Below are 144,179 nucleotides of genomic sequence, written 5' to 3'. Positions count from 1 at the left end.
AACAGGTCCATGCCAGTGTTTATGCAGCTCATGAGCCTCCCTCACTCCTACAACATTTCACCTCATCAACATATCCTTCTATTCCTTTCACCCTCATGTGCTTATCCAACTTCCCATTAATTGTATCAATGATAGTTACCCCAATTACTCCCTGTGCTAGCAAGTTCCACATACTACTACTCAGGGTAAAGACATTTCTACTGAATTCTTTCTGAGAGTTACTAACGACTATCTTATATTTATGGATCATGGTTCTGGACTACCCCACAACTGGAAACACCTTCTCTATGTCCATCAAATCCTTTCATAATTTTAAAGATTACTATCGTCACCCCTCAGGCTTCTTTTTTCAAGAGAATAGATCCCCAACCTGAGAGCTTTTCCCTATCTTTCCTGATAGGTATAACCTCTCAGTTCTGGTATTATGCTCGTAAATCATTTTTGTGCCTTTGCCAGTGCCTCTATATGCTTTTTATTATATGGAAACCAGAACTGTACACAGTAACTTCAGGTGTGGTCAAACCAAGGTTCAATACAAGTTCAGCCTAACTTTTCTACTTTTCAGTTCTATCCCTCTAGAAATTAACATGAGGTGTTTGTTTGCTTTTAGATGGCCTAATTAACCTGCATCACTGCTTTTAGTGATTTGTGTATTTGTACCCCAGATCTGTTGGTTGACAGACAGGAAACATCGGGGAAGTGGGTGTTGCTTAGATTGGGGAAGGGTTGGAAGAGGCAACTCCAGAAATCAGTGCTGGGCCCATTTTTGTTTCCAGTATACATTGATGATTTGTCCTTGGGGTATGAGGAACACAACTTCAAAATTTACTGATGACACAAAAGCAGGAGATTTGACAAACCGTAAAAACAGTAATGAGAACAGAAAGTGCCGGTAATACTCAGCAGGTCTGGCAGCATCTGTGTAGAGAGAAACAGAGTTAACGTTTCAGGTCTGTGACCCTTCATCAGAAGGACAGGAAAAGACATCAGGAAGACAGAAAGCAGGATGGTGGAATGGGCAAGCAGGGTGCAGATACAGATTAGTGTGGCAAAGGAAAAATTAGATAAATATTTAAAGCAGAGTAAAAATATATGCTATGGGGAGAGAAAGACGTGAGAGGGAGCAGCATTGAGATTAGTGTTGGATTGTCGGCACAGACACGATGGGCCAAATGGCCTCTTTCTGTGCCTTAAACTTCCTGTGATTCTAAAGAGCCAGTACAGACATGATGGGCTGAATGGCCTCTTTCTGCACTACTTATTCGACGCTCTGTTCCACCACAGATCCTCATGATCCACCTTAGGGGACAGAGGTTGCAAAATGTTTATAAAAATGTTACCATATTTTGAGTTTTTATTATTATTCATTGAAAATGTTCTGACTTTTTCAATATTGCGACATTGATACCTACTGACTTTTTTTAAAGACGCAGTGAGGAGGACCTATCGCACACGCAAAGGAGTTTAAACATCTGGATTCCAGGTGCAGGTACGCTCAATTTGAACAGTGAGGGACACTGGTTTGCAGAAAATAGCCAATGAATAAATAAAAGCAGAAAATTCTGGACAATGCACTCCAGGCTAGCCAACATCTGAGGGTGAAAGATGGGTAAATGTTTTGGATGCGTTGTTTACTGATCTACAGTGTAATTCCAGAATGTTCTCTTTCTGTTTTAGATATCCAGATTTGTGGGATGTGGGTTGGGGACAAAGCTAAAACTTCTTTTATATAATTATGGTGAGGGCTGTTCATGCTGTGAAATGGTGCATGTTGTGCTACTCCAGATAACCAGGCGGTGAAGAATAGAACTGAAGCTTAATCTTTGCACACTTTATAAGCTTTTATTTACAGGGATATATATTACAGACATTCATCTCCTAACCCAACAACCACAGTTTCATTCCTCGAGATAGGAGCCCAAGTGAATCTCCAGTTAATGCCCACCACCTGTATACAATTAAACACTCAGTTACTATACAAATAACACATGTTCCAGTTTGAAGCAGCTAGTGTCAAGAACATGGGTTCGATGCAGAGTAAAGCTCTATCTTGCTGCACTGATAATATGATTCAGCCCGAACCCACCCTCATCAGTATGCTACTTATAAAACCTATAGTCTAACAGATCCATTGTTTTGCATTTCTTTTGAGAAGCTTAATGTGCCAACAGGAACAAGCAAAGAATTACACAAAGAAAATTAATAAAGGAAAATTGATGACAGGAGGGTTTAGAGTTCAAGTTGACCCTTCTTGTCTTCACAAGGATTGTGCACTGGTCACTTCTATCAATCCTACCCTGGACACACATGTCTGCAGAGGGTAGTTTGGTGAGGATGAGGTTGAGAAGGGTACTGCCTTTGGGTCGGTTCTCTCACTGCCTGATTGCAGTCACTGTCTGGCAGCCATGTCCTTTATGACTCAGCCAGGTGATTCAGTCACAGTGATGCTGACTAACACTTGATGGTGGACTTTGAAATCTGCCACAGACACAGAAGAGGGCTAAAGGGCTAAGTAATTTAATTTTTCAAAAGGTTTCCTTGTGGACCAGGCGGAACAAGAGTCTCCCTTATGGCTCCAAAAGGAAACCTAGGGCTCTAGGTACCCCTTAATAGTGATGGTTCCCCCACCCACTCCACCCCAAACACCCAACAATAACAACTTTAGTTGACCATCAGGGACTGTTCCCACTGGTTCCCAGCTATTGCAATCGCCCGACTCCCACCTGAAATGCTGATATCATGGAAGCCAGGTTGGAGTGGGAAATGACCATGCTATATTTAAATGAGATCTAGGAATTAAAAAGGCCCAGGTTCGGATCAGAGTGCTAGAGCGAACACTAGACTCCAAGTTCGCTCCTAGTTACCATCAGGACCAAAGTCTCATTTTAAAAAATTTTTAATTAATTCATGGGATGTGGGTGTCGCTGGCTAGGACAGCATATATTGCCCATCCCTAATTGACCTTGAGAAGGTGGTGATGAGCCGCCTTCTTGAACTGCTGCAGTCCATGTGGTGTAGGTACACCCACAGTTTCGGAAGGGAGTTCCAGGATTTTGACCCAGTGGCAGTGAAGGAATGGCAATATAGTTCAAAGTCAGGATGGTGTGTGGCTTGGAGGGGAATTTGCAGGTGGTGATATTCCCAAGCATCCACTGCCCTTGTCTTTCTAGGTGGTAGAGGTCACGGGTTTGGAAGGTGCTGTCAAAGGAGCCCTGGTGAGTTGCTGCAGTGCATCTTGTAGATGGTACACACTGCTGCCACTGTGTGCCAGTGGTGGAGGGAGTGAATGTTTAAGGTGGTGGATGGGGTGCCAATCAAGCGGGCTGCTTTGTTCTGGATGGTGTTTAGCTTCTTGAGTGTTGTTGGAGCTGCACCCATCCAAGCAAGTGGAGAGTATTCCATCACACTCCTGACTTGTATAAAATAAAAGCAAAATACTGCAGATGCTGGAAATCTGAAATAAAAACAAGAAATGCTGGAAATACTCAGCAGGTCTGGCAGCATCTGTGGAGAGAGAAGTTGAGTTAACGTTTCAGGTCAGTGACCCTTCTTCAGAACTGACAAATATTAGAAATGTAAAAGATTTTAAGCAAGTAAAGCGGGGGGGTTGGGGCAAGAGATAATAAAAGAGAAGGTGTTGATAGGACAAGGTCACAGAGAATAGACAGTCACTGAGGAAGGAGATGTGGCTGTGAAAACGAGTTTTGGTAGACATTTTATCAAACACCAGGAGGGAAATAGAAAGCAATGAAGGTGAACAAGGTAAAAGAGACAAACGAAAATCCCGTCGGAGAGAAGAGCTGAACCTCTTCAAGGTAGGCATTCCTGGAAGAGAAGTGGCAGTGAATTAAACACTAAAATAAAAGCCAAATACTGCAGATGCTGGAAATCTGAAATATAACCAAGAAATGCTGGAAATACTCAGCAGGTCAGGCAACATCTGTGGAGAAAGAAGCAGAGTTAACGTTTCAGATCAGTGACCCTTCTTCAGAACTGGCACAGGTTAGAAATGTAACAGGTTTTGAGCAAGTAAAGCAGGGAGTGGGGGGCGAGGGGAGCGGGGCAAGACATAACAAAAGAGGTGTTGATAGGACAGAGAATAGACAGTCACTGTGCCTTGCAAATGGTAGACAGGCTTTGAGGAGTCAGGGAGTGAGTTACTCACCACAGAATTCCCAGCCTCTGAACTGCTCCAGTAGCTGCAGTGTGGCTGGTCCAATTCGGTTTTTCCATCATGTACAGCGGCAGAAGCACTGCATTAAAGTAGGGAAGACTGAGGGTAACTCTAGCAGCGTGGGTCATCAGCAAAACTGTATATCTATCACCTCAATTTTAAGCTGACATCTTTCAATCCATGGGATCAACCTTGTTCAATGCAGTGATCAAAAAGTCGTGACAGGAGCAGCACCAGGTGTAGCATAGAATGAGGTAGGAACAGTACATGGGTCCAGTTGCATACGAAACACCAAAAGCGGCAGGCTACAGACAAAGCTAAGTGGTCCCACAACCAACAAAAAAGCTTGGTAGGCCTGCCGCATCCAGTCAAGAATGGTGAGATGAGGACAATCAGACAGAAATAGGAGGAGGGAGGAGCTACATGAATAGTACCGAACTTAACCTTCCCAGTTTATGAGCGCAAGGATGAAGAATTGGTAAGGGTCTTCAGGTAAAAGTGGACGATCTTTCTCGGCCTCCTCCTGAGATCCCCACCATCATCGATGCCAGTGTCCAGCTAATTCAGTTTACTCCATATGATAAGTGTCTGCGTGCGCTGGACACGTATGTACTGCCTGACTGACGGAGTGTTTTCAGTTTTTCTTTTTTTGTTTCAGATTTCCAGCACCTGCGGGGGGGGGTTTTCTTTTTTGCTATCTGCATATATCTTAATAAATTGCAGTTCTCCATTTACTTCCCACCATTTGTGTTCTGTCACTCTAGAAATGTCTGAAAAATAAAAATGGTATATTTTAATACTTTTGTTCTAGACTATATCACAAGATGTGATTTCAATAACAACTCAAAGCCATTTTGTGACTGGATCCAGATTTGTGAAGGTGACAATGGAAACTGGATCAGAAACAAGCGTGCTACACCAACACTGGGAACTGGCCCTGAAGAAGATTATCCCAATGGAGGTGAGATTCCTCAATACTGAGATCTGAATTAGGCCCAAAACTCTGAAATGCCATCCCTAAGCCTCTCTGCCTGTCTACCCCTCTCCTTAAAACATACCTCTTCGACCAAACATTTGGTCACCATGGTCCACTATCTCCCTCTGTGGGTTGGTGTCATATTTTGTTTGATAATGCTCCTATGATGCATCTTGGAATGTTTTACGACGTTAAAAGTGCTATATAAATGCCAGTTGTTGTTTCTGAGTTATTAAAATGACAATGCAATGGCTGAAATATTATTGGCGATAAAGCATTCGATTTTATATTAATGAATCCAAAAGATTTTTCTGCACAATGTTATCAGCCAAACCATGTAGAGCACCGGGCAAGAAATAAAATAAAACTAAATCCCGTGGGAAAAGGCTCAGCTCCACTTAACACATGAATAACACACCATTAAGCACTCAGGGTCGAGTTTCTGCTTTGGACACAATTAGCAATCTGGGTGATAATTGTGCTCAAAATTGCACCTGTTTTGAGGAGTGATTTTTTTTCTCGAGTTTCCATTCACACTCATTTGCATATCCAACAAATGCAAAATCTGCCATGAACCAGCACAATCGGGCAGTGTTTTAAAACTTAATTTTAAAAAAAATGCTTTAAAACATATTCCTTGATCATATTTAAGAGTGATAACTTGATGAAGTTTGATTAATGCAGCTGAAAATGGATGAATCGCAGAAAAGGGTCATCTTTAAATCACATTCTCAATCTGCCACCTGTGAGGGAACTGATTTTAAATCACTCTAAATTACTTAAAAAAATATACTGAACCATTTGCTTGTCATCAGTTTCTTATTAAATTAAAAAAAAATTCAAAAGACTTTAAAAGGTACCTATTAGTGTCCTTGTGCCCAAAAGCACCAGTTTAATATTTAAAGCCTCCTTGAAGTCTCTCAAATGAGCACAATTAGTGGGAACTCCCACTGGTGATTAATTGATTCTGGGAGCGTGGCCAGTTTTGTGGGGCAGGGCTGCCTTCTAATGTAATGTAATTTAAACTTGAGGAAAATGATTGCAGAAATGTGATTTCTGCTGGATGTAATTTGCGCTTAAAATTCAGCCATCCCTTGTGCCGGTTGTGCCGATTTTGGTTGAATTGCACCAAAGAAGCCAACACAACTGAGTGGAAACTCTGGGCCAACGTAGGTATATATACTTACACAATCAGACCATGTGTGAGCAGTCGCAGATATATAGAGACACAGACACAAACACCGCACAGCCCACAAACCTACAAGGACACTTTTTTGAGGCAGAGAGTTCAAGATTTCCACTACCCTTTGTGTGCAGAAGTGCTTCCTGACATCACCCCTGAACGGCCTGGCTCTAATTTTAACGTTATGGCCCCTTGTTCTGGACTCTCCCCACTAGAGGAAATAGGTTTTTTCCCCCGATCTATCCTATCAACTCCTTTAATCATCTTAAAACACAATTAGATCACCCCTTAATCTTCTATACGCCAGGGAATACAAGTCTACACTATAGGGGCAGTTCAGAACATAGTTCAAGCATGTTATCACAGGGAAGGAGGCAATGACAGAAGGAGAACAATACTATTCTCATGCACCTGTTATGAATTAATTTCAAGACTCATTGATTAGGGTCCCGCCCACTTTTGTTCGCTAGCCAGCCTCCCATCTTGCACTCTCCATAAACATGTGCTCCTCGAAAACTCTACTGCCCTGTATCCTAACTTGCACCACGTACTGTACACCCATCACCCCCCATGCTCGCCGGCCTACATTGGCTCTCAATTTTAAAATTCACATCCTTGTTTTCAAATTCCTCCATGGCCTCATCCCCCTCCCTATCTGTGTAACCTCCTCCAGCCCTACAACCCTCTGAGATCTCTGTGTTCCTCCAATTCTGGCCTCTTGTGTTGTGTAGGTTGAGAGAGCTATGTTGGGCCAGGACAATGAGAAAACTCCCTACTTTTCTAAGAGTGCCATGGGATCTTTAATATCCACTTGAATAGGAAGATGGGATCTTGGTTTGACATGCTTGTGTGTGAGTTATAGCTCAAGGGGTAGCACTCTGACTTCCGAATCAGAACGTTGTGGGTTTAAGTCCCATTCTAGTGACTTAAGCATAGAAATCTAGGCTGACCACCTGCCCACCACCACCCACCCATCCCCCCACTTCCAGTGCAGCACTGAGCAAGTGCCGCACTGTCAGAGGTGCCGTTTTTTAGATGACATGTAAAACTGAGGCCCCGACTGTTCCCTCAGGTGGATGTAAAAGCGCCTGTGATACTTTTCAAAGAAGAGCAGGGCAGTTAGCTTTGGTATTCTGGTCAATATCTAAACCTCAATCAACATTACTAAAACAGATTATCTAATGATTATCACATTGCTGTCCGTGGGAGCTTGCTGTGCGCAAATTGCTTGCTGTGTTTCCCACTTTACAACAGTGAACACGCTTGAAAAGTACTTCATTGGCTGTAAAGCACTTTGAGATGTCCTGAGGTTGTGGAAGGCATCAGAGAAATGCAGGTCTTTCCTTTTCTGATCTGAAAGATGGCACCTCCAACAGTGGAGTGCTCCCTCAGTACTGCATAGAGCTGTGAGTCTAGATGATTTGCTCAAGTGAGGTTTGAACCCACAACCTTCAGATCAGTGGCAAGAGTGTAGTAATGTGTCAGTTTAGATTATATACTCAAGGCAAGGAGTGGAGCTTCAACCCATGGCTTTTGGATTCAAAAGTAAACTGAATGGTAGAATTTTGATGCCTCAGAGTGATATTTTTTAAAGTTTTATTGAACTGTTTTTTTTTTGCTGTACTTAAATACCTAGGTGGATTCTTCATTTACCAGGAAGCCAGCAATTTTGTTCCATATGAGTTCATTCGATTGGAAAGTGAGGAAATCACCGTGACTGGGGCAATATGCATTGACTTCTGGTACCACATGCTGGGGTCTGAGGTCCTAAATGAACTCAACGTGTTGGTTGAAGATTATGCAACCGAAACAAAAGTATGGCATAAAAGAGGCAATCAGGGCTCCTCTTGGTTGTACGCATCAAGAACAGTTTATTTTCCAACAAAATCCAACATAAAGGTGATTTAAATATGCAAACTTTATCATAATATATGTTTCACGAGGTGTTGCAACATGTCTAATTTATTTATTTTCTCAACAATAATATGAAATCTCCTTTGTTTCTCACCATGTAAATCTCACTGGGACACAAAAAAGAGCCCATGGTCAGTTCACCAGCTCCCAGGATCGCTGGTTATGTTCCTTCTGAGCTGGCAACAAGATGTCCAACAACAGTTGAGGATAACTCTCCCCTGCTCACCACTCCCTTTCTCTTCACCCAACTGTTGAGTTAATCAGAACAACAAAAAATTGAGAAATTGGAGAATTGCAAATGTTACACCCTGGTTTAAAAAAAGGATGTATAGATGATCCCAGCAACCACAGGCCAGTTAGTTTAGCTTCGGTGGTGGGGAACCTTCCAGAAACAATAATTCGGGACAAAATTAATAGTCACATGGACAAATGTAGGTTAATTAAGGAAAGCCAGCATAGATGTGTTAAGGGAAAATTGTGTTTAACTAACTTACTGGAGATTTTGAAGGGGTAACCAAGAGGGCTGATGAGGGTAATGCTCTTGATGTGGTGTACATGGACTTCCAAAAGGTGTTTGATACAATGCCACACAACAGACTTGTGAGAAAAGTTATAGCTCCTGGAATTAAAGGGACAGTAACAACATGGATACAAAATTGGCTGAGTGACAGGCAACAGAGGGTAGTGGTTAATGGATGTTTTTTGGGCTGGAGGAAGGTTTGTAGTGGAGTTCCTCAGGGGTCAGTGTTGGGACCCTTGCTCTATATTAATGACTTAGACCTTGGCAAACAGGGCACAATTTCAAAATTTGCAGATGATACAAGACTTGGAATAATTGTGAATAATTGAGGACAGTATAGAACTTCAAAAGGACATAGACAAGTGGCAGATAAACTTCAATGCTGAGAAATGTGAAGTGATTAATTTGGTAGGAAGAACATGGAGAAACAATATAACATAAATGCTACAACTCTAAAGGGGGTGCAGGAACAGAGGAACCTGGGTGCATAAGTCTTTGAAGGTGGCAGGACAGGTTGAAAGAACGGTTTATAAAGCATACAGTACCGTAGGCTTCATTAACGGGGACAAAGAGTACAAGATCAAAGAGGTTGTGTTGAACTTGTATGTGACACTAGTTCGGCCTCAGCTGGAGTATTGCATCCAGTTCTGGGGCGCTGCAATTAAGGAAAGGTGTGAAGGCATTGGAGAGAGTACAGAAAGGAGTCACGAGAATGGTTCCAGAGATGAGGAACTTCATTTACGAAGATAGATTGGAAAAGTTGGGACTGTTTTCCTTGGAGAAGAGAAGGCTGAGAGGAGATTTGATAGAGTTTTTCAAAATCATGAGAGTAGATGGGAAGAAACTGTTCCCAGTTGTGAAAGGATCAAGAATGATCAGATTAAGGCAATTGGCAAAAGAAGCAATGGCGACATGAGGAAAATCTTTTTCATGCGGAGAGTGCTTAAGTTCTGGAATGCGCTGCCAGAGAATTAGATAGTTACCTGAAACAGAGAATGTACAGGTTTTTGTTATTTGTTCCTGGGATGTGGGCGTCGCTGGCCAGGCCAGCATTTATTGCCCATCACTAATTGCCCTTGAGAAGGTGATGGTGAGCTGCCTTCTTGAACCGTTGCAGTCCATGTGTAGGTACACCCACAGTGCTGTTAGGAAGGGAGTTCCAGGATTTTGACCCAGCGACAGCCAAGGAAAGGCAATATAGTTCCAAGTCAGGATGGTGTGTGACTTGGAGGGGAACTTGCAGGTGGTGGTGTTCCCATGCATTTGCTGCCCTTGTCCTTCTAGTTGGTAGAGGTCGCGGGTTTGGAAAGTGCTGTCTAAGGAGCCTTGGTGCATTGCTGCAGTGCATCTTGTAGATGGTACACACTTCTGCCACTGTGTGTCGGTGGTGGAGGGAGTGAATGTTTGTGGATGGGGTGCCATTCAAGCGGGCTGCTCTGTCCTGGTTGCTAGCGAGCTTCTTGAGTGTTGTTGGAGCTGCACCCATCCAGGTAAGTAGAGAGTGTTCAATCACAGTCCTGATTTGTGCCTTGTAGATGGTGGACAGGCATTGGGGAGACAGGAGGTGAGTTACTTGCTGCAGAATTCCTAGCCTCTGACCTGCTCTTGTAGCCATGGTATTTATATGGATACTCCAGTTCAGTTTCTGGTCAATGGTTACCTCCAGGATGCTGATAGTGGGCGATTCAGCAATCATAATGCCATTGAATGTCATGGGGCGATGGTTAAATTCTCTCTTGTTGGAGATAGTCATTGCCTGGTACTTGTGTGGCACAAATGTTACTTGCCACTTATCAGCCCAAGCCTGGATATTGTCCAGGTCTTGCTGCATTTCTACATGGACTGCTTCAGTATCTGAGGGATCGCGAATGGTGTTGAACATTGTGCAATCATCAGCGAAGGGAGAAGGTAGGGGTATGGCACTCAGTGAATTGCTCACTTGGAGAGCTGGTGCAGCCAGGATGGGCCAAATGGTCTCCTTCTGTGCTATAACAATTCTGTGATTCTGTGAATTGATTCTGTAGCTCTATATTCTCCCTCCATGGTTACACAATTTCATCAGTGAGTTGCTCAGCTATTCTGTCCAGGAAGGTTCTGAGTTTGATTCCTGGTCAGTGCTGAGATAACTACAGCTCACCACAGTACCTCTGATTTCGAAGGTTCCCTGACCAGATTCCCATCCAATGACCCCTGTTGGAAGTTCTCGTGTGGATTCTGGAGAGGGGACTGGATCTGCCCTCAGCTGTGATTCCCCACCAAGTTAAATAGCATTCTGACATTAACTGTCAAGGCTCAGAAATGAATAATATCCAGATGAGAAGGTGTTGGAGTGGGGGATCAGGATGAGTGGATCTGTATTCCCAGACAGGACTTACTAACTTCAGATGGGGAACTGAAAAAAATTAGAAAAGTTGAAGAGGAACAGGTGGATCTTGTATCTCCTCATGCAGTGATGCAGCACATTAGCACTGAGCCAACACACCACAATGTGACATCCTTTTAACTTGGGTCAATTATGCTACGTAGTCACATGTTGAACAGATTCCTAGTGTTTGTTAATATTATAGGTCATTTTCGAGGCAATTCGTGGACAGACTGAATATGGCGACACAGCAATTGATAACGTAGCAATCAGACGAGGAGCCTGTGATAGTGGTAAGTTTTAAATAAAGACTTTTACCCTCTAATTTTGGTTAACTTTTAGTCTCCCTGGAGCATTATTCTCCAGCTGCAGTGAAACCAGACAACTTGCTCCCATTTCTTTTTTATAAAACTACTCTGTATAACTGCTGGGATAACTCGTGCTTTCATCGTTCACCTCTCTCCACACTTATAACCGTGTTTCCCCCTCAAATTATTACACTCCTAGTGGTAGTTCTTTACGTTTGAGACGTGACACTGAGCTTGCCTCTATTCGCATTCTGACATCCTTTCGTGCACTTGTGCCAGGTACATGGACATTAGATGGTGATCAGCATTGGGAATTCTACCTCATTTTCCCCCTCACTAGCCAAGGGGCATGAGGCCATTTGTAGTAGTCCTACTGCCCTGCTAACTCAGACTGTTAGCTAACTCAGACCAGGGCTGGGAATTTACCCTTGGCGGACAGGACTCAGTGGTGAACCTGCATCTGCCTGGCCTGGCGATCTGACCTGTATTCTGCAGGTCCCCGGCCTTTAATTGTTCTGAGGCGGGACTTCCACCCACTTGAGGCAGGAAGTCCCGCCTAATAGAGCTGCTGGCCAATCAGCGGGCCGGCACCTCTCTGTCCCAGCAGCGCCACCGGGAGCAGTGGCCACGGCTGGGACTGCAGCCCAACTTCAAGAGGAAGAAGTCGGGGGGCCTGGAACGCAGGTAAGTTTTTGTTGCCTCACCGGGGGTGAACTTTCGGGTCCCGGCGAGGCAGGGGTGGTTGACTCGGGGGATGGGAGGCGTGTTGGGTGCTGGGGGTGGTTGGGGCAGTGGGGGTGGTGCTCCGTCAGGCACAGGGTGCCCGATCATGAGGGCCCCCCCGAGCCGTCAGAGAGCTGCCTGTTCTCTCGGGCCTGGGCCGACTAACCATCCACGGCTAAAATCCCCATGGAGGCGGGCGGAGGCCCTTAAGTGGCCGTTAAGTGGCCACTTAAGGGCCTTGATTGGCCTGGGATGGGCAGGCCATTTTTAGCCACCGCTGCCCTGTGGAAAGTGGCGGTGGAGGTTGGCAGCGGGTCAGGAAGGGCCCCCTGAGCCTCCCGCTCCATTTTACGCCCCTCCCTCGCCACCTTCCCGGTCTTTTGGGGGGGGGGGGGGTAAAATTCCAGCCCAGGAATTGAACCTGAGATGTTCCAAATATATATCCCAAGGGCAATTAGAGATGGACAATAAATGCTGACTTTGCCAGCGCCAGCCACACCTCGAGAATGAATAAATTAAAAAAAATGAAAACATGGTTTGGTAATAAACCTGTGTGTCTCTTTATGCACAAAGTGAAGTGGACTTTCTAGTAACTTGTGAAGGGGAGCCAAAGAAAATCAGAAAAATTTAAGGGGGCAAAACTGATTTTGCATTTCTTCAGGCTGTGATGCAATGCATTAGTACTGAGTCATCATACCACAACGTGAGTGTGGTATAGAAAGACTGTATAAATACAGATCTCTACTCCTTGATGGCACTGCTGAAACTGAACTCCCTGTTGGAGGACTGGTGTGTGTATTCACCTCATTTCCCTTTCGATCCTCTTGTATTACTCTCTGCCCATTCCTCCATCTCCTCTTTCCTCAGCCGCTCCACATTGCTTCATCCCTATCCCTATTCTTTCCGCATTCATCTCTTCCCATTCTTCAGCCTCTTCCAATTATCCTCTGCACCATGCTACTTACTCTGTGCCCAATCCTCACATTCTTCCCTTTCATCTCTCCCAATTTATGCCCTGCTCTTCCCACATCCCTTTCCCTCACTTTCTTTCCAAATTCCTCCCTTCCTATTTCCTCCCTCTCTTTCCTCATTCCCCTCTTCCTATTTCCTCCCTCTCTTTCCTCATTCCCCTCTTCCTATTTCCTCCCTCTCTTTCCTCATTCCCCTCTTCCTATTTCCCTCCCTCTCTTTCCTCGTTCTTCTCATTCGTTTTTTCTCGTCCCCACCCACTTCCTCAATCCCCGCCCCTTTCCCCCTCAATCTGTCCCCGCCTCTTCTCATATCGCCCCGCCTCCCAAAGCCCCTTCCCCTCTCGCCTCGCCCTTTCCCTCTCGCCCCGCCCCCTTCCCCTCAAGCGGTCCCCGCCCCTTCCCTCTCGGCCCGCCCCTTGCCCTCAAGCGGTCCCCTTGGGCCCTTTCCCTCTCGCTCCGCCCTTTCCCTCTCGCCCCGCCCCCTTCCCCTCAAGCGGTCCCCGCCCCTTCCCTCTCGGCCCGCCCCTTGCCCTCAAGCGGTCCCCTTGGGCCCTTTCCCTCTCGCTCCGCCCTTACCCTCTCGCCCCGCCCCCTTCCCCTCAAGCGGTCCCCGCCCCTTCCCTCTCGGCCCGCCCCTTGCCCTCAAGCGGTCCCCTTGGGCCCTTTCCCTCTCGCTCCGCCCTTTCCCTCTCGCCACGCCCCTTTCCCCTCAAGCGGTCCCCGCTCCTTCCCTCTCGCCCCGCCCCTTTCCCTCGCGCCCCTCTCTCCCTCTCGCTCCGCCCCTTTCCCTCATGCGGTCCCTGCCGTTTCCCCTCTCGCCCCGCCCCTTTCCATCTAGCCCCGCCCATTTCCCTCTCGCCACGCCCCTTTGCCTATTGCCCGCCCCTTTCCTCGCGCCCTGCTGGTGGTGCCGTGTGCTGCTGCTGGCGGTTGGGCGGTTGAGGCGCGCGGAGGCGGGTTTCTCACCGTCAGCTCCGAGTGAAGCACAGCCCCGCAGCGGGCACCACCGGGCCCTGCCAATCTCCCTTTGCAAAGCACAATCAGAGTGTTGGAAACTGTCCAGCATACCTGGCCAGCCGTTTGCTTAGTGACTCTCTTCCAGTGACGAAGAATGAAGATGTCTTTTATTCTGAAGTCTGTCAGCACCTGCCCATTGGAAAATCTTTAATCCTCCAAATATTTAACAGACTCAAAGATCATTTTTGATGTGTGAAATGGTTAAACCATGTCTGTCTATTTCCAAACCCTCTTGACCTTTTTGAAATGGAGGGGTCAGGGTAGCAACTGTCAGTCCCCAGGGACTAATGTTTACAGAATGTGCCAGAATTACAGAATCTACCTGGAGACTTTGTGGACAACACCTTTGTTTCACTCCATTGGCAGTATTGGAGTGATGTTACCTACTGCAGGCTCATTTACGGACAACTGCAATGACTGGAAAGGCTGTTCCAGGAGCTAAGAAGGTCACAGTGGTGACAGCACCAATCCACGCTACTTTACAGGACACATCTACCAGAAAAAAAGTAATCTGCAATTCATTCCTGTATGGTGCAAGTGACTAATGCCACAGGAAACAGCTTGCTAGTTGAAAGGAGACATCAACTGCAGGGGGCCACAACATTTTCACCTTCTGTGGTACTTTATCAAACGTGTTCTTAAAATCCATATAGACAACATCCACTGCATTCTCTTCATCAAGCTTCTCTGTAACTTCATTAAAAAACTCATTTAGATTAGTGAAGCATGATCTGCCTTTTACAAATGCATGCTGGCTTTCCTTATTAATCCAAGTGCCTGTTGATTTTTTTCTCTGATAATTGTTTCTAAAACTTTACCTAACACTGATGTTAAACAACTGGCTTGTAGTTGCTGGGACTGTCCTTACAACCTTTCTTGAATACGAACATACATATGAACATGCAGATTAGAAGCAGGAGTAGGCCACTTGGCCCCTCGAGCCTGCTCCACCATTCAACAAGATCATGGCTGATCTGATTGTAACCTCAACTCCACATTCCCAGCTACCCCCAATAAACATCTACCTCTACCTTAAAAATATTCAAAGACTCTGCTTCCAACGCCTTTTGAGGAAGAAAGTTCCAAAGACGCACGACCCTCTGAGAGAAAAAAATTCTTCTCATCTCTGTCTTAAATGGGTGACCCCTTATTTTTAAACAATAGCTCCTAGTTCTAGATTCTCTCACAAGAGGAAGCATCATTTCCACATCCACCCTTCAAGACCTCTCAGAATCTTATACGTTTCAATCAAGTCACTTACTCTTCTAAACTCCAGAAGATACAAACCTAGCCTGTGGAACCTTTCCTCATAAGACGACCTGCCCATTCCAGGTATTAGTCCAGTAAACCTTCTCTGAACTGCTTCCAATGCATTTACATCCTTCCTTAAATAAGGAGACCAATACTGTACACAGTACTCCAGATGTGGTCTCACCAATGCCCTGTATAACTGAAGCATAACCTCCCTACTTTTGTACTCAATTTCCTTTGCAATAAATGATAACATTCTATTAACTTTCCTAATTACTTGCTGTACCTGCATACTAACCTTTTGCGATTCATTCAGGACATCCAGATCCCTCTGCATCTCAGCATCTCACCATTTAGATAATATGCTTTTTTAAAATTCTTCCTGCCAAAATGGACAATTTCACATTTTCCCACGTTATACTCCATTTGCCAGATCTTTGCCCACTCACTTAACCGATCTATATTCCTTTGTAGCCTCCTAATCTCCTCTTCACAACTTACTTTCCTATCGATCTTTGTGTAATCAGCAAATTTAGCAACCATACCTTTGATCCCTTCATCCAAGTCATTTACATAAATTGTAAAAAGTTAAGGCCCCAGCGATCCCTGTGGCATACCACTTGTTACATCTCGCCAACCAGAAAATGACCCATTTATGCCAACTCTCAGTTTCCTGTTCGCCAGCCAATCTTCTATCCATGCAAAAAATAACCCCCTACACCATGAACTTTTATTTTCCACAATAACCTCTGATGTGGCACCTTATCAAGTGCTTAATTAGGAGCTGGGTAATTAAAATGTTTTCAATGGTGGTAGTGTAACAGTAAGTGTTATAATAAGAGTATAAGCACAGAGCAGGACTCGAACTATTAATTACAAATGATTGTTTAAACAGGTACTTTTAATTTAATTTAAATTAAACATAACATCAAACATCCAAATATTTAACATCCAAATTGATTAATTAAATAAAATAGAGATGGCTGGGCAGGCGATGTGTTACAGCTGTAGTATGTGGGAGCTGGTGGATGCCGGTGCAAGCCACGATGGCCACTTCTGCAGCAAGTTTTGGCTGCTCGAGGACCTCTGGCTCAGAATGGATGAGCTGGAGTCCGAACTGCGGACACTGCGACACATCAGGGAGTGGAAGAGTTACCTGGACACTGTGTTTCAGGAGACAGTCACACCCCTTAGATTAATTACATCAAATTTGGACCATGGTCAGGGACAGGAGGGTGTGACTGCGAGTGAGGCAGGTATGGGGATCCAGAATTTAGCTTGGAGGAGCCTCAGCCAGTGCCCTTAGCCAATAGGTATGAGGTTCTTGCTCCCGGTGTGGACAAGGGCATAGACTACAAGGAGGATGCGCGAATTGACCACAGCACCGTGGTTCAGAGTGCCATTCAAGTGGGGGGAGAAAAGAGAAATGTAGTAGTAATAGGGTATAGCATAGTTAGGGGAATAGATCCTGTTCTCTGCAGCAAAGACAGAGAGTCCCGAAGGCTGTGTTGCCTACCTGGTGCCAAGGTTAAGGACGTATCTTCTAGGCTGGAGAGGAACTTGGAGTGGGAGGGGAAGGATCCAGTTGTTGTAGTCCACGTAGGTACCAATGACATAGGTAGGACTAGGAAAGAGGTTCTGCTGAGGGACTATGAGCAGCTCGGGGCTAAATGAAAAAGCAGAACCTCAAAGCTAATAATCATCGGATTACTACCCGAGCCACGAGCAAATTGGCGTAGGGTAAATACGATTAGAGAGGTAAGCACGTGGCTCAAAGATTGGCGTGGGAGAAATGGGTTCCGATTCATGGGGCACTGGCACCAGTACTGGGGAAGGAGAGAGCTGTTCTGTTGGGACGGGCTTCATTTGAACCATGCCGGGACCAGTGTTCTGGTGAATCATATAACTAGGGTTGTAGATAGGACTTTAAACTAATTAGTGGGGGGGGGGGGGGAGGGTTCCATTTAAAAAGAAACGAGAGAGCAGAGGTGCAGGGTAGTGAAGAGGCGAACGGTAATCAAAGTGTAATAGGAAGGGGCAGAAAATATAAGCAGAAGAGTGCAGCAGAAATTTGAACCAGAATGAGTAATAATGGTTAAAAAGTCAAAACTTGAGGCTCTTTATCTGAATGCACGCAGTATTTCTAACAAGATAGATGAGTTGACGGCACAAATAGAAATAAATGAATATGACTTGATAGCTATTACAGGGAAGTGGTTGAAGGGTGACCGAGACTGGGAACTCGATATTCAAGGGTATTCAAAGTTCCAGAAAAATAGGCAAAAAGGAAAAGGAGGTGGGGTAGCTTTGTTAATAAAGGAAGGTGTCAGTGCAGTGGTGAGTAGAGATATAGGTGCAATAGATTGTGATGTGGAATCAGTTTGGGTGGAAATAAGGAATAGCAAGGGGAAGAAGTCACGGGTGGGAGTCATCTATAGGCCCCCAAAGAGTTGCCTCACTGTAGGACAAAGTATAAATCGAAAAATAATGGAGTTGTGTAAGAAGGGCGCTATAATTGTCATGGGTGATTTTAATCTGCATATTGACTGGACAAATCAGATTGGCAGAGGCAACATGGAAGACGAATTTGTAGAGTGCATCAGGGATTGTTACAGATCTAGTAATGTGTAATGAGATAGGATTAATAAGAGATATCATAGTTAAGGATCCTCTCGGGGATAGCGATCACAATATGGTAGAATTTCAAATTCAGTTTGAGGGCAAGCAACTCGGGTCTCAAACCAGTGTCCTCAACTTAAGCAAGGACAATTATGGAGGTATGAAGAAAGAGTTGTCTAAAGCGGGCTAGGAAAATAGACTAAGGGGAAGGATGAGCAGTGGCAGACATTTAAGCAGATATTTCATAACGCTCAGCAAAAGTTTATCCCAGTCAAAAAGAAGGACTCGATGAGAAGGATGAATCACCCATGGTTAATAAAAGCAGTCAAGGAGAGTATCCAATCAAAAACTAGGGCATACAAAGCGGTGAAAACTAGTGGTAGGTCAGAGGATTGGGAATTATTTAGGAACCAGCAACGGATGACTAAAAAGCTAATAAAGAGGGAGAAAATTGATTATGAAAGTAAATTGGCAAGAAATATAAAAACAAACAGCAAGAGCTTCTATGGGTATATAAAAAGAGAGTAGCTAAAGTGAGCGTGGGACCCTTGGAGGATGCGACTGGAGAATTGATAATGGGGAACAGGGAAATGGCAGATAATTTGAACCAATATTTTGCATCGGTCTTCACGGTGGAGGACACTATAAACATCCCACAGATATCAGATAAGTAAGGAGCTAATGGGAGGAAAGGTCTTGTAACAATCTCTATCACGAGGGACAAAGTATTTGACAAACTAATGGGACTAAAGGCAGACAAGTCGCCAGGACCTGTTAGCCTGCATCCAAGGGTTTTAAAGGAAGTGGCTGCAGAAATAGTGGAGGCATTGGTCGAAATATTCCAGAACTCACTGGATTCCGGGAGGGTCCCAGCTGATTGGAAAACTGCTAATGTAACGCCCCTGTTCAAGAAGGGAGGGAGACAAAAGGCAGGAAACTATAGGCCAGTCAGCCTAATAAAGTCATTGTGAAAATGCTAGAGTCCATTATTAAGGAAGAAATAGCAGGACTTTTCGAAAAGCTGAACGCAATCAGACAGAGTCAACTTGGTTTTGTGAAAGGGAAATCATGTTTGACAAATTTGCTAGAGTTCTTTGAGGATATAACAAGCAGAGTTGATAAAGGGGACCTGTAGATGTAGTGTAGTTGGATTTCCAGAAGGCATTCGATAAGGTGCCACATAAAAGATTATTGCACAAGATAGGAGCTCCTGGTATTGAGCGTAATGTATTAGCATGGATTGAGGATTGGTTAACTCACTGAAGACAGAGTCGGGATTAATGGGTCTTTTTCAGGTTGGGAAGACGTAACTAGTGGAGTGCCACAAGGATCAGTCCTAGGGCCTCAATTATTTACTATCTATATTAATGACTTGGAGGACGGGGCAGAGTGTAATATATCCAAATTTGCTGACAATACAAAAATAGATGGGAGGGCATGTTGTGATGAGGATATAAGGAATCTGCAAGGGGATTATAGATAGGTTCAGTGAGTGAGCAAAAACTTGGCATATGGAGTTTAATGGAGGAAAGTGTGAGGTCATGCACTTCGGTAGGAAGAATCAAAAGACAGACTATTATTTAAATGGAGAGAGACTTCAAAAAAGTGCAGCACAGAGGGTGTTCTTGTGCATGAAACACAAAAAGTTAGCATGCAGGTGCAAGTAATTAAGAAGGCAAATGGATGTTGGCCTTTATTGCTAGGGGGTTGGAGTTTAAAAATAGGGAAGTCTTGTTACAACTGTACAGGGTGTTGGTGAGGCCGCACCTGGAGTACTGTGTACAGTTTTGCTCCCCGTATTTAAGAAAGGATATACTGCCATTGGAGGCAGTTCAAAAGAGATTCACTCGGCTGATTCCTGGGATGAAGGGGTTGACTTATCAAGAACAGCTAAACAGGTTAGGCCTTTTTTCATTAGAGTTTAGAAGAATGAGGGGTGATCTTATTGAAATGTACAAGTTTCTGAGGGGGCTTGACAGGGCAGATGTTGAGAAGGTGCTTCCACTAGTGGGGGAATCTCGAACTAGGGGACATAGTTACAGAGTAAAGGGACATTCATTTAAAACTGAGATGCGAAGGAATTTCTTCTCTCAGAGGGTAGTGAATGTCTGGAATTCTCGACCCCAGAGAGTTGTGGAAGCTAGATCACTGAAAGTATTTAAAGAGGAGGTTTTTTTTGAAATATTTTTGAAATATCGGGGAGTTGAGGGCTATGAGGAGATAGCACGAAAGAGGAGTTGTGGTCTGCGGCAGATCAACCATAATTTTATTGAATGATGGGGCAGGCTTGAGGGACCGAATGGCCTGCTCCTGCTCCTATTTCTTATGTTCTTTCTGGAAATACAAGTACTGTACATCCACCGGTTCCCCTTTATCCACAGCACGTTACTTCTTCAAAGAACTCCAATAAATTAGTTAAATATGATTTCCCTTTCACAAAACCATGTTGACTCTGCCTGATTACCTTGAATTTTGCTAAGTGCCATGCTATAATGTCTTTAATAATAGCTTCTAACATTTTCTCTATGACAGATGTTAAGCTAACTGGCCTGTAGTTTCCTGCTTTCTGTCTCCCTTTTTGAATAAAGGAGTTACATTGGCTATATTCCAATCTAATGGAACCTTCCCCAAATCGAGGGAATTTTGGAAAATTAAAACCAGCACATCAACTATCTCACTAGCCACTTTTTAAAAGACCCTTGGATGAAGTCCATCAGGACCCGGGGACTTGTCAGCCTCAGCTCCAACAGTTTGCTCGGTACTACTTCCATTTCTTGATTTAAAACTATTTCTGGGATGTTACTTGTATCCTCTATGGTGAAGGCTGATGCAAACTACCTGTTCAATTCATCTGTCATCTCCTTATTTTCCCTTATTAATTCCCCAAACTCACTTTCTATAGGACCAATGCTCACTTTGTTAACTCTTTTTTAATATCTATAGAAACTCTTCCTATCTTTTTACATTTCTAGACAGCTTTCTCTTGTACTCTAATTTTTCTCTCCTTATTAATCTTTTAGCTATTCTTTGCTGCTTTTTATATTCTGTCCAATCTTCTGATCGACCACCCGTCTTTACGCAATGTTATGCTTTTTATCTTTAAGTTTGATACCATCTTTAACTTCTTTAGTTAACCATGGATGGTGGGTCCTCCCCTTGGAATTTTTCTTTCTCATTGGAATGTATCTATTCTGTATATTCTGAAATATCCCCTTAAATGCCTACTGCATCTCTATTGACCTATCCCTTAAACTACTTTGCCAGTTCACTTTTGCTAGCCCTGCTTTCATGCCCTCATGATTGCGCTTATTTAAATTTAACATACTAATCTTAGACCCACTCTTCTCTCCCTCAAACTAAATGTAAAATCCAATTATATTATGATCGTTGCTGTCTGGGAGCACCTTCACTGTGAGGTCATGAATTAATCCTATCTCATTGCACAGCGGCACAGTGGTTAGCACCGCAGCCTCACAGCTCCAGCGACCCGGGTTCAATTCTGGGTACTGCCTGTGTGGAGTTTGCAAGTTCTCCCTGTGTCTGCGTGGGTTTCCTCCGGGTGCTCCGGTTTCCTCCCACATGCCAAAGACTTGCAGGTTGATAGGTTAATTGGCCATTATAAATTGCCCCTAGTATAGGTAGGTGGTAGGGAAATATAGGGACAGGTGGGGATGTGGTAGGAATATGGAATTAGTGTAGGATTAGTATAAATGGGTGATTGATGGTCGGTACAGACTCGGTGGGCTGAAGGGCCTGTTTCAGTGCTGTATCTCTAAATAAAAAAAATAAAAATACCAGGTCTAGTATAGCCTGCTCTCTGTTTGGCTCCAGAACATGCTGTTCTAAGAAACTATCCCAAAAACATTCTATGAACTCCTCATCGAGGCTACCTTTTCCCATTGGATTTTTCCAGTTGATATGTAGATTAAAATCCCTGATTATCACTGTACCTTTCTGACAAGCACCCATTATTTCTTCCTTTATACCCTGTCCTATTGTGTGGTTACTGTTAGGGGGCCTGTACACCACTCCCACATGTGACTTCTTGCCTTTATCATTTCTCATCTCTAGCCAAACCGCTTCTACATCCTGGTTTCTTGAACTTAGGTCATCCTGCTCTATTGTGCTAATACCATCATTAATTAACAGAGCCACCCCTCCATCTTTTCCTAGCTTCCTGTCCTTCCTAAATATCATGTACCCTTCAATATTCAGGTCCCAATCTATGTCATCCAGTGGCCATGTCTCTGTCATGGCTATCAGATCTTATTTAATGCTTATTTAGTTGTGTTTGCACTTTAAGTTCATTTGTTTTGTTTTGAATGCTATGTGCATTCAGATACAGAGCCTTTAGTTTTGTCCTTTTATTATTTTTGTAACCTCTAGCCTTGTCTGCTGATTTACTCTTAGATTTGTACTCACTGACCCTTCCTGTCACGGTCTTTTTATCATTTCCCATATTAATACCTTTCTCACTCACCTTGTCACTACCTTTTGATTTACCACATCTTCCCAAATTTGAACCCTTGCCACCACGATTAGTTTAAAACCCTCTCTACTTCCCTCGTTATACGGCTCGCTAGAATACTGGTCTCAGCACGTTTCAGGTGTTGATCGTACCAACGATAGAGCCCCCACTTTCCTCTGTGCTGGTGCCAATGCCCCATGAACTGGAACCCAATTCGACCAGACCAGTCTTTGAGCCATGCATTCATTTCTCTAATCGTATTTGCCCTATGCCAATTTGCATGTGGTTCACGTAATAATCCAGAGATTATTACCTTTGAGGTTCTGCTTCTTAATTTGGTGCCTAGCTCCTCATACTGACTATGTAGAACCTCTTTCCTTGTCTTGCCTATGTTGTTAGTACCTACATGGGCCACGATTACTGGATCTTCCCCCTCCCATCGTAAGTTCCTCTCCAGCACTGAGCAGATGTGCTGAACTCTGGCACCAAGCAGTCAACACTGCCTTCTGGACTCTCGCTCTTTGCTATAACGAACAGTATCAATCACCCCTCACTATACTTTCCTCTACTACCACTACTTTCCTTTTTGCTCCCCTGACTTTAATGGCTTCCTGTACGATAGTGCCATGGTCTGTCTGCTCATCCATGCTACAGCCCTCGCTCTTTTCCATACAAACTGCAAGAACCTTGGACTTGTTGCTCAATTAGAAGGGCTGAGGCTCCTCCACTCCCACCTTCTCAATCCCCTTACCTGCCTGACTCGCAGTCACACCCTCCTGTCCCTGACCACTGACCAAAACAGATGACCCTATCCTAAGGGGTGTGACTGCCTTCTGGAACAAAGTGCCCAGGTAACATTCCCACTCCTTGATGCATTGCAGTGTCTGCAGCTCGGCCTTCAGCACAATGGCTCTGAGCCGAAGTTCCTCAAGCTGTATACACTTACAGATGAGGTTGCCATGGATTGCCGTGGCATCCAGGATCTCCCACATACTGCAGCTGTGACACATCACCTGTCCTGCCATCTTTATTGTGTTAATTTAATTTAATTTATTTTTCTTAATTAATTTACAGTTCCCCCCCCTTTGAAGCCCCTCACTTACCAAACTCCCATCTTCACAATTTGTGCCCTCCAACAGCACTCAGTGCTGACAAGCGGCACTGAGAGTCCCCTGAATTTGTACTCTCTGAAAACAATGATGTGTCGGCTTTGCTAGAGCTCTGCCAGAGTTCAGAAACCAGTTTAAGCTAGCTCCCTATTAAACTAGTTACAGCTACTCTGAGAGCTTGTAACCCCTGACTAAAACTGTAAGAAACTTAATTTGCTTCTTAAATAGTAATTTCAGTTAATTGCTAAATGTAAACAAAACAAAAGCTAGAATTTAGGGAGGGTAAGCCTTAAAATCCACTCACTTACCACACTCCCTTCTTCACACTCTGTGCTCTTCAGCAGCACTCAGTGCAGAATAAGGATGTCATATTTGCCACTCTCCAATCCTCTGGCATCACCCCCATTTCTAGGAAAGATTGGAAGATTATGGCAAGCCCTTCCACCATCTCCATCCAAACTTTCTTTAGCAACCTGGGATACAAGCCATTCGGACCAGGTAACATACACTGTCGGCGTAGCCTGCCTTTTCAATGAATCTTGCCTCTCAATTTTCACCCCATCCATTTCCTCTACCATTGCCACTTCTACTGATATTTTGTCAGAATCCTCTTCCTTAGTAAGCACCGATACAAAGTACACATTAAGTATTCTAGCCTTGCCCTGCATCTCCAACCATACATTATAAAGGCCTGCTCAGGTCGGGAAAAAGAACTCGATCCGAACCCAACCGAACCACAGCGGACCCGAGCCTGACCAAGCCCGAGTCCCTCCGATTTTGCCCTGAGCCCAACCTGACCTGAGGCTGACCCAGACTCGACCCGACCCGACCTGGGACCAACCCGACCATCCCTTTACTTACCTTCCGACTCGGAACCTCCAGGAAGCTGCCGCGCATGCGTGATAACGTCATAGTGACGTCATTAGCTCACAGCACAGACTTTTGTCCCGGACTCCCAGCTCAGATAAGTATTTTATTTTCAATATTTACCAGCAGACCCGAGCCCGAAAGCCGGATCCGAAAAAGGGGTCAGACCCAACCCCAACCTGACACATGTCGCCGGGTACCGTCGGGTTCGGGTCGTGTAGCAGGCCTTTAATACATCATGCTTTTTGTCCTTAATATGACCCACCCTGCCTCTTACTAACTGCTTACTATTTACATTCCGGTAGAAGATTTTGGGCTCCCTTTTATGTTGACTGCCATTCGATTCACATATTCTCTCTTTGCCAGCCTTATTTTCCTCTTCACCTACCCTCTCAACTTATTGTATTTGGGCTGGTTCGCACTTGAAGAATTCACTTGACATGCATCATACAACCTCTTTTGTTTATGTTTCATCATAATCTCTAGCAATGTAATTTTGGTCCCTTGAGCTTTCCCGATTTTAATCACTACTCTATTGGCGGCCGTGCCTTCAGTTGCCCTGGCCCGAAGCTCTGGAATTCCCTCCGTACACCTCTCCCCCTCTCGAGCTTACTTTCCTCCTTTAAGATACACCGAAAAACCTATCTCTTTGAGCAAGCTTTTGGTCATCAGACCTCATATCTCCTTATGTGGGCAGGGTTGCTTTATAATGCTCCTGTGAAGCACCTTGGGAAGTTTTATTACGATGAAGGTGGAATATTAATATAAGTTGTTGTTGTTTGAGTTGAGTAATTACTTCATTGAATGTCTCTGCCACATTTTCAGCATGAATCTTTGCAAGGAGGAACTGTCAAGCTGATTCCAGTCCAGTTGTTACCTGAGTTACTTCCTTGCGATGGTTTTATGGAGTAGTTTGTTTTTGAACATCTGGTTTCAGTTTCTGGATGATGCCCAGTGTATTGAAGATGCAAACAGATGTTCTTTATTAAATCCACAGGTTGTGCATTAGACTGTAATTTTGACATTGACCTGTGCAATTGGACACAATCCAAGACAGATAATTTTGACTGGAAACGCATCAGTGGATCGACACCATCAGCTCACACAGGGCCGTCTTATGACCACACCACAGCAGGTAGGTGATAAGAGATCCTTATCTTGCCAGTCAGGGTTGATAGAGCAGATGATTTGTTTCTAATCAATTAACCTAATTGTGTCTAGGTGGTCACTACATCTACATTGAAGGCAATGACCGCAGCGAGGGAGACAGAGCCAATCTGATCAGTCCTCCATGCCAAAAGACAGGGGCTCAGTGCTTGCGATTCTGGTACCACATGTATGGAGTAGCTCGAAGCATGGCTTTGAAAGTTTACCAGGTTGAAGGCAAGACAGCGGTACTAATGTGGTCAGAGACAGGAAATAAGGGTAACAGATGGATCGCAGGAGAAGTAGGCCTTTACCTTTCTGGAAATTCTCAGGTAAACTGTGGAGAATATTTTTGTGATTTTATAGTCTGATTTTGTTTTAGAGGATTTCGGGGAAGTCAGTGCTTAAATTGGAAGAAAACTCGAGTTCTCTTTTATAAAAGCAAAATACTGCGGATGCTAGAAATCCGAAATAAAAACAAGAAATGCTGGAACCACTCAACAGGTCTGGCAGCGTCTGTGGAAAGAGAAGCAGAGTTAACGTTTCGAGTCAGTGACCCTTCTTTGGAACTGACAAATATTAAAAATGTCACAGGTTATATGCAAGTGAGGTGGGGGTGGGGCGAGAGATAACAAAGGAGAAGGTGCAGATTGGACAAGGCCACATAGCTGAGTTCTCTTTTCTTTGAAACATAGATAGAAAATAGGAGCAGGAGTAGGCCATTCGACCCTTTGAGCCTGCTCCCCCATTCATTATGATCATGGCTGATCATCCAACTCAGTAGCCTGTTCCCGCATTCGCCCCATATCCTTTGATCCCTTTAGACCCAAGAGCTATATCTAACTCCTTCCTGAAGACATGCAATGTTTTGTCCTCAAATGCTTTCTGTGGCAGCGAATTCCACAGGTTCACCACTCTCTGGTTGAAGTAATTTCTCCTCATCGCAGTCCTGAAAGCTTTACCTCGTATCCCTAGACTATGACCCCTGAATCTGGATTCCCCCACCATCAGGAACATCCTGTCAAGTCCTTTCAGAATTTTATAGGTTTCTTTGAGATCCCCCCTCACTGTTCTGAACTCCAGCGAATATAATCCTAACTGACTCAATCTCTCCTCATACCTCAGTTCCACCATCCCAGGAATCAGTCTGGTAAACCTTCGCTGCACTCCCTCTATAGCAAGAACATCCTTCCTCAGATAAAGAGACCAAAATTGCACACAATATTCCAGATGTGGCCAAACCAAGGCTCTGTATAATTGCAGCAAGACATCCCTGCTCCTGTACTCCAATCCTCTCACTGTGAAGGCCAACATACCATTTACCATTTTTCCCATCTGTTGCACCTGCATGCTTACATCCAGCGACTGGTGTACGAGAACACACAAGCCTTGCTGCATATTCCCCTCTCTGCATTTATAGCCGTTCAGATAATAATCTGCCTTCCTTTTTATGCTACCAAAGTGGATAACCTCACATTTATCCATATTATACTGCATCTGCCACGCATTAGCCCACTCACTCAACTTGTCCAAATCACCCTGCATCCTCCTCACAACTCACCCTCCCACCCAGTTATGTGTCATCTGCAAATTTGGAGATATTACATTTAGTTCTTTCATCTAAATCATTGATGTATATTATGAGTAGCTGGGTCCTAGCACCGATGCCTATGGTACCCCACTAGTCACTGCCTGCCATTCGGAAAAAGACACATTTATCCCTACTCTTTGTTTCCTGACTCCAACCAATTTTCTATCCATCGCAATACACTACCCTCAATCCCATGCGCTTTAATTTTACATGCTAATCTCTTATGTGGGACTTTGTCGAAAGCCTTCGAAAAGTCCAAATAAACCGCATCCACTGGCTCCCCCCCATCAACTTTACTAGTTACATCCTCAAAGAATTCTGATAGATTCGTCAAGCATGATTTCCGTTTCGTAAATCCATGCTGACTCTGCCCGATTCTACCACTGTTCTCCAAGTGTTCTACTATAAAACCTTTGATAATGGACTCTAGAATTTTCCCCATTACCGACGTCAGGCTGACTGGTCTATAATTCCCTGCTTTCTCTTTACCCCCCTTTTTAAATAGTGGGGTTACATTAGCTACCCTTCTTCTGATAAAATCAAACCTGTTGACGATAATTCAGTGGAGACATCGGGTGTTGTTTTATCAAAATATGTGCATTAATGTGTTCATCTCCTTTCCCAGTGTTACTGAAGAGGAGATACTGAAATCTTATTGTTTGACGTGCTTTTGCTATCTTTTGCTTGCTGATACTGTGATGCTTTCTCTTGCAGATCCTCATTGAAGCAGTCCGGGGCAATGATTATCGCAGTGATGTTGCTGTGGATGACATCTCCTTCCATACTGGATGTTGTGGAGGTTCGTAAACATGATTAATTTGTCTGGTGTATATTGTGGCTCATTTGTTTTTGTGACATAAATATAGATGAAACGACCAGTGGTTTTAGTTTTGGTGTTTGCACTGTGTTCTTATTAATTTTGCACAGTTGGAAAGGCTGGAAAGCTGGCGTGATTGCTCTATTTTATGACATGTAGATTCTTCTGAGTTTTTACCATTTTCTTCTCTGCAGAAACGTGTGGCACAACAGCCCCAACGAGCACCCCAACTACAGTCAGAACCGTGACTCCCGACATAACAGGTAAACGAAAGCAGCTTACATGTGAAATGGGACCTCGGTATTGCTCTTCTTAATTGCAGCCATAGAGTCTATGCCGGCCCTCCGTGGAGCAATCTAATCAGTTCCATTATCCTGCTCTGTCCCCGTAGCCCTGCACACTTATTTCCTTTCAGTGCCCATCCAATTTCCTTTTCAAATCATCGATCTCCTCCTTTTCCACCACCCTTGTCGGCAGCGAGTTCCAGGTCATTAGCACTCGCAACGTAAAAATGTTCTTCCTCACATTCACACTGCATCTCTTGCCCACAGCCTTAAATCTGTGTCACCTAGTCCTTGTATCATCAGCTAATCGAAACAGTTTTTCCTTGTCTACCTTACCTAAAGCTGTCCCAAACTTTCTCACTGCTATCGGATCTCCCCTCAACATCCTATGTTCGAAGGACAACAACCCGATTCTCCAACCTAACCTTTTAGCTAAAATTCTTCATCCCTAGAACCATTCTGGTAAATGTCCTCTCCCGCATCTGCGGGAAGTGCACCCAACTCCAGCTCCTCGAGAACCGCGTTAGGGAACTGGAGCTGGAGCTGGATGAACTTCGGATCATTCGGGAGGCGGAGGGGGTTATTGAGAGGAGTTATGGGGAGGTAGTCACACCTCAGGTAAAAGAAGTAGGTAGATGGGTTACCGTCAGGGGAAGGAGAGGGAACCAGCAGGCAGTGCAGGGATCCCCTGTGGCCGTTTCCCTCAACAACAGGTATACCGTTTTGGATACTGTTGCGGGGGACGACTTACCAGGGGTAAGCAATGGGGTACAGGTATCTGGCAAAGAGTCTGTCCCTGTTGCTCAGAAGGGAAGGGGGAAGAGGAGCAGAGCATTAGTCATTGGGGACTCCATAGTTAGGGGAACAGATAAGAGGTTCTGTGGGAACGAGAGAGACTCACGGTTGGTGTGTTGCCTCCCAGGTGCCAGGGTTCGTGATGTCTCGGATCGTGTTTTTGGGATCCTTAGGGGGAGGGGGAGCAGCCCCAAGTCGTGGTCCACATAGGCACCAACGACATAGGTAGGAAGAGAGATGGGGATTTAAGACAGAAATTCAGGGAGCTAGGGTGGAAGCTTAGAGCGAGAACAAACAGAGTTGTTATCTCTGGGTTGTTGCCCATGCCACGTGATAGCGAAGCGAGGAATAGGGAGAGAGAGGAGTTGAACACGTGGCTGCAGGGATGGTGCAGGAGGGAGGGTTTTGGTTTCCTGGATAATTGGGGCTCTTTCTGGTGTAGGTGGGACCTCTACAAACAGGATGGTCTTCACCTGAACCAGAGGGGTACCAATATCCTGGGGGGGAGATTTGCTAGTGCTCTTCGGGGGGGTTTAAACTAATTCAGCAGGGGAATGGGAACCTAAATTGTAGTTCCAGTGTACAGGATGTTGAGAGTAGTGAGGTCAGGGATAAGGTTACAAGGACGCAAGAGGGCACTGGCAAGCAAGAACCTGGTGTAAAGTGTGTCTACTTCAACGCCAGGAGCATCCGGAATAAGGTGGGTGAGCTTGCAGCATGGGTTGGGACCTGGGATCTCGATGTAGTGGCCATTTCGGAGACATGGGTAGAGCAGGGGCAGGAATGGATGTTGCAGGTTCCGGGATTTAGATGTTTCAGTAAGAACAGAGAAGATGGTAAAAGATGGGGGGGTGTGGCATTGTTAATCAAGGAGAGTATTACAGCGACAGAAAGGACGTTTGAGGACTCGTCTACTGAGGTAGTATGGGCCGAGGTTAGAAACAGGAGAGGAGAGGTCACCCTGTTGGGAGTCTTTTATAGACCTCCGAATAGTTCCAGAGATGTGGAGGAAAGGATAGCGAAGATGATTCTCGACAGGGGCGAGAGTAACAGGGTAGTTGTTATGGGGGACTTTAACTTTCCAAATATTGACTGGAAATACTATAGTTCGAGTACTTTAGATGGGTCAGTTTTTGTCCAGTGTGTGCAGGAGGGTTTTCTGACACAGTATGTAGACAGGCCAACCAGGGGCGATGCCACATTGGATTTGGTACTGGGTAATGAACCCGGCCAGGTGTTAGATTTAGATGTAGGTGAGCACTTTGGTGATAGTGATCACAATTCGGTTAGGTTTACCTTAGCGATGGGCAGGGACAGGTATATACCGCAGGGCAAGAATTATAGCTGGGGGAAAGGAAATTATGATGCGATTAGGCAAGATTTAGGATGCGTAGGATGGGGAAGGAAACTGCAGGGGATGGGAACAATCGAAATGTGGAGCTTATTCAAGGAGCAGCTACTGCGTGTCCTTGATAAGTATGTACCTGTGAGGCAGGGAGGAAGTTGTCGAGCGAGGGAGCCGTGGTTTACTAAAGAAGTTGAAGCGCTTGTCAAGAGGAAGAAGAAGGCTTATGTTAGGATGAGACGTGAAGGCTCAGTTAGGGCGCTTGAGAGTTACAAGCTAGCCAGGAAGGATCTAAAGGGAGAGCTAAGAAGAGCAAGGAGAGGACACGTGAAGTCATTGGCGGATAGGATCAAGGAAAACCCTAAGGCTTTCTATAGGTATATCAGGAATAAAAGAATGACTAGAGTTAGATTAGGGCCAATCAAGGATAGTAGTGGGAAGTTGTGTGTGGAATCAGAGGAGATAGGGGAAGCGTTAAATGAATATTTTTCGTCAGTATTTACAGTAGAGAAAGAAAATGTTGTCGAGGAGAAGGCTGAGATTCAGGCTACTAGGCTAGATGGGATTGAGGTTCACAAGGAGGAGGTGTTATCAATTTTGGAAAGTGTGAAAATAGATAAGTCCCCTGGGCCAGATGGGATTTATCCTAGGATTCTCTGGGAAGCTAGGGAGGAGATTGCAGAGCCTTTGTCCTTGATCTTTCTGTCATCATTGTCGACAGGAATAGTGCCGGAAGACTGGAGGATAGCAAATGTTGTCCCCTTGTTCAAGAAGGGGAGTAGAGACAGCCCTGGTAATTATAGACCTGTGAGCCTTACTTCGGTTGTGGGTAAAATGTTGGAAAAGGTTATAAGAGACAGGATTTATAATCATCTAGAAAAGAATAAGTTAATTAGCGATAGTCAGCGCGGTTTTGTGAAGGGTAGGTCGTGCCTCACAAACCTTATTGAGTTTTTCGAGAAGGTGACCAAACAGGTGGATGAGGGTAAAGCAGTGGATGTGGTGTATATGGATTTCAGTAAGGTGTTTGATAAGGTTCCCCACGGTAGGCTATTGCAGAAAATACGGAAGTATGGGGTTGAAGGTGATTTAGTGCTTTGGATCAGAAATTGGCTCGCTGAAAGAAGACGGTGGTGATTGATGGCAAATGTTCATCCTGGAGTTTCGTTACAAGTGGTGTACCGCAAGGATCTGTTTTGGGGCCACTGCTGTTTGTCATTTTTATAAATGACCTGGAAGAGGGTGCAGAAGGGTGGGTTAGTAAATTTGCGGATGACACTCAGGTCGGTGGAGTTGTGGATAGTGCCGAAGGATGTTGTAGGGTACAGAGGGACATAGATAGGCTGCAGAGCTGGGCTGAGAGATGGCAAATGGAGTTTAATGCGGAAAAGTGTGAGGTGATTCACTTTGGAAGGAGTAACAGGAATGCAGAGTACTGGGCTAATGGGAAGATTCTTGGTAGTGTAGATGAACAGAGAGATCTTGGTGTCCAGGTACATAAATCCCTGAAGGTTGCTACTCAGGTTAATAGGGCTGTTAAGAAGGCATATGGTGTGTTAGCTTTTATTAGTAGGGGGATCGAGTTTCGGAGCCACGAGGTCATGCTGCAGCTGTACAAAACTCTGGTGAGACCGCACCTGGAGTATTGTGTGCAGTTCTGGTCACCGCATTATAGGAAGGATGTGGAAACTTTGGAAAAGGTGCAGAGGAGATTTACTCGGATGTTGCCTGGTATGGAGGGAAGGTCTTACGAGGAAAGGCTGAGGGACTTGAGGTTGTTTTTGTTGGAGAGAAGAAGGAGGAGAGGTGACTTAATAGAGACATATAAGATAATCAGAGGGTTAGATAGGGTGGATAGTGAGAGTCTTTTTCCTCGGATGGTGATGGCAAACACGAGGGGACATAGCTTTAAGTTGAGGGGTGATAGATATAGGACAGATGTTAGACGTAGTTTCTTTACTCAGAGAGTAGGAGGGGCGTGGAATGCCCTGCCTGCAACAGTAGTAGACTCACCAACTTTAAGGGCATTTAAGTGGTCATTGGATAGACATATGGATGAAAATGGAATAGTGTAGGTCAGATGGTTTCACAGGTCGGCGCAACAACGAGGGCCGAAGGGCCTGGACTGCACTGTAATATTCCAATTCTAATTCTAATTCACTCTCTCAAGGACCCTCACATCCTTCCTAAAGTATGGTGACCAGAACTGGATGCAGTATTCTAATTGCGGCCTAACCAGAGCTTTATAAAGGTTCAGCATACTTCATGCTTTTGCACTCATACCTCAATTTATGAAGCACAAGATCCCATATGCTTTGCTAACTACTCTCTCAGTTTGTCATGCCACCTTCAAGCATCTGTGCACATGCACCCCCAGGCCCCTCTTTCCCTGCACACACTTTAGAACTGTGCCATTAAGTCTGTATTCCCTCTCCCGATCCCTTCTCCATAAAATGCATGATCTCACACTATTAAATTCCATCTGCCACTTGTCTGCCCATTCTGTGAGCCTATCTATTGCCTGTTGCAGTCGATTTGTATCATTGTCATTGTTTGCCACTCCTCCAAGTTTGGTATCATCTGCAAAGTTTGAAATTTTACCATGTATTCCCATATCCATGTCATTTACATCGATCAAAAAAAAAACATTGGTCCCAGCACTCACACTTGGGGAACAGCACTGCCTATCATGCTCCAGTCTGCAACAAACATTCACCACGACTTGCTGTTTTCTGCCCTGAAGCCAATTTTTTTATCCAAGCTCCCACTGATCCTCCTATTCCATGAGCCTCAACTTTGTTAACCAACATTTTAGGTGTCACTTTGTCAAGTACTACCTTAAAATCCATATCGACAATATTCATTGCATGCTTATGTTTGAAAGTGAGGGAGTTCAATCTGAAGCCAGGATGTTAAATTTAAATAAAGGAAATTATGAAGGTATGAGGGGCAAATTCGCTGAGGTGGAATGCGAAAATACATTAAAAGGCATGACAGTACATAGGCAATGGATAGTCTTTAAAGAAATATTACATAGTTTACAGAAACTATACATTCCTTCAAGGCACAAAAACCCCAAAAGTAAAGGCAGACAACCATGGATAACAAAGGAAGTTGAGGATTGTATAAGATTAAAGGAAAAGGCCTATAAAGTTGCAGAAATAGTAGTAAACCTGAGGATTGGGAGGATTTTAGAGTACAGCAAAGGAGAACGAAGAAACTGATAAAGAGAGGGAGAATAGAATACGAATGTAAGCTAGCAAAAACTGTAAAAACGGATTGTAAAAGCTTCTACAGGAATGTAAAAAGGAAATGTTTGGCTAAGATAAATGTGGGTCCATTACAGACAGAGTCAGGAGAATTTATAATGGGGATTAGAGAAATGGCAGAGAAGTTCAATGATTACTTTGTGTCTGTTTTCACTGAGGAAGATACAAGAAATCTCCCAGAATTAGAGATCCAAGGGATTAGGGGGAATGAGGAATTGAAGGAAATTAGTATTACTAAGAAAGTTGTATTGGAGAAATTAATGGGGCTGAAAGTTGCTAAGTCCCTAGGAGCTGATATTCTACATCCCAGAGTGTTGAAAGAGGTAGCTATGGAGATCGTGGATGCATTGGCGATCATCTTCCAAAATTCTATACATTCTGGAGCAGTTCCTGCAGATTGGAAGGTCGCAAATGTCACCCCACTATTAAGAAGGGACGGAGAGAGAAAACAGGGAATTACAGACCTGTTAGCCTTCCATCAGTCGTTGGTAAAATGGTAGCATCTATTCTAAAGGATGTGATAAATGGACACTTGGATAATAATAATCCGATTGGGTATATTCAACATGGATTTATAAATGGGAAATGATATTTGACGAATCTGTTAGAGTTTTTTTGAGGACGTTACGAACAAAATCGATAAAGGGGAGTAGGTGGATGTGGTATACTTGGATTTTCAGAAGGCTTTTGATAAAGTCCCCCACAGAAAGTTGGTTAGCAAAATTAAAGCACATGGAATTGGAGGTAATATACTGGCATGGATTAAGGATTTGTTAACAGGCAGAAAGCAGAGAGCAGGAACAAATGTGTCATTCTCGTATTGGCAGGCTGTGACTAGTGGGGTACCACAGGGATCAATTCTTGGGCCCCAGTTTTACTCTTACTGACTTTGTGGAAAGGTGAATGTGATAAAAGCATGTTTGAATGTTCTAGTAGATTTTGTTGCTTGACTTGCGTTTGTGAGTATCACTTATTTTTCTGCTAGTGACCTTCTCAGTTATCACAAGTTTAGTACACGTATAAGATGGCATCATAGAAACTGACAGAGCAACAAGAGTTCCAGCCATTCAGGGTGGTGTTGCCTGCAGTAGACGGGGAAATGCTCACGACAGGAGCGTAAATTCCTGGTACGATGGATCCATTTTGAGGGAGTTCTGAGAAGTAATGATCTGACAGAGTTTCAACAATGCCTTGTTTGTAAAATACAGCAGTCACATGTGTAGTCAGCATGTGGAAGAAGATAAGAGCAGTAGAGTATAAAATAATTGAACTTGGTGTTGGATGTACTGCGCTGCCATCAATTGATCTTTGTTTTACAATTTATAGAATCGTCCTGCACTGTGCAAGGTGATCCTCACTACAATACCTTTGATAAACAAGCTCATAACTTCATGGGAACGTGCACGTATACCTTATCAAAACTATGCGACGCCAACAGTACTCTGCCTTATTTCAATGTTGAAGCTGCAAATGAGCACCGATCAGGAAATTCCTATGTATCGTATGTGAAACATGTCAACGTTAATGTTTACAATCATAAAATAACATTAGAGAAGGGACGTGTGGTAAAGGTACGAATTGGATATTTGAAGTATCTTCACCAAGTATATGGAAAGGTCTATTTGCTGAAGAATAAATCGATCAATGTTTCTATGTTTCCAGGTTGATGGAGAAGTAGTGGTGCTGCCTTTGTCAGTCACTTCAGGTGTTCTCATTGGCCTAAGTGGACAGTATGTCGTTGTGAGCACCGATTTTGGATTGAGAGTGAAGTTTGATGGGAGGCATCGAGCAGAGGTAACTCTTCCCAGTATCTTCAAGGGGAAGGTGTGTGGAATGTGTGGAAACTATAATGACGACAGAAGAGATGATTTCCTCAATCCAGATGGAGTGATGGAGCCTGATTCCGTCAGCTTGGGCAACAGCTGGCAAACTCAAAATGATACAAGGTACACTGTATGGAAGTGTTCGGGTTGTTTCTGTTCCTTAATAAACCCGCAAGTTTCTAATTGCTGCAGTTGCGCCGTTTGCTTACAGGCTTTATATAGTTTTAACCATTTCTCATTGGTGATGCTGTTATTTTTCCAGGTGTGTTCCTGACATTGGCCTCAAACCAAATTGCACTGATGACGAAAAGCACATCATAGAAAGTAAATATTACTGTGGAATAATCATGGATTCACACGGTCCCTTCAAAGAGTGCCACTCTGTAGTAGACCCGAAGGTTTATTTTAGTGACTGTGTGTATGACCTGTGTGCGATAGCCCCGCAGACAGGGTCTTTGTGCGGCAGTTTGCAGTCCTACGCTGATGCATGCCAGGCAAAGGGAGTGAGAGTGGAAGCTTGGAGGAATGAGACCTTCTGCCGTAAGTGTTTGAGGCTATATTGCTAGATTATACTTTGTGGGGACATAAAGGCTTGATGTATGTTTGAACTGTTTTGTTTTTCATGAAAGTGTTAGATGGAAGGAATTTAACGTTAAAATAATGAGTGACCTTTTGAATTCTGTTTCCAGCTTTAAAGTGTGGAGTGAATAGTCACTATGAGCAGTGTGGCTCAGCCTGTCCAGCTACTTGTGTCAATCCAGATGCTCCATCCAGCTGCTCCCAGCCTTGCGTCGAAGGCTGTGTGTGTGATAGTGGTTACGTCTTCTACAACGACAGATGTGTGCCAAGAAGTCAGTGTGGCTGCTGGTCTGAAGGCAAACACTACCCAGTGGGATCTGAATTCTGGACGGATGATACCTGTTCAACGAAATGCAGATGTCCTTCAGCAGGCAGTAAACTAGTGTGCTGGAGTTCAACGTGTGCTACGGATTCATACTGTGGAATTGCAAACGGAGTTCCTGGTTGCTACCCACATGCATACGGCATCTGCAGAGTCCATAATGACCCACATTACAATACGTTTGACAAAGCGACCCATCATTTCATGGGGACGTGCACCTATACGATCGCCAAGCTGTGCACAAATTCCTCGTCTCTTCCATACTTCAACATCGAAGCAAAAAATGAAAATCGTGGCAATGCTAAAGTATCTTATGTTCAGAGAGTTCGGGTAGTTGTTCACAGCCATAGTGTCTGGATTGTCAAGAGGGAATCTCATCGTGTGTTGGTAAGTTTGTTATTGCTAGATTGTGTTATCAAAAGTATTGCATTTTATACCAACTTTTTATTCTGAAGCAGTCCTTACATAGAACTTGTATTACATTGGAGATGAATGACTAGGAATATATTGTGCAGTATAAAGAGTGTTAAAGTGATTAATGTGACATTTTTCATTTCAATACAAGTCTAAAGAGAGTGCTGTGAACCTCGTGTAAAATGTCCATCAGTCTGATGCTAAATATTGTGTTTACTCCATGACTGCAGTCAGACGGTAGATGGGTCGCTGTTCAGATTTGTTGGGTGTATTGAGTAAAGGGATGCAGACTGTGTACAAAGAGTCCTGATCAATCTAAATGTTGCTCTTCTGTTCAGGTTGATGAAGTGTGGACAACCTTACCCGTGACCCTAGTTGATGGCGCCGTGAGCGTGAGCAGGAGCGGAAGATATGTGGTCCTGGTGACAGATTTTGGGCTTGTTGTTTCTTATGACACTGATCATTCGGTGGAAGTGAAAGTGCCGAGTACATATTTTAATAAGACTTGTGGTATGTGCGGGAACTACAATGGAATGAGAAAGGATGATTACATGAAATCCGATGGAGAGCAAGCCAAAGATTCTAATGAGCTGGGAAATAGCTGGAAGGTGCCACCGGATGATCCAGGTTGTGACCCGGGCAGCCCTGAGGAATGTCTGCCCGCTGATAAGAACCTGTACCAAAGCGATGATTTCTGTGGTCTGATCACCAGTCAACAAGGTCCATTTGTAAAGTGCCACTCTGTAATAAATCCCATTGGTATCTTCGAAAGCTGTGTTGTTGAACTGTGCTTGTTGGCAGGAAGCCAAGATGCTCTGTGTAATGCCCTCCAAATCTATGCAGATGCGTGTCAAAGTGCAGGAGTGACCATTCCACCGTGGAGAAACTCCACTTTCTGTTGTACGTATTTGCTAGCTCCTGTTGTTTCCGCTTCAATATTTGCTTATTCAAAATTGGTACAGTATTGTGTCAGGGAAAAGTCTCTGTTTACCGTGTTGTGTTAGGTTGTTTGCTTTGTTGCAGAATTGTTATTTCATGTTAGAGTTCTTTTAATTCAATTGGCTTGTGTGTTTGTTTTTATACTTTCCATTCTTGCAATCCAGGTTGATTCAGGAAGTAGGCGTGTTTAGCATTTCCTACACAAGTCTTCTTTCTCGATTGACATTATCTTAGTGTAGACATTTTCTGGTCTGAGAAACTGGAAAGATTTACTTGTACCTTCTTTGCTTTCAGCTGTGAGCTGTCCAGCCAATAGCCACTACAATGCATGTGCCAGTGCTTGTCCGGCCACATGCACAGACCGTTTAGCTCCATGGAATTGCAGCAAGCCCTGTGTGGAGGACTGTGAGTGCAATAATGGGTCTGTCCTCAGTGGAAGCTCGTGTGTGCCTGTTGAGAACTGTGGCTGCGTCCACGGCAAGAAATACTATGAAGTAAGTTGTAAGAGCAGTAATAAGTGTTTTCGGTGCCATTTGGTTCTTCTGCGCGTAACATTGTGCTTACATGAGGAGCATGTAGCAATTTTGAAAGTAACCCTTGCTCTTTGTCTGTCAGAAAGGGGCAATGTTCTGGGAAGACGGATGTCTAAACAGGTGCCGATGTATTGGAAATGACCAAGTAGAGTGCGAAGCAGCATCTTGTGGACCAGAGGAAATTTGCAAAGTGCAGGACGGAAATTTGGGATGTTACCGAGCGGACACTGCGACCTGTCACATTTACGGAGACCCGCACTATACGACATTTGACAGGAAGCTGTATCACTTCCAGGGTACCTGCAATTATACGGTGGCTGAGACTTGTGGAAATACATCCGTTCGGTTTTCTGTGACAAGTAGAAATGAACACAGAGGCAGCCCAACATGGTCTGCCATTAATTCGATTGCTCTGCAACTTGATGACCTTCATATTGCAGTGAGGAAAAATAAGCTTGTTTATGTGAGTAATGTTTCTGATCAGTAGAGTTTTCAGAATTATTGTAATGCTGAAGAGAGGTAGCTACTGTGTTTGTGACTTGTATTACTAATCCAGGTAATCTTTTGCATAGGTTGATGGAGTGAAGGTTGAGCTCCCTGTGAGTCCCCATTCTTTGGTAAACATATCAATGGTGGGATCATTTGTCATGGTCCAGACTGGCTTTGGTCTTCAGCTGAAGTTTAATGGAGATCATGAACTGTTTGTGGTGGTGGATGAGAGATACAAAGGGCAGCTGTGTGGCTTATGTGGTACCTATACTGATGACCAGCTCGATGACTTCTTGAAGCCTGATGGAATTCTAGCCTCGGATTCCAATCAGTTTGGAAACAGCTGGACAGTGACTGACGATGACTGGCCGTGAGTATTTCCTGCAATATATTGTAAGTTCAGGTAAATGCAGTGTTGCTGATAAGCAGAGAATGAGAAGCTATGGCAGTAAGTACAGTTATTGGAGTAATTAGTTGGTGTTAAAATGATTGAAATACATTCAGGCACGGCTGAGATGTCCTGCAAATGTCCAAATCAACACTTGTGAGCAGTTCTGTTGATTCCTGATGGGACACAGTGAATAGCTGAAATGAATTTATCAGTATTGGTATTGGGATATGTTTCAATGAAATATCACCGATGCATAATTGAAGTATGCTCATACCTTTGGATTTATTTTAAGGGGCAATTTTGATAGCACATAGTATTCTTTTCCTTCCCATATTCATTGAAGTTTGAAAAGGATTAAATAGAATGGGAGATATTTTTTATTTAAGAGAGAAGTCACACCTGATTTTACTTACATAGGTGCAATCAAACCGCTCCACTGCCACCGACATGTGAGCCACCAACAAATGAAGAGGCAGAGGGATACTGCAAAATTATTTTGGCCAGCAATGGTCCTTTCAAAGATTGTCACTGGTATATCCCTCCTCAGTTGTACTTTGAGAGCTGTGTGTACGATTATTGTGTCACTGGAGGAGATTCTGTGCTGCTGTGCAATGCTCTGGAGTCATACGCTTCAGCCTGTGAAGCAATTGGTGTTGTTCTGGGAGACTGGAGGGAGCAGAGTGGCTGTGTTGAGAAAAGTAAGTTTGATGTTAAACATCTTTATTTGTTCTTTTCCTCTATTTTATTTTTCAATTTTTCTGATAAAACACAATTTCCTTTAAAAAAATACATGCCTGTTATTTATAATGAGGCTGAGGCTGAGATTAGTTGAAGAAAATTTTCCAAGCAACACTGAGGTAATCACTTTTTAACATGATACATTGTTGAATGTAGTGTTTTTCACAGAGTATTGCTTCAATATTTCAACATTCCTCTTTATCCTGTCAAAATATTATCACATAAGAATATTTTGGGTGATGTGTCTGTATCATCGTCAGGTACAACAACAGCAATGTAATTTTGGCCCCTTGAGCTTTCCCGATTTTAATCACTGCTCTATTGGTGGCCGTGCCTTCAGGTGCCTTCAGTTGCCCAGGCCCGAAGCTCTGGAATTCCCTCCGTACACCTCTCCACCTCTCCAGCTCGCTTTCCTCCTTGAAGATACTCCTTAAAACCTACCTCTTTGAGCAAGTTTTTGGTCATCAGACCGCATATCTCCTTATGTGGGCAGGGTTGCTTTATAATGCTCATGTGAAGCACTTTGGGAAATTTTATTACGATGAAGGTGGAATATTAATATAAGTTGTTGTTGTTTGAGTAGAGTAATGACTTCATTGAATGTCTCTGCCACATTTTCAGCATGAATCTTTGCAAGGAGGAACTGTCAAGCTGATTCCAGTCCAGTTGTTACCTGAGTTACTTCCTTGCGATGGTTTTATGGAGCAGTTTGTTTTTGAACATCTGGTTTCAGTTTCTCGATGATGCCCAGTGTATTGAAGATGCAAACAGATGTTCTTTATTAAATCCACAGGTTGTGCATTAGACTGTAATTTTGACATTGACCTGTGCAATTGGACACAATCCAAGACAGATAATTTTGACTGGAAACGCATCAGTGGATCGACACCATCAGCTCACACAGGGCCGTCTTATGACCACACCACAGCAGGTAGGTGATAAGAGATCCTTATCTTGCCAGTCAGGGTTGATAGAGCAGATGATTTGTTTCTAATCAATGAGCCTAATTGTGTGTCCAGGTGGTCACTACATCTACATTGAAGGCAATGACCGCAGCGACGGAGACAGAGCCGATCTGGTCAGTCCTCCATGTCAAAAGACAGGGGCTCAGTGCTTGCGATTCTGGTACCACATGTATGGAGTAGCTCGAAGCATGGCTTTGAAAGTTTACCAGGTTGAAGGCAAGACAGCGGTACTAATGTGGTCAGAGACAGGAAATAAGGGTAACAGATGGATCGCAGGAGAAGTAGGCCTTTACCTTTCTGGAAATTCTCAGGTAAACTGTGTGGAAAATATTTTTGTGATTTTATAATCTGATTTTGTTTTAGAGGATTTCGGGCAATTCAGGGCTTAAATTGGAAGAAAACTCAAGTTCTCTTTTCTTCTGATAAAATCGAACCTGTGAATTACAATTCAGTGGAGACATCGGGAGTTGTTTCATCAAAACATGCTCATTGATTGATGTGTTCATCTCATTTCCCAGTGTTACTGATGTAGAGATACTGAAATCCTATTGTTTGACTTGCCATTGCAATCTTTAGCCTGCTGATATTGTGATGTTTTCTCTTGCAGATCCTCATTGAAGCAGTCCGGGGAAATGATTATCGCAGTGATGTTGCTGTGGATGACATCTCCTTCCATATTGGATGCTGTGGAGGTTCGTAAACATGATTAATTTGTCTGGCGTATATTGTGGCTCATTTGTTTTTGTGACATAAATATAAATGAAACTACCAGTGGTTTTAGTTTTGGTTTTTGCGCAATCTCTTGTCATAGTGTGTCGTTCTTATTAATTTTGCACAGTTGGCTAGGCTGGAAGTTGGCGTGATTGCTCTATTTTATGACATGTAGATTTTTCTGAGTTTTTACCATTTTTTTCTCTGCAGAAACGTGTGGCACAACAGCCCCAACGAGCACCCCAACTACAGCCAGAACCGTGACTCCCGACACAACAGGTAAACGAAAGCAGCTTACATGTGAAATGGGACCTCGGTATTGCTCTTCTTAATTGTAGCCATAGAGTCATTACGGGACAGATGGAGGCCATTTGACCCCTAGAGTCTATGCCGGCCCTCCGTGGAGCAATCTAATCAGTTCCATTATCCTGCTCTGTCCCCATAGCTCTGCAAGTTTATTTCCTTTCAGTGCCCATCCAATTTCCTTTTGATATCATCAATCTCCTCCTTTTCCACCACCCTCGTAGGCAGCGAGATCCAGGACATGAGCACTCGCTACGTAAAAATGTTGTTCCTCACATTCGCACTGCATCTCTTGCCCACAGCCTTAAATCTGTGTCACCTAGTCCTTGTACCATCAGCTAATGGAAACAGTTTTTCCTTGTCTACCTTACCTAAAGCTGTCCTAAACTTTCTCACTGCAATGAGATCTCCCCTCAACGTCCTATGCACCAAGGACGACAACCCCAGCTTCTGCAACCTAACCTTTTAGCTAAAATCCTTCATCCCTAGAACCATTCTGGTAAATGTCCTCTCCACTCTCTCAAGGACCCTCACATCCTTTCTAAAGTATGGTGACCAGAACTGGATGCAGTAATCTAATTGCGGCCTAATCAGAGCTTTATAAAGGTTCAGCATACTTCATGCTTTTGTACTCATACTCCTATTTATGAAGCACAAGCTCCCATATGCTTTGCTAACTACTCTCTCAGTTTGTCATGCCACCTTCAAGCATCTGTGCACATGCACCCCCAGGCCCCTCTGTCCCTGCACACACTTTAGAACTGTGCCATTAAGTCTGTATTCCCTCTCCCTATCCCTTTTCCACAAAATGCATGATCTCACACTATTAAATTCCATCTGCCACTTGTCTGCCCATTCTGTGAGCCTATCTATTTCCTGTGGCAGTCGATTTGTATCATTGTCATTGTTTGCCACTCCTCCAAGTTTGGTATCATCGGCAAACTTTGAAATTTTACCATGTATTCCAATATCCATGTCATTTACATCTATCAAAAAAAACCATTGGTCCCAGCACTCACCCTTGGGGAACAGCACTGCCTACCATGCTCCAGACTGCAAACAAACATTCGCCACGTCTTGCTGTTTTCTGTCCTGAAGCCAATTTTTTTATCCAAGCTCCCACTGATCCTCCTATTCCATGAGCCTCAACTTTGTTAACCAACATTTTAGGTGTCACTTTGTCAAGTACTTTCTTAAAATCCATAGAGATAATATTCATTGCATGCTTATGTTTGAAAGTGAGGTAGTTCAATCTGAAGCCAGGATGTTAAATTTAAATAAAGGAAATTATGAAGGTATGAGGGGCAAATTCGCTGAGGTGGAATGCGAAAATACATTAAAAGGCATGACAGTACATAGGCAATGGATAGTCTTTAAAGAAATATTACATAGTTTACAGCAACTATACATTCCTTCAAGGCACAAAAACCCCAAAAGTAAAGGCAGACAACCATGGACAACAAAGGAAGTTAAGGATTGTATAAGATTAAAGGAAAAGGCCTATAAAGTTGCAGAAATAGTAGTAAACCTGAGGATTGGGAGGATTTTAGAGTACAGCAAAGGAGAACGAAGAAACTGATAAAGAGAGGGAGAATAGAATACGAATGTAAGCTCGCAAAAGCTATAAAAACGGATTGTAAAAGCTTCGACAGGTACGTAAAAAGGAAACGACAAATGTGGGTCCATTACAGGCAGTGTCAGGAGAATTTATAATGGGGATTAGAGAAATGGCAGAGAAGTTCAATGATTACTTTGTGTCTGTCTTCACTGAGGAAGATACAAGAAATCTCCCAGAATTAGAGATCCAAGGGATTAGGGGGAATGAGGAATTGAAGGAAATTAGTATTACTAAGAAAGTTGTATTGGAGAAATTAATGGGGCTGAAAGTTGCTAAGTCCGTAGGAGCTGATATTCTACATCCCAGAGTGTTGAAAGAGGTAGCTGTGGAGATCATGGATGCATTGGCGATCATCTTCCAAAATTCTATACATTCTGGAGCAGTTCCTGCAGATTGGAAGGTCGCAAATGTCACCCCACTATTAAGAAGGGACGGAGGGAGAAAACAGGGAATTACAGACCTGTTAGCCTTCCATCAGTCGTTGGTAAAATGGTAGCATCTATTCTAAAGGATGTGATAAATGGACACTTGGATAATAATAATCCGATTGGGTATATTCAACATGGATTTATAAATGGGAAATGATATTTGACGAATCTGTTAGAGTTTTTTTGAGGACGTTACGAACAAAATCGATAAAGGGGAGTAGATGGATGTGGTATACTTGGATTTTCAGAAGGCTTTTGATAAAGTCCCCCACAGAAAGTTGGTTAGCAAAATTAAAGCACATGGAATTGGAGGTAATATACTGGCATGGATTAAGGATTTGTTAACAGGCAGAAAGCAGAGAGCAGGAACAAATGTGTCATTCTCGTATTGGCAGGCTGTGACTAGTGGGGTACCGCAGGGATCAATTCTTGGGCCCCAGTTTTACTCTTACTGACTTTGTGGAAAGGTGAATGTGATAAAAGCATGTTTGAATGTTCTAGTAGATTTTGTTGCTTGACTTGCGTTTGTGAGTATCACTTATTTTTCTGCTAGTGACCTTCTCAGTTATCACAAGTTTAGTACACGTATAAGATGGCATCATAGAAACTGACAGAGCAACAAGAGTTCCAGCCATTCAGGGTGGTGTTGCCTGCAGTAGACGGGGAAATGCTCACGACAGGAGCGTAAATTCCTGGTACGATGGATCCATTTTGAGGGAGTTCTGAGAAGTAATGATCTGACAGAGTTTCAACAATGCCTTGTTTGTAAAATACAGCAGTCACATGTGTAGTCAGCATGTGGAAGAAGATAAGAGCAGTAGAGTATAAAATAATTGAACTTGGTGTTGGATGTACTGCGCTGCCATCAATTGATCTTTGTTTTACAATTTATAGAATCGTCCTGCACTGTGCAAGGTGATCCTCACTACAATACCTTTGATAAACAAGCTCATAACTTCATGGGAACGTGCACGTATACCTTATCAAAACTATGCGACGCCAACAGTACTCTGCCTTATTTCAATGTTGAAGCTGCAAATGAGCACCGATCAGGAAATTCCTATGTATCGTATGTGAAACATGTCAACGTTAATGTTTACAATCATAAAATAACATTAGAGAAGGGACGTGTGGTAAAGGTACGAATTGGATATTTGAAGTATCTTCACCAAGTATATGGAAAGGTCTATTTGCTGAAGAATAAATCGATCAATGTTTCTATGTTTCCAGGTTGATGGAGAAGTAGTGGTGCTGCCTTTGTCAGTCACTTCAGGTGTTCTCATTGGCCTAAGTGGACAGTATGTCGTTGTGAGCACCGATTTTGGATTGAGAGTGAAGTTTGATGGGAGGCATCGAGCAGAGGTAACTCTTCCCAGTATCTTCAAGGGGAAGGTGTGTGGAATGTGTGGAAACTATAATGACGACAGAAGAGATGATTTCCTCAATCCAGATGGAGTGATGGAGCCTGATTCCGTCAGCTTGGGCAACAGCTGGCAAACTCAAAATGATACAAGGTACACTGTATGGAAGTGTTCGGGTTGTTTCTGTTCCTTAATAAACCCGCAAGTTTCTAATTGCTGCAGTTGCGCCGTTTGCTTACAGGCTTTATATAGTTTTAACCATTTCTCATTGGTGATGCTGTTATTTTTCCAGGTGTGTTCCTGACATTGGCCTCAAACCAAATTGCACTGATGACGAAAAGCACATCATAGAAAGTAAATATTACTGTGGAATAATCATGGATTCACACGGTCCCTTCAAAGAGTGCCACTCTGTAGTAGACCCGAAGGTTTATTTTAGTGACTGTGTGTATGACCTGTGTGCGATAGCCCCGCAGACAGGGTCTTTGTGCGGCAGTTTGCAGTCCTACGCTGATGCATGCCAGGCAAAGGGAGTGAGAGTGGAAGCTTGGAGGAATGAGACCTTCTGCCGTAAGTGTTTGAGGCTATATTGCTAGATTATACTTTGTGAGGACATAAAGGCTTGATGTATGTTTGAACTGTTTTGTTTTTCATGAAAGTGTTAGATGGAAGGAATTTAACGTTAAAATAATGAGTGACCTTTTGAATTCTGTTTCCAGCTTTAAAGTGTGGAGTGAATAGTCACTATGAGCAGTGTGGCTCAGCCTGTCCAGCTACTTGTGTCAATCCAGATGCTCCATCCAGCTGCTCCCAGCCTTGCGTCGAAGGCTGTGTGTGTGATAGTGGTTACGTCTTCTACAACGACAGATGTGTGCCAAGAAGTCAGTGTGGCTGCTGGTCTGAAGGCAAACACTACCCAGTGGGATCTGAATTCTGGACGGATGATACCTGTTCAACGAAATGCAGATGTCCTTCAGCAGGCAGTAAACTAGTGTGCTGGAGTTCAACGTGTGCTACGGATTCATACTGTGGAGTTGCAAACGGAGTTCCTGGTTGCTACCCACATGCATACGGCATCTGCAGAGTCCATAATGACCCACATTACAATACGTTTGACAAAGCGACCCATCATTTCATGGGGACGTGCACCTATACGATCGCCAAGCTGTGCACAAATTCCTCGTCTCTTCCATACTTCAACATCGAAGCAAAAAATGAAAATCGTGGCAATGCTAAAGTATCTTATGTTCAGAGAGTTCGGGTAGTTGTTCACAGCCATAGTGTCTGGATTGTCAAGAGGGAATCTCATCGTGTGTTGGTAAGTTTGTTATTGCTAGATTGTGTTATCAAAAGTATTGCATTTTATACCGACTTTTTATTCTGAAGCAGTCCTTACATAGAACTTGTATTACATTGGAGATGAATGACTAGGAATATATTGTGCAGTATAAAGAGTGTTAAAGTGATGAATGTGACATTTTTCATTTCAATACAAGTCTAAAGAGAGTGCTGTGAACCTCGTGTAAAATGTCCATCAGTCTGATGCTAAATATTGTGTTTACTCCATGACTGCAGTCAGACGGTAGATGGGTCGCTGTTCAGATTTGTTGGGTGTATTGAGTAAAGGGATGCAGACTGTGTACAAAGAGTCCTGATCAATCTAAATGTTCCTCTTCTGTTCAGGTTGATGAAGTGTGGACAACCTTACCCGTGACCCTAGTTGATGGCGCCGTGAGCGTGAGCAGGAGCGGAAGATATGTGGTCCTGGTGACAGATTTTGGGCTTGTTGTTTCTTATGACACTGATCATTCGGTGGAAGTGAAAGTGCCGAGTACATATTTTAATAAGACTTGTGGTATGTGCGGGAACTACAATGGAATGAGAAAGGATGATTACATGAAATCCGATGGAGAGCAAGCCAAAGATTCTAATGAGCTGGGAAATAGCTGGAAGGTGCCACCGGATGATCCAGGTTGTGACCCGGGCAGCCCTGAGGAATGTCTGCCCGCTGATAAGAACCTGTACCAAAGCGATGATTTCTGTGGTCTGATCACCAGTCAACAAGGTCCATTTGTAAAGTGCCACTCTGTAATAAATCCCATTGGTATCTTCGAAAGCTGTGTTGTTGAACTGTGCTTGTTGGCAGGAAGCCAAGATGCTCTGTGTAATGCCCTCCAAATCTATGCAGATGCGTGTCAAAGTGCAGGAGTGACCATTCCACCGTGGAGAAACTCCACTTTCTGTTGTACGTATTTGCTAGCTCCTGTTGTTTCCGCTTCAATATTTGCTTATTCAAAATTGGTACAGTATTGTGTCAGGGAAAAGTCTCTGTTTACCGTGTTGTGTTAGGTTGTTTGCTTTGTTGCAGAATTGTTATTTCATGTTAGAGTTCTTTTAATTCAATTGGCTTGTGTGTTTGTTTTTATACTTTCCATTCTTGCAATCCAGGTTGATTCAGGAAGTAGGCGTGTTTAGCATTTCCTACACAAGTCTTCTTTCTCGATTGACATTATCTTAGTGTAGACATTTTCTGGTCTGAGAAACTGGAAAGATTTACTTGTACCTTCTTTGCTTTCAGCTGTGAGCTGTCCAGCCAATAGCCACTACAATGCATGTGCCAGTGCTTGTCCGGCCACATGCACAGACCGTTTAACTCCATGGAATTGCAGCAAGCCCTGTGTGGAGGACTGTGAGTGCAATAATGGGTCTGTCCTCAGTGGAAGCTCGTGTGTGCCTGTTGAGAACTGTGGCTGCGTCCACGGCAAGAAATACTATGAGGTAAGTTGTAAGAGCAGTAATAAGTGTTTTCGGTGCCATTTGGTTCTTCTGCGCGTAACATTGTGCTTACATGAGGAGCATGTAGCAATTTTGAAAGTAACCCTTGCTCTTTGTCTGTCAGAAAGGGGCAATGTTCTGGGAAGACGGATGTCTAAACAGGTGCCGATGTATTGGAAATGACCAAGTAGAGTGCGAAGCAGCATCTTGTGGACCAGAGGAAATTTGCAAAGTGCAGGACGGAAATTTGGGATGTTACCGAGCGGACACTGCGACCTGTCACATTTACGGAGACCCGCACTATACGACATTTGACAGGAAGCTGTATCACTTCCAGGGTACCTGCAATTATACGGTGGCTGAGACTTGTGGAAATACATCCGTTCGGTTTTCTGTGACAAGTAGAAATGAACACAGAGGCAGCCCAACATGGTCTGCCATTAATTCGATTGCTCTGCAACTTGATGACCTTCATATTGCAGTGAGGAAAAATAAGCTTGTTTATGTGAGTAACGTTTCTGATCAGTAGAGTTTTCAGAATTATTGTAATGCTGAAGAGAGGTAGCTACTGTGTTTGTGACTTGTATTACTAATCCAGGTAATCTTTTGCATAGGTTGATGGAGTGAAGGTTGAGCTCCCTGTGAGTCCCCATTCTTTGGTAAACATATCAATGGTGGGATCATTTGTCATGGTCCAGACTGGCTTTGGTCTTCAGCTGAAGTTTAATGGAGATCATGAACTGTTTGTGGTGGTGGATGAGAGATACAAAGGGCAGCTGTGTGGCTTATGTGGTACCTATACTGATGACCAGCTCGATGACTTCTTGAAGCCTGATGGAATTCTAGCCTCGGATTCCAATCAGTTTGGAAACAGCTGGACAGTGACTGACGATGACTGGCCGTGAGTATTTCCTGCAATATATTGTAAGTTCAGGTAAATGCAGTGTTGCTGATAAGCAGAGAATGAGAAGCTATGGCAGTAAGTACAGTTATTGGAGTAATTAGTTGGTGTTAAAATGATTGAAATACATTCAGGCACGGCTGAGATGTCCTGCAAATGTCCAAATCAACACTTGTGAGCAGTTTTGTTGATTCCTGATGGGACACAGTGAATAGCTGAGATGAATTTATCAGTATTGGTATTGGGATATGTTTCAATGAAATATCACCGATGCATAATTGAAGTATGCTCATACCTTTGGATTTATTTTAAGGGGCAATTTTGATAGCACATAGTATTCTTTTCCTTCCCATATTCATTGAAGTTTGAAAAGGATTAAATAGAATGGGAGATATTTTTTATTTAAGAGAGAAGTCACACCTGATTTTACTTACATAGGTGCAATCAAACCGCTCCACTGCCACCGACATGTGAGCCACCAACAAATGAAGAGGCAGAGGGCTACTGCAAAATTATTTTGGCCAGCAATGGTCCTTTCAAAGATTGTCACTGGTATATCCCTCCTCAGTTGTACTTTGAGAGCTGTGTGTACGATTATTGTGTCACTGGAGGAGATTCTGTGCTGCTGTGCAATGCTCTGGAGTCATACGCTTCAGCCTGTGAAGCAATTGGTGTTGTTCTGGGAGACTGGAGGGAGCAGAGTGGCTGTGTTGAGAAAAGTAAGTTTGATGTTAAACATCTTTACTTGTTCTTTTCCTCTATTTTATTTTTCAATTTTTCTGATAAAACACAATTTCCTTTAAAAAATGCATGCCTGTTATTTATAATGAGGCTGAGGCTGAGATTAGTTGAAGAAAATTTTCCAAGCAACACTGAGGTAATCACTTTTTAACATGATACATTGTTGAATGTAGTGTTTTTCACAGAGTATTGCTTCAATATTTCAACATTTCTCTTTATCCTGTCAAAATATTATCACATAAGAATATTTTGGGTGATGTGTCTGTATCATCGTCAGGTACAACAACAGCAAAATAATTTTGGCCCCTTGAGCTTTCCCGATTTTAATCACTGCTCGATTGGTGGCCGTGCCTTCAGGTGCCCAGGCCCGAAGCTCTGGAATTCCCTCCGTACACCTCTCCACCTCTCCAGCTCTCTTTCCTCCTTGAAGATACTCCTTAAAACCTACCTCTTTGAGCAAGTTTTTGGTCATCAGACCGCATATCTCCTTATGTGGGCAGGGTTGCTTTATAATGCTCCTGTGAAGCACTTTGGGAAGTTTTATTACGATGAAGGGGGTATATAAATATAAGTTGTTGTTGTTTGAGTCGAGTAATGACTTCATTGAATGTCTCTGCCACATTTTCAGCATGAATCTTTGCAAGGAGGAACTGTCAAGCTGATTCCAGCCCAGTTGTTACCTGAGTTACTTCCTTGCGATGGTTTTATGGAGTAGTTTGTTTTTGAACATCTGGTTTCAGTTTCTCGATGATGCCCAGTGTATTGAAGATGCAAACAGATGTTCTTTATTAAATCCACAGGTTGTGCATTAGACTGTAATTTTGACATTGACCTGTGCAATTGGACACAATCCAAGACAGATAATTTTGACTGGAAACGCATCAGTGGATCGACACCATCAGCTCACACAGGGCCGTCCTATGACCACACCACAGCAGGTAGGTGATAAGAGATCCTTATCTTGCCAGTCAGGGTTGATAGAGCAGATGATTTGTTTCTAATCAATGAGCCTAATTGTGTGTCCAGGTGGTCACTACATCTACATTGAAGGCAATGATCGCAGCGAGGGAGACAGAGCCGATCTGGTCAGTCCTCCATGTCAAAAGACAGGGGCTCAGTGCTTGCGATTCTGGTACCACATGTATGGAGTAGCTCGAAGCATGGCTTTGAAAGTTTACCAGGTTGAAGGCAAGACAGCGGTACTAATGTGGTCAGAGACAGGAAATAAGGGTAACAGATGGATCGCAGGAGAAGTAGGCCTTTACCTTTCTGGAAATTCTCAGGTAAACAGTGTGGAAAATATTTTTGTGATTTTATAGTCTGATTTTGTTTTAGAGGATTTCGGGCAATTCAGGGCTTAAATTGGAAGAAAACTCAAGTTCTCTTTTCTTCTGATAAAATCGAACCTGTGAATTACAATTCAGTGGAGACATCGGGAGTTGTTTCATCAAAACATGCTCATTGATTGATGTGTTCATCTCATTTCCCAGTGTTACTGATGTAGAGATACTGAAATCCTATTGTTTGACTTGCCATTGCAATCTTTAGCCTGCTGATATTGTGATGTTTTCTCTTGCAGATCCTCATTGAAGCAGTCCGGGGAAATGATTATCGCAGTGATGTTGCTGTGGATGACATCTCCTTCCATATTGGATGCTGTGGAGGTTCGTAAACATGATTAATTTGTCTGGCGTATATTGTGGCTCATTTGTTTTTGTGACATAAATATAAATGAAACTACCAGTGGTTTTAGTTTTGGTTTTTGCGCAATCTCTTGTCATAGTGTGTCGTTCTTATTAATTTTGCACAGTTGGCTAGGCTGGAAGTTGGCGTGATTGCTCTATTTTATGACATGTAGATTTTTCTGAGTTTTTACCATTTTTTTCTCTGCAGAAACGTGTGGCACAACAGCCCCTACGAGCACCCCAACTACAGCCAGAACCGTGACTCCCGACACAACAGGTAAACGAAAGCAGCTTACATGTGAAATGGGACCTCGGTATTGCTCTTCTTAATTGCAGCCATAGAGTCATTACGGGACAGATGGAGGCCATTTGACCCCGAGAGTCTATGCCGGCCCTCCGTGGAGCAATCTAATCAGTTCCATTATCCTGCTCTGTCCCCATAGCTCTGCAAGTTTATTTCCTTTCAGTGCCCATCCAATTTCCTTTTGAAATCATCAATCTCCTCCTTTTCCACCACCCTCGTAGGCAGCGAGTTCCAGGTCATTAGCACTCGCTACGTAAAAATGTTCTTCCTCACATTCGCACTGCATCTCTTGCCCACAGCCTTAAATCTGTGTCACCTAGTCCTTGTACCATCAGCTAATGGAAACAGATTTTCCTTGTCTACCTTACCTAAAGCTGTCCTAAACTTTCTCACTGCAATGAGATCTCCCCTCAACGTCCTATGCACCAAGGACGACAACCCCAGCTTCTGCAACCTAACCTTTTAGCTAAAATCCTTCATCCCTAGAACCATTCTGGTAAATGTCCTCTCCACTCTCTCAAGGACCCTCACATCCTTTCTAAAGTATGGTGACCAGAACTGGATGCAGTAATCTAATTGCGGCCTAATCAGAGCTTTATAAAGGTTCAGCATACTTCATGCTTTTGTAATCATACTCCTATTTATGAAGCACAAGCTCCCATATGCTTTGCTAACTACTCTCTCAGTTTGTCGTGCCACCTTCAAGCATCTGTGCACATGCACCCCCAGTCCCCTCTGTCCCTGCACACACTTTAGAACTGTGCCATTAAGTCTGTATTCCCTCTCCCTATCCCTTTTCCACAAAATGCATGATCTCACACTATTAAATTCCACCTGCCACTTGTCTGCCCATTCTGTGAGCCTATCTATTTCCTGTGGCAGTCGATTTGTATCATTGTCATTGTTTGCCACTCCTCCAAGTTTGGTATCATCGGCAAACTTTGAAATTTTACCATGTATTCCAATATCCATGTCATTTACATCTATCAAAAAAAACCATTGGTCCCAGCACTCACCCTTGGGGAACAGCACTGCCTACCATGCTCCAGACTGCAAACAAACATTCGCCACGTCTTGCTGTTTTCTGTCCTGAAGCCAATTTTTTTATCCAAGCTCCCACTGATCCTCCTATTCCATGAGCCTCAACTTTGTTAACCAACATTTTAGGTGTCACTTTGTCAAGTACTTTCTTAAAATCCATAGAGACAATATTCATTGCATGCTTATGTTTGAAAGTGAGGTAGTTCAATCTGAAGCCAGGATGTTAAATTTAAATAAAGGAAATTATGAAGGTATGAGGGGCAAATTCGCTGAGGTGGAATGCGAAAGTACATTAAAAGGCATGACAGTACATAGGCAATGGATAGTCTTTAAAGAAATATTACATAGTTTACAGCAACTATACATTCCTTCAAGGCACAAAAACCCCAAAAGTAAAGGCAGACAACCATGGACAACAAAGGAAGTTAAGGATTGTATAAGATTAAAGGAAAAGGCCTATAAAGTTGCAGAAATAGTAGTAAACCTGAGGATTGGGAGGATTTTAGAGTACAGCAAAGGAGAACGAAGAAACTGATAAAGAGAGGGAGAATAGAATACGAATGTAAGCTCGCAAAAGCTATAAAAACGGATTGTAAAAGCTTCGACAGGTACGTAAAAAGGAAACGACAAATGTGGGTCCATTACAGGCAGAGTCAGGAGAATTTATAATGGGGATTAGAGAAATGGCAGAGAAGTTCAATGATTACTTTGTGTCTGTCTTCACTGAGGAAGATACAAGAAATCTCCCAGAATTAGAGATCCAAGGGATTAGGGGGAATGAGGAATTGAAGGAAATTAGTATTACTAAGAAAGTTGTATTGGAGAAATTAATGGGGCTGAAAGTTGCTAAGTCCCTAGGAGCTGATATTCTACATCCCAGAGTGTTGAAAGAGGTAGCTGTGGAGATCATGGATGCATTGGCGATCATCTTCCAAAATTCTATACATTCTGGAGCAGTTCCTGCAGATTGGAAGGTCGCAAATGTCACCCCACTATTAAGAAGGGACGGAGAGAGAAAACAGGGAATTACAGACCTGTTAGCCTTCCATCAGTCGTTGGTAAAATGGTAGCATCTATTCTAAAGGATGTGATAAATGGACACTTGGATAATAATAATCCGATTGGGTATAGTCAACATGGATTTATAAATGGGAAATGATATTTGACGAATCTGTTAGAGTTTTTTTGAGGACGTTACGAACAAAATCGATAAAGGGGAGTAGGTGGATGTGGTATACTTGGATTTTCAGAAGGCTTTTGATAAAGTCCCCCACAGAAAGTTGGTTAGCAAAATTAAAGCACATGGAATTGGAGGTAATATACTGGCATGGATTAAGGATTTGTTAACAGGCAGAAAGCAGAGAGCAGGAACAAATGTGTCATTCTCGTATTGGCAGGCTGTGACTAGTGGGGTACCGCAGGGATCAATTCTTGGGCCCCAGTTTTACTCTTACTGACTTTGTGGAAAGGTGAATGTGATAAAAGCATGTTTGAATGTTCTAGTAGATTTTGTTGCTTGACTTGCGTTTGTGAGTATCACTTATTTTTCTGCTAGTGACCTTCTCAGTTATCACAAGTTTAGTACACGTATAAGATGGCATCATAGAAACTGACAGAGCAACAAGAGTTCCAGCCATTCAGGGTGGTGTTGCCTGCAGTAGACGGGGAAATGCTCACGACAGGAGCGTAAATTCCTGGTACGATGGATCCATTTTGAGGGAGTTCTGAGAAGTAATGATCTGACAGAGTTTCAACAATGCCTTGTTTGTAAAATACAGCAGTCACATGTGTAGTCAGCATGTGGAAGAAGATAAGAGCAGTAGAGTATAAAATAATTGAACTTGGTGTTGGATGTACTGCGCTGCCATCAATTGATCTTTGTTTTACAATTTATAGAATCGTCCTGCACTGTGCAAGGTGATCCTCACTACAATACCTTTGATAAACAAGCTCATAACTTCATGGGAACGTGCACGTATACCTTATCAAAACTATGCGACGCCAACAGTACTCTGCCTTATTTCAATGTTGAAGCTGCAAATGAGCACCGATCAGGAAATTCCTATGTATCGTATGTGAAACATGTCAACGTTAATGTTTACAATCATAAAATAACATTAGAGAAGGGACGTGTGGTAAAGGTACGAATTGGATATTTGAAGTATCTTCACCAAGTATATGGAAAGGTCTATTTGCTGAAGAATAAATCGATCAATGTTTCTATGTTTCCAGGTTGATGGAGAAGTAGTGGTGCTGCCTTTGTCAGTCACTTCAGGTGTTCTCATTGGCCTAAGTGGACAGTATGTCGTTGTGAGCACCGATTTTGGATTGAGAGTGAAGTTTGATGGGAGGCATCGAGCAGAGGTAACTCTTCCCAGTATCTTCAAGGGGAAGGTGTGTGGAATGTGTGGAAACTATAATGACGACAGAAGAGATGATTTCCTCAATCCAGATGGAGTGATGGAGCCTGATTCCGTCAGCTTGGGCAACAGCTGGCAAACTCAAAATGATACAAGGTACACTGTATGGAAGTGTTCGGGTTGTTTCTGTTCCTTAATAAACCCGCAAGTTTCTAATTGCTGCAGTTGCGCCGTTTGCTTACAGGCTTTATATAGTTTTAACCATTTCTCATTGGTGATGCTGTTATTTTTCCAGGTGTGTTCCTGACATTGGCCTCAAACCAAATTGCACTGATGACGAAAAGCACATCATAGAAAGTAAATATTACTGTGGAATAATCATGGATTCACACGGTCCCTTCAAAGAGTGCCACTCTGTAGTAGACCCGAAGGTTTATTTTAGTGACTGTGTGTATGACCTGTGTGCGATAGCCCCGCAGACAGGGTCTTTGTGCGGCAGTTTGCAGTCCTACGCTGATGCATGCCAGGCAAAGGGAGTGAGAGTGGAAGCTTGGAGGAATGAGACCTTCTGCCGTAAGTGTTTGAGGCTATATTGCTAGATTATACTTTGTGGGGACATAAAGGCTTGATGTATGTTTGAACTGTTTTGTTTTTCATGAAAGTGTTAGATGGAAGGAATTTAACGTTAAAATAATGAGTGACCTTTTGAATTCTGTTTCCAGCTTTAAAGTGTGGAGTGAATAGTCACTATGAGCAGTGTGGCTCAGCCTGTCCAGCTACTTGTGTCAATCCAGATGCTCCATCCAGCTGCTCCCAGCCTTGCGTCGAAGGCTGTGTGTGTGATAGTGGTTACGTCTTCTACAACGACAGATGTGTGCCAAGAAGTCAGTGTGGCTGCTGGTCTGAAGGCAAACACTACCCAGTGGGATCTGAATTCTGGACGGATGATACCTGTTCAACGAAATGCAGATGTCCTTCAGCAGGCAGTAAACTAGTGTGCTGGAGTTCAACGTGTGCTACGGATTCATACTGTGGAATTGCAAACGGAGTTCCTGGTTGCTACCCACATGCATACGGCATCTGCAGAGTCCATAATGACCCACATTACAATACGTTTGACAAAGCGACCCATCATTTCATGGGGACGTGCACCTATACGATCGCCAAGCTGTGCACAAATTCCTCGTCTCTTCCATACTTCAACATCGAAGCAAAAAATGAAAATCGTGGCAATGCTAAAGTATCTTATGTTCAGAGAGTTCGGGTAGTTGTTCACAGCCATAGTGTCTGGATTGTCAAGAGGGAATCTCATCGTGTGTTGGTAAGTTTGTTATTGCTAGATTGTGTTATCAAAAGTATTGCATTTTATACCAACTTTTTATTCTGAAGCAGTCCTTACATAGAACTTGTATTACATTGGAGATGAATGACTAGGAATATATTGTGCAGTATAAAGAGTGTTAAAGTGATTAATGTGACATTTTTCATTTCAATACAAGTCTAAAGAGAGTGCTGTGAACCTCGTGTAAAATGTCCATCAGTCTGATGCTAAATATTGTGTTTACTCCATGACTGCAGTCAGACGGTAGATGGGTCGCTGTTCAGATTTGTTGGGTGTATTGAGTAAAGGGATGCAGACTGTGTACAAAGAGTCCTGATCAATCTAAATGTTGCTCTTCTGTTCAGGTTGATGAAGTGTGGACAACCTTACCCGTGACCCTAGTTGATGGCGCCGTGAGCGTGAGCAGGAGCGGAAGATATGTGGTCCTGGTGACAGATTTTGGGCTTGTTGTTTCTTATGACACTGATCATTCGGTGGAAGTGAAAGTGCCGAGTACATATTTTAATAAGACTTGTGGTATGTGCGGGAACTACAATGGAATGAGAAAGGATGATTACATGAAATCCGATGGAGAGCAAGCCAAAGATTCTAATGAGCTGGGAAATAGCTGGAAGGTGCCACCGGATGATCCAGGTTGTGACCCGGGCAGCCCTGAGGAATGTCTGCCCGCTGATAAGAACCTGTACCAAAGCGATGATTTCTGTGGTCTGATCACCAGTCAACAAGGTCCATTTGTAAAGTGCCACTCTGTAATAAATCCCATTGGTATCTTCGAAAGCTGTGTTGTTGAACTGTGCTTGTTGGCAGGAAGCCAAGATGCTCTGTGTAATGCCCTCCAAATCTATGCAGATGCGTGTCAAAGTGCAGGAGTGACCATTCCACCGTGGAGAAACTCCACTTTCTGTTGTACGTATTTGCTAGCTCCTGTTGTTTCCGCTTCAATATTTGCTTATTCAAAATTGGTACAGTATTGTGTCAGGGAAAAGTCTCTGTTTACCGTGTTGTGTTAGGTTGTTTGCTTTGTTGCAGAATTGTTATTTCATGTTAGAGTTCTTTTAATTCAATTGGCTTGTGTGTTTGTTTTTATACTTTCCATTCTTGCAATCCAGGTTGATTCAGGAAGTAGGCGTGTTTAGCATTTCCTACACAAGTCTTCTTTCTCGATTGACATTATCTTAGTGTAGACATTTTCTGGTCTGAGAAACTGGAAAGATTTACTTGTACCTTCTTTGCTTTCAGCTGTGAGCTGTCCAGCCAATAGCCACTACAATGCATGTGCCAGTGCTTGTCCGGCCACATGCACAGACCGTTTAACTCCATGGAATTGCAGCAAGCCCTGTGTGGAGGACTGTGAGTGCAATAATGGGTCTGTCCTCAGTGGAAGCTCGTGTGTGCCTGTTGAGAACTGTGGCTGCGTCCACGGCAAGAAATACTATGAGGTAAGTTGTAAGAGCAGTAATAAGTGTTTTCGGTGCCATTTGGTTCTTCTGCGCGTAACATTGTGCTTACATGAGGAGCATGTAGCAATTTTGAAAGTAACCCTTGCTCTTTGTCTGTCAGAAAGGGGCAATGTTCTGGGAAGACGGATGTCTAAACAGGTGCCGATGTATTGGAAATGACCAAGTAGAGTGCGAAGCAGCATCTTGTGGACCAGAGGAAATTTGCAAAGTGCAGGACGGAAATTTGGGATGTTACCGAGCGGACACTGCGACCTGTCACATTTACGGAGACCCGCACTATACGACATTTGACAGGAAGCTGTATCACTTCCAGGGTACCTGCAATTATACGGTGGCTGAGACTTGTGGAAATACATCCGTTCGGTTTTCTGTGACAAGTAGAAATGAACACAGAGGCAGCCCAACATGGTCTGCCATTAATTCGATTGCTCTGCAACTTGATGACCTTCATATTGCAGTGAGGAAAAATAAGCTTGTTTATGTGAGTAACGTTTCTGATCAGTAGAGTTTTCAGAATTATTGTAATGCTGAAGAGAGGTAGCTACTGTGTTTGTGACTTGTATTACTAATCCAGGTAATCTTTTGCATAGGTTGATGGAGTGAAGGTTGAGCTCCCTGTGAGTCCCCATTCTTTGGTAAACATATCAATGGTGGGATCATTTGTCATGGTCCAGACTGGCTTTGGTCTTCAGCTGAAGTTTAATGGAGATCATGAACTGTTTGTGGTGGTGGATGAGAGATACAAAGGGCAGCTGTGTGGCTTATGTGGTACCTATACTGATGACCAGCTCGATGACTTCTTGAAGCCTGATGGAATTCTAGCCTCGGATTCCAATCAGTTTGGAAACAGCTGGACAGTGACTGACGATGACTGGCCGTGAGTATTTCCTGCAATACATTGTAAGTTCAGGTAAATGCAGTGTTGCTGATAAGCAGAGAATGAGAAGCTATGGCAGTAAGTACAGTTATTGGAGTAATTAGTTGGTGTTAAAATGATTGAAATACATTCAGGCACGGCTGAGATGTCCTGCAAATGTCCAAATCAACACTTGTGAGCAGTTTTGTTGATTCCTGATGGGACACAGTGAGTAGCTGAAATGAATTTATCAGTATTGGTATTGGGATATGTTTCAATGAAATATCACCGATGCATAATTGAAGTATGCTCATACCTTTGGATTTATTTTAAGGGGCAATTTTGATAGCACATAGTATTCTTTTCCTTCCCATATTCATTGAAGTTTGAAAAGGATTAAATAGAATGGGAGATATTTTTTATTTAAGAGAGAAGTCACACCTGATTTTACTTACATAGGTGCAATCAAACCGCTCCACTGCCACCGACATGTGAGCCACCAACAAATGAAGAGGCAGAGGGATACTGCAAAATTATTTTGGCCAGCAATGGTCCTTTCAAAGATTGTCACTGGTATATCCCTCCTCAGTTGTACTTTGAGAGCTGTGTGTACGATTATTGTGTCACTGGAGGAGATTCTGTGCTGCTGTGCAATGCTCTGGAGTCATACGCTTCAGCCTGTGAAGCAATTGGTGTTGTTCTGGGAGACTGGAGGGAGCAGAGTGGCTGTGTTGAGAAAAGTAAGTTTGATGTTAAACATCTTTACTTGTTCTTTTCCTCTATTTTATTTTTCAATTTTTCTGATAAAAACACAATTTCCTTTAAAAAAATACATGCCTGTTATTTATAATGAGGCTGAGGCTGAGATTAGTTGAAGAAAATTTTCCAAGCAACACTGAGGTAATCACTTTTTAACATGATACATTGTTGAATGTAGTGTTTTTCACAGAGTATTGCTTCAATATTTCAACATTTCTCTTTATCCTGTCAAAATATTATCACATAAGAATATTTTGGGTGATGTGTCTGTATCATCGTCAGGTACAACAACAGCAATGTAATTTTGGCCCCTTGAGCTTTCCCGATTTTAATCACTGCTCGATTGGTGGCCGTGCCTTCAGTTGCCCAGGCCCGAAGCTCTGGAATTCCCTCCGTACACCTTTCCACCTCTCCAGCTCGCTTTCCTCCTTGAAGATACTCCTTAAAACCTATCTCTTTGAGCAAGTTTTTGGTCATCAGACCGCATATCTCCTTATGTGGGCAGGGTTGCTTTATAATGCTCCTGTGAAGCACTTTGGGAAGTTTTATTACGATGAAGGGGGTATATAAATATAAGTTGTTGTTGTTTGAGTAGAGTAATGACTTCATTGAATGTCTCTGCCACATTTTCAGCATGAATCTTTGCAAGGAGGAACTGTCAAGCTGATTCCAGTCCAGTTGTTACCTGAGTTACTTCCTTGCGATGGTTTTATGGAGTAGTTTGTTTTTGAACATCTGGTTTCAGTTTCTCGATGATGCCCAGTGTATTGAAGATGCAAACAGATGTTCTTTATTAAATCCACAGGTTGTGCATTAGACTGTAATTTTGACATTGACCTGTGCAATTGGACACAATCCAAGACAGATAATTTTGACTGGAAACGCATCAGTGGATCGACACCATCAGCTCACACAGGGCCGTCCTATGACCACACCACAGCAGGTAGGTGATAAGAGATCCTTATCTTGCCAGTCAGGGTTGATAGAGCAGATGATTTGTTTCTAATCAATGAGCCTAATTGTGTGTCCAGGTGGTCACTACATCTACATTGAAGGCAATGACCGCAACGAGGGAGACAGAGCCGATCTGGTCAGTCCTCCATGTCAAAAGACAGGGGCTCAGTGCTTGCGATTCTGGTACCACATGTATGGAGTAGCTCGAAGCATGGCTTTGAAAGTTTACCAGGTTGAAGGCAAGACAGCGGTACTAATGTGGTCAGAGACAGGAAATAAGGGTAACAGATGGATCGCAGGAGAAGTAGGCCTTTACCTTTCTGGAAATTCTCAGGTAAACTGTGCGGAAAATATTTTTGTGATTTTATAATCTGATTTTGTTTTAGAGGATTTCGGGCAATTCAGGGCTTAAGTTGGAAGAAAACTCAAGTTCTCTTTTCTTCTGATAAAATCGAACCTGTGAATTACAATTCAGTGGAGACATCGGGAGTTGTTTCATCAAAACATGCTCATTGATTGATGTGTTCATCTCATTTCCCAGTGTTACTGATGTAGAGATACTGAAATCCTATTGTTTGACTTGCCATTGCAATCTTTAGCCTGCTGATATTGTGATGTTTTCTCTTGCAGATCCTCATTGAAGCAGTCCGGGGAAATGATTATCGCAGTGATGTTGCTGTGGATGACATCTCCTTCCATATTGGATGCTGTGGAGGTTCGTAAACATGACTAATTTGTCTGAAATATTGTGGCTCATTTGTTACGTGACTTTAATGTCGATGTAATTAGCACTTTGTTAAGGTCAGGTGGGAAATGGCGAGGCTGGTTTCCACTGGTCACCTCCCAACTGTTTAAATTATTTTTTCCGCTGCTGTGTTTTGTTGCTCAAGTAAACATAGTGGCAGTTTTGCGTGAGTTTAAAACAGAAGATTAAATATTTATTCAACGTTAGTCACCTGAAATGTTCGCAGCCGCACCCATGCATGCATTCATTCTCTCATACATACTCAAGGAAATATAGATAGAAGGTAAAGGGTAAGAAGCATTAAGATTTCAAGGTGTCGAAATCTGCTTTTTTCAGGAAACACCTGTGGGATTCTGTTGAAAGCTAAGTTTTAAATTTGCAGACCTGTTACTGGTCCTCCTGCCCTTGCTGGGTTGATGAAGTCTCCTGGAATGCTACACCTCATTTTGAAGATGGTGCTGCTATCTCTTCTTTCCATTTTCATTGGCGGGCGAGTTGTTAAAAAGGCAATCTTAACTTCTCTGCTGCAGTTGGTTGCCAACTCGTCTCAGCAGGATTCAAATGCCTTAGCTGAATTTTGTTTCTGTCTCTCCACCTTGTTCTGGAATTAAAGATGGCTTTTCAAGTTCTTTCTGTGGCTGGAGTTCCCTGACTGGTCTTGATGGTTGATGTTCTGATAGTCTGAATTTGAATGGCTTCTTTGTTCTCCAAAATGATTACCTTTGAAAGTAAATTCATTAAGTGTTAGTTTTGCCCATGTGAAGTTAGGTTTCATTTCCTGAAGGGTTGTGCAATAGCTTCCAATGATAGCCCATTTTGATATGATGAGGGCCGTGCACACTGTATTTTGGTACGTGTAGCTGGAGACAGAGCCACAGGATCACAGAGTCATTACAGTGCAGAAGGAGGCCATTAAGCCCATCGTGTCTGCACTGACTCTTCGAAAGAGCAATTCCCTCAGTTCCATTCCCGTGCCTTCTCCCCATAACGCTGCACATTCTTCCTTTTCATATAACTGTCTAATTCCCTTTTGAATGGTTCAATTGAATCTGCCTCCACCATGTTCTCAGGGAGTGCATTCCAGACCTGAACCACACACTGCGTGAAAAAGTTTTTCTTCATGTCACTTTTGCATCTGTTACCAAATACCTTAAATCTGTGCGCTCTCATTCCTGATCCTTTCATGAGTGGGAACAGCTTCTGTATAAAGTATTTAGTCAGAGAAGTTTGCAATTGAAGCATTCAAAAGGGAATTAGACAATTATATGAAAATGAAGAATGTGCAGAGTTATGGGGAGAAGGCAGGGGAATGGAACTGAGGGAATTGCTCTTTCAGAAAGCCAGTGCAGAGTCGATGGGCCGAATGGCCTCCTTCTGTGCTGTAACAATTCTGTGATTCTGTGAGTTTCTCTCTATATACTCCGTCCAGACCCCTCATGATTTTGAATACCTCTATCAAATCACCTCTCAGCCTTCACCTCTCCAAGGAAAACAGTCCTAACATCTCCAATCTATCTTCATAACTGAAATTCCTCATCCCTGGAACCATTCTTGTGAATCATTTCTGTACTCTCTCCAGTGCCCTCATGTCTTTCCTAAAGTGCGCGCCCAGAACTGGATGCAGTGCTCCAGCTGAGGCCGCATTAGTGTCTTATGCAAGTTCAACATAACTTCCTTGCTCTTGTACTCTATGCCCCTATTAATAAAGCCCAGGATACTGTATGCTTTATTAACTGCTCTCGCAACCTGCCCCACCAACTTCAATGACTTATGCACATATACACCTAGGTCTCTCTGCTCCTGCAACCCTTTTAGAATAGTACCCCTTCTTCTATATTGTCTCTCCATACCCTTCCTACCAAAATGAATCACTTCACATTTCTCTGCATTGAGCCTCATCTGCTACCTGTCTGCGCATTCCACCAACTTGTCTATGTCCTTTGAAGTTCTACACTATCCTCCTCACTGTTCACAATGCTTCCAAGTTTCGTATCATCTATAAACTTTGAAATTGTGCCATGTACACCAAGGCCATTAATATATATCAGGAAAAGCAAGGGTCCCAACACTGATCCCTGGGGAACTCCACTACACACCTTCCTCCAGCCTGAGAAACATCCATTAACCACTACTCTTTGCTTCCTGTCACTCAGCCAATTTTGTATCCATTTTGTGACTGTCCCTTTTATTCCATGAGCTACAAGTTTGCTCACAAGTCTGTTGTATGGCACCGTATCAAATGCCTTTTGAAAGTCCATGTACACTACATCAACAGCATTGCCCTCAGCAACCCCCTGTGCTACCGCCTCGAAAAACTCCAGCAAGTTAGTTAAACGTTATTTTCCCTTAAGAAATCAAAGCTGGCTCTCCTTAATTAACTCGCATTTGTCCATGTGACTACTGATTTTGTCCCAAATTATTTTTTCTAGAAGTTTTCCCACCACCGAAGTTAAACTGACTGTCCTGTAGTTGCAGGGCTTATCTTTGCATCCTTTATTGAACAAGGGTGTAACGTTTCCAATTCTCCAGTCCTCTAGCACCACCCCAGAGTCTAAGGAAGACTGAAAAATTATGGCCAGTGCCTCTGCTATTTCCATCCTCACTTCCCTTAGTATCCTTGAATGCATTTCATCTGGTCCTGGGCTTTATCCACTTTAAATACAGACAGCCCATCTAATACTTCCTCTTTATCAATTTTAAACCCCTCTAGTGTCTGGCTTACTTCCTTTTTCAATATTGCTTGGGTTGCATCTTCTTCCTTGGTAAAGACAGATGCAAAGTATTCATTTAATACCTCAGCTATGCCCTCTGCCTCCACGTATAAATCCCCTTTCTGGTCCCTAATCGGTCCCGCTCCTCTTTTTACCACCCTTTTACTATTAATATGCCTATCGAAAACTTTGGGATTTCCCTTCATCCTGGCTGCCAGTCTCTTTTCATGCTCTCTCTGAAGTAGTTTATGACTTTAACCCCTTATTGGGACTAAACCAAATCAGGAGCACGTCCCTATGAATTTCCTTTAATTAAGTTCAATCCAGACAAATTCTCAGATACTTATTTAGGTCCAAAGAATTGTACTAGTTTTCCCTCAAAGAAAGAAAACTAACAGAGAATATTACAATCTTTTGGATAGCCTATTTTTAATAGTTATGGCGAAATCATAAATATCCTAGATATTATTAGGGTCTGGGAAACTCTCTTCAATACGTATCTCTCCACTTAAAGAGACACAGAGAAGGGTTCTTGCAGTTGTATACAGAATACTACATGAGACAATTTATTAACTTTTATATATTTATTAAAGAATTTAACAGGCAATAAACTTCTTAAGTGGATAAGTATATCACAATATCAAATATTACTGAGTGGCGCAGTGGTTAGCACCCCAGCCTCACAGCTCCAGTGACCTGGGTTCGGTTCTGGGTACTGCCTGTGCGGAGTTTGCAAGTTCTCCTGTGACAGTGTCAGTTTCTGCCGGGTGCCCTGGTTTCTTCCCACAGCCAAAGCCTTGCAGGTTGATAGGTAAATTGGACATTATAAATTGCCCCTAGTGTAGGTAGGTGGTATGAGAATGGTGGGGATGTGGTAGGGAATATGGGATTAATGTAGGATTAGTATAAATGGGTGGTGTTGGTTGGCACAGACTCGCTGGGCCGAAGGGCTGTTTCAGTACTGTATATCTCTATGACTCTATGAGATGTAACATATATTCTTATTTCTAACATAGAATCCAAAAGTTTAACCTGGCTAATGTTACAGCAAAGTATCTTAGATTTTTTTTTATTCATTCGTGAGATGTGGGCATCGCTGGCTAGGCCAGCATTTATTGCCCATCCATAATTGCCCTTGAGAAGGTGCTGTTGAGCTGCCTTCTTGAACCACTGCAGTCCATGTGAGGTAGGTATATTCACAATGCTGTTAGGAAGGGCGTTCCAGGATTTTGACCCAGCGACAGTGAAGGAACGGTGATATAGTTCCAAGGCAGGATGGTGTGTGGCTTGGAGGGGAACTTGCAGGTGGTGATGTTCCCATGCATTTGCTGCCCTTGTCCTTCTAGTTGGTAGAGGTTGCGGGTTTGGAAGGTGCTGTCTAAGGAGCCTTGGTGCTTTGCTGCAGTGCATCTTGTAGATGGTACACACTGCTGCCACTGTGTGTCGGTGGTGGAGCAAGTGAATGTTTGTGGATGGAGTGGCAGTCAAGCGGGCTGCTTTGTCCTGGATGGTGTCGAGTTTCTTGAGTGTTGTTGGAGCTGCACCCATCCAGGCAAGTGGAGAGTATTCCATCACACTCCTAACTAGTGCCTTGTAGATGGTGGACAGGCTTTGGGGAGTCAGGTGATGAGTTACTTGCCACAAGATTCCTAGCCTCTGACTTGCTCTTGTAGCCAGGGTATTTATATGGCTACTCCAGTTCAGTTTCTGGTCAATGGTAGCCCCTAGGATGTTGATAGTGGGGGATTCAGCGATGGTAATGCCATTGAATGTCAAGGGGAGATGGTTAGATTCTGTCTTGTTGGAGATGGTCATTGCCTGGCACTTGTGTGGCACGAATGCTACTTGCCACTTATCAGCCCAAGCCTGGATATTGTCTTTCCAGAATGTATCCAGAATATCCATCAAAATTTAAAGTAAACTTTTGCCTTAAATCCCTCGAGTAAGGCATGGGGTGAGAAGAATTGTTTAAGGAACTCAACACTTCTAAGTGTTTGCTTCAGAACCTTTCATGTTTATACTATTTCTAAGGTGACATATGATGTCTTAGCATATAGGTGCTACCTTTCTGTGTGTGTTTTTCTTGCTTTCAAAATTAACTAACTCTCCACTTCATGTTTTACTGGAAATCCCCTGTTTTTGAAGTTATGAGCATTTAACTGGTCAATGTGTTTATAATTGTGTTGACAAGCTCTTGTTCCTGTAAATCCATTCCATTTATTGTTTTATTATCTATAATTGCCTTTTTAATGGTACCTTAAAGCAACCTTATGAACCGATTTGTCTGCATCAACAACCCAATAAACTAATTAAGTTTATTGCTACCTCTTACTGATGTCACACTGGATATTGCAATGTGTGTGTTTATCTTCCAATTCCCTGGCAACAGAAATTCTATTATAACAGGGACCTTGAAATATTTAACTCTACTTTCTTAAAGGGGAATTTCAGTGAGTTCTGATAACTGACCATTTATTCAATCTTTAATTCTAAAAGGTATAATATATTAACTATATATAAATGCTACTTAATTAAGCCTATTATACCTATAATTCCATGACATTTCTTTGCTTCTCTTATTTGCTTTTTCACTTCCGCTCTGGACCTCCTATAGTCAGCCTGGTTTGCAATAGTATTTTCTACCTGGCATCTGTCATAAGCACACTTTTTCTTCTTTATCTTACTCTCTCCTTTGTCATCTCTGGATTTGTTTGCCCTACTTTTCGCCTACGAGGGAACATACCTTGACTGTGCCTGAACTATCTCTTCTTTGAGGGTAGCCCATTGTTCATCTACTGGTTTTCCTGCCAGCTTTTGACTCCAATTTATTCGCCCCAGCTCCATTCTTACCCCATTGAAGTTGGCTTTCCCCCAGTTAATTATTCTTACCCTGGATTGCTCTTTGTCCTTTTCCATAGTCAGCCTAAAGCTTAAGATACCATGATCACTCTCCCCTAAATGCTCTCCTACTGATACTTGATCCACTTGGCCTACCTCATTTCCACGAGCCAGTTCGAGCAGTGCCTCTTTTCTCATTGGATTAGCAACATATTGTTCTAGAATATTTTCCTGAACACACTGTAGGAACTCTTGCCCCTCACTGCCCTTTACACTACTATTATCCCAGTCTATGTTTGGATAATTAAAGTCCCTCATTATAACTACCCTATAAATTTTGCACCTCTCTGTAATTCCTTGCAAATTTGTTCCTCCACTAGTCCTTCCCACTAGCTGGTGGCCTATAGACAACACCGAGCAATGTTCCTAAGCTCTAGCCAAATTGATTCTGTCCTTGACCCCTCTGGGACATCCTTTTTCTCCAGCACTGCAATGCTCTCCTTAATCAATGCTGCCACCCCTTCCCCTCTTTCCCTTTCCTATCTTTTCTGAACACCCAACAACATTTAACACCCAGTCCTGTCCTTCTTTGAGCCAGGTCTCTGTTATAGTCACAACATCATATTTCCACATGGCAATCTGCGCCTGTATCTCACCAGTCTTATTAACCACATTCGGTGCATTCACATACATGCACATACATCAGACCAGTGGGGTCAGAGTAAGGGAGAAAGTAATAAAGTCTGAATCAGGGTTAATGTGCATGTATGCTAGCCTGGAAAGTTGATGTGATTGGTCTATTTTGTAATATGTTGATTCTTCTGAGATTTTACCATTTTTTTCTCTGCAGAAACATGTGGCACAACAGCCACAACGAGCACCCCAACTACAGCCAGAACCGTGACTCCTGACCCAACAGGTAAACGAAAGCAGCTTACATGTGATATGGGACTTTGATAGTGCTCTTCTTCATTGCAGTCTGATTAATGATGGGTTGCCAGCAGATAATTAGAGACTACTGCTTTGTGCGCCCAACATATTGATTACATTCCATCAGAATTTTTCATTTCCAATGCCCATTTTTTCTTCTAATAAAGATGCAAGGAAGACAAGAATTGATCTTACTGTGAATTATACAGGGTGTAAGTTGTTTTCCCTTTTGCCACCTCAGAGCCAGATCTCTTTTGTTTATTATTTCTGTTAAATTTGCAGCATTAATCCATGTAAATAAATTCCGATAAATATGAGATTGACATTTAAGTTATTTCCCAGCTGTGGCTGTAAAGTTGGTCGCTATAGCTTCTGATCTGATATCTGCAAACCCCAGTTTTTGTCCTTTGTCAATGTTTCTGGAACAAGAAGAGCACCAACCATCAGCACTGTTACACATCTAGGTGTCCATCTGTGTCACAGACTTGATGGACAGTATTTTATGGGGTCAACGGGGTCTCAGCCACCAGCTGAAGAGTTGGCGAGAGCCCTGCAATGCCTCTTTGTGGGAAAGCCCGCTGCATCAGGTGTCAATCGGGCACTTAACTGGGCAGCAGCAGGCTTTAAGGCATTAAGGACCCTGGGGACGGAAGTCCCGCCTGCTGAGAGATGTTGGCCAATCAGAGGCTGGCATCCCTTTTACTCAGCATCACCACCATGGAGGCGGTGGCTGCTGCAGGTAACGCACCCACCCGAGGCCCAGGATCATCAAGGGCCCAGGCCACAGGTGAGTCATGGTGGGGGTTGCATGGGAGGTGGGTGTAGGAGGGTCAGCAGCAAGGGCAGGGGGGTGGCTGTCAGTGGCCCCCCCCACCTTCCTGATGCCGGGTCCCTCGATCAGACACTGTGCCTTTCAACGAGGGATAGCACCCCCTGGGAGCCAGCACGAAACCCACATGGGTTTTCTTGTTGTGCTCCCAGTGTGGCGACAGGCCTGCCCGCCACTGGACTAATACTGGTGGTGGCAGCATGAGGCTCTTAATTGCGAATTAATTGCCCATTTAAGGCCCTCAATTGGCAGAATGGTGGGAAGGCCGGGTCTTCAAGACATGGACTTAATTGGGGTGGAGGCATGATGGTGGTGGGGTCCCCTTCCGCCAACATCATGCCCGATTAAATGCTCTCCCTGTCTTCAAACTCACTGAGGGGGACAGCATAAAATCCAGCCCATTATCTTGTTACCTTTTTCAGGTGAAACTACTTTAAATTTGTCAGAGAGATTTGTGGTATTTCGAGGTTCAAGGTTATCTTCACCTCAGCGCATTGATTTCCTAAGATTATTCGTTTATAATGTTGGCTGTTCCTTGTGGAATATGGAGTTAATTTACCCATTTAAATAATTAAGAGTGTCTTATCAAGCTGGTGGCCAACAATACACTCTTCCTTGATACACTTGGTTCATAATTGTGTTTCAATCAGATCGTTGACTGCAGTGCTCATGCCTGTTTGAGGCAGTATGGAAGTACTCTTAATCCTCAGAAATGGGCCACTTGGGGTTGAGTGAAATGTAAAAAATTTAAAAATTTAAAACCTAACTCCAACCCTGATTAATAAGGAGCCATCACATAAAGAGCCGAGGCTTAGCTGGTTAAGGCCAGAAAGGGCTCAACTTTGAATTAGAGGATTAGGTAGCAGTTGGATTCTAAAATTGGTCTATAAAAATGTTACAACATATTCCCAAAAAGCTGATACATCCTGATCTCAAAATCATTGAGAGGAAAAAACTGGCTAGAATTTGCACTCCTCATCACCCTTGTTGAAAATTGTGTGTGCGTGTATGTGTATATAAAGGTTGCTGCTTCTCCATATATTTTTCTTGGATTTGTCTTGCTGTGGAGATCATGTCCACTGTGCCTCTTGATGGATGGAATCCACATTGTGATTCCGGTAGGAGCTCTTCAGCCACGGGGAGGAGGTGGCTGAGAAGCACTCTTGAAATGACCTTCCCAGGGACGGAGAGCAGGGATATCCCCTCTGCAGTTACCACAGTCGGTCTTCTAGCCTTTTTTGAAGATGGTCACAATTACGGCCTCTTGGAGATCCCCTGGCATGCTCTCCTCCTTCCAGATGAGGGAGATGCGACAATGTATTTGTCAAGAGTGCTTCCCTGCTGCATGTTAGAATTTTGGAGGGAATTCCATCAATGGAATCAACGGCCTTATTGTTTTGTAGCTGTCAGATGGCCTTTTCAATCCCATGTTGGGCTGGGGGTTTGCTGAGGTCGTGGTGGGTAGCATGCTGTGGAATGTGGTCAAGGGCCCTCACATCAAGGACTGAGTCGCGATTGAGAAGATCTTTGAAGTGCTCTTTACAACAAGCACTGACTGCTTCTCTGTCCTTGATCAGCACTACTCCATTCTTTGCTCTCAGTGGGGTAGGTCCTTGAGTACTTGGGCCATAAATGGTCTTGACTGCGCTGAAGAATCCACGCATGTTGTGGGTGTCAGCGAGTTGCTGTACCCCAGTATCGAGATATTGGTCATGGCTAGTCAGTTAAGCTGGGTGGGCCACATCATCCGCAAGACTCCCAAAACAAGCTTTCCACTCCGAGCTCCGTCATGGCAAGAGGCTACCAGGAGGGCAGAGGAAATGCTACAAGGATGTCCTTAAAGCCTCCCTGAAAAAATGACATCTCCACTGATTCGTGTGAATCTCTTGCCTGAGACCGCCCAAAATGGAGAAGAAGCGAAGGTGCCAGCCAGTTCAAACAACATTGACATGCCCAAACAGCGACCAAGTGCAAATCAACAGAAGGAGGTTTCAGAATTTCGAGCATCCCATTCACTCGCCTCACCAAACACCACCTGCCCCACCTGTGGCAGAGTGTGCAGTTCAGAATTGGACTATTCAGTCACCTAAGGACCCACAACCCTGGATTGGAAGAAAGTCATCCTCGTTCCCGAGGGACTGCCTAAGAGAAGAGAAGAGTGTGTGTGTCTATGTGTGTGTGCGCGTGTGTGTGTATCTGTGAACACTAGGTAAGGTCAGGATCAGACCCAGCTGTGATGTCACCTTGATCTGCTAACATTCACCACTGAGAGTCAACAATAAAGGATAATCACTTTGGCAAGATACCAGGAAGTGCCCAGTGTCTGTGGGAACTTACCACAGCAGTGAGTCAACACCTCCAGGAAAGAAATAAGGGAGAAAATTGGTGGGAAAAAGAATGTTCCACAAAGACAGCTTTATGAAGGAGGATTTGCATTTTTCACTGCATGCTTATGACATATACCATTGGACAAAAGTGTTCACAGTAAGTAGTAAAATATGACAGCTGACTATAAAATAGAATGGTAGATAACTGCAATTAATTGGCTGATTTTCTGTGCAGGTCATGCTACATGCAGTGCTTCTGGAGATCCTCACTACAATACTTTTGACACAAGTGTTCACCACTTCATGGGAACATGCACATATATGCTGTCCAAACTATGCACAGAATCTTCAGCGCTGCCTTACTTTGAAGTATCAACTACCAATGAGCACAGAGGTACCAACAGCAAAGTGTCCTGGGTGAAGTCTGTACACATATTGGTCTATAACAACACGCTTTCAATCATGAAAAGTCATAAAGTGCTGGTATGTGAGTTTGCTCTGTATTATCCTTGATTATTCATAGACTGATACAGGGCTTGCCTTAGATCTTTACTGGCTCACTGATGCTATATAACAATGTACTAATACAATCAGCAATTCCAACTCGGGTGTTGGGGTGCGGATAGGAGTGGAGAGGACAGGGAAGCGGATCTAAAGTATGGACAGTTAGTAATTGTCTTGTTTCAAGATGCTTACCATTACTGGTTTTCTCATAGCTGGAACACTATGTTTGCCCTTGTAAGAAGTAAGTAATGATTCATTGATTTAGAGTGCAATACTGTTCATGGAAACAACTTGGGAAACAACACGCTCTTATGAAAGATTCATTTGTACAATTTATTGCATATTAATTTCAATGTTCCAATTTTAAATGGCAGTAGTTCAGCACCGATCTGATAAAGTGCATGACAGAATAATGATACAAACAGGGCATACTGGAGGTCCAACAGGTTCAGTTCATATGCCTGATCAGTCAGATTGGATGCCATTGCCAGGAAGGTGTGGTATCATTTTTATATCAGAAGTAACTCATTTCATAAAAGAAAACATGTTTGTGGAGTCTAGGTTGTGCACAAGAAGTACGAAGGAAACAAGTAAATTATATAATCAATACTTAAACAAAACACTGGACAATATTTTCTAGAAGTGATAATCTCTTGTACTGTCAAGTTTTGGATTGTATAGGTTGTGGGACAATAGTTGACTCGTAGATGTAATTGTATGGATGAGGCATATTAGCTTGTTATTTATGTAAACAGTAAGCATATTTTTCTCTCCATAGCTGAATGGAAATAGAGTAAACCTGCCTGTGTCAGTCAGAAACCTCCTGGTAGTGCGGATGAGTGGTGCCTATGTTTTACTGGAGACTAACTTTGGCCTGTTGGTGAGATTTGATGGCATCCACCATGTTGATGTGTCTGTACCATCTACGTATGCTGGACTGCTCTGCGGCATGTGTGGTATGTCCTATAGACTTAGTGAGAAAATCTTTAGCACATTGCAGGAGTGTCTTTATATTTATTTTTAAATGTTTTCATAGTGGTAGCTTTTAACAAGATCAAGACAATGAATGTCAGTGCCAGGTAATTTCACACTTTGCCTCTTTTCTCAGCACCATTCACACTGAGGACAGGTATACCGTAGGTTGGATGCAAAGTGGAACTCCCTTTTCTCTGTTTCAACAGGGGGAGCCCAGCACATCAGTGCAAAGATAAGGCTGAAGCATTTGCAGCAATTTTCAGCTAGAAGTGCCGAGTGGCTGATCCATCTCAGCCTCCTCCTGAAGTCCCCTGCATCATAGATGCCAGTCTTAAGCCAATTCGAGTCACACTGCATGATATCAAGAAACGACTGAAGGCACTGGATATTGCAAAGGCTATGGGCCTTGACAACATTTTGGCAATAGTACTGAGGACCTGTGCTCCAGAATTTGCCATGCCCCTAGCCAAGCTGTTCCAGTGCAGCTACAACACTGGCATCTACCCGGCAATGTGGAAAATTGCCCAGGTATGTCCTGTACACAAAAAGCAGGACAAATCCAACCCAGCCAATTACCATCCCATTAGTCTACTCTGAATCATCAGTAAAGTGATGGAAGGTGTCATCGACAGTGCTATCAAGTGGCACTGGTTTAGCAATAACCTGCTCAATGACGCTCAGTTTGGACTCCGCCAGGGCCACTCAGCTCCTGACCTCATTACAGCCTTGGTCCAAACATGGACAAAGAGCTGAGCTCCAGAGGTGAGGTGGGAGTGACTATCCTTGACATCAAGGCAGCATTTGACCAAATGTGGCATTAAAGAGCCCTAGCAAAATTGGAGTCAATGGGAATCAGGGGGAAAACTCTCCGCTGGTTGGAGTCATACCTAGCGCAAAGGAAGATGGTTGTGGTTGTTGGAGATCAATCATCTCAGCTCCAGGACATCACTGCAGGAATTCTTCACGGTAGTGTGCTAGGCCCAACCATCTTGAGCTGCTTCATCAATAACTTTCCTTCAATCATAAGGTCAGAAGTGGGGATATTCACTATGATTGCACCAATATTCAGCATCATTTGTGACGCCTCAGATACTGAAGCAGTCCGTGTAGAAATGCAGCAATATCTGGACAATATCCGGGCTTGGGCTGATAACTGGCAAGTAACATGCACACCACACAAGTGCCAGGCAATGACTATCTCAAACAAGAGAGAATCTAACCATCTCCCCTTGACATTCAATGGCTTTACGATTGCTGAATCCCCCACTATCAACATCCTAGGGGTTACCATTGACCAGAAACTGAACTGGACTAGCTGTATAAATACTGTGGTTAAAAGAGCAGGTCTGAGGCTGGGAATTCTGTGGTGAATAACTCCCTACCTGTCTCCCCAATGCCTATCCACCATCTACAAGGCACAAATCAGGAGCGAGATGGAATACTCTCCACTTGCCTGGATGGGTGCGGCTCCAACAACACTCAAGAAGCTCGACACCATCCAGGACAAAGCAGCCCACTTGATTGGCACCCCATCCACAAGCATTCACTCCCTCCACCACCGATGCACGATGGCAGCAGTGTGTACAATCTACACGATGCACTGTAGCAACGCACCAAGGCACCTTCGACAGCATCTTCCAAACCCGCGACCTCTACCATCTAGAAGGACAAGGGCAGCATATACACAGCACCTTCCAATTACGTGACCACTACCACCTAGAAGGACAAGAGCAGCATATGCATGGGAACACCATCACCTGCAAGTTCCCCTCCAAGCCACACACTATCCTGACTTGGAACTATATCGCCATTCCTTCATTGCCACTGGGTCAAAATCCTGGACCTCCCTTCCTAACAGCATTGTGGGTGTATCTACCTACCATGGACTGCAGCGGTTCAAAAAGGCGGCCCACCACCACCTTCTCAAGGGCAATTAGGGATGGGCCATAAATACTGGCTTAGCCAGCGATGCCCACATCCCATGAATGAATTCAAAAAAACAAGGTGCCATACCTTAATCTCAAAAGAAAATCCCTACTGTGCTGCAAATGGGCCTGTTTACCCTGCTACCCATTTTCATGGATTCCCAGAGAGAGATTGCAAGTGTGTATATAAATGAAGGTAGATTAGCGCTAACTATCTGATCACACCAGGAACTTGATAGTGGTTGACCCAATCTCAATTCATTGGACCCTTAAAACTAGGATGGAGGGAAGACTTTCATTTCAACTTCTGCAGCTGTTTTCAAAATGAATGGACATGATTTGTTCTAGTTCTTTGATGCAGCAACAGCTTAAAGAAATGTAGAGTACTATTGACGACATATATGCAGGGATATGAATGAGAAGCCATTTGTGGAATCAAAGAATTTTATAGTAAACAAGGAAGTAATTTCTGCCCCCTGTCTGCCCCCTCAGAAATATAAAAGATCCCATGGCACTATTTGAAGGACAGCTAGGGTTTTCTTCACTTCATACTCAATATTTATTTCTCAACCAACATAATTAAAACAGATGAGCTGGTCATTTATTTCATTGTTGTTTGCAGAACCTTGTTTTCTGCAAGCTGGCTGCTGCATTTCACACCATCACAACTGTGATTGCACTTCGAAACCACTTCATTGGCTGTGAGGCACTTTCAGATGTCCCAAGAATATGAAAGAATGTTAAAACCAGTTGTATCCACTTTCACTACCGTGGAAGGGGGTGGCAGAGCCTATACGTAGTCTGTTGGTTGCACTCAATGATGTCTACTAGCCTTCTGTACTGCAAGCATGTTTCTAAACTAACCATCTGATGGACAGAAGTTACTTCATAAGCAGTAAAATCTAAAATAGCAGCTTTATGTGCCAGGATAGGTATTTAAAGACTGACTCGATACTAGCTGTTGTTATATTTCAACCAGTGCAAAGAAAACCATTGTGAGAGGTAATAATGTTGACAGTGGCTTCACTTATGTCGATTATGACAAGATTGAGCGAGTTCCAGTAGCATTATGCTGCCCTTGTGGAACAACAGCAATCTTAGCTTGGTACCCCAGTGCCAAAATTGCAGTCTGGCAGCATCAAAGTACCGAGTAAGTGACAAAGGGAACTGTAGAAACTCTGATCCTCTGCCTTTTCTGTGATTTAGGCAACTACAATGGTGACCCTGATGATGATATTATTATGCCTAATGGCAGTCTTGCAACAGATTCGAATAAACTCGGAGAGAGTTGGCAAGTACCTGATGGAGATACTGAGTAAGTATACACAACTCAATTATTAGTCACACTAGTTTTTAAAAAATCATTCCTGTGAAGTGGATGGTGCTGGCAAGGCATTTATTACCATCCCTAGTTGCCCTAGAGAAGGTGGTGGTGGACCTTCTTCTTGAATCACTGCAGTCCACAAAGACCACCATTAGCATCAAGCTCTTTAAACTAGGGAATGAATAGATATAAAAGCAAAATACTGCGGATGCTGGAAATCTGAAATAAAAACAAGAAATGCTGGACATACTCAGCAGGTCTGGCAGCATCTGTGGAGAGAGAAGCAGAGTTCACGTTTCAGGTCAGTGACCCTTCTTCAGAACTAGCAAATATTAGAAATGTAAAAAGTTATAAGCAAGTAAAGCGGGGGTGGGCAAGAGATAACAAAGGAGTTGGTGTAGATAGGACAATGAATAGATATGCAGTGTTCCTGCTCCTGATCACCATTCTGCCAGAAATTTCCTTGTGTGGATTTCAGGTAAAATGTGATCAAGCTCTGTTAAGAAGACTCCTGTCAGAGATTAGCATGTTGACTATCATATTCTAGGCTCATACAGCAGAAACTTACATCTTCATATCTCCTTCAACATAGAAAAACATTCCAAGGTAATTCATAGAGGTATGAGGAAAACCAATACCAAGCCAAAGATGGAGAGATTGGGAGGGGTATCCTATAGACAAGTCAAAGAGATAGGTTTTAAGGAGGGTCTTAAAGGAGGAGGGAGCAGTGGAGGCATTTAGGGAGAAAATTCCAGAATGGAACATAAGTGACAGAAGATATAGCTGCTAATAATGAGGCAAAGGAATAGGGGTGAAGGACAAGCAGCCAGAGTCTGAGGAATAGAAAAATCGAGTGGGGGTTGGGGAAGGAGGTTACACAGATAAGGCAGGTAAAGACCATAGAGGAGTTTAAAGACAAGGACAAGAATTTTTAATTGAAGGCATTGTTCACCAATGTAGGTCAGCAAGGATGTGAATGGTGGGCTTATGGGGCTTGGTGCAGGATAAGATATGAGCAGCAGAGTTTTGGATGAATTGCAGTATATGAAGAAAGAAGAATGGGGATTAGCATGGAGAGTATTGCCATAATAGAATCTGGAAGTGACAAAGGATTGTATGAAGATTTCAGCAGAAGATGGACTGAGGTGAAAGCAAAATTACAGAGGTGCAAATAAGTGGAGTGGATATGGGACTGAAAACTCAACTCAGGCTTGAGCAGGACAGCTGGGCCATGTCTCATATTATTTCATGTTTCTCACTCCACTTATTTCACTCTTATTTCCAAATACAGGTGCAACCATGGTGAGAGTGACTTTAAATGTGATCCAGATATAAAGGAGAATGCAGAGAAAGATACCGCTTGTGGTATGATTACTGATCGGACAGGTACAAATCCTCTGGTTTCTTTCAAAAGAGTCATATATCATTTTAAAGCAAACAAACTAAAATGAAGGCAGACGATAGCCAAGTTATTCCCACAGCTGATTATCATGACATGAAACACATACCTGTTGGTATGCAGCTTCCCCTAAGAGAGCACTCCACCCCTTGACCGTTTATTGCCCTTCAGTGCAATCATTCCATCTATCATAAAATCCTATTCATCCTGAGTGTGGCAATATTTACAGTTTGGGTTGTTCAGCTTTCACATTGAAAGAATTAAGAGACTTCATGGGGAAAAAAATAGAAGGAAGTAATTTAAGAGTGAGTTACAGACTGGAATCTAATTAAGGGGTTTTGATGGTTTATCTGCAAATAATGAATATGTGTGAATGAGTTGCAAGTGGAATCTAATTGAGGGATTTGGATCATTTTATGTACAGCCTTGGACATCTGGAGACTAGTTACTGGCAGGAATCTGTAGGAATCAGATTATCTATACATAGATTGATGTCTCATCAGGAATGAGTTATAGGCCCCAACCTAATCCAGGACTTCAGGTTATTTGTCGATAGAATAATATTACAGGCTGGAATCCCAAGGCAGTATTTGAAGAAAGAACGAATTTGCATTTATGTAGCTCTTTGTCACATCCAAAACATTTCACAGTCAATAAATCATCTTCCTGCTGTAATCTGACATCCAAAAATTTACCCCAAACTATCCCCTTAGTATGACCAATGCCACAGGAGATATTCAAATATAAAGTAATAATGTATATCCAAGGCTGATTACAATCAAGGGAATTGAACATTCTACTCATAAAACAATTCTTCACTTGGAGTTACGTGTAAGGCACTGAAATGTTGTGTAGCATGTTCCAAGGCTACTCATTGGCTTATAATGGTCTGGGAAAGCTTTTGGAAATGACACTGTTTAAATTGGAAATATTTATTTTTCTGTCAGAATATAATTTACTTCTCATATCTTTCCTTTTCTATATTGACATAGGTTTATTCAAAGAGTGCCACGCTAAAGTTCCACCCGGAAATTACTTTGACAACTGTGTCTATGACATGTGTATGGGTGGAGGACAGTCCACAACACTTTGCTTTGCCCTACAGACCTACGCTGACTTGTGCGCTCAAGAAGGAGTTTGTATAGAGTGGAGAAATAATTCATTTTGTCGTAAGTTGTGTTTTGCAATTCATTGGTCAGCTATGCACTGGAAAAATCCAACCCGGCCAATTATTGTCTTATCAGTCTACTCTCAATCATCGGTAAAGAGATAGAAGGAGTCAGTGGCAGTGCTATCAAGCAGCATTTACTCACCAATGCTCAGTTTGGGTTCCAGACCTCATTACAGCCTTCGTCCAAACATGGATAAAAGAGCTGAATTCCAAAGGTGAGGTGAGAGTGACTGCCCTCAGCATCAAGGCAACATTTGACCAAGTGTGGTATTAAGGAGCTCTAGTAAAGTTGAAGTCAATGGGAATTGGGGTGGAAAACTCTCTACTGGCTGGAGTCATACCTAGCACAAGAGAAGATGGTTGTGATTTTTGGAAGCCAATCATCTCAGTCCCAGGACATTGCTGCAGGAGTACCTCAGGGTAGTGTCCGAGGCCCAAACATCTTCAGCTGCTTCATCAATGACCTTCCCTCCATTTTAAGGTCAGAAGTAGGGCTGTTTGCTGATGATTGCACTGTGCTTCGTTCCATTCGCAATTCCTCAGATACGGAAGCAGCCTATGCCTGCAAGCAACAAAATATGGACAACATCCAGACATGGGTTAATAAGTGACAAGTAACGTTCACACCTCAAAAGTCCAGGCAATAACGATCTCAAACAAGAGAGAATGTAACTATCTCTCCCTGACATTCAACAGCATTACCATCGCTGAATCCCCCACCATCAACATCCTGGGGGTCACCATTAACCAGAAACTTAATTGGACCATCCATATAAATACTGTGGCTACAAGAGCAGGTCAGATGATGGGTATTCTGCGATGAGTAACTCACCTCCTCACTCCCGAAAACCTGTTCACCAGCTTAAGCTACAAGTCACAAGTCTGGAGTGTGATTCTTCAACGACACTTTCCAACCCTAATGACTTCTGCCTCCTAGAAGGACAAGGGCAACAGGTTTATGGAATACCATCACCTCCAAGTTACACACCTGACTTGGGCCTATATTGTCATTCCTTCATCACTGCAGGCTCAAAATCCTGGAACTCCCTACCTAACAGCACTGTGGGAGCACGTTCACCACACTGCAGCAGTTCAAGAAGGCATCTCACCACCACCTTCTCAAGGGCAGCTAGGAAATGGGCAATAAACGTTGACTTTCTCAGCAATGCCTAGATGCCGAGAATTCATTTTAAAAAGGGACTCAAGGGATGAACACTTGGGAGCTGCCGTGGGAAGCCTGATCTATTTTATTAATGGGGTTCTATTTGAATTCCGCCAGCAAATGAGCCGAAACAGCTTTCCAGAGGCAGCTCATGGCTTACAGTTTGCAAAGATTGGTTGATCCAAATGTCACCTAGCTGGTACCTGATAGGACATCCACTGGTGTCTGGCAGCAGGGTTGGAGTGTCCACAGCGGAAGGTTTACCTATTCAACCATTAAAGTAGCTTTGTGGTGATTTCTGAGCCATAAGATCCCAATTAGCATAAACTATTGAGATTTCCAGTTGAATCACACAGAGACTCATCCGCTAGATTTTAACATAGTTGCAGGCAGCAGCTGATTGTGAAGCGGACCACTGGGAAATGAACTCCCATTCCTCCTAATTTCTGCTGGGTGGAGAGAGATAAAATCCCCCCCCATAATTTTCAAACCCCTGAAAAAAGTGTGCAATTGATTAATTTGTGTTAGTACCACTAATATATGTTATACATTTTTGAAGATTAACTTATAAATATAGTTCCCCGCCATCACAACCCTTTCCTCTCAAATCCCTACTCCCCTTAAGGTAGCCTTCCAGAACTTTGCTCAAAATGACCATTCTTCATGTGTGAGCATAGAGATCGAGAGACAATAGGCTTTTCAAACACCACCTCATTACAACCAAACTTGACCTGACTCGTGTACACACAAATATGCTTTTTGTAACTCAATCTCTGACCAATTTCTGCACCCCCTTACTGGCTTAAGAGCATTAAGTCCAATTATAGCTCTGTTCCTGATGGCTTAGCTGAGATCAACTACCTAAACATGATCTGGGATTGAACTACACATTTTCTTGGTCTGTATGGATCAGTACCATACTATGTGATACACATCGTAAAATCATGAAATCACAAAACAATTCTGTTGATTTCAATATCCATCCTCATTCTTAGCAACCTCCACACACCAGTGGAGTGTGATCTGAATTGTAAGCATTAATTCATGAAAAATCACAGGTAAAAGCTTCCATTTAAGATCTTTTGACATACTGACATTGAGAATGTATGGCAGTGTGTCACATTCTCTTGTCATGGATTTGATGTAAGATGAACCACGCCTATGAGATATCAGTTTGTTTCGCCCCCACATACTGGAATGTTACATAAGCTGGTTACAGAATTAATTCAAATAAGCTGTACTTAGTGAAACAGAAATGATTGTGATATATCTGTGTCCTTTCTTTAGCCTGGTCCTGTCCTGGTGGGAGTCATTATGAGAGGTGTGGTACTAGTTGTCCTGCTACGTGTACGGACCTGTCTGCACCTGACAACTGTCTTCTACCAACTGTTGAAGGATGCTTCTGTAACCCTGGATATGTTCTGAGTGTAGACAAATGTGTCCCAAGCAGTCAGTGTGGCTGTGTGGATGAGAACAACAAATACTATCAGGTAAATGCATAGCCCTTTGCCTGGTGCAATCATGTGGACTACTTGAATGAAAAGAGATTGTGCTGAAAAAGCACAGAAAGTCAATCTGCATCCAAAAGGAATAGGCAGATTATGCCAGAATTCTGCTCATTTTCTGCCTGTTTAAGTTCCAGCGGTGGTGAAGGCTATGCGAGAGTCCTCTTCCCTGCACCTCCCACATCAAGGAGCGGTGTTTGAGGGAATTCCTGGGCTTCCCATAAATTCAGCACGTTGCACGCTCGCTAAACCTCAGTGGAACTAATACCTGTTACTGGCATGAGTCCTGTTGAAATTTTTCGAAATCCCCAGAGAAATCGATTACCTTACTTAAAAATTAATACATGGCTCTCTTTAGAGCTGAAGAGCTTTTTACCTTTTCTTTCGTCGGGTACCCATGCCGGAGCAGCTTTGTATCACTCCACCTTTTGGCAGATAAATTGGGATATATGCTGCTGACGTGCTGCACCCCAATCATGTAAATGACTGTCCCTGGGATTTAGGATGGGTTCTCAAGCTTCAGATTAGAATGGAGAGAGTTTCTGCTCTGTCATGGTTGCACTCGTGGAAAGGGGCCCCAGAAATTGCTAGTTCTGATCTTGCCCGCAGTTGGGAGCAGCTTCCCCATGTCTATCGATGAAATGTTTTCATAATCTTCATTCTTCGCTTCTCTAAAGTAACCCAGCCCGTTCAATTCCTGATAGATATAATCTGTCAATTTTGGTGTCATTCTCGTAAATCTTTTTGCATCTTCTCCAGTGTCTCTCTATCCTTCTTATAATATGGAGACCAGAAGTATTCCCAGTACTCCAAGTGTGGTCTAACCCAGGTTTACATTTGGTGAGAAATGTGTTGAGGCTGAGAAACATGTTATAGATGTTTTCTATCAGTGTTCCAGAGCACTGTTGAGGTGAATTGAGAACTAGCAGTATTGTTTATATGAACATTTGAGCTGAGACAAAGATGCATATTGTCACTCGATTTATTTATTCTGGTACTGAAAGCAGCAGTGAATCATGCATTATATTGGAGGAATCGCCTTATGTGGCAAGATTTTGAACAACCTCAAATTTGCTGATGACATTGACCTTCAAGCAACACCTAAAACACATTTGCAGAAATTAACTGATAAAGTGCTCGTGGAAAATGTAAGATTTAGATTACATATTAATAGAAAGAAGACAAAGATTATGCCACTTGGGAAGCATCAGGATGATGTACACATTACATTTGCAGTTGAACAGATGGAAACATTTGTATCCCTTGGTAGGGTGGTGTTAGAGAAATGGAATTGTAAAGAAAACACCAAAAGAAGGATGGGACTTGGTTCTGCTGCTTTTGGAAGATAAAGTAGGATATGAAAAGTTAAAGATATTCTGAAACGATGGTTATTAAAATACTGATCTGAGACTTGGAACATGAGAAAAGCCGATGAAAAGGATGTGTTCATGCTGCTATGTTGATGGGGTTAGATGAAGATGAGTGGGAGGAGGCTCATGTGGAGCATAAACATCGGCATGGATCTGTTGGGCCGAATGGCTGTGCTGTGACTACTTTGAAATACTTCATAAAACAATGTCAAATGCCTGCTTAAAATCTATGAAGTTGTTTTAACGATGGATGCTGCGCCCTACAGAGCAAGAATCAGTAATTACGGAGCAATCGCAGATGAGTTTTTTCAGTGATGTCATGTCATGCTGTACCTATAGAGCAATTTGTTGTCACCAAAATGAGACTCAAGACACTCGGGACATGCAAAGCACTCAATTTTCTTAATATGTAGAGAGATGTAGAAAACAGAGAAAAAAGTCAATAACTGATTAGTTAAGTGAAGTGAACTGAGAGCATATCACACAATTGCCAGGCAGCCCAGCCTCGCTGTTACTGGAAGAGAGTAAGATGTGTTATAATAGGTCAGATTTTCATGGTGTAACAATTCAGATATTTCTCACGTTGAAATTCTTTCCTTTAGTAATGTGCCTTTGGTTGATTTTTCAGCTGAGTGAAAGCTGGTTCACACGTGAGAACTGCACTGAGCGCTGTACATGCTTGGGCAAAAACATCATCAACTGCACAGCCTGGAAATGTGGAGTGCTGGAGAAATGTGAGAGACAGGATGGAGAACTGGGGTGTCACATGACAGGTTAGTAACCTTGCCTCGTGAAGAGGTAACACAATGTTCTGCTATTGGGCAGTGTTATCTATAGCTGTGGCAAGGCTGCTTTGAGCAAAGTTTGCTGTATTTCTAGATAACATTTTGTGTCCTCTCCCAATCTTTTTGTGTAGAAATATACCACCTAGTGGTTATTTAGCCTACATATCAGGTCCCAAATTCAATCCCGATCTTGAGATAACTAATCTCAATTGAGGAGCAGTAAGAGGTGATACAATTTGCCTCAGCACCCATGTCCCCGAGGGAGAGTAGAAATCAGCCATGCTTCTAATGACTATCCAGTGACTCCCATTACAAAGTGCACTCCATTGTGGGCAAACAGAAATAAACAACAACCACCAATATTTCTCATGCCTTTAACATAATAAAAACTCCTAAGATGCTTCATAGGAACATTATAATGCAAAATTAAACAACGAGCCACATAAGGCTATATTAGAGCAGACAACAAAATGCTTGGTCAAAGATCTAGGTTTTAAGGAGTGTTTTAAAGGAGAAAAGTGAGGTGGAGATGTTCAGGGAGGGAATTCTAGAGCTTAGGATGTGGGCAACTGATGGAGCGGCCACCAATGTTAGAGCAATTAATATCAGGGATGCTTGAGAGGCCAGAATTAGAGGAGCACAGATATCTCAGAGGATTGTGGGGCTGGAAGAAATTACAGAGATTGGAAGGGGCAAAGCCACAGACGGATTTGAAAACAAGAATGAGAATTTTAAAATCAAGATGTTGCTTGACTGTGAGCCAATGTAGGTCAGCGAACACGGTGGTGTAGGTGAACAGGATTGGTGCAAATAAGGACACAGGCAGCAGAGTTTTGGATGATGTCAAGTTTATGGAGGATAGAATGTGGGAGGCCAGCCAGGAGGCTATTGGAATAGTCACGTCTAGAGGTAACAAAGGCATGAATGAGAGTTTCAGCAGCAGATGAACTGAGATAGGGGTGAAGGCAGGCGCTGTTACGGAGGTGAAAATAGGGTGTCTTATTGATGGTCTGAATATATGGTTGGAAGTTCATCTCGGGGTCAAATATGACATCAAGATTGCCAACAGACTGATTTAGTCTCAGATAGTTGCCAGAGAGAGATGGAGTCAATAGTTAGGGAACGGATTTTGGAGTGTGGACTGAAGTAAAATGACTTCAGTCTTCCCAATATTTAATTGGAGGAAATTTCTGCTCTGTACTGGATGTTGGATAAGCAATCCAATAATTTAGCAACAGTGAAGAGAGAGATGCTGATGAGGTAAAGCTGGGTGCCATCAACATTCATGTGAAAACCAACCCTGTGCTTTCAGATGGTGTCATTGAGGGGCAGCATGTAGATGAGAAATAGAGGGGGGGGGGGCAAGGATAGAACCCTGGGTGAGACAAGAGGAAGTGGTGCTGGAGCAGGAAGAGAAGCCATTGCTTGTGATACGCTGGCTATGATTAGATAGAATGGAACCAGGCGAGTGCAGTCCCACCCAGCTGGACAAGCTGTGTGGTGTTCCCAGTACTTTTTCCCAGTTTCCCACATTACAAGAGTGATTACATTTCAATGCTATTTCATTGGCTGTGAAACACTCTGAGACGTTCACTTAAGCATATGAGGTGTGAATTTGTGAATATTAATCCAGGGCAGGAGATGGCTTGGCTGTGATGCCCCTCAATAGTTGAATTTTCCTATCAATAGTCACTGTCAAAGATCAAGTTTGAAGAATGGCTACTCAGAGGTAATGGCACCCTTGGAAGAGCACGAGTCAGTAAGTTCAGGAGAGCAGACCAAAAAAATTAGGGGGAATGTTAGCTTCCATCGCCTTCAGGACAAATAAAATGAAGACATTCTGAGGGTTTTGGTAACAGAAAACCAAAGCTCATTGCGACATTGCTGGGGCCCTGGCAGAGATTTGTGTATCATCGTTAGCCACGGGAGAGGTACCAGAAGCCCGGAGGATAGCTAATGTTGTGCCTTTATTTAAGAAGAGCAGCAGGGATAAGCCAGGGAACTACAGGCCGGTGAACCTTACATCAGTGGTGGGAAAGTTATTGGAAGGGATTCTGAGAGACAGGATCTAAATGCATTTGGAAAGGCATGGTCTGATTAGGGATAGTCAGCATGGCTTTGTGCGCAGGGAAATCATGTCTCACGAATTTGATTGAGTTTTTTGAGGAAGTGACCAAGAGGATTGATGAGGGCAGGGCGGTGGACGTTGTCTACGTGGACTTTAGCAAGGCCTTTGACAAGGTCCCGCATGGCAGGCTGGTCCGGAAGGTTCAAACACATGGGATCCAGGGTGAGCTAGCCAATTGGATACAAAATTGGCTTGGTGATAGGAGGCAGAGGATGGTAGTGGAGGGTTGTTTTTCAGATTGGAGGCCGGTGACCAGTGGTGTGCCGCAGGGCCCTCTGTTGTTTGTCATATATTAATGACTTGGATGAGAATGTAGGGGGCATGATTAGTAAGTTTGCAGATGACACCAAAATTGGTGGTATAGTGGACAGTGAAGAAGGTTGTCTCTAAGGTTACAACAGGATATAGATCAACTGGGAAAGTGGGCAAGGGATTGGCAAATGGAATTTAACACAGACAAGTGCGAAGTGATGCATTTTGGGAAGTTAAACCAGGGCAGGACATATACAGTGAATGGCAGGGCCCTGGGGAGTGTTGTTGAGCAGAAAGACCTTGAGGTGCAAGTACATTGTTTCCTGAAAGTGGCAACACAGGTAGTCAGGGTGGTGAAGAAGGCGTATGGCATGCTTGCCTTCGTCGGCTGAGGCATTGAGTATAAGAGTTGGGACGTCATGTTACAGTTGCACATAACTTTGGTTAGGCCGCACTTGGAGTACTGTGTGCAGTTCTGGTTGCCACACTACAGGAAAGATGTGATTAAGCTAGAGAGGGTGCAGAAAAGATTCACAAGGATGTTGCCTGGTTTGGAGGGCTTGAGTTATAAAGAGAGATTGGATAGGCTGGGTCTGTTTCCCTGGAGCGAAGGAGGCTGAAAGGGGACATGATAGAGGTATATAAAGTTATGAGAGGCATAGATAGGGTAGATAGCCAGAGTTATTTCCCATGGTAGGGGTGACTAAAACTAGAGGGCATAGATTTAAGGTGAGAGGGAGGAGGTTTAGCAAGGATCAAAGGGGTAATTTTTCACACAAAGAATAGTGGGTATCTGGAATGAACTGCCAGAGGTGGAGGCAGGAACAGTAGCAACATTTAAGAGGCATCTGGACAGGTACTTGAATGAGCAAGGCATAGAGGGATATGGAATTAATGCAGGCAGATGGGATTAGTATAGATAGGCATTATGGTCAGCATGGACGCAGTGGGCCGAAGGGCCTGTTTTTGTGCTGTACGACTCTATGACTCTATGACATCATGTACCTAGCTGCAAGAATGTCTTTCAGAATAAAAACCCTTGTCCAGAATTTCACTGAATTATTATTGTTTATCTAGGAAATGCCTCCTGCCACGTTGCTGGAGGACCTCACTATTATACCTTTGATAAAATCATGTACACCTTCTTGGGCACTTGTGCATACACCCTGGTGAAAGTCTGTGACAACAGCAGTGTGGTTCCTGTCAGGATCAGCACATTGAATGAAGGGAATGGGCAGACCTTTGCAACTTATTTGAGAGAGATCTACATAGATGTGTATGGTGTTCGCCTCACACTGCAGAGAAACAGGAGAATCTTGGTAAGATCTCGGCAGTGCAATGTAAAAAGTTTGCAAAAAATTTCATTTGTGCCAGCCTTCTAATCTTTTCCTTACCTTGTTTTGTGTTAATTTTGTGCTCAAGTGAAGGATTCTAGTGTGAACGAATGAAACACTTTCTATATTGGGCACCCAATGTTAGTATTGGGAGATCCAAGTTAATGGCCTGGATTTTTCTGTGATAATGATGGAAAAACTGTCCCTTGCAATCATGAGTTGATGAAAACTTCCACTCTAAGGCTATGAGTCTCATTTGGAAAAGGCTAGACCTTGTTGAATGAGATGTAACTGGGTTTTTAACAGTGTATTAATTTCAATATCACTGCTCATGAAAAGCTGATTTTATAATTATGGAATGTCAAATTTCTCCATGTTTATTAAAAATTCCACATGTTTTTAAAAGCATGTAATTTTTCTTTTTTTAAACATCTGTTTATTTTAGCTTCTATCTTAATACAGTCATATATTTATTTTGCTATCTAAAAATTTAAAAGTGAAGGATTTTAAGCGCTTTTAATTTCCTGGTTTGCTGTGTGTGAATACTTAAGTGCGATTGGTTGCCTATCTGCTTGCTGACATCACTGCTGCTGCACGCTAAGAGATTCCCTTGATTTTGCATCGGATTTAAACTATCGTTGGGAAAGGGGAAATTCCCGTCACAGGGATTGCTGTGGGCAGCTTTCTTTGAGGTCTGCGGTGAGCACCCTTGCTTCACCGCTGACTGCAAAATCCAAGCACAGTTCAATGGCGAGTAAAGGTCCCTCTTCTGTCACCCAACAGTGTGCCTCAGCCTCAACCTCAGAAGAGCAACCCCTAGTGCAGCAGGAAATATTTTCTGTTCCTCATACAAACCATCCCATGGCCTGTGAGACTGCACTTCAGTGCTAATTAATTAATCAGTGGATCTCTCTTTAGCCCTCCATACTACATATGATTCATCAGACGATGTTCTATACCATATTTAACTGGGTGCTGGGCACTATGCAGGAATACCTAAAGATGACCAGCCAGTGATTGTTTACCCGCTCCTGCAATATACCTCCAGATGACAAACCATGATTGGAAACTGACTGGACAAGCACGTAGCTCTGTCCCACTCTCTGCAGCACAAAACAGTGGTGCACTAACTTACAGGCAGAGAAATTTTCCTATATGCAATATGTGTAATGAAATTGTAAATTAACTGGAGTAGATTTTCAACTTGTGATTGAGTAAAACTGGCTTTGCAGATGAACCCCCCCCCCCCCCCACCACCCCCATTATTTAACTGCATGAATTTCACTTCCATTAAAGTCAGTGGGACATCAGCATGTGTTTGTCTCATACAAAGTATCTTACTTTCCAGCTGGATGGAGAAAGGACCCGCATGCCAATCCAGGGTCGTGTGAGAGGCATAAATGTTCTAACAAATGGTATCTACACAATAGTTGAGGCAGATTTTGGAATGTCAGTGAAATATGATGGCAATCAAAATCTGGAGATCAATTTGCCGAACTCGTATCATTCGAAGGTAAGCAGACCATTGTCTACCTAAATGTTATGCAGGTATGTGAAAGGAAAAACAAACCCCTTATTGCCCCTAGAGAACATAGAATCTGTAATCAAATTACAGTAACTCTGAACACAGTATTAGTGCTTGGCCCTATGTGGGTAGCTTATTGAAATTAATCTTTTTTGGTGCGCTATAGAAAAACCTAATAATTTATGCATAATTTAATATAATGTAAACTGTATATAGATCAATATTTTTCTCATGATTTAAATCCTTTATGAAAAAGATGTCGTCTGTAAGGTGGTGAAGAAATATGTTTTTTTCATTAAAGGGCTGAGTTAAATAGTTTTGTCATCTGGATGTGATTTCATTCTGCTGTCAAGTGTTGAGATTAAATTAAGAACAGACACAAAAATAGCTTTATAAGAACTTTTCAACTTGTTAAAAAATACAAGCAGGAATGGGTCAACTTTGAAGAAGTTTCTAAAATTATCAGCCATACGCACAAAAGGAGCAAAAGAATACAGAGTGTAGTTACCATTTCCATATTTTTTGACAGATACGGTCAGTAAGTGATACAGACAGGGAGGAGTGCAGAGCAATGTATGAGCCAGGAGCACATGGCTGTGGAACATAATATAAGCAACTGCACACACAGTATTCTGCAGTCAAACCTATCAACTCCTTATAGATCTAATTTCTCCAATGGCCTATTTAGCAGAGCTGCCAAGGTTGACCCCTGATCTGTCATGAATTATCTGCTCTGAGACAGGGTTGCAGTAGGGTTCATCCAATTAGCCTGAGCTAGGGAAGGGAAAAATCAACTAGTGTTCTTGCTCCTAAACACCATCCAGTAACCCTTGTTAAAAAGTGTGTGTGTGTAGGAGGAGGACAGGATTCAGCTCGGCTCTGATGACCTACAGAGTTGAAAGACCTGTTGACTTTCACTGTTTAGTCTGAAACATAAGGCCAAAAACAGTTACATGAGGATGTGGAAGGCAGCTAATTCAGTGTAAGTCGGCACCTTCAGCAGAGAAATTTAGATAGACAAACCATAAAGATTTAATGTGAAGCATATAGTGTGCAATCAATATATACTTTGCAGTAGCCAAGTTCATTGTAAACCAATTTGTGTGATATAAAACTTATACTTAGGTTGATCTTTAGCATGCTTTAATTTCTTGCAGCTCATATTGCATATAATATCTGTAAACATTGACTAAAATACAAAGTAAGGAGATCTTCGCCTCTGTTTAAAATGAGTTGGCATTTAAAATGTGATGCACCTCTGATGATTTTCTGAAGAGGAGCTGTTTAGTGTACATTATCTTTTTGGTTAGAAATGTTATTGGGTTGATTTTCCTCTCCTGAGTCCTTGATGGACATGTTCAAAGTACCTGCATGGCCAAGGTACTCTCCTGGCACAGACCCCTCTCTGGAAATACACAACTGAATTTCAGCTATTCCCCAGACCACTGCAGACCCTCAAGTTTGCAAAGATCAAAGGTCAAGCTCCACTGCCAGATTTTTGGAGCACCCTCCATTTGGACACCCCACAGATGTGCTGAGAGGAAAGTGAGGCAGAAGGCATCAGGAATGTTCCCTCCTGTACTCTCACCACCCCAATACCAGTACCACTATTGCAGTACCACTGATTTTGGGAAACAATAGACATCCCAAGGCAGTGCCGTGGGGTTTCACTTCTTACTCTATAGGGGGAATTTTATGCTTTACCCCGTGCCAGATTATTATCTGAATGGTGATAGATTGGGAAAGGGGGAGGTGCAGCAAGACCTGGGTGTCCTTGTACACCATTTGCTGAAAGCAAGCATTCAGGTGCAGCAAGCAGTTAGGAAGGCGAATGGTATGTTGGCCTTCATTGCAAGAGGATTTGAGTACAGGAGCAAGGATATTTTACTGCAGCTATACAGGGCCTTGGTGAGACCACATCTGGAGTATTGTGTGCAGTTTTGGTCTCCTTATCTGAGGAAGGATGTTCTTGCCATGGAGGGAGTGCAAAGAAGATTTACTACGCTGATTCCTGGGATGCCAGGATTGATGTATGAGGAGAGATTGGGTCGACGAGGCCTATATTCACTAGAGTTTAGAAGAATGAGAGGGGATCTCATAGAAACTTATAAAATTCTAATAGGACTAGACTGGCCAGGTGCAGGGAGGATGTTACGGATGGCTGGGGAGTCCAGAACCAGGGGTCACAGTCTCAGGAGGCAGGAAATGCCATTTAGAACTGAGATGAGGAGAAATTTCTTCACTCAGAGGGTGGTGAACCTGTGGAATTCTATGTCGCAGAAGGTAGTGGAGGCCATTAAATATATTCAAGAAGGAGATAGATATATTTCTTAATGCCAAAGGGATCAAGGGATATGGGGAGAAAACGGGAACAGGGTACTGAATCAGACGATCAGCCATGATCTTTTTTGAATGGCGGAGCAGGCCTGAAGGGCCGAACGGCCTACTCCTGCTCCTGTTTTCTATGTTTCTATGTTAGGTTTGGAGGCGGGAAGAGCATTTAATCGGGTGGGATGATGGCGGGGCAGACCTCACCACCTTCCCGCCTCCACCCAAGTTAAATTCGGGGTGGGAAGGCCTATTGACAGCCTTCCGCCCTGCTGCCAATTAAGGCCCTCAAGTGGGCAATTAATGCCCAATTAAGGGCCACATCCCAGCGCTGTCAATATTAGCTTGTTGCCGCATGGGAGCACGCCAAGTAAACCCGTGCAGGTTGTTTGCTGGCTCCGGGGGTCCGGGTGGTCCCTCATTAAGACACTTAGTGCCTGATTGAGGGACCCAGCATCGGGAAGGGGGAGGGGGCCGCTAAGAGCCGATTCCCCATCACGCCCCACCCTGCGAAACCCTCCTGCTTTTAACTAACCTGTGGCCTGGTCCTGGCGTCTCTGATAAGTCCAGTACCGGCAGCAGCCACCGCCTCTGCGGTGGCGCTGCTCACTTTAAGAACTGCCGGCCTCTGATTGGCTGACAGCTTTCGGAACTTGCCGGGGTCCTTAATCCTGGGGAAGGCCTGCCACGGTCCACTTAAGTGCCTAATTGGCATGTAATCTAGCGGGCCTTCTCCAGAGGCGGCGACATGGGGCTCTTGGTGGCATTTTAGCCAGTGGTCGAGACCCCAGACCCCAAGATAAAATCCTAGCCTATCGGCTCTGCAGCTATTTTCCCAGGGAATTCCCTGGGAATTGACCATTTCCTAACATATCAAATTGGAAAATTTGCCTCAGTCTTCCTAGCACCAGTTTATTACAAACACCAGGAAGGATTCAAAAAAGTGCTGTTTTCTGAGGTTTTATATGTCATAGTACACCCTGATCTCATATCATCTCTTCTGTATTATCACTTTTGGGAATCCATCCTTCTGTAGGTGTGTGGCATGTGTGGTAATTACAATGGCCAAAAAGTTGATGAGTTCCTAATGCCTGATGGTCTCATTGCACCCAATGTAACTCACTTTGGAAACAGTTGGATGTCAGAGGAATATAGCAATGCAGGGTAAGCTTTAAAACTTTATGTATCACAGAAGCTCACAAAAGTATGTTTTCCTGATTTATTGCACATAGGAAATAGTACAAAGGCATGGATGAGGGCCACTGTCTGAAGCTGAACCCAACCGTTAGCAACCTTGGGCTCCTATTTGAATCTGAGATAAACTTCCAACCCCATATGCGCCATATGTGTTCCATCACCAAGACTGCCTACTTCTTCATCTCTGTAATATCGCTCATCTCTGCCCCTGCCTCAGCTCATCTGCTGCTGAAACCCTCATCCATGCCTTTGTTACCTCCAGATGCGACCATTCCATGCTCTCCTGGCCGGCCTCCTGCGTTGCACCCTCCATAAATTTGCACTCATCCAAAACTCTGCTGCCTGTATCCTAACTCGTACCAAATCCTGTTCACCCATCACCCATGTGTTCATTTCTGTACTTTCTTTTTTGTGTATTTTTGTTTTACCAGTGACCACCGATTATGTCCTCAGAGCTAGAGGACTGGCGAGGCTACCGAGTCCAAAAGTGCAAGGGAACTGAAGTAATACACATAGCTAATGCTGAATCCCATGTTTAATTCCTTCCTGGACTCACCCCTCTCAATCACTGAAACATCTACCAGTCCTACAAACCCTCCATTCCTTCAACTCTAGTGTCGTGTGCATCCCTCCCTCCCTCTCTCCTTCCATTGGCGGTCATGCCTTCAGCCATCTAGTCCTCATGCTCTGGAACTTCCTTCACTTCCTTTCAGACCCTCCTTAAAATAATGCAAGTTGTTGTTATTGTTGATGAGCCATCTCTGGATTGATGCTATATCTGTCAGTGACAATTCTGGTCTCTCACAGTCAAGTAGCTCCTTTGTGCCAGTATCCCAAGAATGCCATCAACACCGAATGTTAAAGAAAAACTTGAATTCTTTGCTTATGGCACACACTACCCATTCAGTTCTGATCCTTTTTAAGTCAGCATTTAGAATGCCGATCTGAACATATAATGGAGAAAATCCTATCTAAACATGTCAATATTTATACCAAAAAATGCCATCTGAATGTTTTATGTTTTATAATAGAAAAACTGTATTTAATATTTTTGCCATTGTGATTTGTTGATAACTCGTTGAATCACTCACAATGCCTTGTGAACTTTTAATTCACAAAGTAATACATTTTAAAATAAAATAATTGAAAGGATTACATATTTCAGTATAACATAATCCAATTCATTCATCAAATTGTCTTTTGAGGCATTATAGTTTTTAAATGAAAGCCTAAGCCTCTCTATAAGACTGGATTTGAACCGGATGCGGCTGAAAATGCTCACTCACTCTGGTGAGCAAACAGCCCTATTTCTGACCGGAGTGTGGTGGAAGCGTCGTGACCTGGATGTGCCGGGTCCTGATCTTGTCCTGTCGTTTGGAGTGAGGATCTAATGGGAAATCCTACCTCCCTGACCTAGGGCGAGGTTATGACATGATCAGCAGAGGTACACCCTGTTTTCTCATTTTATTGTCATTTATCTTGATGGACACCAAAAAAATCAAATCAAACATTTTAAGATTATGAAAGGGTTTGATAGGGTAGACCTAAATAGGGTAGGGCCATAAATATAAGATAGTCACCAATAAAGAGTTCAGAAGAAACTTCTTTACCCAAAGAGTGATGTGAATGTGAAATTCACTACCACATGGAGTAGTTGAGGCAAATAGCATATGCATATCTACAAAGAGATTTATTTTAAAAAAGGCACTTTGTTCAAACCTTTATACACATGTAGGCTATAGAGAAAAAGAAATCTGCAGAAGTTGAACCTTTCGTTGACTCAGTTTGTTCCTGGGTATAAGATGCCATTTTAATATTTTGAATTAAAGCTTTCTAACATACACACAATGATAAAAATTAACATTGACACGTCACCACACAAATACTGAATGTATTTATATCACATTCCTCTCTGCCGATCAATGGAGAAAGAAGCTTGATATGGGCATGTTAATCATGTTTGAGAATACCACTAACATCACTTATTTGCAGAGTGTTATAGCATTTTAAAGGCATGCACTTCAAAGTCATGTATTTAAAGAAAAGGGTTAGAATACTTGAAGTGTAATAAAACCTGTGTTGTTTGTTTTTACTAGCTGTCTGCCAGTCAACAACAGAAAACAAATGGACTATCTTTGCACTCCTGGAGAGAAACTGATCATTGAGTCCCAGTGCCATGAGCTGCTGCTTGAAAAGTACAAATCTTGTCATCCCTTCGTTAATCCAGATATTTTCATCAAGAACTGTATGCAAGACATGTGCAGATATAAGGGCATGCTTCAAACACTCTGCGATAACTTCCAAAATTATGTTGATGCTTGCAAGAAAGAGGGAATAGAAATTATATGGAGGAACAGTACTTTTTGCCGTAAGTAACTATATTGATAACTGCTTTTTGCAGGAGAAGGATGAAAAAGTCAATGAGAGTTAAATAACACACACAAAAATGTATATTAATATTCAAAAGTATGGTGCGATATAGCATTGTCACAATGTGATAGGAGACAATAAAGTACTCAATGGAGAGGCATATGTCTTCTTTGGCCTCCTTGTCTCGAGCGCCTGGAGGTGGTCAGTGGTTTGTGGAGCAGCGCCTGGAGTGGCTATAAAGGCCAATATTAGAGTGACAGACTCTTCCACAGGTGCTGCAGAAGAAATGGTTTGTCGGGGCTGTTACACAGTTGGCTCTCCCCTTGCGCTTCTGTCTTTTTTCCTGCCAATCTGCAAAATTAAGAGCACAAAGGGCCTGATAATACACAACCGCTTTAATCTGTACCCACCATAAATTTGGTGGGAGTACATCACTAGGACCAAAGATACGCCAACTCCCAGACATGCATTGAAGTATCTGTGATGGCCTGCTGTGGGTGCAGCCTCCAACTACACCAAAATATCCATCATTGCAGGAGAATAAAAGGACTCCCTACGTTGGGAGCTCCTGTGACCTGGTTCTCAAAAGAACCCAACATGGGGTTGGTGCATGTCAGCCAGAGGTGATTGTAGAGTCAACCTGGGGTGGGGGGGGTGGGGGTCGAGGACAAAATAAAGACATGGACCCCTGAAGGCAAGAAAATAATACATTTAAAATTTTTTTTAGAGCAGCCCCATTGCTGAGGCATTATTAAGAAGCTTCTGGGGCACCAACATTGCCCAACAAGCCCCACCCACCAATGATGTGCAGCCTACTGTACAAAGCATGTGCCCTAGTAATGTGGCTGTATGCTGGAGGAGTCCAGATCAGATGATTTACCCTTGACTCTACATATTCTAGTGACCAATAGCATAGGTCACCAGCGGGTATGATCCTAACTTAAGTGCCAGGATCACTGATTTGTGGATTTTTGGACCACAATTCTTTACAGTAAAGACTGGGGCTCCAGTGTTGTCAGGGTTCAGCTACATGGATATGCTTTTCCTCCCAAAAGTGTCAACTCCAAGCTAGCACAAGATCCACCCTGAAAAGAGAGACATTTTTTTTCACTGAATTCCTTGCCAAGATATCCTCAACATTTTGATGAGGTGACTAGCCACACATTTCCTAAATACTCCCAAAATATAGCATTAGGCAATTTTTTAAATAAATAATAATAACAATCTCTTGTGGGAGCTATTTTTTGCATACCGTGATAACTTGCTACTGCAATATTTAACAGCCATTAGTGGTGTAAAATAACAATGTGTTATAATTTGCACACAGAAGGATTTAAACCCAAGGGAGGTTTATTGTTTCTCATATTAAGAATAATCTGACAGATAGAACTGCCTCACATCTTCTCGTCTACTCAGTGCTGACTCACGAGACTGTTGCAGGAACGGCTTAATTTCTGCTGTAACCTTACTTTATGCAATAAGCAAAATCAAGTAGGGCTTGTAGTGTGGCGCATTTGCACATACTGGAAGCTACATATATTAATACCCAGAAAGAACATGTACACACATTGCGTCTGTTTCAGCTGAACAAACTAAGTGACAGCCATTCGCTGGTTCATTCCTCAGGGCAATACCTTGACCAATCAGAGTCGAACTGCCTGGTTTAAATTTCAAACAAAGCTTGGCAGTTAACTGTCAGTCTCCGTAAACTGGTGCATTCTCCATGGCAACACCTCTACCAGTCAGAGTTCACTTGCCAACCAATCAGCACTCTCTTCTCATGCAGTATAAGTTGTTGTTTTCCCTTAAGTTGGTTATTCTTGCATATTGTCCTGATGAGTGCAAGACGAAAAGCTTCGACAACATGTCTCTATTTTCAGCAATTCTCAAAATCAAGTAAATTAGATCACTCCCATAAAACCCATAAATCATTTTTTTTTAATTCATTCATGGGATGTGGGTGTTGTTGGCTAGGCCAGCATTTATTGTCCATCCCTAATTGCCCTTAAGAAGGTGGTGGTGAGCTGCCTTCTTGAACCGCTGCAGTCCATTTGGGGTAGGTACACCCACAGTGCTGATAGGAAGGGAGTTCCAGGATTTTGACCCAGCGACAGTGAAGGAACGGCGATATAGTTCCAAGTCAGGATGGTATGTGACTTGAAGGGGAACTTGCAGGTGGTGGCGTTCCCATGTATCTGCTGCCCTTGTCCTTCTAGTTGGTAGAGGTCGTGTGTTTGGAAGGTGCTGTCTAAGGAGCCTTGGTGCATTGCTGCAGTGAATCTTGTAGATGGTACACACTGCTGCCACTGTGCGTCAGTGGTGGAGGGAGTGAATGTTTGTAGATGGGGTGCCAATCAAGTGGGCTGCTTTGTCCTGCATGATGTTGAGCTTCTTAAGTGTTGTTGGAGCTGCACCCATCCAGGCAAGTGGCGTGTATTCCATCACTCTCCTGACTTGTGCCTTGTAGATGGTGGACAGATTTTGGGGAGGTGAGTTACTCACCTCAGGATTCCTAGCCTCTGACTTGCTCTTGTAGCTATGGTATTTATATGGCTACTCCAGTTCAGTTTCTGGTCAGTGGTAGCCCCTAGATAGTGGGGGATTCAGCGATGGTAATGCCATTGAATGTCAAGGGGAGATGAATAGATTCTCTCTTGGTGGAGATGTTCATTGCCTGGCACTTGTGTGGTGCGAATGTTAATTGCCACTTATCAGCCCAAGCCTGGATATTGTCCAGGTCTTGCTGCATTTCTACATGGACTACTTCAGTATCTGAGCAATCACGAATGGTGCTAAACATTGTGCAATCATCAGCGAACATCCCCACTTCTGACCTTATGATTGAAGGAAGGTCATTGATGAAGCAGCTGAAGATGGTTGGGCCTAGGACACTACCCTGAATAACTCCTGCAGTGATGTTCTGGAGCTCAGATGATTGACCTCCCACAACCACAACCATCTTCCTTTGCGCTAGGTATGACTCCAGCCAGCGGAGGGTTTTCCCCCTGATCCCATTGACCTCAGTTTTGCTCAGGCTCCTTGATGCCATACTCGGTCAAGTGCTGCCTTGATGTCAAGGGCAGTCACTCTCACCTCAGCTCTTGAGTTCAGCTGTTTTGTCCATGTTTGAACCAAGGCTGTAAAGAGGTCAGGAGCAGAGTGGCCCTGGTGGAACCCAAACTGAGCGTCACTGAGCAGGTTGTTGCCGCTTGATGGCACTGTTGATGACACCTTCCATCACTTTGCTGATGATTGACAGTAGGCTGATGGGGCGGTAATTGGCCGGGTTGGACTTGTCCTGCTTTTTGAGTACGGGACATACCTGGGCAATTTTCCATATTGCAGGGTAGATGCCAGTGTTGTAGCTGTACTGGAATAGCTTGGCTAGGGGCGCGGCAAGTTCTGGAGCACAGGTCTTCAGTAATATTGCCGGAATATTGTCAGGGCCCATAGCCTTTGCAGTATCCAGTGCCTTCAGTCATTTCTTGATATCACGCTGGGTGAACCGAATTGGCTGAAGTCTGGCATCTGTGATGCTGGGGACTTCAGGTGGAGGCCAGTATACAGTCCTTCACTAAAAGATGGACAAAGTGATATTTGTAACAATACAACATAAAGTTTAAAAAATAGTTATGCAACCTCCCAATTTATTACATTTGAAATAATTATTAAACATTATTAGAAAAGAATCCAGAGGTGTGTTTGATAAATCATGTAATACCAGGTTTATTTGTAACAAATGTTATATAAAAAGTATAGAGAACTGAGCTTCCCGATGGCTCTGTAGGTTTATCCATTGAGTAGCTGAGCTATGCAGCCTGGAAAACTCTTCGGCTCAATTCTCAGTCTATGTTGACTTAATTGGCTTGTACTAGAGTGGTGTTAAGATCACTGGACTGCCCTCAACTCCCAATGTTTGGGGAATGAAAATCTTCCAGGGTTCATGCTCCTCATTCTACCCAGTAATTGCTGCTCACAGTTCACGCACGTGGATGTTGAGTGGAGGATAAGATTGGGTTCAGTTGTGATAAGGTACCCTCTGTGGTAGGATGACCTATAATATTTACTTTCAAGGTTCAAAATGAATCATGATCACTTGAGGAATAAACTGAAACCATGGAGCCAGATTCCACAAAGCAGTCAATGAATCATTGCCTTCTAGAGAGATGCAGAGGGAAAGAATTAGTGAGTAGGCATAAGCAGAAAACTATTATACAAAGAACTGCCCATCCACCAGCCTAAAAGTAGAAATACACCAGGATAAGCCATTAATACCTTCCCATTTGGACCTAGATAGTTTGGAATAAGAACAGACTACAAAGAATTTGAAAATAATAGTGTTGAATTCTACTGTCATAAAAATATTCTGAATGTGTGTGCTCCTAAAATTGTTCTGGTTGTCTTCCTGCTTGGTTCAACTTATGTGGAACAAATAATTTGATTCACTCAAGGATACTAAAGTTACTAAATTATTTGTATTTTTTTTTCTTTTACCTCATCTGGAAAGCCTCATTAACTGATCTCAAAGAAATGTTTCATATTTGCCTTTGCAGCTCTGTATTGTCCACCAAACAGCTACTATGTGACCTGTGCTCCAGCTTGTCCTCCTACATGCGATAATATCTATGCAGGATCCAGCTGTGACAAGCCTTCTGTATGTATGGAAGGATGTGTATGTGAGAACGGCTTTGTACTCAGTGACGACAGCTGTGTTCCAATCAGTGAATGTGGCTGCAGGGACATAAACAATGATTATCATCAAGTAAGTATATCAGGAAAAAACATGCTGTATTGGTTTCAGGACAAATTACAAATTTAGACAAGCGGGTTATACATGGTCTTTGGTCAAAGGTATATTGGCTCAGTAGTAATACTCTTGCCTCTAAGTAAGGAAGGTTGTGGGTCCAGGCTCCACTCCAGAGATTTGGGGCGGTGGGGGGGGAATCATCCAAAGTGGTAAAATACCGACGTTGGGGAATCTTCCAGATGGTCAGCATGCTTGGGCAATAGGTGGGACTTCCCCGTGATATTGCCAGTAGGAGGCAATTAGAGCTGGCAGGTGGGGGGAGGCATCCAATTAAAAAAGACTTGGGCGTTAAATGCTGCTGGCCCAATCAGAGGGCTCTGCAGCCTTGGCAGCACTGCTGAGAGAAGTGGTGCTGCTGAGTCAGCAAGGATAATGCAAAGATTTTGAGTCGCCCTGGCAGGGGTGACAAAGTTTTTTTTTTTGCTGGGGCCAAGCATGAAAAACCCTCCAGCGTCCGTTGCTGCTTGCAGCCCCCTCCTTGAACCATGAAGTTTCAGGCTCCAATGGCGCCCATTTCTCCCCATGCCCCCCAGAAGCCACAGGGAGGCCACTTCCTTGCAGCCGACGGCCTCCTCACGTGGCAGGGGGGCAGTTCTACTGCCGGCAAAATGCCAGTGACCTGGGAAAATGGCCCTTAATTGGGCCTTAATTGTCCAACTGGCCGCCCGCCTCCAGGCTGCCGATCTGCTGCTATCCTGGTGCTGGGAAACCTCACGATGCTGCTCCCCAGCATTTTACCTGCCCTCTCCCACCAACCTGTCACTCAGGAGCCAGTAAAATTTCACCTTTGAACATATAATCTAGGTCAATTTTCATTGAAGTACTGAGAGTCTGCGACACTGTCAATGGTGTTGTCTGCTTTCTCAGGTGGGTATAACAGATCCCAGGATGCTATTCAAAGAAAAGCAGGCTGTTTACTGGCTATTATTTATCCCTCAATCAACATCACTCAAACATTATCTGGTGATTTATCTAATTGCTGTTTGTGAGACTTACACCAGTGTTCGTAAAGCATCTTGGGATTTGTGTAAGACGTTATACAAATGCAAGTTCATTCTATTCTTTCCGCCATTAATCTCCCATAGTCATTGTTCCTCATATTGTTATGTTAGCAACGCACCAAGGTTCCTCAGACAGCACTTTCCAAACCCACGACCTCTACCAACTAGGAGGACAAGGGCAGCAGATGCATGGGAACACCACCACCTGCAAGTTCCCATCCAAGTCACACACCATCCTGACTTGGAACTATATCGCCGTTCCTTCACTGTCGCTGGGTCAAAATCCTGGAACTCCCTTCCTAACAGCACTGTGGATGTACCTACCCCACATGGACTGCAGCAGTTCAATCAGGCAGCTCACCACCACCTTCTCAAGGGCAATTAGGGATGGGCAATAAATGCTGGCCTGGCCAACGATGCCCACATCCCATGAATGAATAAAAAAAAATGCAGCAACCAGTTTGCACACAGCAAAGTCATTCCAACAGCAATGAGATGAATAATGAGGTTATCTATTTTTAACGAGATATAAATATTGGCTAGAACACTGGGTGAACTCCGCTGCTGTACATTTAATTAGTGCCGTGGAATCTTTTACATCCACCTGAATGGCAGACAGAGCCTCAGCTTATCATCTCCTCTGAAAGGCAGCACCTCCACTCCATCAGTACTGGACTGGGAGTGCCAAGCTACATCATGTGCTGAAGTCCTGAAGTCAAGCTTGGATCCATGACCTTGGGGGCAGAATTTTGTGTTTCACGTGGAGATGGGACTGGCAGCGAGAGGGCTGGAAAATTGGAGTCGGAGAGCAGTGTGTCAGTTTGGCAGCATGTTCCTGCCACTGGGCCACTTTATAAGTGGATGGTTTTGTCGGGGGTGGGGGTGGGGTGGGTGAGGATGATGGTTGCAAATGGCAGGTAGCCAATTAAGGCCCTTAAAGGGGCTATGATGGGCTCTGGGAAGACAGCAACTGAAATTTTCCAGTTGACAGTCGGACTCGCTGCAGTGGCCAAATCCCAGCTGATAAATGGAGGCAGCCTCTTGGTGACAGACTGATGGGGGCAGGGCTCCAGGTAACTTTTTTAACCCCACCCCCGGCCGTGTCTGTGAGATGGTCACAGCTGTGGCCGCAGGCTGCCCTGTGGAAAGTTTCCCCTTCAATATAGCAGTCTGGCAGCTATGGCCAGTATAAATTTCAGCTTTATTAAAAAATCTTCAGAGGGTGCCTCCATCTTGAGGCGCCTACTCTCTCTCACCTACATGAACACCTCCCATCTCTGGCAGTGGGGCTGCCAATCTCTCAGGGCTGGATAGCCACTATTGGCCTTCCAGGCTCGGGAACCCACCTGCCGTCTTTCATTAGATGGCAAGCACACAACTTGGCCACTGATTGGCCAGCTGTTCAAAAATTGCATCGAACAAAAATCCTGCCCTGTGACTCCCAGAGTACTATGCTGACGCTCATACACACATAGACTGCAAATAATTAAATAGCTTGCCTCTGTAATCAGTGTGAACATTTCACACCCATTGTATCGGAAAGTTTTAAAGTATTTCTCACAGTTAATAGTCAGGGATATTCGAGTTACAGTCACTTAAATGGCAAGCTTACTTTGCAACAAAGAAACTGGGGCAGTGGGCTGGATTTTATGGTAGCGGCTGTAAACAATGGCGCCCCGCACACACAGGCCGTACTTCGCGGGCCGCCGTGATATTAAACACGGCAGCTCATTTAAATGGCCGGGATGGACCGCCTCCACTCCTCCCGATGAAGTGGAGCAGGCAGGCGGTCCGTCCCCAGAAAAGTGGTCAGGCACCACTGCGCAGGCGCTGATGCCATTTTTAAAGGGCTTCGATCCCTACATTGCAATTTTAAATTTAAAAGGACATTGTTTTTAAAAAATTAAATAACTTGATCCTGACCCTCTCCCACCCACCCCCCTAATAACCATAGAATTAAGTACCTGCCCTCTCCCTCTCCCCCAAAACACCTACTTGGTGCACCTGACCTTTCTCCTCACAAAGTTCATAAACTTTAAACTTTACTCCTTCCCACCATCCCTTAGACCAATTAAATTACTCCTGCACAGAGAAACTTACGGGCTCCCTCCTACCGACCAGGGTTCCGCCTTGGATCTCTGCATAGAGATCTAAAGGCAGGGGAGTGCCGGCCACCGGCACCAATATTGGAGTGGGACGGATTGCGGGAGTGGGTAATTAATTCATTTATTTGCATTTTAAAAAATATGCAGATTTTGCACCCGTTGCAGAGTGGGGGGCAGGTGGGGACTGCCACAAGGCCTCACCACCATTGGCAATATCGGGCCGGGCCTTCCTGGCGTCGAGGCCCATGGCGGGCTTCTGCTGGAGGCATTTTCCTGCTCCCCCCCACCTTGCTACGACCCCCAACCTCGGGGGTGGGGGGAGGGGTGTGGCTGTAAAATCCAGCCCAGGAAGGCCAAAAATTGTGTCGATTGAACTAAGTGAATGATCGTAATTACTGTTCCAGCTTACTTTATTTTTATTCATTCATGGGATGTGGGCGTCGCTGGCTAGGCCAGCATTTATTGCCCATCCCTAATTGCCCTTGAGGTGGTGGTGGTGAGCTGCCTTCTTGAACCACTGCAGTCCATGTGGGGTAGGTACACCTACAGTGCTGTTTGGAAGGGAATTCCAGGATTTTGACCCAGCGACAATGAAGGAACGGCGATATAGTTCCAAGTCAGAATAGTGTGTGACTTGGATGGGAACTTGCAGGTGGTGGTGTTCCCATGCATCTGCTGCTCTTGTCCTTCTAGATGGTAGAGGTCACGGGTTTGGAAAGTGCTGTCTAAGGAGCCTTGGTGTGTTGCTGCAGTGCATCTTGTAGATGGTATACACTGCTGCCACTGTGTGTCGGTGGTGGAGGGAGTGAATGTTTGTGGATGGGTGCCAATCAAGTGGGCTGCTTTGTCCTGGATGGTATCGAGCTTCTTGAGTGTTGTTGGAGCTGCAACCATCCAGGCAAGTGGAGAGTATTCCATCACACTCCTGACTTGTGTCTTGTAGATGGACAGGCTTTGGGAAGTCAGGTGGTGAGTTACTCGCCTCAGGATTCCTAGCCTCTGACCTGCTCTTGTAGCCAGGGTATTTATATGGCTACTCCAGTTCAGTTTCTGGTCAATGGTAGCCCCTAGGATGTTGATAGTGGGGGATTCAGCGATGGTAATGCCATTGAATGTCAAGGGGAGATGGTTACTGTGGAATAAAGCAGCTTAACAATTTGAGCCAAAGCCTGTCTCACCCAATGGTAACTCGATCCATCTGCAAAGAGACTGAAGAAATACACATGGGAAATATATGAAGATCTGATCTAGATCACATGGGAATACTGCTGTTCTATCCCTGGGCTATGCTACTGTACAGGTAGATATTAGGCAAAATGTGTCAACTCCTGCAAAAGCAACTGGCTTAGACCACTTAAGGGTGATACTGGCATTACTGCTCCTGTGAAGGTGCCCAGAGCATGCGAGTAATCAGAACAATAAATTCTGACAAAAAGTTGCGCAGGGAATATTAGCATGTCTGTTTTTCATTTCAGACAGTGATGAAAATACTGTGTATTTCCAGCATTTTTTGTTTTTCTCTGATATTCATGCTCATTATTTATACAGTTGAGTTTTTCTTGGTAATAATATTGTAAAACATTAGTGGAAGTTGGATACTGTTTCCTACTACAGTGCACTGTATAGCTTGGTCATATGGACATGTCTATATGGCTTTAATAACATTTGCGTACAACTGTTTCAGATTGGAGAGATATGGCTGACCCCATATTGTGCCGAAAAATGTAGCTGTGGGAAAGTCGGTGAGATAAACTGCACAGATTATGGCTGTAGACCTAATGAGCACTGCAGTCTGAAGAGAAATGGGCAATATATCTGCAAACCCACTGGTGTGTAACTACTATGTTTTACGGGATGTATTAACATTTGATGGATTATTTTTAATAAAACCAGATTGTGAAATGTCCACCCAAAGTAATTTCCTCCAAGAGGGTAAAATGTTTCTGAGTCAACCAGCTGTCACAATTCTACACTGCCATCTTCCAATGGTCAGTTTTACCAATCAAGAGATGTACACATTATTTTACTCAGTCTATAAATCTATTGGGTACTTTTTCCTAATTTTCTTGCCACCTTTTCTAAAAGTACTAACTGTTACTTTGGTATTGTTCCACCAGTACTGCGCACCCTCTGATACCTTGCTCAAGGGCCCTCCTTCTTGCGTGACCCTAGACTGTAAGAATAGGCAGGTCATTTAACTGTGAGTGCATCACAGTTGATAATCTTTGCATACATTCACATAGTGTAGGGGCCATTTGATGCTAATCAGCAATGTTTTCACATCATCCTCCTCCTCTCTGTTCCTGACATTTCCTTCACTCCTGTTTTTGTTTATCTGTTTGTGGGATGTGGGCATCACTGGCTAGGCCAGCATTTATTGCCTGTCCCTAATTGCCCTTGAACTGAGTGGCTTGCTAGGTGATTTCATAGGATCATAGAAAGTTTACGGCACAGAAAGAGGCCACTTGGCCCATTGTGTCTGTGCTGGCCGAAAAACGATCCACTCAGTTTAATGCCACCTTCCAGCAGTTGGTCCGTAGCCCTGCAGATTGCGGCACTTGATGTGCATATCCAGACTCCTTTTGAATGAGTTGAGAGTTTCTGCCTCAACTACCCTTTCAGGCAGTAAGTTCCAGACACCCAGCACCCTCTGCATGAAAAAAGTTTTCCTCATCTCCCCTGTAATCTTTCTACCAATCATTTTAAATTTATGTCCCCTAGTCACTGATTTCTCTGCTAAGGTCGTTCGCCTCCACTCTATCCAGGCCCCTTAAAGGTTTGTACATTTCAATCAGATCTCCCCTCAGCCTTCTCTGTTCCAAGGAGAACAAACCCAGCCTATCCAATCTTTCCTCATTGCTGCATTTTTCCAGTCCCGGCAACATCCTCGTAAATCTCCTCTTTACCCTCTCTAGTGCAATTACATCCTCTGTAATGAAGTGACCAGAACTGCACACAGTACTCAAGTTGTGGCCTACCCAATGATTTTTACAGTTCCAGCATAACCTCCCTGCTCTTATATTCTATACCTCAGCCAATAAAGGAAAGGATTCCATATGCCTTCTTAACCTCATTGACCTGTCCTGCTACCTTCAGGGATCTGTGGACATTCACTCCAAGGTCCCTCACTTCCTCTACACTTCTCAGTATTTTCTCATTAATTGTGTATTCCTTTGCCTTGTTTGACCTCCCAAAATGCATCACCTCACACTTCTCTGGGTTGAATTCCATTTACCACTTTTCTGCGCATCTGACCAGACCATCAATATCTTTGTGTAGCCTACAGCTATCCTCCTCGCTATCTACCACATGGCCAATCTTTGTGTCGTCTGCAGACTTCTTGATCATGCCCCTTACATTTACGTCCAAATTGTTAATATGTACCATATTTCAGAGGGCATTTTAAGAGTCAACCACATTGCTGTGAGTCACAAGTAGGATAGACCAGCAGATTTCTTCCCTAAAGGGCATTGCTGAACCAGATGGGATTTTACAACGATCGATAATGGTTTCATGGTCACCATTAGACTAGCTTTTTAATTCCCAGATTAATTGAATTCAAATTTTACCATCTACCATGGTGGGATTTTAACCCATGTCCCCAGAGCAGTAGCCTGGGTCTCTGGGTTATTAGTCCAGTGACATTACCACTATGCCACTGCCTCCCCAGTCCGATACTATTCTTTCTTGTGCTTCCATGTCAAGTCATCATGTCATGTAAATTTGACAAAGTTATAATACTCATTATTTCCCATCTCAATGCAAAACTGTGACTGAGCTCTACTGGAATGAACATTTATAAGTTATGTTTGAGATTTGGAGTGTGAAACTTAGCGATTATATGGAACTTTTTGCAGTAAGTACAAATAGGCGGCACAGTGGTGCAGTGGTTAGCACCGCAGCCTCACAGCTCCAGGGACCCGGGTTCGATTCCGGGTCCTGCCTGTGTGGAGTTTGCAAGTTCTCCCTGTGTCTGCGTGGGTTTTCTCCGGGTGCTCCGGTTTCCTCCCACAAGCCAAAAGACTTGCAGGTTGATAGGTAAATTGGCCATTATAAATTGTCACTAGTATAGGTAGGTGGTAGGGAAATATAGGGACAGGTGGGGATGTTTGGTAGGAATATGGGATTAGTGTAGGATTAGTATAAATGGGTGGTTGATGTTCGGCACAGACTCGGTGGGCCGAAGGGCCTGTTTCAGTGCTGTATCTCTAATCTAAAATACTTCAATAGATCAGACCAAGAAGAGCACTGACATAGCTAACTCTGATCTTAGCAAGCTTCTAAATGTATTTATTTTTCTTAGGGTTCACTAAGTGTGTTATTGGTGGACCACCATATTACTTGGCCTTCGATGGTTTGGTTCATCACTTCACGGGTAAACGTCTATATACTCTAGTGGAAACATCTAGCATTCCCGACAGACTGCAGGAGTTCAGGATTATTGGCAAAAATACACATCTGAAGGAAAGGAAAGGCATTGCTCACCTGCAGGAGATCTTTATCGAAGTGTATAACCATATTGTTCAGTTCAAAGAGCAGCGGAAACTTGTGGTGAGTTGGCAAGCCAGCATTAATTGAATAGAAAATCTCGGCCTGTACAGAATAATTCCCTATTTCAATTTTTCAAACGGTACCATTGCAGAGTCTAATATGTTGCTTACATGACTGGTTTTAAAGCTGATTCAGTATTTCATCTCCTGCCATGTTTTGTAGATTTATAAATCATAAGTAATTAAAACAAAAAAATCAAAAGCAAATTAAAACTGCAAGAGCAACGCCATTGAGCTGCAGTAAAGACTAAAGGTGTATGTCAGTAATGTGTAACAGTGGTGATCACAGTAAGGAATGAATGGCTTTCTTACAGGTGGATGGTGAACTGGTAAAGCCCCCAGTTCAGCCTCATGATGGCCTTCGAATCTATCAGAAATCCAACAGACTTCACCTGGAAACAGACTTTGGCCTAGCTGTCAGTTTTGATGAAAAAGAAAACTCAGGTACCACTTTGTTGTTGGTGGTTGTAATTAAGTTTTCAAGGGGTATAAATTAAGTTTTTGATATTAGCAAACTACAGTTAGCAATTGATTTTCAATACAAACCACTGATTCGCTGTCTAATCTTGATTCCAACTATTTAAAATTGCATTTATAACAGTGCTCTGCATTAAGCAGTTTTACTGACGATAGTGGCATTAAGGGAAGTTGACATTCAGAGTTACAAAAACAACCTGCCCTTGCACGTATCATATAAACTGAAGTATTAGAATCATACAACACAGAACGAGGCCATTCGGCCCATCAAGCCTGTGGAAGCTCTTTGAGAGAGCTATCCAATCAGCCCCACTCCTCTGCTCATTCCCCATATCCCTTCAAGTATTTGTTCAATTCCTTTTTTTATCCTTTCATAGGATGTGAGCATCGCTGGCAAGGCCAGCATTTGTTGCGAATCCCCAGTTGTCCTTGAGAAGGTGGTGTTGAGCTGCCTTCTTGAACTGCTGCAGTCTGTCTGGTGTAGATACACCCACAGTGCTGTTGGGAAGGGAGTTCCAGATTTTTGATTCGGCAACAGTGAAGGAAAGGCAATTCTAAGTCAGGATCGTGTCTGACTTGGAGGAGAACTTGCAGGTGGTGGTGTTCCCATGTGTCTGCTGCCCTTGTCCTTCTCAGTAACAGAGATCATGTATTTGGAAGGTGCTGTTGGAGGAGGCGTGGTGAATTTGCTGTAGTGCATTTTGTATATGGAACACACTGCTTCCACTGTGCACCAGTGGTCAAGGAAGTGAAGTTTTAAGGTGGTGGTTGGGGTGCCGATCAAGTGGGCTGCTTTGTCCTTGATGGGGTTGAGCTTCTTGAGTGTTGTTGGAGCTGCAGTCATCCAGATAAGTGGATAATATTCCATCATACTCCTGACTTGTGCCTTGTAGATGGTGAATAGGCTTTGGCGAGTCACGAACGAGTTACTCGCTGCAGAATTCCCAGCCTCTAACCTGCTCTTATAGCCACAGTATTTATGTGGCTGGTCCAATTAAGTTTCGAATCAATGGTAACCCCCAGGATGTTGATAGTGGGCGATTCAGTGATGGCAATGCCATTGAATGCCAAGGGGGGATAGTTAGATTCTCTCTTGTTTGTAATGGTCATTGCCTGGCATTTGTGTGGCATGAATGTTACTTGCCACTTATAAGCCCAAGCCTGAATGTTGTGCAGGTATTGCTGCATATGGACACAGACTTCTTCAGTATCTGAAGAGTTGCAAATGGTACTAAACATTGTGCAATCATCAACAAACATCTCCAGTTCTGACCTTATGATGGAGGGAAGGTTATTGATGAAGCAGCTGAAGATGGTTGAGCTTAGAACACGACTCAAGAATTCCTGTGCGATATCCTGGGCCTGAGATTATTGGTCTTCACAACCACAAACGTCTCCCTTTGTACTAGGTATGACTCCAACCAGTGGAGAGTTTTCCCCTAATTCCCATTGACTTCAAATTTGCGTGGGGATCCTTGATGCCACAAACAGTCAAATGCTGCCTTCATGTCAAGGGCAGTCACTCTCACCTCACCTCTTGAATTCAGTTCTTTTGTCCATGTTTGGACCAAGGCTGTAATAGGTATGAAGCCGTGTGGCCCTGGTGGAATCCAAACTGAGCATCGGTGAGCAGGTTGTTGCTGTGTAAATGCCATTGATAGCACTGGCTGTGACACCTTCCATCACTTTGTTGATGATCGAGAATAGACTGAACAGTTTTGAAAATTACGATTGAATCTACATCTGCAAATGTTTCCTTTACAAGTAATAATCCGATACCAGGTATTCTGTAGAAACTTGTCTAACACACACAACATCCTGACTTGGAAATATATCGTTGTTCCTTCACTGTCACCGGGGCAAAATTCTGGAATTCCCTCTCTTACGGCACCATATGTGTATCCATGCCACATGGACTGCAGCAATTCAAGAAAGCGGCTCACCACCACTTTCTCAAGGGCAATTAGGGATGGTCAATAAATGCTGGCCTTGCCAGCCATGCTCACATCCCAAGAATGGATAAAAAACCATATCTGTTCATTCATTTTTTTGACATTAGTAAAACCATATAATCCTGCTGTGATTGCTGCTTTATATTAAAATTTTAAAAAATGGTTATACCAACAGTTTCACCAGGTCAGGACACTGAGCCTTAGAAATGAGGTCAGTCCTGGGCTCAATCCCCTTTCTGTTAAGTTAGTGGATGTCAGCAGGAGGTTAGGGACAAGAAAATCATTCAGAGGTCTTATTCCTGTTTGCTATTCAGTGACCAATGTTCTCTCTAAGCTGCACACGTTGCGCAACAATTGGCAATATGCTGCACAGGAGACAAACAGGCACATGCAAGCAGCGGTCCCTTTAAGATGCACAGTCATGTGGCAGTCTTAAAGGGACCGCTGAGTGCAACAAATGGACTGCGCACAGCAAAGGGGAATTAGAGGGAATGTTGCCTGTGACCCCTCCTAGAAGAGCTCGCATGGTTGTGTGTATGCGTGCATCGGATGAGAACAGGTTCAGGTTTGCTTCTGCTGCTCCTCGCAATTAAATAGTTTAGATATGAAGAATGACCCATGGAACTGCATGTCAGTGAAGAAACAAAGCCTGCAGGAGAGGAGGGAAGAAAATCGGCAAGAACTAATAAACGTTGAATGTTTACTTGCAGTATCTAGCAAGATCATTACCAATCTGATCATGTGTTTCCCATGTCTCATTAAATAATTACTGAAATATAATCATCTAAAGGTATTATTTTTATGGCCAAACCAGCAGTAATATTGGGCACCTATGTGATTTATTAATGTATAGACGAAGATGGACTTCACTTAGGGTGATTGCACTGTAGTGTTGATGTACTCTGAAAGTTTAAAACCAATACTTGCTTGTGGAATGCGATGCCCCCAGCAGCAAGGGATGTTTATTACTTTTGATAGGCTCCTCAGTGACTGCACTGTTGACTAAGGTTGAATCTGAGTTTTGAAAGAAGATTAACTGACTGATTATGAACTGCTGCTACCTGTTATAATGATGATTCATGTCTTTGTGCCACAGCAAAGGCCTATTGATTAGCCCTGCCTTATCTTCCTGATTGCAACAACCAGTGCAAGAGACTAACTACATTTGACACAAATTCCATTATTTTCTCAGAGTGTTTGGAAAATTCATTAAAAAATTGTGCTATAGGCTGAGTCCCTTCAATAAAACCCGGTTAATTAGTTGTGCAGCTATCCTTGAAACCACAACAAGACTTTATAATTTTGACAGGGATTTCTACTTAAAGGATGAAGCACTAATTAAATTTAAGGGATGTTATTAATTTGGTATGATTGGCTCAGATACTGACCCTTTGCAGAAGTAGGGATGGATTTTGTCGGGTTGGCGGTGGCCCTGACAGTGAGCCTGAAACCCGGGGGCAACGCCACCTCAGCCGTTTGGGGGAGACCTGGCTAGATTTTAGGCCCATCGTGCAGCAGCTGTCGGGGCTCTCATCCCTTTAATGGATGAGAGCCTGCCTCCGAGAACTGCCGGCCAGTTGGTGGCCACTGCTGGGTCTGCATCCAGCTGGGGGATGGGGGACTCAGCACTGGATGCTGCTTGCAGCAAGGTAAGTGGGGTCAGGGGTTGCTGGGGCCAATCAGGCAAGCCCCTTGCCTGAGTGGCCCTGGTGAGGATGTGAGGGGGGGGGGTGGTTGGTGAGGGCTGGGGGGAGGGTGCCGCAGCCCCTCCGTGAGCTACAGAATGCCCCTTATCTCACAGGGAAGCCACTATTTCAAACAGAGTATTTGAAAGACAAGGATAGATATTGAAACTGTAATGTATAGAATTACATAGAAAGTGCAGCACAGAAATAGGCCATTCAGCCCATCTGGTCCATGCCAGTGTTTATACTCCACACGAGCCTCCTCCCACCCCTCTTCATCTCAACCTTTCAGCATATTCTTCTACTCCTTTATCCCTCATGTGTTTATCTAGCTTTCCCTTAAAGGCATCTATACTATTTACCTCAACCACTCCCTGTGGTCGCGAGTTCCACTCTTTGGGTAAAGAAGTTCTCCTGCCTTATGTAAATGATAACATCTAGCATGAAATAAGATTATAGGTGAAGGTTGTAATCTAAAATAATTATCATGGCAGAGAATGTTCACGTATTTCATTTTCTCTCTCTATAGACATCACTCTTCCCATTACCTACAAGAAATGGGTTCGAGGATTATGTGGCAATTTTGAGGGAAAGAACAAAAATTATCCAACAAAACCTGTTGGAACAAGAATTACTGAAGTGAAACATTTTGGTGAAAGTTGGGATAATGATGAGATTAGGTCTACAGCTGGTGAACCAGAAGCTGCAGGGAGACAAAGGTACGTGTGTAAAAGCTCCCTTCTGACGAGTGGTATGATGATGGTTAGGGTGTAATGATGGGAGTGGAGATGTAAAGTGATTATACTGGTTTACAACAGGCTCTATCCAACTGTCTGTGCATCATAGCGTCTACAATATTAATAATATTACAATATTAGGAATGAAACCGGACGGACCACCCGGCATCGACCTAGACACCAGAAACGACAACGGCAAATCCAGCCCTGTCGACCCTGCAAAGTCCTCCTTACTAACATCTGGGGGCTTGTGCTGAACTTGGGAGAGCTGTCCCACAGACTAGTCAAGCAACAGCCTGACATAGTTATACTCACGGAATCATACCCTGACAGACGATGTCCCAGACACTGCCATCACCATACCCAGGTATGTCCTGTCCCACCGGCAGGACAAAAACAGCAGAGGTGGCGACACAGTGGTATACAGTAGGGAGGGAGTTGCCCTGGAAGTCCTCAACATCGACTCTGGACCCCATGAAGTCTCATGGCATCAGGTCAAATATGAACAAGGAAACCTCCTGCTGATTACCACCTACCACCCTCCCTCCGCTGATGAGTCAGTACTCCTCCATGTTGAACAGCACTTGGAAGAAGCACTGAGGGTGGCAAGGGCACAGAACTCTGGGTAGGGGACTTCACTGTCCATCACCAAGAGTGGCTCGGTAGCACCACTACTGACCGAGCTGGCCGAGTTCTAAAGGACATAGCTGCTAGACTGGGTATGTGGCAGGTGGTGAGGGAACCAACAAGAGGGGAAAGCATACTTGACCTCGTCCTCACCAATCTGTCTGCCGCAGATGCATCTGTCCACGACGGTATTGGTAGGAGTGATCACTGCACAGTCATTGTGGAGACGTAGTCCTGCCTTCACATTGAGGATACCCTTCATCGTGTTGTGTGGCACTACCACTGTGCTAAATGGGATAGATTTCGAACAGATCTAGCAATGCAAAACTGGGCATCCATGAGGCGCTGTGGGCCACCAGCATCAGCAGAATTGTACTCAACCACAAACTGTAACCTCATAGCCCAGCATATCCCCCACTCTACCATTACCATCAAGCCAGGAGACCAACCCGGGTTCAATGAAGAGTGCAGGAGGGCATGCCAGGAGCAGCACCAGGCATACCTCAAAATGAGGTGTCGACATGATGAAGCTACAACAACACAGGACTATCTGCATGCCAAACTGCGTAAGCAGCATGCGATAGACAGAGCTAAGCGATCCCATAAACAACGGATCAGATCTAAGCTCTGCAATCCTGCCACATCCAGCCATGAATGGTGGTAAACAATTAAACATCTAACTGGAGGAGGTGGCTCCACAAATATCCCCATTCTCAATGATAGGGGAGCCCAGCACATCAGTGCGAAAGATAAAGCAGAAGCATTTGCAACAATCTTCAGCCAGAAGTGCCAGGTTGATGATCCACCTCGGCCTCCTCCTGATGTCCTCAGCATCACAGATGCCAGACTTCAGCCAATTCGATTCACTCCGCATGATATCAAGAAACGACGGGAGGCACTGGATACTGCAAAGGCTCTGGGCCCTGACAATATTCCGGCAATAGTATTGAAGACTTGTGCTCCAGAACTTGCCACGCCCTAACCAAGCTATTCCAGTACAGCTACAACACTGGCATCTACCCTGCAATGTGGAAAATTGCCCAGGTACGTCCTGTACACAAAAAGCAGGACAAGTCCAACCCGGCCAATTACCGCCCCATCAGCCTACTCTCAATCATCAGTAAAGTGATGGAAGGTGTCATCAACAGTGCCATCAAGCGGCACTTGCTTAGCAATAACCTGCTCAGTGCTACTCAGTTTGAGTTCTGCCAAGGCCACTCAGCTCCTGACCTCATTACAGCCTTGGTTCAAACATGGACAAAAGAGCTGAACTCAAGAGGTGAGGTGAGAGTGACATCAAGGCAGCATTTGACCGAGTATGGCATCAAGGAGCCCTAGCAAAACTGAGGTCAATGCGAATCAGGGGGAAAACTCTCTGCTGGCTGGTGTCATACCTAGCGCAAAGGAAGATGGTTGTGGTTGTTGGAGGTCAATCATCTGAGCTCCAGGACATCACTGGGAAGGCCCAACCATCTTCAGCTGCTTCATCAATGACCTTCCTTCAATCATAAGGTCAGAACTTGGGATGTTCGCTGATGATTGCACAATGTTCAAAACTATTTGTGACTCCTCAGATACTGAAGTAGTCCATGTAGAAATGCAGCAAGACTTGGACAATATCCAGGTTTGGGCTGATAAGTGGCAAGTAACATTCGCGCCACACAAGTGCCAGGCAATGACCATGTCAAACAAGAGAGAATCTAACCATCTCCCTTTGACATTCAATGGCATTACCATCACTGAATCCCCCACTATCAACATCCTAAGGGCTACCATTGACCAGAAACTGAACTGGAGTAGCCATATAAGTACTGTGGCTACAAGAGCAAGTCAGAGGCTAGGAATCCTGCAGTGAGTAACTCACCACCTGACTCCCCAAAGCCTGTCCACCATCTACAAGGCACAAGTCGGGAGTATGATGGAATATTCTCCACTTGCCTGGATGGGTGCAGCTCCAACAACACTCAAGAAGCTCGACACCATCCAGGACAAAGCAGCCCGCTTGATTGGCACCCCATCTACAAACATTCACTCCCTCCACCACCGACGCACAGCGGCAGCAGTGTGTACCATCTACAAGATGCACTGCAACAACACACCAAGGCTCCTTAGACAGCACCTTCCAAACCCGCGACCTCTACCAACTAGAAGGACAAGGTCAGCAAATGCATGGGAACACCACCACCTGCAAGTTCCCCTCCAAGTCACACACCATCCTGACTTGGAACTCTATCGCCGTTCCTTCACTGTCGTTGGGTCAAAATCCTGGAACTCCCTTCCCACAGCACTGTGGGTGTACCTACCCCACATGGACTGAAGTGGTTCAAGAAGGCAGCTCACCACCACCTTCTCAAGGGCAATTAGGGATGGGCAATAAATGCTGGCCTGGCCAGCGACGCCCACATCCCATGAATGAATAAAAAATAAACTATCAAATGATTTGTGCAGTAAATAAAAAATTGGCTTCAAAAATTTGCACTTCTATGTTGGGTAAAATACCAGTTTGTTGTTACAGTGTAAAGAATATATAGTTTTTGCCGTACAATTCATAATAGCCTTGCACTAGTAGTGAGATCAGCAACTATTGCTGCACCATCAGAATCACAGTGAATTGATAACTGCAAATCTAACCGGTAAGAGGGGTTTTAGTAGTTAACCTTGCAAGGCAATTGCAGTTGAAATTGCTTCTAACTTTCCTATTAAAATTTTTCCTACCTCGAAAGTATGCATCACTTTTCCCTCTTCAACATTTAATCAGATGCCAGTCTGTGTGGGGCTCCTGGATTTCACTACACAGCAAATACCCAATTTCCAACCAGCGCACATGTGTTGGACAGGCCCCTCATTGCAGAAACGTGATGCCTTAACCTGACAACAGATTCAAAGACCTGTAATTTCTCCCAGGAGAAAGGTTGAGCGAGGGAAGACTGACAAATGCCATAAGCTGCATTCCTGTAAAGTTAACCTGGTTTGGGGGAATTAGAGAGAGTGACATGTATACACGAGTGGGCGCGCACACACACACACATTAAAAAGGGCCCCACAGAGACAATCCCCACCGCAAGGCCTGTTTTCTGAATCACAATGGAGAATGTGTGACAAAATGGAAAATGCTGGAAACACTCAGCATGTCGATCAGTATTTAAGAAGAGACAAGGCAGTTTAATGAATTCAGGTATATACTGTACATCAAAGTGGAAGCATCCTTTTTAATGGAGAGTTATTTGGAATAATTTTCTGATTGCATGCTGGTAGCATGGAACTTTGCCCATTGAGAGGGCACGTTGGAAAATTGCAGAGTGTGCCCACAAGATTCTAAGCAAGGTTTCCTACTCCCACTGCATGCTTGAAAAGTACCCCCATTGTTTCCTGTTGCTAATACCAGATACCAGGCACCTGTAAACAGAAGGTGATATGACCATATAGTACAGCTGTGTATTCACCTCTGAAGTATAACCCTAAGCAAAAGACGCTATGGTATGGGTGAGTCTGTTTTTGATAGAACTTCCATTCAGCCAGATACAAATTAATGTGCTCTGCTTGAATGACAAATTAATTTATGGATAAACAGTTGATTATCACCATGAATGCCTCCGGTTTATGTGTACATTGAGATGCTGAACCTAGTCTGCTTGTTATTTGAATGCAGGCAACACCCTATTACAGATGAAGACCTTGAAAATATTGAATTAGACACTGGATTTGGCATGCCATGCAGCAAAACTGAACTAAAGCTCATAAAAAGCACCAACTACTGCGGAATAATTTCTGATCCAGTTGGTCCGTTCAGCAACTGTCACAGATTCATCTCACCAGAGCAGTATCAAATGTAAGAATCATATATTTCTGTGAACTGAACATGCAGTTTGACTACCATCATTATCCGTACCCTGACTTGCACCAAGTCCCATTTATCCATCATTCCTGTGCTCCCAAACCATGTTAGCTCCCCATCTATCAACATTGCAATTTTAAAATTCTCATTCATCCTTGTTTTCAAATCCCTCCATGGCTTCACCCCTCCCTATCTCTATAATCTCTTACATCCCTACAACTCTCGGAGATCTCTGAGCCCCGCCAATTCTGGTCTCTTGAGCACCCGATTTTAGTCATTCCACCATTTTGGCCATGCCTAAACATCTCCACCTCTCTACCTCTCTTTCCTCTTTTAAAATGCTCCTTAAAACCTACCTCTTTGACCAACTTAAAAGCAAAATACTGCGGATGCTGGAAATCTGAAATAAAAACAAGAAATGCTGGAAATACTCAGCAGGTCTGGCAGCATCTGTGGAGAGAGAAGCAGAGTTAATGTTTCAGGTCAGTGACCCTGCTTTGGAACTGGCAAATATTAGGAATGTCAAAGGTTATAAGCAATTAAAGTGGGGGTGGGGCAAGAGATAACAAAGGAGAAGGTGTACATTGGACAAGGCCACAGAATAGCTGACCAGGTGGTCATGGAGCAAAGGCAAACAATATGTTAATGGTGTGTTGAAAGACAAAGCATTAGTACAGATAGGGTGTTAATGGACGAAAAATTGAACAGCAGCAAGTACAAACATGAAAAAAAACAGTGGGTAAGCAAACTGAACAAACTAAGATGAAATAAAATAAACATGCAAAAAAAAATAGTAAAAAATGTAAAGAAGGAAAAAGTAACTAAAAATGAAAGTAAAATGGGGGGCCCGTCATGCTCTGAAATTATTGAACTAAATGTTCAATCCGGCAGGCTGTAGTGTGCCTAATCGGTAAATGAGATGCTGTTCCTCGAGCTTGCGTTGATGTTCACTGGAACACTGCAGCAAGCCCAAGGTAGAGATGTGAGCATGAGAGCAGGGGGGGAGTGTTGAAATGGCAAGCAATCGGAAGCTCAGGGTCCTGCTTGCGGACTGAGCGGAGGTGTTCCGCAAAGCGGTCACCCAGTCTGTGTTTGGTCTCCCCAGTGTAGAGGAGACCACATTGTGAACAGCGAATACAGTATACTACATTGAAAGAAGTACAAGTAAATCGCTGCTTCACCTGAAAGGAGTGTTTGGGGCCTGGGATAGTGAGGAGAGAGGAGGTAAATTGGCAGGTATTACACCTCCTGCGATTGCAGGGGAAGGTGCAATGGGAAGGGAACGAGGTGGTGAGGGTAATGGAGGAGTGGACCAGGGTGTCGCGGAGGGAATGATCCCTTCGGAATGCTGACAGGGGAAGGGAGGGGTAGTGGCATCACGCTGGAGGTGGCGGAAATGGCGGAGGATGATCCTTTGGATATGGAGGCTGATGGGGTGGAAAGTGAGGACAAGGGGAACCCTGTCACGGTTTTGGGAGGGAGGGGAAGGGGTGAGGGTAGAGGTGCGGGAAATGGGCTGGACATGGTTGAGGGCTCTGTCAACAACAGTGGGGGGGAGTCCTCGGTTGGGGAAAAAGGAAGACATATCAGAAGCGCTGTCATGGAAGGTAGCATCATCAGAGCAGATGCGTCGGAGACGGAGAAACTGGGAGAATGGAATGGAGTCCTTACAGGAGGCAGGGTGTGAAGAAGTGTAGTCGAGGTAGCTGTGGGAGTCGGTGGGATTATAATGGATATTAGTAGACAACCTATCCCCAGAAATGGAGACAGAGAAGTCAAGGAAGGAAAGAGAAGTGTCAGAGATGGACCATGTAAAGGTGAGAGAAGGGTTGAAATTGGAAGCAAAGTTGATAAAGTTTTCCAGTTCGGGGCGGGAGCAGGAAACGGCACCGATACAGTCATCAATGTACCGGAAAAATAGTCGGGGGAGGGGGCCTGAGTTGGACTGGAATAAAGAATGCTTGACATATCCCACAAAAAGACAGGCATAACTAGATCCCATGCGGGTACCCATAGCAACACCTTTTACTTGAAGGAAGTGAGTGGAGTTGAAGGAGAAGTTGTTCAATGTGAGAACAAGTTCAGCCAGGCGGAGGAGGGTGGTGGTGGATGGGGACTGGTTGGGCCTCTGTTCAAGGAAGAAGTGGAGAGCCCTCAAACCGTCCTGGTGGGGGATGGAGGTGTAGAGAGATTGGACGTCCATAGTGAAGAGGAGGCGGTTGGGGCCAGGAAACTGGAAATTGTCAAAATGACATAGGGCATCAGAAGAGTCATGGAGGTAGGTGGGAAGAGACTGGACCAGCGGAGAAAAGATAGAGTCAAGATAGGAAGAAATAAGTTCAGTGGGGCAGGAGCAGGCTGAAACAATGGGTCTTTGACCAAATCTTTGGCCACTTGTCCTAATATCTCCTTATGTGACTCAGTGTCAAATTTTGTTTGATACCTCTCCTGTGAAGCATCTTGGGACATTTTCCGACATGAAATGCAAGTTGTTGTATCATTTCACCAATCTAACAATCCTCACCACATTGGATGCTGTATTCTAACCATCTATACGAGAAACCTCTTAAACATACACAGTCACAAAATCTAAAGATTTTAACTAAACGCTGTATTTTTCTTTCAGTATAAAATAGATACAAGTTAACAATTGAACAAGGACACATGTAAGCAGAAATAATCAACAATGTCCCTTTCCAGTGTTAGTCGATGCCTTTCGCACATTGAAAGGCAAATGACAATAACTTGTTGGAGAGACTTGGTACAGACTGTGAACTACTTATTCTTTAGGTGATGTAGCCTTATTTCAGGACAGAGGGTAGAAGAATGATTAAAAACCTAATTCTGAACTGCCACTTAAGAGCAATATTAGCTCTACAAATAAATGTAGAAAGAAGTACTTCTGCATTCCACAGTATTCACTGCTGTAAGTATCAGGTGGCCGCATTCTCCCCGCATTCCTGGCCCGACGACAGGCTTTCTTCTGCACCTGCACAAAGAGAATACACTTAGTTAGTCACATTGTACGGTGAATGATAAAAATTGTTATTTCCTTCAATTTAAATTACTATTTTTCATTCTAGGCACTGCATCTTTAGCATGTGCACCTTGTTTAATGTCACTGAGATGCTGTGTCCCAGCCTAGAACAATATGCACTGCACTGTCAGGAGCATGAAGTCACTCTTGGAGACTGGAGGAAAGACACCTTCTGTGGTATGGATTCTATTGTTACATTCTCTTTACATCTTTTGCTTTAAGACAGGTGATGCCCAAGTACTGTTGGGGTGCTTTCACACTGTAATGTTAGTGTGTAGCAGTTTGCTTTGTACCAATACTGCAGCTATCATGTAAATGCAGCCTGAAAGCGGATTCAGGGTTGGAACTGACATTGGAGAAAGAGGACCAAGACCCACTGGAGAATGTAATCTCACTTTGTATCGCTCCAGAGTCATTTTGGCTCGAGATGCCCGATTTAAACTCGACACATTCAGCTGTGCAAAAACAGCATCACATTAACACTAAACATGTAGTGTGAATGCATCATTAGCAACTGAATAATTTAAGATCTATAAACTTAACACATTTATATGGCATTCCTCCATCTGTAATTTTACTGCAGACATAAACTGATTTCTTAAAATTTGCAGCTTAGATTTTTGTGTGTCATCTAGCTTGCAATGAACATTTGCATTATTATAATCCACAGAGATGGCCTGTCCAGCAAATAGTCAACACAAAAGGCAAATGTCAGCCTGCCCTGCTTGCTGTGGTAACCTTGCTGCCCCATCAGAATGTGAAGCACCCACTATGGAGGGGTGTGAGTGTCTCCCAGGCTTTGTACTCAGTAATTTCCAGTGTGTTCCCTACAAAGACTGTGGATGCACCTATCGAAACAAGTATTATGAGGTAAAATCAGTATTGTTGGTTTCTGCAATAGTTTGTAAATCAGTGGGGAGTTGGGGGCTTGGTTTAAGTTATGGCCTTCTGAAACTGTGGTGCCCTATTACATGTCTGTGTAAAGATCATCTCAGCTGCTCCAAAGAGTTCTAAACTTTCAGAAGTCATTCTTGAGACTAAAGATTTTAACACTGACTGTCGAAGGCTGCAGTTCAGAGTAGAGAACTATGATTTAATTGATGAAACCAAAAATACAATACATTCCACATAAAGTAGCTGTGGTTTGTCCAGACAATTAGAAAACTGGGAACAGCTACTGTCCAACACAAGTATACAACATTCACCTGGTTGACCAGACAGAATATCATTCAGCATGAACAAACTGTACATCATGCATTTTGCTTCAATATACTGCCACACTTGGCTCTCTTTGCCTCCCAACTTTCTCACTGCATCAATCTATATATACGATTGAACTGATTTTCTTGAGAATCGGAAAACTTGGAGAGATGGCTGTGACTTATCCCTTTGAAAAGAGAAGGCTGAAGTGAATTGATAGTAGCACTTAAGATTATGATTGTCTTGGTGAATGTTGATCCAATTAGATTTTTCTGTCAGCTGCAAAATTCCAGTCAGTTCTTGGACACTTCTCTGGTAGAACATCTGGTCAGGGTCCAGACAGCAGGAGAGAATGCAGATCATCCAGGATTGTGCCCTGTGGAAAAGACTGCAAGAAATTCCCATGTGAAAAAGGGCGAATATTCTGACCTGCGCCTCACCGCCAATTACCTTAAATAAAAGTGTCAATCACCCCATTCGGAGCAATAGGCTAAAAAATTACGATTTAATTGAGCTTTTCCCTCCTTGCCTCCCTTGGAACAGCTTTGATTTTGCTGCTGGTATTTTGGGACAGGCAATGCTGATGTGCCCGATAGGCATGGGTTGCTTGCACCGAACGTGCAAATGATGCCATCCCCACCATTTGGTGCCCCAATTTCTGTAAGTTCAGCTGCCATTATTCCACACTTCGACTGCAGCCTACTCAGAATTTTAGGACCAAGGGGTTAAATTAAGGATGACAAAGGAAAGTGGGATCTACTGGTAACATTTTTCCAGAAAAAATGAACAATTGGAAGACACTACCAGCAAGGCTATTTAAGCAAAAATAGATGACAGAGTCAAAAGGAACTATGCAAGCTCCTGTCAGCAAATGGTATTCAGTGTTATTGGATTTAGAAATGTGTCGAGGAGATCTTGGATGGATCGACTAAATGATCTATTTGTGTCTAAAGATTGTTACTATGTTCTTGATACAAATATAATTTCTCTTTGTCTTTTGCTGATAGGTTGGGGAAAAATTTATGACTGAAGATTGTTCTGAGACTTGTGCCTGCATTGGTACAACAATAGTTAACTGTACAAGAACACAATGTGCTCCCAACACAACCTGTACCACTGCTCGTCTCATCAGAGGATGCTACCGATGTAAGAGCATACTTTGTCCTTTTAATCCACATCAACTAGATACGGTAGCTTTTAACTTTCACCATTGGGTGGAAAACCAACAGTAAAGAATCTTTCACCCAAGGGAAGGAAAAATGAGATGGGTGTATAAAAAGTGTCTGATCTGCTACCACCAGTTTACAGCCCAGTGGTGAAATTAACAATTTACTTCTCACAGTCTCTGCCTCAGCACCTATCTGGAGGAGTGATTCTGCATTAGGTGCTCAGCATGGAATGATGCTCACGAGGAAATTATGGACAAAATCAATTGATTTTCCAACAATTTGTATTTTTAATGCAGAAATTGTCCTAAGGAGGCACGTAATTTCCTGGGCAGCTTTCCCCACAGACACAAGGAGTGCCTGAGCATGAAATCGACTCTCTAATCCTTTTCATCACAAAGAGCTGCTAGTTCCACTACCACAGCATTGCCTGCCTCCGCCACTACCTCAGCCCATCTAGGAACATAGGAGCGTAGGCCATTCAGCCCATCGAGCCTACCCCGCCATTCAATATGATCATGGCTGATCATCCACTTCAATGCCTTTTCCCCACACTATCCCCATATCCCCTTATGTCTTTTGTATTTAGATATCTCTCAATCTCTGCTTTAAACATACTCAATGACTGAGCTTCCACAGCCCTCTGGGACAGAGAATTCCAAAGATTCACAACTCTCTGAGTAACGAAATTTCTCCTCATCTCTGTCCTAAATGGCTTCCCCTTATTTTAAAATTGTGTCCCCTGGTTCTAGAACCCCTCCCCCCCCCCCAACCAGGGGAAACAGCTGCATCTACCCTGTCTATCCCTTTAAGCATTTTGTAGATTTCGATCAGATCACCTCTCATTCTTCGAAACTCTAGAGAATACAGGCCCAGTTTCCCCAATCTCTCTTCATGGGACAGTCCCGCCATCCCGGGAACAAGTCTGGTGAGTCTTCGTTACACTTCCTCTATGGCAATAATATCCTTCCTAAGGTAAGGGGACCAAAACTGCACACAGTACTCCAGGTACGGTCTAACCAAGGTTCTATACAATTGAAGCAAGACTTCACTACTCCTGTACTCAAATCCTCTTGTCATAAAGTCTAACATACCATTAGCCTTCCTAATTGCTTGCTGCACCTGCATGTTAGCTTTCAGTGACTTATTGACAAGGACACCCAAGTCCCTTTGTACAAGTACACTTTCTAATCTCTTACCATTTAAGAAAAACTCTGCACATCTGTTCCTCCTACCAAAGTGGATAACCTCACATTTTTCCACATTATATTCCATCTGCCACATTCTCACCCACTCGCTAAGTCTGCCCAAATCCCCTTGAAGCCACTTTACACCTTCCTCACAACACACATCCCCACCTAATTTTGTGTCATCTGCGAACTTGGAAATACTACATTTGGTCCCCACGTCCAAATCATTGATATATATTGTGAACAGCTGGAGCCCAAGCACTGATCCCTGCTGTACCCCACTAATCACAGCCTGCCAATGCGAGAATGGCCCGTTTATTCCTACTCTCTGCTTTCTGCCTGTTAACCAATCTTTAATCCATGCCAGTATATTACCTCCTTTCCCATTTGCTTTAATTTTGCTAACCAACCTCCTTTGGGGGACTTTATCAAAAGCCTTCTGAAAATCCAAGTATACCATGCCCACCGAATCCATCTGCTGCTGAAAATCTCTATGTCACCTCCAATTGGCCTGTTCCAGTGCTGTCATGCCCTAGTTCATCAGGCTGCTGCCTCTGACCACCCAGTTCTCAGATCTATGATCACCTATATCATCAACTTGTGCTCAGCCTCTAACTTAGTTTCAACATCTTTCAAAACTGCTATTATCATTCCCATCTCAAAAAACCCCTACTCTCATTCTTTGAGCCTCTCCAACTACTTCCCACCTTTAACTTCCACGTCAACACGTTGCCAGCACCTTAAGACCCTCTCACGCTTCTTCCATTCCTCCACTACCCGAGCTGAGTATCCACTTCTATCAATCACCCTATAAAACATTCTGAACCGTCTCCTTGTACATAATTTGCAGTCTAAAAGTGTAAGTTTTCATTGTTGAAACCTAATATCTGGATAACTCTTTCCTCCATTACCTCACTAGCTACACTGTGATAATCACATGATTACAGTTTTTTTTGTAATTAATCAGGTAAATTTATTTTAAGATGTTCCTGTCATTAGGTTATGGAATGAGGGGCCGATGCTGCCCTCCCATCTAGGATTTCCACAAATAGCAGGTGCATCATTGAAAATTGCAGGAGTGCAGTTGGAAAATACAGGCTGCATAACCATGGTTTCCCACAAGTTGCTTCCTTCAGGGGTCATTCCTAACTGGATCATCGCAAGAGCTCACTGAATGTGTAATGATACCCTTTTAAGATCTGCTTTTTTGTGAGCTGAACACAGTCCACATTATGGCAACTCACGCTCTAAACAGAGCTGCATTGCTGGCTTTCCAGTACAGATACATCAGATACTGACAATGCCATGGTCACAGTTTATTCATCTTGCTTAACCAGATCCTGCTGGATTAGGCTGCGTTAAGCTGCTGAAAATCTGTGAATTGTCCGCTTGTACTCCAGTTTAAATTTTCCAAGGTTTTAACTCCATGGGCACTTTTGTGAGCCATCTGTCCTTTTGTTTCTACGCACAGCATGTTGATACGACATCTAATTTACTGGGGCATGAGACTGGATGGGTGGGGCAGGAGGAGAGAAAGTCATCCCAAGCTAAAATAGTCCCAGGCAAACATTTTCATTTCATACCCCATGCTCAAAAGATGTCTGGGAACAAGATCTAGCCAGATAAGGGGAAGACACACAGGCTATATGTTCCTGTTAGTGCACTTGGGCAGCAAAGAGCAATAGGCATAGTGACAGGGGAAAATCAGGCAGGAACGATTGCAGCTGTATAAAGAAGCTTGCCCATTATAGCTGTGCAATTCTTCCTGTACAATTTTCCTCCATGCCCTACCCTTTATGCCCAATTGCAATAGGAGGAATATCTTCCCTATAAGGCAGACAAGCCATTTCAAAATCGACCACTGAACATCCCATAGCCATCTTTATATTGTAAAAAGAAACAACAGTGAGTAAAAGGGCACTAACTTATATATATTTTGTTTATACCACAGCATCCAAACATTCTGGGCAGCAATTCAGAAGATCACAAAAACCCTGACTGGTGGCATTACCACCTTCCAGATCCAGACCTTGTTTAATGAGCCCACTTGCCAGTCATCAAAAACTCCAATGGGCTGAAAATTAGCTCTTCCTTTTGGCAGCAAGAAGATTCATCCCAATAGTGCGATGAATTGAAATTGTTCTGTGAACATGCACAGATAAAGTAGTTGGATATATGCCAATCTGCATGATACTGGAGAAGTACCAGTCAAGAGAGGCTAAACACACAGCTAGAAAGAAAGAAATACTTTCATTTATTTAGCACCTGTCAGGACCACCAGACATCTCAAAGTGCTTTACAGCCAATGAAATACTTTTTTGAAGTGTAGTCACTGTTGTAATGCAGGAAACATGACAGCCAATTTGTACACAGCAAGCTCCCACAAACAGCAACGTGACAATGACCAGATAATCTATTCTTTGTGATGTTGATTGAAGGATAAATATTGGCCAGGAAACGGGGGATAACTCCCCTGCTCTTCTTCAAAATAGTGCCATGGGATCTTTTATATCCACCTGAGCAAGAAGATGAGGTCTTGGTTTAATGTTTCATCTGCAAGACAGCATCTCTGACAGTGCAGTACTCCCTCAGTACTGCATTGCAGTGTCAGCCTTGATTTTTTGGGCTCTAGCCCTGAAGTGGGACTTGAACCCAAAACCTCGTGACTCAGAGGTGAGAGAGCTACCAACGGAACCACGGCTGACACACCAAAGCCCACTATGAGCAGCATGCTGAACAAAATCTCAATCCAGTCAGGATACTCAGTCACACCGCTCACTTGTCACCCCTGCAGAACCTCAATAACACTCCACTCTAATTCAGCATGGGCAGTGCTACCTATGCATGTTCCACTTTGCTAAAACACTCATTGCATATGTCGAAAATATCAATTGATGAAGTATTGTGTGAACAGAATGTAAACGGACTGAACCTAAAAGGGGTAATGGAGGGAAAATCATGGGGAATGTGAGCTAAATGTATTCCCATCAGGTGAGACTCTGTACTTGGAGTGTGAACATGCAAAAAATTACCCTGAAACGTTAATGTGTGTTTAAGCTTCTTAAAACAATTGTCAGTTATCAGAACTTTTAGCCTTACGATGCCTGTTAAAACAGAAATTAATAGACTGTTGCTAAGGGAGAATGAAGACATAAGTACTCTTATGTGAGCACATTTTAATGCTATTCATTTCTGTTCTTGTGTAGCTGGCCCCTGTCTCAATGACCCATGTGAAAATGGTGGCATTTGTCAGGAGGTAACTAATGAAGCAGATGGTTCTCAGAGCTTTCATTGCCATTGCCCAATAACCCATGAAGGGCCTCACTGTGAGGAAGAAAAGTCACAGGATGGTAAGACTGCATGTAACAGAGAGCTACAGAGACTGGTTTAAATACTATATCATGATTATTGAGCAGTAAAGTGGGGGTGAAACTGCTATTGACTAACTGAATAACTAACGTATGAATATGGAAATACATCAGTGACCATAAGCCTTTTGCATTTCAAAGTAGCTAGTGTCAGCTTGGCTCAGTTGGTGGTACTTCTGCTTCTTAATCAGAAGGTTGTTGATTCAAGCTGAACACCAGGGCTTGAGCACACATTGGCTGATTTTCCTTCTTTCTCCTCCAGCCCACTGGGTGTGAGTCAGATGAAATGCCCACAAAGGGCTGAATTTAATGACCATGGTTGTGGCCCCATCCACTGGCCAGAAAGCCGGGGGCAATGCTGCTGTGGCTATTTTCAGAAACTCGATGGAATTCAATGGCAATCAGGCAATTAACTACCTGATGTTGGATCTCACCCCCAATTTAAGGGTGGAGGTCCCACCTCCAAGAACTGCCAGCCAATCAGACAGCTCTGCCGTCCCACCAGTGCCACCGGGAGCGGTGGCCACTGCTGGGACTGCAGCAGGCCCAGACAAACCAGCATGGAGGAATCTGTGGAGTCAAGGTGTGCTTGTGGGGCTCACTAGGGCCAGGCAAGCAAGTACTGAAAACGGGGCAGGGCAGAAGGTCAGTCTTGAGGGTGGGGAGGTCTTTCAGCAGGGCGCACCTTGCCACGGTGGGACCTCTGCTTGGGCCACAGGATGCCAGATCAGGAGGGCCCCAACCCACCCTGAGCCCACAGCTTTTACTGAGCAGTTTCCCCATGCAATTAGGGTTCCATGCTGCCGATGGAACACCAGTGGCAGCAAGAGGAAGGCCATAATTGGCCACTTAAGGGCCTCAATTGGCCTCCAGGTGGGAAGACCATCTTCAGCTTTCTCCAACCCTGACAATTGAGGGGAGTCGGGAAGCCGATGAGCACTCTGCCCCACGCCTCCCCTCCCGATTCTATGGACCCCCCTGCCTCCCAGCCTGCTTCCAAGGGTGGAATTAAATTCTGTCCCATGTGCTCTGCTTGGCATGACCTGAACCCACCTTTATTTCAGGCTTGACCCCTGTCAGGGATGAATGGGAATGGCTGCCATCTTCATGGCCTTCAAGCAGCTATCCAAACAGCAGCCAGAAGGCCTCTTCATACCATGTCTGTTTGTCCAGGCTTCTCAGATCCTTCAATCTGAGTGGTAAGCAGAGGCTTAGGAAATGAGGCAGAGAGCATCATTTTGTAAATCCCTATACATTCATATTGTATCACCATGCTTGCACCTGCTCTGTGTTGAGGAAACTCCTGTGAGTACCCAGGCAAAGCAAAGGGGCTGGAGACCTGACATCATGGGTCTCCGCCTCCTTTTCCTCATGGGAAATAAGCATTCCGCAGGCAGAAAGAAGCAGAAAATCATCCCTGCAATCTATAAAAGAAAGAAAGACCTGCATTTATATAGCACTTTGCATGACCACAGGAAGTCCCAAAGCACTTTACAGCCCATGAAATGTTTTTTATTTTCAGTCACTGTTACGAGCTCACAGGCCAACAGTCTTGCTTGTACTGTGTCTTCATTGAACTGCCTTGTGATGGCTGCCTGCAGTGAGTGCCTCATGGTGGAGGTCACACGACTACGGCCAGCCAGGAGGCACATTAGTACAGTATTGCATTTCTATCCCAAACATCCTCCTTTTCATACAAAAAAACATTGCATGCATTATCATTTACACTGTGAATTGCCCAGGTTACCCACTATGCACACAACTGTTCTCATGCATTAGTAATTCGTTATTCTTGTCAGTCTCTGCACATGCGCTGCATACAATCTTTAAATCATGACAGTCTCTTGATGGTACGCATTGTCATTGGCTGTTCATGTGAGTGATTTTCCTTCTCTGGGGTGTGGTTCCCGTGTCACTTGTTTCTACTGCGGTAACTGTTGTTCCATTTCCGTTGTTGGGGGGCTGTGGACCTCTGAGACTGATGGTTGATATGTGGTCTGTGCAGATGGTGATTTCATATCTTCCTGATCCTGAAGTGATGGAACAGCTTCCTCAGTTGGGTGTATGTGCCTGTGGTTGTGACGGTATATCTGGTCGTTCACTTCCACCGCGTACGATCAAGGTGACAACTGCTCTACTCAGTTGCCACTTGGGCTGACTCTTGTTGAGAGCATTGAAGATTTGTACCCTGACTGGCTCTCCAATGCTCAATTCTGGCAATGGTTTTTCAGTTTTGTCAAAATGAAATTTGGCTTTCTGACGTTTCACTTTGATTTTGTCACTCATGCCTGTTACAACTTCTGGCTTCAGTAGCTTATTTGCTATTGGAAGAGTAGTTTGGGTGACATTATTCTTTGTACTGGACTACTTTCCATGCCTTCAGTGGGTGTGTTTCTCCACTCGAGGATTGCCTGGTATACATCTGTACTGGATTTTCCTGCTTTCTTTATGATTCCTTTGGCGATTTTCACTGCTGCCTCAGCCTTTCCATTTGACTGGGGATAGTGTGGAGATGATGTATGGTGCTGAACTTTCCAATCCTTTATGAAGTGGCTGAATTACTAATTCGTGAACTGAGGGCCATTGTCACTCATCACAATGTCCGTAATGCCCGAACTGTGCTTTCAAGCATTCTACAATCTCGCCGGTAGTCATTGAGGTCAGCTGGTCTACCTCCCAGTAGTCAGAATAGTAGTCTACAGTGACAAGATGATCAATTCCTGCAAGAGTGAAGAGGCCTAGTCCCAGCTTTATCCATGGTCTGTTTGGGATTCATGTGTCATCAGTGGCTCTTTAGCTTGCTTAGCTTGGTACTCGTTACACGCACTGCACTGGCTGATGTGGTCCTTGATTTAATTGCTGATGTTTGGCCAGTAGAATACTTCTCTTTCCTTCCTCAGACTCGACTCAATTTCTTGTGGCTTGCACGGATGAGCATCTCACCTCTCAATTCCTTAGGGATAATGAGTGGCATGGACAGAGTGGATAGTCAGAAGCTTTTTCCCAGGGTGGAAGAGTCAGTTACTAGGGGACATAGGTTTAAGGTGCGAGGGGCAAAGTTTAGAGGGGATGTGCGAGGCAAGTTCTTTACACAGAGGGTGGTGAGTGCCTGGAACTTGCTGCCGGAGGAGGCGGTGGAAGCAGATACGATAGCGACGTTTAAGAGGCATCTTGACAAATACAGGAATAGAGGGATCCGGACCCCAGAAGTGCAGAAGGTTTTAGTTTAGACAGGCATCAAGATCGGCACAGGCTTGGAGGGCCGAATGGCCTGTTCCTGTGCTGTACTGTTCTTTGTTCTTTGATCTGAGCATAGTGTTCTTCCGTTGTGTTACCACCCTGGATGCAAATGCAACTGGTTGTTCTTGTTACATTAGGGTTGCTCCAAGTCCTGTCTCGCTGGCATCACACTGTAGGGTAACCTCATCTTTTATGTCACAGTATTTCAGCACTGGCGTTGCCGTCACTAGTGCTTGATTTTAATGAACGCTGATTCTTGTTCTGTGCCCCAATACCACTGCACGTCCTTGGCAGTGAATTGGCGTAATGGTTCACACTCCGACAACAAATTGGGCAAGAATTTTGCTAAATAGTTGATGAATCCAACAAATTGTTGCACTGCTTTTACTTCTATTGGTCACCACATTGCTGCTACCGCTCTCACCTTTTCGGGATCCAGGCGAAGACCTTTTGCTGTCAATACATGACCTATGTACTTGACGTCAGGTATCTTTAATTGCAATTTTTTCTTGTTCAGCTTCAGGTTCATCTGGTGAGCTCTGTCTAGCAGTCACACTAGATTTTGATCGTGGTCAGCAATGGCATCTTCCATTTTGTCTCTGCATCCATAAATTCACTATAGCTGCCACTCCAGGAAGATTACTAACTATCCCATGCTATCTGCATTGATACTCCTCTGGAGCAGTGGGAATGCCAAACAGCATGCATAACTATCTGTATCTCCTGAACGGCATCCAGAATGTAGTTAGAAAGCTGCTGCTTTCTTCCAGCTTCACTTGCCAGTAACTATCCTTCACATCAAGGGTAGGCAAGGTTTTTGCCTTCGATGGTTGACATGGGGTAGTGAGATCTCTTCAGATATTTATTTAGATCCTTTGGGTCGATGTATACTCTCAGCTTTCCAGGTTGTTTCACAGCTACCATGCTACTAATCCATTCTGTAGGAGTTGTCACTTTCTTGATTGCTCCCTTCTTTTCCAGCTCTTCTATCTTGACTTTCAGGCTGGCCTAGAGGGCAGCTGGAACTTTCTTCAGCAGATGCTGAATTGGTCTAAACCTCTCATCTACTTCGAGATGATATTCTCCAGGAAGACATCCTAAACCTGTAAATACATGTGCCAAAATTTTACGTTCCCCCCCCCCACAAAGCGGGTTGGTGGCGTGGGTGTGGTGGGGGGGGGGGGTGCGTAAAATGGAGTTGGAAGCTCGGGGGGCCCTACCTGACCCACTTGCACCTCTGCCGCTATTTTACACGGGGCAGCGGTGGCAAAAACGAGCCCGCCCGCCCCAGGCCAATCAAGGCCCTTAACTGGTCAGATAATGACCACTTAAAGCCCACCGCCCGATGCCACAGGAATTTTACCCTTGGCCGGTTAGGTGGCCCAGGCCTAAGAAAACCTGCCAGACAAAAGCAGGCGGCTTTCCGACAGCCTGGTGGGGGGCCGTCATGATCAGGCACCCTGTGCCCGACGGAGGGCAGCCCCCGATGCCCCAACTACCCCCAAACCCAACATGCTTCCCCATCCCCCAATCAATCACCCTTGCCTCACCAGGGCCTGACCGAAACCACCCCCCCAGCGAGGCCCCAAAAACTTACCTCGTCACGGGGCCGCCCATTCCTCTTCTCAAAACCGGGTTGCAGTCCCAGCAGTGGCTACCACTCCTGGTGACGCTGCTGGGACCAAGAGCTACTGGTCCCGCTGATTGGCCGGCAGCTCCATTAGATGGGACTTCCTGCCTCAATGAGGTGGAAGTCCCGCCTCAAACCAATTAAAGGCCTGGGACCTTAAAATGCATCCGGATCCCCAGGCCAGGCCTGTGGGTTTGCCACTGACTTTTTAGTCGGTGGACAGCTCCCATTCGACGAGGATAAAATTCAGCCTATCGTTGTACTCCTCTAGGATCTGTTGTGCGTTAAATGGTTTAGTGTGCTGTGACACATTGTAAGTGTCATTTTGCACGTTGAGGGTTACCAGTCCAATCTTTCGACTTGCTTCGGCTGAGATGAATGGCCTTTGCTTGCCGTCTATGATCTGGAACTCCAGATCTTCGTTCTTGTCATTGTATTGGGCTCTCGGAGTAATTTGTATGCTTGACACGAGTATGGTGCCATCATATAGCCTCAACCTTACTTTCGAGGGCTTCGTTTTTGGCTCGCCATGTTGAGCCACGTTGCACAGGTCTGTGAAGGTCATGATGTTGCATTATGCACCGGTGTCTATCTGACACTTTATGTTGACTTGATATTCTCCTTCTGCAGTCATCATTCCAACATTCACAAACCATTTATCACCTATCGACCTGCATGAACCAACCTGTTGTATGGTGTATAGTGATTCGTCAGAATCTTTGGCTGATATCTCTCCAGTAGCCATCTCTAACTGCTTGTTGTGCTTCCTTCTAGCCAAACGCTTGTGTGCAAAATGATTTGGCTTCTTGCAGTGAGAACACTGCTTTTCCCCCGCTGGACACGCCTTCTTTTCCCTTGTGTGATGTCCTCCACAGTATTTGCATCTTGCTCTTTGTCCGTGATCTTTCTGCCCTTTTTGGCCGGAACATCTATCAGCAAAATGCAAGGCCAGGTCTGTTCTGCCAAGAATATGCTCTAGCTGCTGATTTACAATCTCAGCGCTTCTGCACATGTCGATCGCTTTCCTGAGGGTAAGTTTGTCGTCTCTCAGTAGATTTGCTCTCACTGCGGGATACACATACGAATTAGGAGCAGAAGTAGGCCATTCGGTCCCTCTAGCCTTCTCTGCCGTTCAGTAAGATCATGGCTGATCTGTTTGTGTTTCGAATTCCACACTCCCATCTATACCTGATAACCTTTGAGTCCCTTGCCTAACAAGAATCTATCTACCTCCACCATCTTCTGAAGCAGAGACTGCACAACTCTCTGAGAGAAAAAAATTCTCCTCATCTCTGTCCTAAAAGGGCAACCCCTAATTTTAAACCAGTGCCCCATAGTTCTGGCCTCATCCACAAGAGGAAACACCCTTTCCACATTCACCTTGTGAAGACTGTTCAGGATCTTATAAACTTCAATCAAGTCTTCTCTAACTCTTCTAAACTCCAGTGAAAACAAGCCCAGTCTGTCCAACCCTTCGTCATTAGACAACCCGATCATTCCAGGTATCAATCTAGTAAACCTCTTCTGAACCGTCTCGAACTTCCTTAAATAAGGAGACCAAAACTGCACACAGTATTCGAGATGTGGTCTCACCAAAACCCTGTAAAACTGAAGCATAGCATCTTTACTTTTACTTTCAATTCCTATCGTAATAAAGGATAGCATTCCATTCGCCTTCTTACATGCTGTACCTGCATTCTAACTTTTTGTGACTCATGCACTAGATAGAACACCTAGATCCCTCTGCACCTTGGAATTCTGCAGTCATTCTCCATTTCAGTAATACTCTTATGCCTAATACAATCCTGTCTTTAATGAGATCATCTTTTAGTTGCACTAATTCACAGGATCCTGTGAGCTGTGTTAATGCAGTCCCAAATTGATCAATGGACTCTTTTTCACCTGAGGCCCTAATATTGAACACATACGTAAGTTACTTTCACTTGGGGTTCAAAGTGTGGCTTCAAGGCTTTCAAAATTTCTGCTTTCCTTTTTTTTGTTCTTCGGAGAGATTTAGAGTGGAATACATTTTGTAACAGTTTCTTCCCAACTGTGATAAAAGTGTAGCTACTCTTGGCTGCTCTGGTTTGTTAATTAAATCTGTTGCAATTTCGTAATTTTTTCATTGTGAGTGGATAAACTGCCAGTTCTGCTTCATATCATCTTTTATTTCGACCAGTACCGGGAGAGCAAAATTTGCAGCATTGTGTCTTACCCAATGCTTTCAGCTGTGGCCTGCGTCTTTGTTCCTTTAGTGTGGCTTCCTGTGGCTTTCAGCAGCTCTGAACATTCCTGTGTTCCTCTTTTAGTAGCTGTGCTTCCATATAGCTCTTCAACACTCAGTTTCAGCTCCACTCTGACACCATGTTACAAGCTCACAGGACAACAATCTTGCTTGTACTGTGTCTTTATTGAACTACCTTGTGATGGCTGCCTGCAGTGAGTGCCTCATGGTTGAGGTCACATGACTATGGCAAGCCAGGAGGCACATTAGTACAGTATTGCATTTCTATTCCAAACAGTCACTGTTGTAATATTGGAAACACAGCCGCCAATTTACACACAACTCCCACAAACAGCGATGTGATAATGATCAGATCATCTGTTTTGTGTTGTTGATGGAGGGTTGGCCAGGACAACAGGGAGAATGCCCATTCTCTTCTTCGCACTAGTGGCCATGGGATCTTTTGTGTCCTTCCAGGAGGGCAGAGAGGGCCTCAGTTTAACATCTCATCTGATAGATTCCACCTCTGACAGTGCCGCACTCCCTCAGTACTGCACTGGAGTATCAGCCTAGATTTTTTTGTGCTCAAGTTCTGAAGTGGGACTTGAACCTACAACCTTCTGATTCAGAGGTGAGAGTGCTAGTTGAGCCATAACTGACACCGTGATTATGCAAGTACTTCAGTACAGTACTTTATTGTCAGAGGTGCTGTCTTTTGGATAAAACTGTAAACCGAGGTCATGCCTGCCTGTTCTAGTGGTTCCGGTGATATAAAAAATCCTGTGGCACCCTTTAAATGAGAACAGTTAGTTCTCTTGTGTCTGGGCCAATATTCACCTCTATCAACAACACCAATCACAGATTAATTGCCATTGATCTGATTTTCTGTTTTCGGAGCAATTTGGCTGCTGCATTTGTATACATAAAAATAATAACTCTACTTCAAAAAGAATTCTTTGCTTCGAATGTCCTTGTATAAGTAAAAGTTCATCCTTTTTGCTGAAAATAGAGACATGTTGTCGAAGCTTTTCGTCTTGCACTCATCAGGACAATCCGCAAGAATACCAATGTAAGGGAAAACAAGAAGTTTATACTGTATGAGAAGAGAGTGCTGATTGGTTGGCAAGTGAACTCAGATTGGTAGAGGCATTGCCATGGAGAATGCATCAGTTTACGGTGACTGACAGTTAACTGCCAAGCTTTGTTTGAAATTTAAGCCAGGCAGCTTGACTCTGATTAGTCAAGGCATTGCCCTGAGGAATGAACCAGTGAATGGCTGTCACTTAATTTGTTTAGCTGAAACAGGCGCAATGTGTGTACATGCTCTTCCTTTCTACAAAGAACAGGGCCCTGTGTATTAATATATATAGCAAATGCACCACACTGCAAGCCCTGCTGACAGTCTTAAATTGGCTGTCAGCGTAATTCTTAGCGCACTGAGGAATATTTAGCAAATGTTGTCCAATTGTGGAATCACATCGAATGTTGGACACTGTGTTTTGAGTTTATAATTCATCCTGAACTGCTGCAAGAAATAGCAACCAGAGCAGGCAGGTGTGACTTTGGTATAACACCTCACCGGAAAGATAGCAGCTTCAACAATACAACAGGGTGGATAGTGAGCGTCTTTTTCCTCGGATGGTGATGGCAAACACGAGGGGACATAGCTTCAAGTTGAGGGGTGATAGATATAGGACAGATGTGAGAGGTAGTTTCTTTACTCAGAGAGTAGTAAGGGCGTGGAACGCCCTGCCTGCAGCAGTAGTAAATTCGCCAACTTTAAGAGCATTTAAGTGGTCATTGGATAGACATATGGATGAAAATGGAATAGTGTAGGTCAGATGGTTTCACAGGTCGGCGCAACATCGAGGGCCGAAGGGCCTGTACTGTGCTGTAATGTTCTAATTCTAATTCTAATTCTAACATTCCCTCGATGCCGCACTGACATAACCAGCTAGATTATGTGCTCGGTCTGTAGTGTGGTTTGAATCCACTACCATTTTACTCAGATGTGCTCCTTCCTGCCTGTTCCTACTCCATTTCCTGTTGGAGCTGATGTTTCATTCCAAGAGTGGATTCTCTCCCTGTGGTCACTTCACCTTATGTGGCTCAGTGAAAAATTTTGGTTTGATAACACTTCTGTGAAGTACCTTGGGATGTTTTACTAGTTAAGGGCCTATATAAATGCAAGTTGTTGCAGTTGTTGTTGATGGGAATTCCAGTTTTGGTAAAGACTATTGTGAGACTAAATATTCTCACTTGCAGTGTGCAGCGAATAATCATTTGCTAGAATAAAGCAGCAGCTGTCTGGTAGTTACTAAAATTGGGGTTCGCAATGAGGAGGTGTGAGGGCACATTGCAGGGGTAATCCCCTAATGTACTGGCTTTATCACAGTTCTGGAGTTCTACCCAAAAATTGCTGTGAATTCTAAAATATATATACATATATATTTGTGCACCTAATTTTTGCATTTTTCAAGATGTCATCGTAATATGACCACAACATATTTGCTAACAATGAGATTGAACATTTTTTCATTGTAAGTATATTTTCATTTTGCTCTCTGTACCTCAGTACTTTCCAAACATTCCGTGCAATCAAGAATGCAATCCAATAGTCATTATAGAGTTGAAAGGAAACATTCATAAGAGATTTGATAGAGGTATTCAAAATAATGAGTGGTCCAGACAGAGTAACAATAACACCTTATATTTATATAGTGCCTTTAAAGTAATAAAACGACCCAAGACGCTTCACAGGAGCATTGTAAACAAAATATGACACCCAGCACATAAGGAGATATTAGATCAGATGACCAAAAGCTTGGTCAAAGAAGTAGGTTTTAAGGAGTGTCTTAAAGGAGGAGAGAGAAATAGAGATAGAGAGATGCAGGGAGGGAATTCCAGAGCTTAGGGCTCAGGCAGCTGAAGGCACGGCTACCAATGGTGGAGCGATTAAAATTGGGGATGCTCAAGAGACCATAATTAGAGGAGCGCAGATATCTCAGAGGGTTGTGGGGCTGGAGGAGATTACAGAGATAGAGAGAGGCAAGGACATGGAGGGATTTAAAAACAAGGATGAGAATTTTAAAATCAAGACGTTGCTTGACTGGGAGTCAGTGTAGGTCACGAACACAGGGGTAATTGGGGAACAGTACTTGGTGTGTTAAGACACGGGCATGAGAGTTTTGGATGACCTCAAGTTAACAGAGGGTAGAATGTGGAAAACCAGCCAGGAGTGCGTTGTAATAGTAAAGTCTAGAGGTTACAAAGGCACGAATCCGAAAGTAGATAGAGATAAATTGTTCCCAATGGTGTAGGGGTCGAGAGCCAGAGGACACAGATTTAAGGTGATTATCAAAAGAACCAAAGGCGACATGAGGAAAAACTTGTTCATGCAGTGAGTGGTTAGGATCTGGAATGCAGTGCCTGAGAGTGTAGTGGAGGCAGATTCAATCATGGCTTTAAAAAGGAAATTGGATAATTATCCAGAGAGAATCAATTTTCAGGGCGAGAAGGAAAGGGCAGGGGAGTGGGACCAGCTGAGTTGATCTTGCAGAGAGCTGGCACTGACATGATGGGTTGAATGACCTTCTGTGCTGTAACCATTCTATGACTGTGATTTATTCACCAACTCCACAAACCAGTGATACTGTCTGATAAACATGATCCTCTGTTCATTGAGATAGAATGTGCAACTGATAACAGGTAGGAAAGGTTTAATGAGAATGGTTCCAGGGATGAGGGAGCTCATTACGTAGAGAGCCTGGAGACGCTGGGGCTGTTCTTCTTACAGAAGAAAAGCTTGAGAGGAAATTTGATCGACGTGTTCAAAATCATGATGGGTCTGGACAGAATAGAGAGAGAGAAACTGTTCCCATTTCTGGAAGGGTCGAGAACCAGAGGACACTGATTTAAGGTAATTGGCAAAAGAACCAACAGTGACATGAGGGAAATTTTTTTAGGTAATGAATGGTTAGGATCTGGAATGCGCTGCCTCAGAGTGTGGTGGAAGCAGGTTCAATGGTGGCCTTTAAAAAGGCATTGGATAAGCACCTGAAGAGAAAATTTTGCAGGGTTACAGGAAAAGGATGGGGGAGGGGGACTAGTTGAGTTGCTATTGCAGAGAGTCAGTACAGATAGAATGGGCTGAATGGCCTCCATCTGTGCTGTAACAACTCTTTGATTCTACTTTAATTTACAAGCTGTTAAAACTCATCTAAGTATTAAATACAATATTGACCTTGTAATGTTTTTCATGTGAGGTAATTATTTTTATTGGATTGTTTCTTTTCTCTTACACAGATAATGCAATGAGAATCTTCATTATTACCATCACAGTTTCAACAGGGATAATCATTATTATTATCACAATAGTTGTACTGATCTATTGGGCATGCTGCTTCAGATATGTGTTTCAAGGACATAATCCCAAAGAGTATTATTACTGCTTTCATTATATACTACTGTCCTGACTCATGTTGGGGTATAGTTTCTCTCCAGTATCTTGCCCAACAAGCTGTTCCTCATCAGAAACCCTGGATTGTGAGTTACCCTGGGCATCACGGCTGAGCCTGGTCTGTTCCTAACTGACACTCATATAGAGCACATCTACAGGTCAGTAGATTGGTAGTAACTAGGAGCAGGAACCTTGGCTAATGTTCTCCTCCTTCAACCAGGGACTACTACTACAGTCCCATCCATCCGCTCAATAGCGACAATGGTGATAATTAACCCAAGGACAACAGGCTAATTGTAGAAACTCTACTACTGACCCATTGAGATCAACACAAGCATTAGATCCTCCTGATGTGTCTGGCTCAGCACTCATTCACATTACCAGCTGAACCATGGGAGAAGCCTTTACCCTCTCCAAGGGCTATGTATGGGTGACTAATATCACTTATCAGCATTACCCCATTAGGATATGTTGTAAATAGCAACAGCTCACATTCTCTTTCTGCTGCATGTTAACACATCTAAGGACTTTGCTTGCAGGGCGATGGGGTGGCAGGGAGGTCAACAGTAGCCTCCTTCATCTCTTAGTTTTCTTCATTAAAACATCAAAGGTATTACAGCACAGCTCAAAGCCAGTATTAACATCACTCAAAAGCAGCAAAAGCCATGCCCTCAGTGCTGCCGGGGGCAGGGTTGGTTGCTGCATCTATTAATTTGCCCTAAACTCACAGGCAAGATTTTCTTTGTAATTTTTATTAAAAAGTGTAATGCTGAAGGAAAATATTTCCCTATCCAATCAGTATAACAAACTAGGAAACCCATTTATAAAGGGCACTTTTACAATTTCATTAACCACGATTCGTGGAGGAAAACATCCCACGTCATCTTTCGTGCAGACCAGAACTGTGACCTCAGGAGTTAAATGTCTACTCCCTGCAGAGGGAAATTAAATTATTTAAATAAATTGCTGAAGGCTTCTCAGAGGAAACATCCCATAGATTGGTAGCTGCTGAGTGTGGTCCTTTAATGATTATTATTATTCACAGGGCTCTGTGTAAGGGTAGGACTGAAAGCAGTAGCAGCATTTACAGGCTGTTTATGTCAGTATGCAGTGGTACTCAAGGCCAATTCGTGCCACCTGAAACATTAAGACAAACTTTTCTCTTTCAGATGCTGAGTTACTGGTATTGCAGTATCAGGGAGATTTTTTGCTATAATTTTTCAACATAGGTGCTGTTTTTATTTTTGCATCATTCTGATTTGATATTTCTAGTTTTCAAGTACTGGTCAGTCACAGAGCTAAAAACCAAGTCACACATTTTACCAGCTCTATGATAAACTGTGAATTTACAGCTTTTACAGATCACTTGCTTAACTCAAATCCCCCTGCTCGGGCAGATTTTCAATGTAGCAAACAGCATGTATTTTCAACACAGAAGGAGGGAATATTTCCTCAAAACACTATGTGTAACAAAATCATTAAGCCATTTATAAACAATAGGCTTCTAGTCATGTTTCACACCACCCAGTGAAAATCCTCCCCTGGGATGAAGGTAATTCTAATCAGTGAGTTTTTCTGGTACTAGTTATTGACTAACCATTAGCATTGCATTTATGCTACCATATACCGGTAGTCAGAATTAGGAATTTAGAAGGAGGAATTCTGTTATCCAAACAGTGGGTCCAAGGGAGAACACTGAAGTAGATGGTATCAGTGGGCTCCAGCGGGAATGGACAGAGTTTCTGGAGAGATCAGGGATTGAAGGTTATGATGGGCAGGTAGGTATGTTGATTTATGTCAAGGTCCTTTTATATTATAGACCAGAACAGGATTGAATTTCTGTAGGGCATCACCCATATGTCCAGAACATTGTGTTTGCGCCATTTTTAGGGGTTTCTGCAGCTCGCAACAATTCCTCCCCAAGTCTGGGGAGCAGCCTGAGAACACCACTTTCCCACATCTTCACTGCAGCCAGCTGGGTCTTCCTGATCACCTGTCTAATGGTGTCTTATGTTCTGCTGGCAGCCAAATACTCAGGCTATGGGAGCTAGTGGGAGAAAAACAATATAATAGTGGCTAAAAAGGGATGGGCTAATAGTGCCCAATGGTCTTTACCTATTCCTAAAAATTCTTATGTTCTTAATGTGCCGTGCCTATTAATGATGTCTTTCATTCCTCAGGCAATAGAGTTCCGGAACTCGCCAGAACAGAAGAATAGACAAAATCTGTTTAGCAAGAAACCCTACTTTTGATGATTGTGAATGATGTTGAACTAAAATCCTTCTGTCCTCATTGGTGAAAAGACCTGCTCAAACCCAGCAGCAGTTTCCTGCATTTGTTGCACTGTGTCAAGTTAAATATTAATATACAAATCATTTGTGACCTTTTGAAATGGCAAATTCATCAGGGGTTTGTTGATCCATAATTATGACTGAACGCTGTTACCTTGCTTGCCTTCATTGAAAAATACTGATGTACAATTTGCACTAAATTTTAAAAACAAATTAAAATATGGTTATTTTTCAATCAATTCCTGAAGGTGTATTTTCTATTCTGATATTTCTTCAAATTGTTCATCCTACAAATGTTTCATCCTTCCTGCATCCTCACTGTGTCTCAGCATACCACCTTCTATTCCAATTTACTCTTTCTCAAGATTTCAAAAACAAACAAAATAATTCTGTCTGAAGAAATTTGCAAATTACATTCTATCTGAGAGGATGCTACAAAAGGAAAACACTCACATTTATGCAACACCTTTCACAACCTCAGGACATACCAAGTACATTACAGCTTTACTTTTGAAGTGTAGGCACTGTTATAATGTAGAGAAACACAGCAACCATTTTGCACACAGCAAAATCTCACAAGCAGCAAAGTGATACTGACCAGAACATCCGTTAAACTGATGGTGGTTGAAAGATAAATATTGGCCAGGACACCAGGCAAACTCCCTGCTTTTCTTCAAATAGTGGCATATGAATTTTTTGTTATTTTTTTCATGGGATGTGGACATCATGGGCAAGGTCAGCATTTGTTGCCCATCCCGAATTGCCCTTAATCTGAGTGGCTTGCTGGGCCATTTCAGAGGGCAGTTAAGAGTCAACCACATTGCTGTGAGTCTGAAGTTACATGTAGGCCAGACCAGGTAAGGACAGCAGATTTCCTTCCCCACAGGGCATTAGTGAACCAGATGGGTCTTTACAATAATTGGTTATGTTTCATGGTACGACTACTGAGACGAGGGGCTGGATTTTACGGTGGGCGGGGGGACCCTTCCACCGGCTGAAAAGTCAGTGGTGATCCTGCTTCCGCTGGGCCCGGGTATCCAGCCCGGATTTTACAGTCCCCACCCAGGCCCTTAATTGGTCTTGGGTGGGACTTACACCTCATTGAGGTAGGAAGTCCCACCTAATGTAGCTGCCAATCAGCGGGCCGGCAGCTCTTAGTCCCAGCAGTGCCACTGGGAGCGGTGGCCTCCCTATTCTTCCTACCAAAATGTACTATCTCACATTTATCTGTGTTGAACTTAATTTGACAATTATTTGCCCATTCTGCAAGCTTATTAATGCCCTCCTGTAATTTGTTGCAGTCCTCCTCAGTATCGACTAACCCTCCACACCCCACACCCCCAACCCCGCTCCTCAATTTGGTGTTATCAGCAAATTTAGAAATTGTATGATTCCAAAGTCCAAATAGTTAATGGGTGGTAGAAGTTTGGAATTCCCTTCCTCAAATGGCAATTGATGCTAGTTTAATTTGTTTATTTTAAATCTGAGATTGATATATTTTTGTTAACCAAAGGTATTAAGGGATATGGAGCCAAGATGGGTATATGGAGTTAGGTCACACATCGTCCATGCTTTCGTTATCAAAAAAAACAGTAAAAATGCTGCTGCCCTTTTAAAACCAGCTTTACACATGGGTCTTTTTACACTAATAATGTGCCAAAGCATAGGTGATCCTGCGATTTCCCTGCTACTTTTGATTCCACAGATGTCTTAATGCTCCAGGTTGCACGTGTCATAATATTCCCAGTGTTGTAATGTTACAATGTGCCCCAGGATTCAGGAGACACAAAGGGCCCAATATTAACAGGGAAGGTGCAGGAGCAGTGTGGCAACAAAGCTGGGAATGCGGAGGATCATCTGCAGATTCATGGCCGACAACAGACCAAATTAGCAGACAGAGTGGCAGGTGGGAGTAACAATTTGTGGCTGTAGGCCACAGAAGGAGACAAGAGGGAATGGACTGCAGAACTTAATGCATGATCTGGGGGGTGGTTGGGGGGATGGGCGTGGTGGAGAGGGGATTGTCTGCCATCAGCAGGAGGGGAGGACCTGTCTGTCAGTGGTGGGGGTGGGGGGGTGGGGGGTGCAGGTAGGTTGGTGCAAGGGAGGCCCAGAGCTTCCGAGTGAGACTTGCAGGAGCTCCTCCCGGCCCCTAAGAAAACCTGAAAAATAAATTTAACACTTACCAGCTGGGTCTCTTCTGGCATGGGATCTGGCTCCAGGTTTTGCCTAACGGACAGCAATCGCTGCTCCCTCCCATTCCCACTCCCCACCATCCTTTTTCCCACCTCTGCGTAATGACATCGTTGCCCCCCTCCCCACCCCCCCCAGTCCCCATATTTAAATTAGGACCCCCTTCCTTGCTTGCCTGCTCAGGAAGAGAAGGTTAAAATCAGGGCAAGGCAGAAGGAAAACAGGATCGGAAGGGGTCACTAACTCGCCTGCTTCCCACCAGGTTAGGGACAGTTAAAATCGAGACCAGTGTGCCCCAGGTTGCATGTGTCACAGTATCTCCAGTGTGCAGATGTCACAATGGCCCTGGTTTCAAGTGTAACAATGTGCCTCAGGTTGCAGATGTCACAATATCTAGCTGTGTGCATGTCACAATGTCTCAGGTTGTGGGTCACTCTCCGGGAGAGTGACCTCTGTGGCGCACACCATTTCTCATTCCTTGTCAGATACACCTTTCATTTCCCTCCTGAAAGACGGATTTATTTCGAAGGGTTAAGAGGTACTGGGACCCTCCCCCACCACCACCACTCCACCATGGATTCTGCCGGCAAGTCTGCATCTTTCTGCTTGGCTATTTTGGGTGCGTTTTCTTGGCTGTCGTGACCTTCTATATTTTTCCTAAGGTACGGAAAGAGCTGCCATTGTAATATCACCGTGTCAATCCAAACATTTCAGCCGCAGAAAAGGTGCAGCAGAACGTTCAAAAAGTTTGAATCTAAGATTTTGAATAATAAGTATTTGCAAGTGAATTTGCAACCTTGTAATCCTGAAGCTTGATATAATATTTGTCAAATTGTGCTGAAAATTCCTTGCATTGGTAACTGAAAATACCGGAAATACAGAACAGGCTATTCAGCGTCTGTAAAGATAAAAGAGAGATTACAACATATGCCCTTTAACTCTTCATCAAATCATCGAATGAAACAACACAGAAGGAGGATATTCGGCCCATCTTGTCTGTACTGGCCTTTTCAAACAGCTAACCAATTCATCCCTGCTCTTACTCCACGGCCCTGCAAATTCTTCTCTTTCACATAATGTGTTTATCCAATTCCCTTTTGAAAGTTATTATTGAATCTGCTTCCACCTTTCAGGCAGTGCATTCCAGATCACAACACACTGCATTACAACAGTTCTCCTGATCTTCCCCCTCGTTCTTTTGCCAATCACCTTAAATCTGTGTCCTCTGGTTACTGACCCTCCTGCCACTGGAAACAGTTTATCCGGGCTTACTCTACCAAAATCCCCTCATAATTCTGAACACCTCTATGAAATGTCTCCTTAACCTTCTCAGCTCTGTTCTGACAAAGGGAGCATACCCGAAGTGTCAATAAACTCTCTTCTCTTTGCTGGTGCTTACTGACCTTTGTACTACCAATGCATTTTTTATTATTTTACTGAACATTCTTTGAATACTTTAGAGGGAGGTTGTTGATGAGAGTGAAAGCTGGGCAGAGTAATATGCAGACAGCCAGAACACTAGTGCCAGCTTTGTACAAACAAATTTCTCTGCAGCACCTGTGGAAGAGCCTGTCACTCTAGAATTGGCCTTTATAGCCACTCCAGGCGCTGCTCCACAAACCACTGACCACCTCCAGGCACTTACCCAGTGTCTCTCGAGATAAGGAGGCCCAAAAGAAAAAAAAATCTAAACAAAGTTCACCCTTGAAGAAAAACTTGCATTTATATGGCACCTTTCACCACCTCAGGATGTTTTAAAGAGCTTTACTGCCAGTGAGGTACTTTGTGAAGTATAGTCACTGTTGTAATGTAGGAAACGCGGTGGCCAATTTGAGCACAGCAAGCTCCCAAAAACTAGTAATGATCAGAACATCCTTTTCAGTGTTGTGGTTGAGAGATAAATATTTTCCAGGACATTGGGAAGAACTCCCCTGCTCCTCTTTGAAATAGTACCATACGATCTTTTATATCCACCTGAGAGGCCAGACTGGGCCTCGGTTTAACCTTTCACCCGATAGATGGCACTTCCACTTCTGCATCTCTCACTCAGCCCAGATTTTGTGCTCAAGTCTCTGCAGTGGAATTTGAACCCAAAGCTGCTTCCCATTGAGCCACAATTGAGACTGTATACGAAAACTTACACAGTAATAGCATAATACAGCACAGAAAGGGGCCAGTCACCCCTTCATACCTGTGCTGACTCTTATAAGGGTGATCCAATTAGTCCCATTCCCCTGCTTTTTCTACATAGCCCTGCAAATTTTGCCTCT

General features: G+C 43.6%; 1 protein-coding gene across 1 annotated transcript; it reads left to right on the top strand.

Moving 5' to 3' along the window:
- The first annotated feature begins 24,490 nt into the window (after positions 1 to 24,490).
- On the top strand, positions 24,491 to 139,839 carry LOC137375088 (IgGFc-binding protein-like). Its single transcript, XM_068041715.1, has 69 exons — positions 24,491 to 24,623; positions 25,460 to 25,597; positions 25,684 to 25,856; positions 27,914 to 27,998; positions 28,211 to 28,316; positions 33,256 to 33,380; positions 35,036 to 35,280; positions 35,372 to 35,655; positions 35,795 to 36,072; positions 36,222 to 36,820; positions 37,186 to 37,747; positions 38,081 to 38,280; positions 38,402 to 38,782; positions 38,892 to 39,178; positions 39,617 to 39,897; positions 40,731 to 40,868; positions 40,957 to 41,129; positions 41,510 to 41,594; positions 41,824 to 41,892; positions 44,857 to 45,101; positions 45,193 to 45,476; positions 45,616 to 45,893; positions 46,043 to 46,641; positions 47,007 to 47,568; positions 47,902 to 48,101; positions 48,223 to 48,603; positions 48,713 to 48,999; positions 49,438 to 49,718; positions 50,541 to 50,678; positions 50,767 to 50,939; positions 51,320 to 51,404; positions 51,634 to 51,702; positions 54,667 to 54,911; positions 55,003 to 55,286; positions 55,426 to 55,703; positions 55,853 to 56,451; positions 56,817 to 57,378; positions 57,712 to 57,911; positions 58,033 to 58,413; positions 58,523 to 58,809; positions 59,248 to 59,528; positions 59,726 to 59,829; positions 60,221 to 60,236; positions 60,365 to 60,490; positions 60,579 to 60,835; positions 61,132 to 61,216; positions 67,646 to 67,714; positions 71,117 to 71,364; positions 72,164 to 72,341; positions 75,492 to 75,600; positions 76,901 to 76,995; positions 78,001 to 78,177; positions 80,629 to 80,831; positions 82,845 to 82,989; positions 86,459 to 86,700; positions 88,064 to 88,228; positions 91,605 to 91,732; positions 93,862 to 94,133; positions 98,689 to 98,897; positions 103,733 to 103,877; positions 106,352 to 106,599; positions 106,913 to 107,042; positions 111,242 to 111,431; positions 115,726 to 115,905; positions 118,995 to 119,125; positions 119,619 to 119,818; positions 121,156 to 121,294; positions 125,711 to 125,854; positions 139,606 to 139,839. The coding sequence occupies exons 1-69, from the start codon at positions 24,491 to 24,493 to the stop codon at positions 139,641 to 139,643; spliced, it is 15,414 nt and encodes a 5,137-aa protein (XP_067897816.1). The 3' UTR covers positions 139,644 to 139,839.
- Positions 139,840 to 144,179: the final 4,340 nt, after the last annotated feature.

This window comes from Heterodontus francisci, chromosome 11 (assembly GCF_036365525.1).
Source record: "Heterodontus francisci isolate sHetFra1 chromosome 11, sHetFra1.hap1, whole genome shotgun sequence".
NCBI lineage: Eukaryota > Metazoa > Chordata > Chondrichthyes > Heterodontiformes > Heterodontidae > Heterodontus > Heterodontus francisci.
The sequence above is the reverse complement of the archived record's forward strand: the minus strand, read 5'-3'. Positions and strand labels throughout refer to the sequence as shown.

Excerpts from the sequence above, each read along its gene's own strand:
- LOC137375088 (XM_068041715.1), top strand. The coding sequence starts at position 24,491 with ATGCGTGATAACGTCATAGTGACGTCATTAGCTCACAGCACAGACTTT. Across the intron at positions 49,000-49,437 it reads GTGACTGACGATGACTGGCC|GTGCAATCAAACCGCTCCAC; the intron begins GTGAGTATTTCC and ends TTACTTACATAG. Across the intron at positions 60,491-60,578 it reads CTATGACCACACCACAGCAG|GTGGTCACTACATCTACATT; the intron begins GTAGGTGATAAG and ends TTGTGTGTCCAG.